The 144,179-nt window shown below is 42.8% G+C and overlaps 3 protein-coding genes across 5 annotated transcripts; all 3 read right to left on the bottom strand.

Annotated features, from left to right (window-relative positions):
• Positions 1-3,015: 3,015 nt before the first annotated feature.
• FAM171B (family with sequence similarity 171 member B) lies at positions 3,016-37,655 on the bottom strand. 2 transcript variants are annotated; one of them, XM_054070209.1, is made up of 8 exons: positions 37,425-37,655; positions 17,572-17,805; positions 16,766-16,858; positions 16,330-16,488; positions 14,463-14,630; positions 10,527-10,643; positions 9,611-9,734; positions 3,016-9,343 (listed from the first exon to the last, which is right to left on the bottom strand). In XM_054070209.1, exons 1-8 carry the CDS (start codon positions 37,582-37,584, stop codon positions 8,008-8,010), a joined length of 2,391 nt encoding a protein of 796 aa, XP_053926184.1. In that variant the 5' UTR covers positions 37,585-37,655; the 3' UTR covers positions 3,016-8,007. The 2 variants fall into 2 exon arrangements, with proteins under 2 accessions (XP_053926184.1, XP_053926182.1); XM_054070207.1 differs by having other exon boundaries at positions 17,572-17,808.
• Positions 37,656-39,425: 1,770 nt separating this feature from the next.
• ITGAV (integrin subunit alpha V) lies at positions 39,426-81,541 on the bottom strand. Its single transcript, XM_054070072.1, has 30 exons — positions 81,348-81,541; positions 77,404-77,531; positions 65,841-65,932; positions 65,229-65,343; positions 64,300-64,361; positions 63,044-63,089; positions 61,694-61,819; positions 60,949-60,993; positions 60,718-60,761; positions 60,574-60,630; positions 60,093-60,145; positions 59,484-59,686; positions 57,085-57,276; positions 56,928-56,973; positions 56,299-56,400; positions 55,634-55,692; positions 54,880-55,034; positions 53,221-53,358; positions 52,423-52,490; positions 51,830-51,977; positions 50,594-50,686; positions 49,496-49,575; positions 49,193-49,273; positions 48,062-48,167; positions 47,027-47,185; positions 46,474-46,587; positions 46,015-46,128; positions 45,816-45,923; positions 45,066-45,188; positions 39,426-44,691 (listed from the first exon to the last, which is right to left on the bottom strand). Exons 1-30 carry the CDS (start codon positions 81,494-81,496, stop codon positions 44,596-44,598), a joined length of 3,102 nt encoding a protein of 1,033 aa, XP_053926047.1. The 5' UTR covers positions 81,497-81,541; the 3' UTR covers positions 39,426-44,595.
• Positions 81,542-90,013: 8,472 nt separating this feature from the next.
• Positions 90,014-103,366, bottom strand: ZC3H15 (zinc finger CCCH-type containing 15). 2 transcript variants are annotated; one of them, XM_054070434.1, is made up of 11 exons: positions 103,211-103,366; positions 100,474-100,575; positions 98,288-98,399; positions 96,483-96,635; positions 95,326-95,417; positions 93,681-93,863; positions 93,144-93,290; positions 92,859-92,963; positions 92,502-92,628; positions 91,592-91,799; positions 90,014-90,256 (listed from the first exon to the last, which is right to left on the bottom strand). In XM_054070434.1, the coding sequence occupies exons 1-10, from the start codon at positions 103,286-103,288 to the stop codon at positions 91,606-91,608; spliced, it is 1,293 nt and encodes a 430-aa protein (XP_053926409.1). In that variant the 5' UTR covers positions 103,289-103,366; the 3' UTR covers positions 90,014-90,256; positions 91,592-91,605. The 2 variants fall into 2 exon arrangements, with proteins under 2 accessions (XP_053926409.1, XP_053926408.1); XM_054070433.1 differs by lacking the exon at positions 90,014-90,256 and having other exon boundaries at positions 90,265-91,799.
• Between the last annotated feature and the right edge of the window lie 40,813 nt (positions 103,367-144,179).

Genomic DNA, 144,179 nt, shown 5'->3' on the forward strand with positions numbered 1-144,179 from the left:
GCCACGTCAGCACTCTCATTGGAGAGTCATAAAGACTCTCATTGGAACGGTACCACCTGATGTAGGCACCGCATGCATGAGAGATCAGCATTTTAAAAGGTTCTGGAGAGGAGTTCAGGTTCAAGTTCCAGGGTCATCTCAGGAATGAACTGGCAGTGTCTGCAGCAAAGCCTGAAGGTATTTCTGTAACCATAGACTACAAACATCTCTTTATGATACAGATAATGATATGGTCATCATTCTTCTACATCACATAAAACCATCTCCATCATCGGCTCATCAGGCTTCATCCTTACCTTAGGCTTTTAATAAAAGAAAAAAAAGAAAAGAGAGAGAGAAAGACAAAGAAGAAAAAACTACTGAAAAGAACAACTGAGATATTTATTCAAACATTTATCGCTTCTAATTAAGAACTACAAGAACATCAGTTACTAGCCAGAACAGACTGCAGGATTAGATTCAGAACCTATAATCCAAGATAAAACCAAATGTGATTCCACGTAATTACCTAAAAACTAAGGAAGCTTTGCAAAAGATCGCAATATTGAAGTTACAGATTCTGTGCTTGGGTTTCAAAGGGTCATGAAACCCTTTTGAAAAAAAATGAAGCTTTTATTCAGAGAAATTGATGTAGAAATTATTGTGTGGAATCCAGTGGCTCTCAATACACAGGAGTTGAGGCTCAATGAACGCCCTATAACAGCTTTGTTATAGCTCTCTCTTGGAGGGGGGGTGTCTGTCACAGCACGATCAGATCACAGGGATGGATTCCACAGCAGCTCAGGTCACAGACTATTTGGCCCATTCCATAATTTAAGATACCACTATAGAGAAACTCCAGCCAATGGACAACTTACCATTCCAAAGAATTCAGCTTTAGCTGCCATTCCTCTGAAGTTGCTGGGTTTTGTTTGTTGCCGGGAATTAGAAATGAGTGGATCTGGGAAGGAATTATTTCTCAAGCAAATACCATGTAGACATGAAGCAGAAAGTTCTCGAACAGTTTCAAACACTTCCTAGCAAAGATGTGCCCGGTTCCCGAAAGGATTTGATTTTAAGATTTTTTTTTTTTTTTTTTTTTTTTTTTTTGGCAAACTCCTTTTTGGAGAATCTGCTCTGAACAGCAGAAGAAATCCAAGTGATTTTTCCAGGCACAGTACAGATTCCTCACCATACCCTTTGGAAACAGCACTTTCCAGGAAGCCCAGTACCCCTGGAAGGATGACATTCCCATTGCTTTGGAAAGCCAATATCAGTTCAATGGTGGCAATATAGACAAGCAGTTACTTTCACAAAAAGGTGGTGTAATAATTCCTCCACTCTAAGATATCCCAGAAAGCTGACTTTGCGCAGTAAGCCAGTCCTCAAAACCTGGCAATAGGGATGTGGGGCACCTCAGCCATCAGCAGAGGCTCCTAACAAGAACCAGCACCCGAACGCAATCATCTGAGCTTAAATTTATTATTGGAAGGAATCCCACTGCACAGCAGCTCATGATTGCCTCGTTTCAGATAACAGAGCTAAGTTCTCACTTCTCTCCTCCACGCGTGGCATTTCTTAGAGACCAAGAAGCCAATCAGTAAGTGAATGAGAGGTCGTGAACAATAAGTGCTACGAATATCAACCCAAAGCTGTGACAAATGTTTGTATTAAATCTTTTCAAATAAACAGAGGAACCGATTTGTCTGCTGTAGATATATTTCAGAAAATAGTCAAATACTTGTAAAACCATTGCCATTTCTTCTTTGCAAGTTTTTAACCTTCAATTAAGTAAATTATTCAAATCAATGTAAAATGCAGAAAGCTTTTAAATTCTTTAAAGGCCAGTTAGGTAATTGTTCTTATTGAGAGGTTTAATAAGTAAAGCCAGACTCATTTTTGTTATTCCTGAAAGAAATCATATTAAAGGTGCTATTTTTGAATGCACAATAGTAAAAGCGAGATGGAAAAGAATCTATTTGTAGCACTGGTTGCGTTCTGTGATATCTACTACGGCTTCCGGACAGCCAATGCTCAAAAGAGGATCTGAGCCTGCCGACAGCATACAGGAACCACCCACTGAGCCATTCGCAATCACGCACAGATGGCGAACAACTCCCAAGTCTAACAGTTATTTCCCAAATGGTAATATAATAAATACATCTAAATTTTACTTTAGTAAAACTTTAGTTTTCTTTAAGGTCTAGCTGCTCAGGAAGTGTAACAGCATTTAAATCTGCAATAAATGTAAATATAAAGCCCAACTGCACGAGACATACTCTTATTTCAATCAACAGCTGTTGAGGTGTGCAATAACTTGTCATTTTTGAAGTTCTGTTCTGAGAATCTAAGAAAAATGGGTACAATTTTTTACAGCTTAACTATATTTGCAACTTGTCTTCATCCAATTATTTTTCCTTATGTTTTAATAGAAATCAGAACGTGACAGCCTGTCTAACAACTTATTTAGAATAAATAAAACAATACAATCTACTCATGTATACTTTAACTCTTATTTAAATGAGTAACCTGTACAGTTCAGATTCTGTGTTTTCTATGATGACGCAGAACAAGCTGAACCTCAGTCAATTTTGATATAATTATTTGCATGTACAGATCAGCTGATAACCCAGATACCCGATTCTTACACTGAAGTGAAGTCTTAGGCACACAGAAACAATGTCACTGGATGTGTCTAAATGAAAGAATGGAGAGCAGGGGGGTTAGGCAGAAGAACAAAACCTGACACACTATTCTTCTCCTGGCACCCCTTTCAAATTGCAACAAAATCAACTTACACAAGGGGTAACCTCAACCACACAAACCACATCAGATGTCATGTGGATATAGAAGAGTTTCTTCAGTAGAAATGGGCTGAGGAATGGACTGAATTGGAACTGGTGAACTTAAGGACGATAACATCCCAGAAATACCCATTTTTAGTGACAGTTGGTGAAGAAGTCTAAAGTGGGAGAGGTATGTTCCTGAACAACACACGAGTCCAAAGGCGCTCAACTAATTGCTACAGCACTGATGACTTTTTAAACCTTTTATTATATTGCATAAGCTGTACCGTTTTACAAATCTCAGTTACATTTCCAGCAACAGATACACTGATACCGTAGTAAATGCAGAGGTGAAAAGACACCTCCTACAAAATATAAAAAGGTAGAAATACTTAAACCCAGGATGCCGAATATCAACAACGTTTTACACGAACAATATACACACTGGGGTGTTGTGGAAAACGATTGCCAAGGTAATGAAGCGTTTGTTGAACGCGAGGCTCCAGGGTGGTGGGCATAGGCAGTGCCCTCAGCTCACTGACATTTTAGCACCTCAGAGCCGGGCTTTCATCAACTCTGTGCTCTAATGAGCGCTCGAAGTGCCTTTCTATGCAGTAAGAAGGTGTAAGAACATCACCGTGCTAACAGAGCACAACAAGTGCTGCACAGGAACCCAACCGGTTACCTGGGATTACAGTACCAGAATGTTTGGGCAGCGGGACATAGGAATGTTCAGTAAGTCTTAAACTGATGGAAAAAATTTATTTGGGAAAATAATTTTCAAGCTGAGAGCACTAATACCAAAAATAATGACACAGTTTTCCCCCGCTAGTCTTAAAAAAAAAAAGAAGCCTTTTTTTTTAATTTTTGTAATCAGAACATATCAAATACTGCTTTTAAAAGAAAACAGAGCCCAGATTCAAGTAATTTAAACCGCCTTTCACAAATTCTTTAACACAAATGTGGCTGCCTACTGTTGGAAGTGTGGCACAAATTAGTGAAAACGACTATAAAAGAATGCTCGTTTTTTACTTTGTAGGCATCGCACTGTGTTTGCTTAATTCCACTAAATAAAAAAAAAAGCTGAAAAGCAGAAGCTTGGATCACATAAGGCAGGCTGGGATCCTGGTTGAGATAAAAATGGTTTTAGAAAATAAGAATTACGTACCTATCTCCATACCCTTTCTGCTTCCACTGGCAAGGAAGGTCAGCAGCTGAAAAAGGGATTCTTATCATTATAATTGTTTTCATCTATAAACATATATTAATTTCTTTATTGAAGTTAGAATATCAGTCAGTTTCAAACCTGTAAATCCAGTGACTTTGAGATGCTTACTCATGATTTATGAAATTAAATCAGATCTCACGTATGCATTTTTAAAAGATTCTACTGTTCAGATTGCTAAAGATATATTTTTTTCAAACTTCTTTTCGAACATAAAATACAAAAAGCCCAGCATTTACAACAATTATCTTCATCATTAACATGCAGGAGTCAGTATCCCAATGTAAAAGAACACTACATCTGCCTCTGAAAATACTATAAAAGCTACATAATTTTAAGTATGAATTGAGGGGTTTTTTGGCTAACAGAAAAAAACCAAAATGTGCTTTTCAGATAGTCAGGCAGCCCACTGATCAAATAAGTCTGATGAAAGGGAAAGGCACTTCGGCAGGCTAATTTATCTTCTTTATATGAAATTTTCTTAATATGCAGTACAAGACATGAGACATCGCGTACCGCCTTTCCATCTGCACAGTGTTAGATCAGCAATATCGTTAACCTGTTTCCCTTTTAGACCGGTGCCCTTTCGTTTCATCCTCTTTGGTACAAATTACTGCATCAAAACAAAGCAGACAACTAAACATTTCCAATCCTACACCCAGAATTACTTTTTGTTCATAATCTCTAGCTCTACCTTGGTAACTGATGTCCCTCGTCATTGCATCAGTTGTGCTTTCAGGTTTGTAAGATACCAGAGTTCTTCTATTTTCTGACAGTACTATAAAGATTGTTCCTATTAATCACAATGAATTTTAAAGTGTTTTTCCCCTCCCTTAAAGAAAAAAAAAATCTAGAATACGTGATGTTTGCTCACAGTCTGAAAATACCTACCTTTTCTACGTAACAGCCAGACTAATGTCCTTACACCTGCATGACAGAGCCTGATCACTTCTCTTCATTTACAGTACATCAAACTACTGACCTAAGCCAACTGGATTGATCTGCAGAAACAAGCCTTGCTAACTCCACCGAACCCCTTACCAAAACCCGGTAAGGCCTGGAGCTGGTGTGCCCTCTGCAAGAAGAATCCCAGCATCAGGTATCGCAGCCACAGGAGGTGGGAAGCTGTCCTGAAGCTTACTCACCGCCTTCCACCTTAGGTACATGACAAAATCTGGTCTCGAGTGTTCTGTATTCACCTAATGCCTTTCCCTTAAAACTGCCCATATGTGCAGGTGGGGTTTCTGCAGGAGCTGACAGCTCAGAAAGTGTCCTGTGAAGAACTGAGATATAATCGATGCAAACTTTTGTGTTCTGCAAAAAGAACCGATTAAACGAGCATCAGAAAGAATCCATGTCCTTTCCTATCTTCCCCCTCACTCCCCTCTCCTGGAGGGGGCTCACTTTAAAGGTGCTTTAGGCATGACCCACTTTTGGTTCTCAAGGTAATCACCCTCCAGACTCTGATAAGTCAAAACCTCTGGGTGCCCCCCTGGCCTTCCTAAGCAGAGTGTCCCACCAATCCCTGCTACTTCTTGTACAGACCGAGTCTGAGCGCTGGCATTTTAGCTCTCTGTGAGCACTGCAATAGTAAGCTCGCAGAAAAAAAACTTCAATAATTCAGTGATTCCTACAAATTCATGTATTGAACTCACACAGAAATAAAGAAAAGAATTATTTTGACCACAAAGATAAATTTAATGATAACAACATTTTCCACACTACACATCACGTACGGTTATCTCTGGAATTAAAATTTTTAGAACTCAGTGTAATAAATTCCTTCTTTTAATGGCCTAAACCCAAAAGGATTCCAGTTGCTAACAGGTAATACAGGCTTCCTGTGCGTAAACTCCAACACACAGCTGGAACATGAAGCCGATGCATCTCTAAGAGCAGGGCAAAATGAAACCTCAACAGTCAAAGCAGCTTTCAGAAGAAATGTCTATCTACACTCAAAATATATAAGTAATTTCCTACCGATGTAAATAACAAAGCACGGGATGTGAACATCAGTATGTGGGGCTGGGGAGTTAGCCAGACATAAAATCCAGCAGAACTGCAGACGGAAAAATGCAGGAAAATATTTACCTAAAAGAAGTACCCAAGATGTGTTAAGACAGCAAGCCACCTTCACCTCTGAAGCAGATGAATCTTGCAATCAAACCACATTCTTTTGGCCAATTCCAATTATAGACTTATTTGCACATCTCTCTTAAGCTCATTTTGCACTTCCGCATTTCTGAGCTTCACAGGAACATCGTACATTGTTCGCGAAGCCACCGCACACCAGAAGAAGCTCGACTGATGCGTTGCTAGTGCCACTCTGGTAACCTTACATGTTCTTCTAGAAGCAGGACCAGACAACTAACAATCCTAACATAACAGACATATTTCACAGTAACGTTTCCTGAGTAAATATTCCCAGAAGCCCAGCTGCACAAGGTATTTCCCAACTGTCGAGTGTACTACGGGACAGACAACCCACAACTCAGACACAGGCATTGTGTGTTTGGGTCTTGGTGCAGGACCAGAACTGAGCTCTAAGGGAAATATTTATAAAGCTTTTTTAGGACGATTTATAATCAAACTGCCAAAGCCAAATTGCTGCAACTTATTTAATCAGGGAAACAGCTTCAAAGCCACAGAAAGACATTCTATGAAGCACATTAAGGGATGCATCTACTTTTCTGTTAGCCAAAGTTGAAACGATCGCTTTGACAAGATGAACATTAAAAATAAAGAATATTCTGATGGCCTTTTCCTTCCTCTGTACATATCTTAGTTACATTTCATGCATTCATGACTTTTGGTAACTTTCACTCTAAGATGAGTCATAAGTAGTATTTATATTGCATTATAGACCAAATTTTGCGATCTGCTCTCATGCTCATGAATCCCCCTAACTTTTAAAGCCTGTTTAACCGCCCTGCAATGCACAACATAGACAAAAGAAGCTCAGACTGGCAAAATGTAGGCACGTAAACCTCCGACGATCTCTCTAAACATAAAATAAAAAGCAACAGTGCTGAACTTTCCTGCTAAAGGAACCTATTTCAAAGGTGTGATTTCTCTAAACCTGCATGCTATTTCACTCTGGGCCAAACGAACTTGTAGATCTGCAAGGACTCAAGACAACGTTGTAGAGCTCCACTGGTCCAACAGCATGCAGGAGAGAAGACATTAACCAACAGTGAAGCCAAAACAAGACGCTGGGATCAGCAGCAGCAGCTCTGAATGCTACCGGAACCAGTCCTTTCCTGCTGGATATGGACACTTCATAGCAGATGCCAGTCTTCAACATCCACAGTTCGTAACAAAGCAGACGAAAACAAAACAGATGGGCAACATCTTAGGACAGCAGGGACCACAAACTGCAGTGGCCACCAAGCTTGTACACATCCCCGTCTGCCACCACTATACGTAGTGGCAACTTTCTGCACACGGATGGGCACATGGGGAGGGCAGCAACGCCGTAGAGCTCCACGGACAAACCCAGGAGAGCTCATCTGCTGGTGTGGTTGGACAAACTGCTGAAACGTTTCACATTGTACAAAGGAATAGCAACAGGTCCCTAGAAAAGTTCACATATAAAATCCTGTACAGACAGTCACACTGATTAGGAACCGGGCTGAGGATGGGCTTCAGCTGGTCTAACAATGCATCAGCAACAGGTACAAAAAATTAACACACATGCCTACATTTCTCACCATGCATCCCCAGGGGTGTGTCCAAGAACAACAGGCTAATTAAAACGTGGGCCTTCCCTGTACTGTCAGCAAAATTAGGTACTGGAAAATTTTCATATTAGCATTTCCCCGTTTCACATTGAATATCGATTGCCCAGCTGAAGTATAGTTAACTCGATCTGTGTATCAAAAAAATGTAACTTGTCTGGATACGAGAAAACAGCATTTTCCATGTAATTCCCATGTAAACCCAACACTGCAGAATTACAGAAGCAGCCAAGAGGTGAATAACCAGCAGGGAGAGCAACAACACAGAGCACATTGTGTTTTAATTTATAGGAATAAGCGGCCTCTCCTCTCTTTTCTTCCAGATATTGGTTTTGCTATCTCTTTTCGTGATAGATGGTCTATCCCTTTTTTTAGCAGAAGGGATACCAGATTCATGACTTCCTGACACAGTTTTTCTTCTTAGGCTTTCTTCATCATGCTGTTCTGCGACTGGTCCGCTCCCTCCATCCAGAATGTGCCGCACAGCCTGGTCCTCTGGAGTGCAGACAGTGGTCCCACTTTCACTGCTGCTCAGATCCAGATCTTCCAAGTACAGGATCTTAGAATGCGGCATATTTTTTATGAAAGTTTTCTCTCTTTCCAGTTTCCTACTAGGATGATGCTCATTCATGTCCACACCAGAGTCCAGACTGGTATCATTACTCTCTGTTTTTCTGCCCTTTTTCAGATCTATGAAAGAATGCCTCACTTGGGCAATCGGCTTTCCATCCAGGGACACAAACCATGCTCGAGGGTGCGGAGATGGTTTTCCTTTCGAGAGTTCCAATAACGTTTGTTCTGAAATACCTTGAAGTTCAGATGAGAACGGAGTCATTACCACTGCTTCGTTCAGCGTCCCAGGAACAGAGATAGACTCCAGTAAGCTGTTAGTGTATCGGCTCCAGTTTGATGCTTGAGCCGGCAAGCCCTCTTCGCTGTCTAATGTACCGTTTTCATCCCTGCAGGCAGAAGGTTGTGGGTGAGAGTGCGCTGGCATTTTCGGTAGTGTCTGCATGTAGCTGTCACGATTCATGGGTTCCATCATGGGGCTGTATACTAACTGCCCTTTCCTTGGCAAAGTGGCCGATTTAGCAGGATGCAATTGTTCTGGGGAGTGGAAAAGGTCAGAGGTTTGAAGAATAGCAATAGGCTGATTATAAATATGCATTAGATGTTCAGGGATATGAGAAAGCCCATACATGTCCTCTTTCAGTGAAAGGTATCTGGTTTGGTCCGGAGTGTCCCTAGGAGCCTGGGAAATCGTACTGTTGCTGAGCTTCGGCTGTGGTAAATGCCTGACTGCAGCAGCTGGCTCCAACGTATGGGCTGAATTCCTGGACTGACTGGTCTGACAGGACGGCTGATAAGAAGCATCCTCGGTATAGATTTTAAAATTGTCTCGTGATTTTCCATCTTCCGTATCTACAGACACCCTTCTTTGAGGGCTATATGAAGCAATCTTCGGTGTGTACAGCTGTGACTTATCATCCAACTTTAAAGAACCTTTGACAGCATTCATGTGATTGATGTGAGTTGTTGATGTTGTCTGGTCTTTTTTTATCACCTCCAGCTTAGTGGTATTTTTTTCCTTCTTTTGCGTCCGGCCACATTTATCCCTACACAAAAGAGATGCAAGGTGACATGTAGAGCATGCTAGGAAATACCTGACTGTTGACTACAAGAGCCAAGTATTAAATTTTGGTTAAGAAGTGACAGCATAACACAACGTCACAAACTTACAGCGAAGTTCTGTAATATTTCTGAAGAACCATTAGGCTACACATTATAGTTCAGCTAAGGAAACAAGTCTCAACTTCAAAAGACTTTTATTAACCTTAAATTCCATTCACGCTGAGCTTACCAGAGCCTCTCTTTTTGCTTACCTGCAATAACAAAGAAGAACAGCAAAGAATCCAATGATAATGACAACTGTGCCTCCCAGTATGGCCGTAAGGAACACCGTGTGATAGGTTGTTATGTCCTTGGAAACTGCACTAATGATGGATTCTAGATTGTCAAACAAAACCAGACAAGAATTAGTTCTCAAAACTAAATAACTCTGCTTGATATGCAGAACTGTAGCTATTAAACTGTACTTTTCCAGTGATCCTGTGTTCCAACAGCACTACTTTAATCCCTCCCTTTCCACCTTTCTACTTCAGCAAACCACAAAATGTACAAACCATAGTTACAATACACTGAACCTTCAAAGGTTCATCTCAAGTACTAAAGCCTTACCGTGACATCTGCTCAATTCCAGTCAAACTACACTGGTATTAGTCGCCCAAACTACATTTTTTATTTACTGCTTTTGTTGGAAAGTGCTATTGTTTTTAAATTTTGACAGTGTATTTCTCTTGATAAGAAACCCTTCCTATTAATTTGCAAAACGCATAACAAGTCTCCATAAAACACAATCCCCTGGGACCATTTTACCCAAGACTAATTTTCTTGTTGCATTTCCTCCTGTCATACCTAATCCTCAGCCGTAAGCGATGCAGTTATGCTGGTTTAGAGAGCTCCATGGTCACAGTTCCCCTGCAGGCTCCTTCCAGAAGATGGCAATAGCACAAACACCCAAGCTCAAACACAGTCTGAGCTTTCCCCTTGCAGCACCTGAAGTTCTAGGGAACGGTTACATGGCCAAAGGCAAGCTATGAGGATTCAAATCAAAGTTACACAACTGTTGAAACTGCATGTTGCTTTCCTCGCTCTGTTGTTGAATAAAGCAAACTGACAGCCTTATGACACAGGGTTACTTTGGTTACTCGGTCATTTCTAAGCCAGCTGTCGCATTACCTCTCGTTCCTGGCAGTGGAGCCGCTATCCAGTAGCCCAAGTGTTGAGCGGTGTATGTCCATACAAACTGACCATCTGCTTCCTTCACCATCCCCAGCCCTCGGCTTACCCAAGCACCTGGAAAAAAAGGACAAAATATTTCACGTGCCATGCAGGATTCTTCTGTACCTCAAATCACCGCAAAAGTAGGGCCACAAGAGACACTGGAACTTCTGATCCATACGCTATTTATTACACAGCTTCACGTAAACCTTATCTCTTGACAGCTTCATTGCAAATATCCCTGTGTGGACACAGCATCAACGTTACTTTCTGGAATTAATGTAATATAATTAATATTCTACTAGCAAATAGAAAGTTATCCATCAATATGCACAGAAATCATTTGAAAAATCCTATTATGTAAACTTAAACACATATGAAGGCCAAGATTAAAAAAATAAGGAGCAGGTAATTTAGGCATATTAGTATACGTTTCACTTAGAAAGCCTTTTCATCTCAGAAGGTCCAACAGGATGAACACTTTTTGTCCAGGATGTTTCTCTCCCTATTCCTGCCTGGAGCCAGTAACAGTTCAGGCGGCCCAAGGACACTCTGTTAGGACACAGATTCCACACCATCTGTTTGGCAGTGTAAAAGACAGGTATTATGGCATGCCAGCTCCTACAATTAATAAAGCCTGCAGTAGAAGAGACAAATATACCTAATGCACTTGAACACAGTAATTATGGGCCATCTGTGACAGAAAAAAGCCCCTCATATAAGCCACCTCACACTTTCAAACAGCTAACACTGAGAAGGAGAGAGAACTGCCAGCTTTTCTGAAACAACCACCACTAAAGCACACAAAAAGCGTGATTCATATAAGTCCTACAATATCAATTTTCCTCCAAGACCCTTCTTTCAGCAAAGCGAAACTAACTATCTAGCAGAGAGGGAGTAAAGATGAGAGCTGACACCACCACATGCACAGACACGCAAACTATCATCCAGCAGCAAAATGTGCAGCCTTCTCCAGGCACGTGTGACAGCTGGCCGAGGGGAACAGGAGTCACCCAGAGCCCGGCAAGAGCTGGCTCCTCTGCTACCTGGGAAATCTCTCGTCCGGACTTGGGAGCAAGACCAATCGGAAGAGTCTTCCATCCCTAACTCATACGAAGACAACAACAACAGATGTCAAGTTCTCTGTCTTGTCAGTTCCACAGCAAGACATAACTATACCACAAAACAAGCAAAGACTGGGGGCTACCTACAGGTGAATAAAAAAAAACAACACAAACCACCATATAAGTAAAAAGTCTCCAGAAACTGTCCTCTGACTGAAAAAAAAACCAACTATAAAAAGCAGTATAATCTTTGCTGTCCTCTTCAGTAAAGTATATCTCCCCCAATATACTCCATAGAAAAGAGCACATATTAAGAAAAACATTAAATGTGATTTATGAGTAAGCACTTATCTCTCTGATTTACTACCACTCCAACAGCAAGACATTGTTCTCAATTTAATGTCAGAACGCAAGCTTTCTGATTTCTTCTTTGTAATTCCATTAAAATCCACATAAAGTACTTCTGGTACTAATGTGACAAAATATTTAGTAAGAAGGAAGCCACATTCAATATCCATCAACAAATCCTGCATTTACAGCAGCTGGAATATAATTACAAAAGCTCATCTTCCAGGAGCAGTATCAGGACTATCACACACTGCGAGTAACCCCAGGGAACAAGAAGACACGTGAAAAGCAGTTTCCATAATCTCTTTTTCCTAGTGCATACAGATCAGTCTACACAACATCAAACAGAGATCTGTCCCTTCACTGCTACCAATACTGACAGGGAAGTTCTGATCGCCACTAAACATCAAACCCCAGGATTCCAAATTTTAAAAGTGCGTGTCACCATCTGGCTGGGGACATTCCGCTCGCAACACTTTGGATGCCACAGCCCCATTATTATGGGGACAGCTGCTGCTTACAGACACTCAAATGCCTGCTGGAGAGCTGAGGTGTTCGGCTGTCCTCCGCAGCCGAAACCTGACTAAGGAATGCCTGCCTATTATTCAGCTACCTCACAAAAAAAGTCATTCTGCAATTCAGATTAAAGGTAAAAATAAACCAAACGTATTTAAAAGGAAACAGGCAGAACAGTCAACACAGTTGCAAATTTTCACTGTAGAAAAAAAGGTGAGGGAGTGGAAGAAAAAGTGAGGGAGTGGAAGAAAAAGTGGAATTTGGAGTTCTGCCCCAGAAGTCTCTCTCCCTGTTCACAGTGCTCCTTGTCCTTTTCTCAGCAAGCAGCAGAGAAGGCTCCACATGAACACTACACCTCAGTGAGCATCCATCACAAACAATTCACCTTTATGGAACCTCCATCAGAGTACACCCCATCTGAGGGGAAAAAAACACAGCTGTTTTAATTGTTTGTGTAGGGCCAGCACGCCTCGCTCCTGCCTGGATCTGCCCCCGTGGCCAATCTGCCCAAGCAGCCACGCTGAGCAGCGCCTTTCACCCCCACATAAACACCTCACGCTGGTTTGCACTGGAACCTGACCAGCTGCTCCAGCTCTCTCAGCTTTGTGTTTTAATAACACCGTTGACCTACTTTTCTTTTTACTGAGTTCAAACAGCATAGGTACAGATCGGCACTGGAGCTGGCAAAAGTGGCTGTGGGAGCAAGAAATTAAAACCTCTTACAGTATTTCTCTACTGAATGAGTGGTGAAGCATTGGCTCGAGCTGCCCAGGGCAGTGGTAGAGTCCTTCATCCCTGGAGGTGTTAAAAAAACATGTAGATGTGGCACTCAGGGACTTGGTTTAGCAGGCACGGTAGTGTTGGGCTGACAGTCAGAACGGATGAGCTTAGAGCTCTTTTCCACCCCTAATGATTCTACGATTCTACTTTACCATATCAGACTAACCCCTTTCTTTGATGAAGAAAGCTATCTCATATCACCAGTTATCCCTCTGAAGTCTTCTCGGCGTACAGACAGACTTAATCTTCTACGCCAGAACTTATTCTATTCACTCTCTTCCCAACAGTCAACCTAGCCAACATTTCATTAGCATATTCTTAATTAAAATTAATGTTCTTTTGTTGTTCTTCATTAAGATGATCAGTTTCTTTCTTGAACAGGTAAAACACACATTGTTAGAATTGGTGTCCTCTCCTGTACTTCCAACAGTTGAATAACAGCTTTTGCTACACTCACGTCTTTACTCACTGCATATTTCAAGCCCAAGTGTGATGGAAAGTGTAAGGTACACAGTAAGACGATCAGAACACTAATGCACACACACCTAATACAGGACATCTAAATGGGATAAGCATATGTAGCTCATTACTCACTCCTGACTAAAATTAGACACGAAGGGATGACAAAAGGTTTAGAACATCTAATCTCCAGCCTCCTCTTGCCATGCATACTGTAAGGACCATGTTGTTCCCCTTGACAACTCTTATTTCCCTTTCATTTCTCTTCCCAAATTGTTTTCAAATGAAGAAATATCTATTCCAGTTTCAGTATCAAAGGATCTTTACAGCAATACTCTAGGAAGCAAAGCATCTAACTCTTCAATTCTGTTTTTTTTTTTCTTTTTAGAAAGAATTCATTAAATTACCAGGCTTAAAAAACATTAGCTAAAACGTATGTTCCCTGAGTCCTTAGCCTGCCATGAAAATAAAAATCTACCACATTAAGGATTTGTTCAACACGGAAAGCTAATGCATTTTACCAAAGCTGTTTGTAGTAATGAAAGCAGGAAATTCCTTTAAACACCTCAACCAATCAAAACACAGCACAGAACCCCTCATGAAATGTGTGACTATGTACCACCACCTCGTACACTAGAGCCATCAGTGTTTCACACCACGGTGTCATGCGCCCAAAACCATACACGTGTGCTAAAAGGTACAACAATAAATAATCCATCCCACTTACCACTTTTCATGTCGAATGTCCACGCAGGTATAGCATCTCCTGACTTCACAGTACTTGTAACAAGAGGAAGTGTCATCTGAATCGGACCGTTTACTTTCAGCTCTTTCCCAGACAGAAAAACATTTACGCATACTGCAGCAAGAGGAGCTAAGTCCATGCTTTTGAAACCTGAGTGGGAGAAATATCTCATCTGTAATTCTCTGTTCATAGAGTACTTGTGAAAAAAAAAAAATATTTAGAATTCAGACTCTCTCTTCATTACAGTTAAAGGCCTCACTGACAGCTACACAGGCAGCTGTCACCAGCTTGGTCAAACAAAAGCAATCTCTTCCGGACTTTTAGATCTTGTGATTAAAATAAAAAACAGTCATTTCTATACCAAATCTGCAAGAGATACTTTTGACATCCAGGTTCAATGCTGACAGTAGAATGATGATCAGGAAAAACTTGGCTTGGGGGTGGGGAAGAAGGGTTTTTTCCCCTCAGATAATTTGATCACAAAATAGCTAACCCAGGTGAAATACAGATAAGAATCATTGTATAATCGCAACTGATACAAAATTGAATCACACTGAAGGCACATGCAAGTACAATTGCCGCATTTCTCCTTAGCTGAACAGTCCTCTCAAACTTTCCTATAAGCATTACCTTTCTAATTTGGCAGTTATAATTAATGGAATAGCTAATGCTGAGGCTTGTCAAAGCACTCAAAAGAAAACTTGCATAAACAAAGCTTTAAAACGCAGCCTCCAAGTTTGTTTGCTTTGTTTCCCTTACACCGCTTTGCAAATATTTCTGAATGCACAACATGACAGGATGCTGAAAGCAGCTGAAACAGAATTACTAAGTACCAGAACAAGGTTAAATCTATGCAAGCTGTTAAGAGCTGGCTGTGAGAAAACTCCTGGTGCATCAGATATCAATTAGCTTCCACCTGCCCTAAAAGGAAGCCTATTGCTTTAGGAGTATATGAATAATTTAAAACACATGCCAGACAGATTGAAAGGAAAACTTGAAGGGGAGAAACACTGCTTATTCTCTTATGCTTCACATTTAAAGAGGTGAAATATAGGTAAAAAAGGTAGTAAAATATGTAAGTCAAGATATTAATATCTGATAATTTTAATTCAATGAAAATTAAAGAGAAGAGCACGTTAAGTTCCAATAAGCCAGGTAGTGTCCTCCCCACATGCTACAATGATTTTAAGAGCCTTATGTCTTCAAGTCCACTGGAAAGAGAAAGAAAAGAACAAAAGAAAGATGGAACTGCCCACAGTACTGTCTACCAGAGATTCCTGGATTTATTAAAAAAAAAAAAATCTGACAGTGACAGACACCAAAACATCCAATTGCACACGAGGTTTCCAATGACTCACAAAACCCCATACTGCTTCTCCAGTGAAACAGATGCACAGAGAACAGTATTACAGTTGTGTTCTGTACTTACAGTAACTACATGGCTTGCATAGATTAAGTGTCTGTGAGCCAAGCCATTTCACTGATTTCTTTTGGTTCACTTAGTTTACACTCTGGCCATAACCACGTCTGAGGCTTTACCACACCCAGACACACCCAGATCACACCCTCCACACGCTGTGAAGGACTATGAAGGAGTATCTCAGTGCAGCAAGATGTGTTGTGTTCCCATATTACAAGGAACAAGATCAAGAGTGACATCAATTACTTACCTGATGTGTTTATAGCTCACTCCTATAGAACAAAGAGTTGTGATTTGATGCAATGGAAGCAGGTTCAGGTCCTTTTAATTTAAGCATATGTTTTTCTTAAACACTGTGCACTCAGATGCATTACAATTTGAAGATTTCTTCTCTTTAAAAAAATACTCTTGAACAATGTATTTACATACCTGATTTATTTAGAAGTATTCCTGTTGTATAGAAAAAGCTGTCGACTTTCAAAAACTGCTCTGGCACTGTCAGATAGGCTGTAACATTTGTAATATGTTGATTTGTTGGAAGCTTGATTAAAAATTTTGGAAACTGAACACTTGGTTGAGATTTGGCATCTGTAAAAGAGTAATATTTAGTCTTAGCAGTGGCGAAACACACAAACAATGCTTTTATTACCGCTCAGAAATCCATTAAGCATAACAACCTGTTTTCACCCATTTTGTGTATTTCTAGTCTAGCATTTGTTGCAGCCATACATCAGCCACACAATTAATTCAAAATCTGGCTTTGAGTAAATAGGAATTTTAGGGGAAAATGATATGCTTAGTTCTTTCTGTGTACAGGTGGTTATCACAAAGTGTTTAGATTACGGTCCGCATGCACTGAACTTACCAGACAGCTTTCCAGTTATTAAGACAGTATCTTCAAACAGCCATATATTAGCTTGACGTTGTGGGAATAGCGAAAGTGTCACAGAAGAGTATACTGTGGAAAGGGATAATATCTGTTAAACTGTGCAGCCAAAAAATCCTGCCAGGCTTTCAGTTCTGCAGGAACAGCGAATAGAGCACTTCAAAAAGAGAGCATATGAGGACTGGATAAATAAATCACTCCTGATGTCCAAAGCTGGAATATTACTGGCTAGGCAGGAAGACTTCTGCTGCAGGTGCGCTGTTTACACCTTCTATGAATAAACAAGTGGCAAGAATTCTTAAGAGTCCATCTCTTTTTAATAAAAAAATCATATAACTTTAAGAGTTAAAAAAAAAAAGAGTTAAAAAAAAAAAGAGTTAAAACAGAACACTTGTGAGGAAACACTGGTGTAAAGAAGCTGTGACAACAGGTCATACCTGTCAAACAGGACTCAAAGCTCAGGTACTTCAGGAATCACTGAAGACAACACCATTTTTGACAAAACACATTACCAGCCCATTGCTAAGCCCAGGCAAACACTTTTGCAGAATACACTCACCTACTTGAGAGTTAAAAAGGGCTATTTTCTGTTTTAAAATAATAAGAATTTTGACATGACCAAGACATCATTCACCCTTATATCTGCGTTGACAGGTACCACCTCCCTTGACTGACTTTGTTCAGACATTTTCAGCTGACAGTAACGACCCAGACTGCTGAGGAGGAGAGAAATTTAATTACCGACAGATACAGTTTAATAATAGGACCATAAGACGCTTACGCACTTGGCATTCTCCCAGTCTTCCAAGGCAAAGGTGTTAACATGTAGCCATCCTTGTACGATACGATAGTTAAGCTTAATCCTAATTTGTAGGGAACTTTTATTAATACTGCCCCATCGTTTCCAGTAAAAGTGGAATTTGTCTTTGTGTAGTTAACAAACACTTCTACAACCGCTTGTTGCAGGTACTGATGGCTGACGATGTCATTTACTTGAACTTTCAACGTAAAAACAGATCCTGCTAAGAGAAAGAAAAAACAGGAGGTCATAATACATCACAACTAAGGACCATAACTGCAGTTTGTAAGGAAGTCCTGGAGCGTATGGCTACCTGTTCACCCATGGGACGGTGGATCTCTGTCACAGAAGAACTCTGGTCAAAGGGAGGGGAAATAATACAGTGACAAACCATAGGGGAAGACAAAGAGGATAGACCACAGAGACAAACACCTTGAGATGGGGCACAAACACGCCAAAAAGTGTTCGTCAGATTTAGCAAACATAACACTTAACCAGTTAAAAACAAACCCAAATGAAACAAATAAAAAACAAACAATTTTTTTTCCTTTTTGTTTAAGCTTGAACAACACCTCTGTGACGAGACCGAGCATGTCTCGCAGGCACTCCGCAGTGTCACACTGGTAATACAGACAGCCCCATTATCCACGTATAACCCTCAGCCTGAGACACATATTTAAAGGTGCACCCTGATTTTCCAGACACACAGAACCTGATATCTCCAGACTGTGGGATAACAAGTTTATTTTTACATGTATAAATCATTATAAAGTAACCAAATGCACCCAGATACTGACTGTTTTAACCTATCCTCTCCCACCGGATTCACAGTTCTGGTCTGTTTTTCACCTTTCTGTATCACAACTTCCAACCAGTGTTTGTCTGCTGCTAACAACAGGACCAGATGCTCCTTTCCCACACCTAGTGTCCTGAAGAGATAATTGCAGTGACTGAGCATAAGCTAAAAACTAAGTCAGCCCCAAGAACAGTCTGAAGATGCTCTGAGTTATATTCAATTTCTCTCCCACCTTGACTGTAAATAAACTATTAGGGTCTTTTCATAGAGAGCAGGTACATGAAAACAGACAGAATTATGTGTTATAATCAAAATGTCCGTGAACTGCTGTTAAAAATACTTCAAATAACATCAATTTCCCAGTATTTTGGTTACAGGCCTACTACTATTCCACACCATTGCCCTACTTTATGCACAAATATTCTCAAATGTACTAATTACAAATAGGCATTTTGATTTAGGTCAAATGTCAGGCTAAGTTTGTTTAAAATCCACCTAGATAAAATCGCAGTTAAATTTCATGATGTTCTTTCCTCTATAACTGAGACTGACATTGCACCAAGAAATCACTAGCACCGACCTCAATTTGAATGAAAAGGCCTTGAGAAGCTGAGCACAGTCCATCAAAAACCCAGTATGCAGTGCAGACATCCACAGCACACCTCTTTGAAATCAGTATTTATGGAGATCTAACGTATGTACGGAGCACACCAAATATTCAAGCACAAAATGACCTGCACGTGCCAAAAGCTACGGTGGCCTCAATTTATTACTATTATCGCATACACAGCAAAAACCCACAGCCATGCCAGTCTGATTCTCTACAATGTCACCGAAAAACTTGCATCTCCTTGTGCAGATTAATATTTGCTTTCAAAAAGAGAGAATTGGTCCCAGCGGTACTCAAACATATTTGACGTAATTAAGCGGACCATGCACAATAATCAGAGAACAATGTAATCTGCCTTTTTTTCCTTATGCATGGTATTCCAAGAAACAAACTGCTTTTGAATTGCTGTTGCTACAGGATTTTTAATTCACATAATGATTAAAAACAATATTTATGTCATGTAAGCAAATTATGGCTACTAAACAGCCCTTTCCAGGCACGGATTCAGTTACTCATATACTAAGACGATTCCAGCAGTTTCCAAAGCTTGGAAGACAGGTCACCTGCCCTTGGCCAATGACTGTTGAGAGGGCTACTAAATAGGGAAGATGGGGAATAAAATGTTCTGATGCTGGCAGCCAGGAATGTGCTGAGAAATAATATTTGGAAAATAAGAAATTCAGTTGTACAAAATTCCAGCTCGTGCCAGTAGGAGCCAATCCCAGAAACGCCCACTATAAACTGGTAAAATTTTAACAGCAGGAATCAAGTCAGGAGAACAAGAGCCTAGTATTAATAGCTGAAATAAGTCGTAAGAAAAATGAAAACCTGGAATGTAGTCAGAAAGACACTTTCTTCCAATCATTTCAGCTTTTAATGTGCATTTTCCCATTTCCTGCCTAATGAAAACACGGGGCTGGGGGAATCGCTACCTTCCTCCTCCAGCCGTTTGTAAATTCAAAGAGTATTTTGTGCAAAAACGTTTCTCCTGCTCATCTCCTTCAGTTGCAGCCATATCAAACTCCACTTTTTCAGAAGCGTTTGGTTGAAAAAAAAAATAGAACAGACCGCAGAAGTGTTAAAATCTGCAGTGTTCTCTTTCCCCCAGCAAGCTGACACACCGCACGGGCCGCCTTCAGCCGGGCTCCGCTCCCAGTACTGCTCTCTCCCAGGGCTTCAGAAATGGTCACAGTGTTTTCCAGGACAGATGGTCTACCTGGAACAGTGTGGAGGAGATGCAAGCTGAACCCCTGGGGGTCACCGAGACACAGCTGTGCATGTGAGAATAGAGACAGCCCCACACAAGGGAGCTCTGAGCAGAGATCACCCGCAGCCACCCCAGGGGAGAATGCGCACCACATACCCAGAGACCAGGATGAGGAGACTCATGGCTCTCGCTGCCTTGCCTTCCTGCTAACCCAAGAGTCTCCCTGACAAGAGGAAAGATGCTGCTTGGCTGGGAGCTGCTCCTCCCTGCCAGTAACACACGCTTTCAGACCATGTGGATTTCCTGCTAGTGAAGGGAATGCGCTCTGCCGGCAGCTCGCTGGTTGTTGGTGTGCTATGGTTTTTCAAAAGACATTTTTTTATAAACCCTTTCCATTTCTGGACAGTAGTAGTGCAGCAGAGCCATCCCTACTACACCTCTGAATCAAAGCGTTTAGTGGAAGGAGAACGCAGGAGAAATCCCCGTTGAAGGAGTCAGCATCCACCAGCACCAGCTTGCACCCCAGACATGTTCCACTTTGTTGTGTACAACTGGAGCGTCCTGTGGCCGGACAGCTGTGCCAGCTCTGCTAAAGCGGAACAGCCACTACACCCTGACAGCTTGGATGCATAAGCAGTGGTGGGACAACACATGCAGATGATCTGCGCCTCTTCAAACCTGATATCCCACAACCAACTCCCTCCAAACCAGCTCCTTCACATGCCTCACACACATTTAATGTGCAAATTTACCAGACACATTTAATAGCACTGAGTTATTAACAATGCCATATGAATACTCATGACATCGAATATCCAACATCAATCCTGCTATTTTTTTTTCCTCTTTATAAAGACTTTAACACCCAAGGCCTCAGGGACATTTTTAAGTCTCAGATATGATGGTGACGGTGGTGGCAGTTTTTGATCACAATAAAATGCGTTGAAAAACATTTGGATGCAAAGTTGAACCGCTGGTTAACTGTTTAACAAAATCAAAGCCAATACATTCAACAACAGACAAAACTCATACTTTTCCCTGAACACTGACACTTGCCAAACACAAGTGGGTCAGCTGTATCTTGGTATTAAACAGATCTGACAGAACTCCTGCAATTAGAAGAGAGAACTCGGTCTTAGCTAATTTGATTTGTGCCGCCTCAGAAGAAGGGAGATCGGTCTGTTGGCGAGTCCACTGGGAACGCCAGCCTCTACGACATTTACACATTTGCTGATGAATGTCTGCAGAAATGCTGCAGTTAAGCAGACAAAGGGGAACAAGGGCTGCTATCGCATTCAGCTACTTCAGAAACCTCACAGCCAGGAAAATCACATCTCATTTCTTTGGGCAACATCATCCAATGCCTGGAATTTTGCTTCACATCCCTGTCCCAACCCAGAAATCAAATCACAGCATTAAGCCAAAGAACTGCTGGAACTGCAAGCGGAGTACAAAAAAAATATTCTTTATAACACCTCTATGTGACTTCTGGATTTGCGCCCGCAGATAAATGTGTTGTCTGGTTAGCGTATTTATCTGATTACTAATTAACACGGTCACGGCCAGAGACCTCACAGGCATCAATCTAACCACCCGTACCATTAACTGCGGGACACGGCAGCGAACACACACGCAGGGCATGGTCTGAGCAGCATTCCTATTCTGCAACCCCATCCTACGTCCCTTTTCCAATTTCTCGCCAAGAACCCACAGCAAGAGAGTTTCTACGCTTGAAGCAGGCAGTCACTCTTCTCAAACACACAATCACCCAATTAAGCAGTTCTCTGACAGAGCAGAGGGAACAGCGACCACAGTTAAATTATTCATTAGCTCCTTCCCTCAGAGCATACTTTTCTCATCCTTGCCTGGAGATGTGTAAACCTGTGCCAGAAAAGGCACACGCTCACATGGTTTGTGGAACTGCGTGCACTGCGTTGTCATGCTCCCAGCTAACCAGACAGCTGAAATGTGTGCTGTGCAATTTGCTGGGACTTAGCTGGGTGAACAATTGCTTTTCCATCTTCTGCATTCATAGAACACCATATTTTCTGGCTTAATATAATCAGCGATATGAAAGGTGCGCTGATCTGTAAAAAAGAAGTCACATGTTCTCACGCTATCAGGTTTTACTACACATGCAGTATTGCAATGGATATCACCATCGGGGGGATCAGTGAAACATTTAATCTACATAGCCAACACATAGCTGGCTTTAGTACAAAAAGGACATACAAACGCAATCCTCCTGCTCCCAAAAATCAATTATTACTTCTTAAATTTTCCTTAAAACTCCAGTAATGCCAGTGACAAATGGTCACGGAATGGTTGGACTTGATGGTCTAAGAGGTCTTTTCCAACCTAGTGATTCCATGATTCTATGAAACTACAGAAGCATATCTGGAATAGGTAAAACCTATCATACCTTTAAAGCTCATTAAAAATCCATGCACATGGAGGTGAATTTTGGCAGCAGCTGACAGAGGAATGGTTTACTGCTGAAGTAAGCCCTCCTCAGTGCAGTGCCCCACCACTCTGTCATTATCTTTTCTTCTGTATTAATGTACAACTCACTACCACAGTACAGATTTTTCCGCCCTGCACAGTACATTAAAATGACATAATAGGTGACCCCTAAGCTGCATTAATTGCTTTATAGCCATATTCTGACAGCTATTGTCAGATACCAGGGTAAGGTCTCTGACCAAGTTTCAATTACGCTTCTTGTAGCTATCAAATAACCCACAAATCTCATTAATAACCCCTTCATTTGCTAGCTGTCTCACTCCACACAGTCATTTATCTACCCGATACACAGACAGGCACATACACGTATAAAGACATTTCTAATGCCACACAAATAATGCTATATATTTCAAATTGGTAATAGAATATCTCATTTAAAAAGTAATTAAGTGATTCTTTATAAAGATGTTTATAACCTATTTATATGCTGTTCTTCTGATTTAAAATAATAGCATAAAATAACTGCAGAAAATTATTTTTCCTTCCTAAAATGGCACAGGAACACTACTAAAATATAAAACACACCGCAAACACTTCTCCCTGTGCAGCTTTAACTTTGTCTTTATTAATGAGTTACAAGTAGAATCTACACATTTTATTTTCACACATCATAGCTTAACTGAGAAGCAAAGAACCTCAGCCGTTTTGTGAACTGTGTCAGGCAATTCCACAAACACCTCACCAGCTGTAAAAATCCATTACTCTGGAAAAGAGAACATAAGATTTGGTTAAGAACGCCACACAGGTAGGACAACAAATATCACCGTTCTACCTGCAGAAAAGAGGAAACCCTTCAGAGCTGAGCTGGCTTTATTCTTTCACTTGGCACAAGGTTAAAAGCTGTACCACCACTTCCAGAACCACTGTGGGAGTCAAATTGTCCATCTAGTTAGCCAACAGCCACGTAACTAACCATAACCACCAACTGACTGGTGAAGAACATGGGTGATGAAGGGCCGACCTGAGTTACAGCCACAGCTAAAACTTGCCCCAGTTCTGGATGATTTTAAGCAGCAAGGCAGTGAGATTACTCTGATTTTAAAGCAAGTATGGGCTGCTCCTTGAAAAGTTCTTTGGCAAAAGAAGGTATTGACTTCTTCCTGTCCTGCACCAGGGCGCTGATCAATAGCGTTCACCTATACAGAATTACAGAGAACTACTTCGAGGCAATGCAAAGATACTGTAAAAAAATCAAATCTTAAATAGATGGGAGCCCAGAGCTCATCGCCATGTGCTCCGCTTGTGTATGAACAAGCCAGCCTGTGGAGTTAACAACCCACACAATCCATACAGCACAGTCCTGCCGTTTGGCACTCCCTTAAAACACCATGAAACTGAGCACTGAGATGTACCTTAAACAGAACAGCCTCGGCAAATGTTCCTGCAGTGGTGCAGAATACATTACCAGCTTCCAGGGACAAAGCAGCAAACAGGGTCTGGGAAAGTAGGACACCACAGTATTCCCACTGCCCTAGTTCTGGGCAACCCATTTCCACAGGGGCCATCGACAAAACCTCGATGAAAAAAATGAAGGAGCTGAGGCTTGATCCTGAGGGGACAAGCGGCGCCTTTGACACGGGGAAGGCTGTTACAAGACATCGCACAGGGACTGTTTAACCCAACCAAGTCACATCTCCATCTCTTCAGAATGCTTCATATACCAGAGAAACTGCAACAGACTAGAAATCAGAAGAAACAGAACACACTGTTACTTAAGCGGGGAATTTCTCACCCATCAGGCTACCCTAGGGACCTTCGCTGGAAAAAAAATTGTATTCTGACTCTACGAGCTTTTCAAACATTTTCTTCTATATTTGCTCCAAACACAGCATTATTTCAGACACAGAGCAGCACTTCATTTTACAGCGTATGTTGGGATAAGCGCATGCAGACCACAGCACCAGTGGCCTTAAGCGTCTTATGCGTTGGTGAGAAAAAAAATTGACATTATTTACTAGAAGCTCATACGTGTTGGTTAGATGTGTTATTCCAGCACAGACTACAGCCTGCAGGTGGCCCTTCTGCCCACCTTTCTGGGGAAAACAAGAACAGTACTGCAGAAAACATTTCCTCAGCCCCACATCAAGAGTGGGCTGCATCTCTCGACACCCCTGGACACGTTTAGTCTTAAGAGTCGAACAAACCAGCAACACGGGAAAGATGTAAACTTTACTGTAGGATGGTTGTAAACCCAACCATCTACTGTAATCTCAAAGGAAAACATCTCATGCTGCTCCCACTGCTTTCTGCTCATTCACTGCCTTCTTAAAACTCCTTCCCAGTTCCTATTTCTCTGTGCTTTTCATGTTATCCTCTTTGCTTGGTGCAGCTCTGCTTTGTCTCCTTCCTCCCAGCGTCCATCTCACCCTGGAATAATCTCTGTGATGACAACTCCCCGTAATACTTTAGCCCGTGACATCATTTATTAGAAAGAAAGATTAATACTTTTCTAAAGGTAAGGTTTTTGCAAGCTTCATAAACTAAAGTGGGAGTGATAAACGCATGACACAGAATAAAAGGCACTGAACCAAACCCATCGGGATGTGCGCTTCAAATGGAGACTCCAAATCCAGCAGAGTGAAGAACTACAGGGGACTGCTGTGGCAAATCAGGAGCCAGAGCAGACTTCAAGGGTCCAAGTACATCCGTAGGTCAAAGACTATTTATTCACTCAGTTCAAAACAGACTCCAAATCCAGCTCCATGCTATAATAAAACCATATCAGATGGTACAGACAAGGTGACCATGTACTGGAACACTGGGAAAACTGTTATCTGCTTTAGTGATAAGAACAAAGCCTCCGTCCCTTCTGAAAGGGATTCTGGTAGCAAAGATAAATTAAAAAATGACACCACATCAGAAACTGTTTTTCTCAGTCATATATTCTAGATTTTTTTTTCCCAGCAAAAATATTTATAGGCTTAGCACCGTTTCTTTACATAGAATTTACACTGAATTTTTACTGATGTTTCTACATAAAAAGTTGTTCATTGAATTTATTTACTTACAACAACTTCACTTCACTTAATTAGAATAAATATTCTCCTCTTATAGCAACATATTTCAGAGTTTTGTATTCTGTACATATGTGTGAGCATATACAAACACAAACCTGAAGCAAAAAAAAAACAAGAGAAAAGGCAGGTTGGTTTGAGGTTTTTTAAAGAGGAAGGTTAGAAAATTACAAAAGATTCTTAATAGAAATCTTGGCCTCAAATATCAGTTTAAACTTATGCCTCATTAGTACCTAAGCACTGAAGTACTTTCCAGAGTAGAGAACAGTCATTGGGTCAGTGTCAATCAATAAATTGATTTCCCCACAACTTTTGGAATTGGTTCCTCCAAATTCAGAAGCAACTTAAAAGAAAAAAATCAATTTAATAAGGACTAAACACAACCAACATCCAGCACTGGCAAACTTGAGCTATCGCATTTTGATAGAGGATGTACTCGCCTGGCATGAGCTAACTCTTTGAGAAGTGAGACAGCTTAGAAACTTCCAGTGCTTTTTAAGGAGCCATCTCCATCCATGACACACCTGTACGGACACAGGCGGCAGCACTGCCCTGAGTTTACGTTTGAAAACAAATTGCTGCATGTCAAACATGCAGACTTTTACTGCTTGTAAATATTTTATTGGATTTGGACTATTTTATGATCTGGGCAGTCTTAGGGTTCAAAATCTGTCCTATTGCAGAGTTAAATTAACATTACAGCCTTCTCAGTTTTAGAGCCCTTCTTCATTCCACTTACATATTAAAATCAGAACATTTCACTGTCCAAGACAGAACACAAGCACACGCAGGAGACAATAAACAGAATTTTCATTACAGGATTATATCTCACGTCGTGCTGTGCCACGATATTGGCATAAATATTAAGCATTTCAATAAAATTCCAAACTGACACCTGCTGGAGCAATGACAATTACAATTACCATAGCAACTTTGCATTTTTAGTTGCTGCTTTTCTGTTGCATCAGCCAGCCTGGGTCTCAGAACCCTGGTTACTATGGCAGATGGGAGCTGAGAAATTCACCTTCCCGAGGCAAGGAAGCTGTGCAGCAGATAAGATGAAATGCTGCTCTCTGCAGAGCATCATCTACTTGGGATTAATTTATTTGAAATATCATCTTCTGTAAACCTGGATAAATGAGGTAAATTATTAATGTTACAGCACCAAAAAAAAATTAAGTAAAACATATATCAAATAAAGATAAATCTGCAAGTGAAAGAGATGCAAATGAGCCAGTAAACACTGGTAACAGAGCTCCTGAGCCTACAAAACGGGACACCTTTGACCCTGCATTTCGGAGGCCATTATAAAATTGAAGGTTTTTTTAATCTCGGTTTACTCACTGGCCGAGGCTAAACGTACAATGCTGCTCCATTGTGTTTTTAAATGACTGCCTGTATCATTCTACCTTGCATCCGAGTTGAGAAAATGAAAGAACGAGTGTTAAAATTCACACTTTGTTATAAAATACCATGGAAAAAGTACAGACAGGGAACATCAAAGCCTGCATAATGCTTTATTTCAAATACGTTATGCTAAAAACCATCATTATACTATATACCCCAAGAAAGACTGGCAAGTGCCTATTAGGTGATAAGCAAATGTGCGTTTTCCCACTCGTGAACTTTACAAATAAACCTTTGCTATGTAAACAGGAAAAAGAAACCATTCAGTGTCATCTCCTCTATAAGAAAGGCCATTTCCTATAGAGAATCTCTAACAATTTGTCAAACCAACCCTCTAGCAGTAAATAGACTCAGACAGAGGAAGAATATTCCAGTAACTCTGTGCCATGAATCATCTTTTTTTAAATGAAGAGATTAGGTACAGGATCTGTCCCATGCAGTTCTTGGCGTTGGGCAGTGAGTGGAACGAGCTGACGCCAATCTGTGCGAGCTCAAACACGACTGTGATGTGGCAGAGTGACATGGGAATCCCAGGAAAACAAAGCAACGCCCTCTTCCAATACTACATGTAATACTCTGAAGGCTCCAACTTTAAGACAGAGATGCCTGTATAAAATCACGGTGGCACAGCGTAACCTCCAGACTGGTACGGGAAACGTCAGTGCGTGTTATCCGCTGACCACAAGGGAAAACCACCGATGCGTTCAGTGATGGCATTAACAACGTGCTGCTCACTGTTCTGTGCTGAAAACTCTTTTCTTCCCCCAAAGCTGCAAAATCTCACACCACTGCTTTAAGAAAGGTATTTGCAATCTTCCAGCAACGTTTGTGGGAATGGACCCTCTAACCCCTTGGGAGAAGCCAGCGTGTAAAGACATAGATGGAGGAAACACAACTGCAACTCTGCAGGCCAGCATTTCCTACCTGTATCCTCTGCGTGTGGGATGGGGAATTGTTTAATGCACTACTTAGGAAATCCACGCTGCAGCAAAAACACAAGAGCCTCCAACAAGCTACTGCCTCTTTCATATATAATTTGTTATTAAAATTGGGTTTCATAAAATGAAAGAAAAAAGCACAAAACCCCAAATATGACATTAGGTTTTAGGAAAATTGATTGCAATTAAACTGATTGCAAATTCCTACTAGTTTTAATTCAGTAAAATTCCACATTTGCCATAAAAAGAGTTTAAAAAAGAGAAGGATCTGTCAAATCAGATCACAGGATAAAGCAAAGCAACTAGGTCAAGACAACAATGTAACTCTTCTGCATCCCTGGGTGCATGTAGGTAAGTGGCAATGTTGAATATATTAATGAATTGTTATTGCCTCTCCACAGCTCGGCACAGGATGAAGCGCTCCAGGACCCAGGTAAAGGTCAGCTGCTAGAGAGGAGCACGCTGCACACCAACCGTGTCTCTGACACAAACACCACCGACACAGACACACAAGCTCTCCCTTCACAGGAAGCGGCCAAATTCCTGTAGGGAATAACTGGAAAACAACTTAGCACCATGGAAACCTGTCTGCGATGGTGGAAACATTTTTACTGACACCAAGAATAAAAATGGGACAGTAAACACTGTTTTTCCCCAAAAAAATACTCCAATTCATTCAGGATGCCTGAGATGGTGCCAGCTGGACTTGGGGTCCACTTCCATATTTCAGGGACAATCTGTTCCATGAAACACCAAAGAATCCAGGGGACAAATGTAGAGGGACAGGTTTTCTTAGGTTTGTGCTTAGAAAGCAAACAAAGGGGGGTAAAGGAAAAGGAACCTGACAACGAATTAGGAGGCAAAGAACCGTGACAGATTCTTCCGCTCAGCACTGTGCCAAAGCTACGCAGCACCTCACAAACGTTTTGCTGGGTCTTTATTCCCTGTCAGCTTCATTAGAGGATTTCTCAACATCAGTGGTCCATAATCCAAAGAAAATCCCTCCCTCAGCCCAGTGAGAGTAAGTTCTCTCCACTGCTCTCACACACAATGAATTAAGCTCTGGCAATATTGATCACAAGCCATAATTCATGTTATTAACAGCTTTCACTCTTCCAAACACAAGCCTGACTCACGTCCTGCATTCACCCAACATAAAACTATTCAGTTATTTAATGAAATGCTTCACAAAAGAGGAATAATACTTTCCACAATGACCCGAAAAGTCTTCTTATAATTCCATTAGTGTCTGTAATAGCTGGAGAGGGGAAGCACCTCCTTGTTCATTCCAGCCAAACATATATTTAAATATCTTGACATCGCTGACCTTTTTTCTCGCTCAACTCACATTAGCACGGACAAATTATCAACTAGATCTGCTACCTCATAGGGAATAACTTTTATGACAACATTCCAATCAGTCTCATTTGGCAGCCTTGTCCATATGAAGTCATTAACAATAATTATTAATAAATAAAATTGATGCCTTGCCGAATTCCATAACCAGATACCCACACTGCACACCCCTATTTATTTCAGACTCAGCCAGCTACATACATCGCAATTATAAACCAGCCCCAAATCAGCAGCAGAGGATACGATTCCACTTTCTCCTAATCTACACGCATTACAGGAAAATAAGTCTACTCAAAACAGAATGCAGGAGATTCAAGAGAAACAGTAGTAGCTGACACACCCTAGAGCCAGGTACAAGTCTGAGTTAGTGATTTGAGGAGGGGACAAAGTTTGTAGACGGCAAGGAGCTGAGGGGCCATGGAGTAGAATGGACCTAGACAGAGATCCAGGTCAACAAGAATGCCATGAAATCCAACTGGGACAAACACAAAATGATGCACCCGACCCCTTCCAGCAGTACCTGCGAGAGATGGACTGGTAGGTGGGTAGCTCTGCTGGGAACATGAGGGAGGCCTGGTGAGCAGCATGCTAACCAGGTGAGGAGCACACCCTGGAAGCCTGAAGGCTAAGAGCACACCGCACCACATTGACCAGGGCACGGAAAACAGAGCAAGACCATGCATCTTTCATGGCCTCACTCGATAACACCATCAAGGAAAACAGAAACATTGACTAGTCTGAAAGCAAAATCAGTTTGACTAACGAAAGGGTTGCTCAGACCTGCAACTAATCCTACAATACAAAACCAGAAAGCCACGCACGCTCTCCAGCAGGAAAGCTCAGTCATTGAATATGGGTAAAAGACAGATGAAAAATAAAGAAATAAAAGTATATTGACAAGAGAAAACATTTCAGAAGAGGCAGAATGACCATCTAATGACCATTTAGAAACTAAAAAAAAACCCCAAACGATCCTAAATTCAACTCTTTCCTCCAAAATAAACTGCATGATAATGGGTCAGTGCCCCAATTTATCTGGGTCTAACTATACCACATTTAGTAAAAGCACTCGAGCAAACACTCGTCTGTACAGGCTACAGCACTCATTAATCGAACGACACTCTACAGACCTTAGAGCGCTTTTGGGGTGTAGTGGCCATGTCAATAATGGATTTCAATGAGAGGATGCTGGGGACGTGTTGAAGCAGCCCAGAGATTCTCTGTGTTTTGCTGCTTCATGACCTCCTAATGCACATGGCTCAATACGTGCCTTGCACTCCCATCTGCAACCACTGCATCCCATTAAGCAAAATCCTGCTCCCCGTTTGCATGTTAGCCTGGTGTAGCTGCCAGTTCAGGTAGGATCCACACCAAAATCACTACGCTTGTCAAAATGGAACAAGGAACACCAAACAGTAGAGGGACAAGATTTCTTTTGATCTCTAATCTACCAAAGCCACCATTTATTTCCATGTAATCTCAATAAGAGGCCACCTCTTGCCTCGTCCACTGGTAGGACTGCACTGTCTAAGCACCTGGTGCTATCAACAGTCAAAGCTGAAGCAAGAAGGGTCACGAGGTTCAGCCAGCTGCACACAACTTCTTGTAGATGTGTGGAAGATGACAGTTCAGAAGCACACACGAGATGTGCACCCTGGGCAAGCTCGGATTAGGTAGGAGGAGCTTGATTGGGTAGTTCCATCTTACTGAACACAGAATCCTTATTCTAGAGCACACTAACCCCTGTAGCGCAAAGGAAGTGCTCAATCATGGGATCATGGGTGCTCCCACAACACAACAGATTGCGAGATCTATGAATGAGGAATTGAAGACAGCATCAGGAGTAACACAGCAGACTCTTCTGCTCTGTCACACTGTGCCTCAAATCCTTAATCAGTACAGAAGGACACAGTAAATATAAAAAAAAAAAAAAACCACGCAACCTTCAAGATGACAAAGTAACCTGCGCTATTCTTCTAGCTTTGACATGCCAAAAATTAAGTTAAGTTGATTTTGAATAAGCTTTCCTCTCAGATCTTTGCCTCTGTCTTCAAAGACTTCATCTACTAAACTAGTTCACAGAGAAAACAAGTTATAGATCCCCAGTGACCCAGATAGCAGCTGCATTCCAAAACCCGAAACTGTCTTTTTCTCAGTCTGACAGCAACTCCGAATGTTTTTACATACCAACTGGCCTTTGAAGATGTATGTCTGCCAACAGATTGACAAGAAGTAACGACACTTGAACAAAATAAATACGAACTGCAGACACTACCACCTTGCAATAAGCAGCTTCCCACCACCATCGATCGCTCTTGCTTGCTGCCACTTCTTCTTGCCCCACAACTGTGGGTCCCATTTCTGTCAATGCTAGAACACATTTCTGCCCCCAGCTCTCTCAGTTCTTTATAATGAAACCTACAGTGAACACAAGATCCTTGAAATCAAGTTTTCTGAAGTAGAGAGCATGGTGCTGTATAATACATTACAAGCTTCCATAAAAGCAAGCTTTCAGCCCAGGAGAGTGGCCCATCTCCTCAGAACTCCTCAGGAACTTCTTGTTTACTGCTATTCTCTTCCTGAAAAATTAAAAAGTACGTATTTTTTCACTAGTGCTCTACCATGCAAAACTCCTAAGTCCTCTTTTTCTTGTATTAGCAGCTGTGAGACCCAAATCATGGAACGCATGGGCACATAAATGAAATTATTTGTGAATAACTTTTTCATTGTTCATTTCTGCATCCAAATGGAGATGCTTTACCAGCTCTCAGTGTCCTAATGCCCTTCCTGATATTCTGTTGCATTGCTAAGCCTTAGATCAGCACAGAAAGCTAAGTCACTTAAGAACATCAGCTCCAATAAATCAGGACAAGTTTAAGTCTTACATTCTTTCTCTCTTTTCTCACCTACCTGAGAAACCATTACTACAAATCCCAGAGGCCAAGAATCCCAAGAAAACTGAGCAGCAACCCAAATGCCATTTTCTGAGCTTATTTCCACAGGTAGGGTTGCTTGCATTAAACCATTTTGCTGGGGTGTGCGTGTAATACTTCTGGAGTTCTATTTCATAATGAAAGAATTATTTTTCACAAGACTGGAATTCTGCTTTCCAAATTTTCATTAAGGTTTTCATACAAGAAAAACCTTAGATTCCCAAATGTTTACATCCAATCTATCTAAAGCAAATCAAAACTCTCAAAGACTGCAAACCATCTCCTCCATGTCCAACTAGAAAACAATCCCTACAATTTAACCCGTAAACTCTGACAACTTAAAAATAAACCTTTTCCCTGACACTGATTGTATTCCAAAACCTTGGGGATAAGACGGCTGTGTTGCTGGTCATATAAAACACTCAACTCCAGTGCTGACCAGCAGTCCCTAGTTAGAGAGCTGACTTCTTGAGTGGGAACTGTATCCTATTAAACCCTTCAGTCACGAGAATTACTGCATTGCCTTCTTTCCAGGAATGCTGCAGGATCTCCTGTGCAGCTTTTAACTCCCCACTCACTTTTTTGGGGTCTGTACCTGCCTGCAACAGAAGGTCCAGAGCAGAACTGGATGTACTGCTGCCATCCTAATCCCCCATTCAGTGACGGTGGAGACAATAAAGCATAAAGGTTGTTCCTCAAACAAGCCAGTCACACAGCACTATATATATTTTAAAAGTGCATCACTATGTATTATCACTGAAATTCAAACCCATATTAAGAGCTATCAAAACCAAATGCTCCTCTAAATAGCTGCGTACCACCTACACAACAATATACAAGTCTTTAGGAAAAATCTTTCCCTGCTAGAAATGCCGAAAACAGAGATTAGGAAAGCAGTAAGTCATATAAGGATGCATCAGAGAAATGTTTTTGTTCCAGCACCTCAAATAAAAAGGAAGCACGAGTAGGCTATCTCCTCCTTGAATGACCAGGAAGAATAAGACTGTGTACAAAAGAGTTCACAAAAACCTTAACCAGGCACCTCTTGTCTAGAACACGGCTCTGCATTAGACAGAAACTCATTATCACATGTGAGCAGACAGCGTTGAGAAATGGGGACCGAATCAAGTTCCACAGGCAGCGTGCAGACAGATTCTTTGCCTCCAACAGGTACAAAAGTAATCTCTTATTTTCTTCTGAGTTTGCCAACAACCACATATTTATCTTATCAGTCCCAACAAAACTGCATCACTATGCATAGTGGGGTTCCAGTTCTCTCCCTTCTTTGGTTCAGGACCACTACAAGCTGCTACCTCTTTGTAATTTCACCCTACAAAAATGAACCCAACCTTCCCATCGTGCAAAGCCACCCGCCTGAATGAAAAAAGGCAAAGTACATTTCTTTCTCCCTGAGTTCTGGAATGTGAGGCAGATTGGGAATGGTCTATAATAAACACGATGGCAAGTCTTTCCTTGTTTATGGTGAGATTACAAAAGGTATGGAGAGTACCCACAGCACAGAACATGCAATTATATGACAGAAACTTGAAGAAATAACACTTTTAAGTACATTAAGGTCTAATTAAGTCTTCAAGTCTAATTTAAGGTATCAGCATGGAAAAACAGTTTCAACACTATTATGGTGTATGTCATCCTATGTGCTGTCTATGCACAATGGGACAGCTTCTGTTTACACAACTGCTTTCCTTTCCATTCTGTTCACTTCCAATCCTGTTCATTCCGTGCAGGTCAGACCTGCCACAGCACTGGTGGAGCAGAGTATCACTTATGCAGTTAGTGGTATCTGCTCTGTTTATTGCCCAGTATCTGCTTTATAAAGAGATTAACAATGCACCACATTGACAACAGCCCGAGCATTGTGAACATTACACAACCGTACCTCCTGTAAAGAATGCATCTCAAGAAAGATAAACAACAGGGAACAAGGAAAACAAAGCCTGACTGGCCTGGATCAAAGCCAGGACTATAATTCACTGAATTCTGTGCTCAAGCCCACTGACCTTAATGCCGAGTTTGGAAGCCCCCAGCGACTTCTCTTCAACTGCTTCGAAGCACCAGATTTCTGAACTGCCACACAAAACATGGAAAAACTCACTATGAAAAACAAGACGGGCTTTCCACTTTAGCTATCACATCCCTGACCAGAGAGGCACATCTCTCTACCCCAGTGTTTTTGTCTAAAATTTGGGACAATGTCTACATCCATCGGGTAACACGAGTCAGAGTAACTCCATGAACAGAGTGCCTCCTGCGCATATCTCCTCTGCCTCGTCTTCAGAAGCTACTCATTGCTTTTGGCAGTGTTTTATTGTTGTTTTTATGGGAGAACAAAGCAGGGATGAACAGAAAACCCTATTCGGTCATGATGCACTACTGCCTCCTCACTCCTCGGTTCACACGTCAGCCCCAGCCTGCCCCCACACCTCCGTACAGCTGTGCTGACTGCAGCGTCTCCTCGCAGACAGCGCAATAATCACTCTGGCAGAGGTCGGTTAATCCAGCAGGGAATTGATCTGTAAAACTGTATAATTAGCTTCGACAGAACAGGGACATCGATACAGGGCCGGCGAATGAGAAAAGGCTGTGAACTCCAACCTTAGCGCTCTTGTAGGAGGATAAGGATCCACTGCTCTCGCAGCACTGGGGTCACACACACAGCGTAAACCCAAATTCAGCCAGATTCTTCCTCGCTGCTTCCAGAAGCCACAGCCTGCCTGGGTTCCCAGCCCAGGGCCCACAGCTGCTGCAGAGGGGCCTCTTCGGAGCATTCCCTTAGGGATGGCTCTGCTGCCAGGCTTCTGCTGGGATGGCTGCAGCCGCTTCTCCTGCCTCCCTCCTGGCTGCGAGCCAGCAGAACGCAATTCCATGGAAAAGAACAGCAGTATCTGGAGTCAGGCTCCTCCCTTTTCAAAACCTCAAAATGTTTATACAGCAAAAATTACTTACACATCTTACTGAAAAGAAATACTTTAGAAAAAACAAAGGTGCCCAGCAGCTTCTTCAGCACAGTGGAAGTTTTGCAGTAGCGAGCAGCTTGTCTTTCTATAAGATTAATCACCATCAGCTTTTTTCCATTTTTTATGCAAGAAAGAAATAAATCAAAATTATTCAGAAAGCCAGGCAGCAAGTGAAATAAAGCCTGAACTGTATTTAAACCGAACGTAAACAAGTGCTGAGGATCAACCCAAACGATAATTGTCAATGCTCTCAAACTGGATGGACCATGCCAGCTGCACACCGGAAAACGCTTTGAGAACTCTTATACCTCAAAAGCCATGAGCTGTAACAAGCAAATAAAAGAGAGCAACAGCAATCAGACACGTGGGGCTGCAACAACAGCAGCAAACTGGAAGCATGGGCATCAAAGTGTTTGGTACCAACAGAGATGCTGGCCGGGGCTGACAGAGAGCGGGGTAAGAGAGCTTCTGGAAAAGAAATCAATACCTGAAACCAAAGAGGATCATTGAATTACAAAAACAGGACCCTTTTTCTTTTTCTCTCACTCAATTTTTAATGAGCAAAATGTTCGCTGCACAAGCCAGAAATGCTGCCAATGTCTTTTAAGTGGGGTTTGCTAGTGACTAATGGTCTATTCCTCCAGAAGCATGATAAGAAACAAAATAATGAAAAATCAGCAGTTGAAAGGGAAAAGCAAAAGCCAAGCTGTTCAGTGCTGTTCTTTAACAATTTAAGCATTTAGAAAAGGGGCAAAAAACCCCACAAAACCAAACCCCCAACCCCATGAAAGGAAAAAATCAAAAAGCAAATCAAAGCATTTAAAGAGCATCAGAATTTGAGCATTTTTATACTCTCACAAATCCCATTTCTTGCTCTGCATCTTTCAGAAGTTACAAGTGAAGACCATAATTCGAGATATTTGCTTGTATTTCCTAATTAACACACGTTCTTTGGCGGCTTTGTAAACTGGCTTCAATTTGACAAAATATCAACCATATGCCTGAAATTAAGAACATTCCATACCACCCCGAAGCCAACTGGAAATAGAAACGCGTATGTATATTGAAAACGAAACATATGCTCTAGCAAAAGGCCTGAACGGAGCCTTGGTGAAGCGTCTTAAATAACTCATATTCAAAACCATTCTGAAAGGTGTCGTGTCAAGGTTTTATCCCAATTTAAGCCACTAAGACTCAGAATACACACGTATTTTTTAAGCCAAATAACAGAAAGAACGCGGTACCGCCTGGTAAGGGGTAACCTCACATGTGACCATAACACGAGGTCTGATAATGGAGCGAGCTGCCAGAGGAAGCGATGGATGCGCTCATCCTGCAGAGGAGATGTGAAAACCCATGAGATCACCCGCCTCATCGCCCCTCTGAGCGCCTCGGAACCCCGGGAACCTGCCGGCGGGGATTATTGATTGCTATATTGATACAAACGCACAGATAAATGAGAAATGAATGGTCAGACCCATAGATTTGTGGCCACGCGTGGACTGTGCTCTGCGCACACAGGGGCGCCCCGCTGCCCCCAGACTCCTGCCCCGGCGCTCCGGGAGCCGCTCCGGCTGCGACACGAGACACCTGGACGCCCCCGGGATGCATTCCCACCGCTCCTGGGATCCTTCCCCCCCTCTCGCCGAGCTCCCGGGATGCGAGTCGTGTCGTCCTTGCCCAAGATGCATTTCCATCTCCCGCTTCTGGGATGCTTTCCCACCTCCCGCTCCCGGGATGCGCATCCCTCCGGCTCCTGCGATGCGCATCTCCACCTCCGGTTCCCGGGATGCGCATTCCCACCGCTCCCAGGATTCGCATCCCTCCGGCTCCCGGGATGCGCGTCCCTATCCCTCCCAGGACGCACTCCCATGGCTCCATGGATGCACACCCCTACGGCACCCAGGATCCATCTCCCGCTCCCGGGATGCATTGCCATTGCTCCCTGAAGGCGCATTCCCACCTCCGGCTCCCAGGACGCGCATTCCCATCGCTCCCGGGTGGCGCATTCCCACCTCTCCCGGGACGCATTCCCCCCTCTCGCCCCCAGGATCCCCCCCGCCGGCGGTGGCGGTACCTGCGGGCGCGGCGGGGCCCCCCGGCAGCGCTGCCCGCTGCTGCTGGTGCTGGAGCGGCGGGCGGGCGGCGGCGGCGGCGGGCGGGGTGCCGGTCAGAGGCAGCAGCAGCGCCGCGGCCGCCAGGAGCAGCGGGCAGCGGCGAGCGCGGGGCCCCGGCATGGCGAGCGGCCCCCGGGCAGCGGCGGCATCGCGGGCGGACACGGCCGGGACCGCGGAGCGGCGGGGAGGGGCGGGGAGCGAGCGGGCTAAAGCGCAGGGGCGGGACCTTAGGGGGCGGGGCCTTAGGGGGCGGGGCCTTAAGGGGCGGGGCTGCGCGGGGGGTGCCAGAGAACGCGAGGGGTGGGGTGGCGCTGCGTCGTGTGGGGCGGGGCGCGAGGCGGCCGCGGGCGGCGGGGCGGGGCCGTAGGGGGCGGGGAAGGGGAATGGGTGGTGCCGGAAGGAGCGAGGGGCGGGGCTGCACGGGGAAGGGGAACAGGGGAGCGTCAAAGCCTGTGTACAGCGCCCGGTGGCGCAGGGATGAGGGGGCGGGTCTGCACACGGCGGGGGCAGAGGGAGGGGCGGGGCCGGCCCGTGGGGCGGGGCGCGAGGGGCGGGGCACGGCCTGAGACCTCGCCTACAGCTCTGGGCGAGACCAACGAGAGAGGCGGGGCCAAAGGGAACGGGCGGAATGGCCATGGGCGTGGTCAGCTATGGGGGCGGGACCGTGAGAGGCCGCTCACAGCGGGAGGAGGGGGAATGAGGCGACATGAGCGGCGTGGTCAGCGGGGGCGGGGCTTAGGCATGAGAGCCCGCCTACAGCGGGAGGCGGGGCCAGAAAGGGGCGGAGCACGCGGGGAGAGCGAGAGGCAGGGCGGGGCCAGTCAGAGGGGGCATTGGAGGGGGCGGGGCCATGAAAGCCCGCCGGGAGCACGGGGAGGGGTGCGATGGGCGGGGCCGGGCAGGACAGGGATGAAAGAGACACAGAATCCCCGTTAACCAAGAGGTGTTTTATTCCAAAATTCTATATATCAGAATCCAATACTCGACGGTTTTAATTTCTAACTATCGGAATCAACTCCACGTTACATTTTTAAGTTTGGAAATTGTAAACGTGAATAGAAAAATACACCTCCCAACCACATCCATCCGAGTGGAATCGGGATGAAAACGAGCCGAAGTGAAGGCCGCAGCCCCACAGCCGCGCGTGGGCCCTCGGCACAGCATCCTGTGCCACCACAGCCTCTTGGTTTTGCAAGATTCATCATTTAATAAAAATACGGTATCCTGAAACGTGTTCTCCTCACCTTAAACGTACCAAAGACCTTCGGAACAAGTCCATTCTACTGAAAATATTCCTGTTTGTAAGTATTTACTACAAAACTAAGAAACCCTAAACGCAGCACTGTCATTAGTATGTTAATTTTCTGCTTGTGTAAACGATGCTGTACTGATTTAATGCACGAGCCAAATCAAAAAGGCAAAAAAAAAAAATCTATCATGAAGAACTAAAACATCACATTCTCAAATACAGGTTTCCTTCATGGACTAGTAAGCGCCCCTGAAAACTGTAGAAATCCTTGGAAGATTCCGAAGCTGCATGACATCCCCATCAGGAATGAAGTTGTTTGGCTGCGACACGGCACGGCGGGAGGAGGGCACGCAGGGAAAGGTCCGATTCCCTGTGCTGTAGGACCGTTTGCACACCAGGCAAACCAGACCAAACCACTACAATCAGAATAGTTTCGGCTGGGAGAGACCTTAGAGCCCATCCAGTCACACCCCCTGCGATGGGCAGGGGCACCTCCCACGGGATCAGGCTGCTCAGCTTCCCCAGGCAACCTGTGCCAGGGCCTCCCCACTCTCAGCGTGAATAAATTCCTTCCTATATCCAGTCTGAATCTGCCCCTCTCCAGTTTATACCTATTGCCCCCAGTCCTGTCACTACAAGCCTTTAGTGAACAGCCCCTCCTCCCCAGCTTTCCTGTAGCCCCTTCAGGTACTGGAAGGTCACTATAAGGTCTCCTCAGATGCCATAATGCTATGAAACAGTAACAGCACCGACTAACCCCTTACTGTGTATCCCGGTCAGATTTCCCGCAACAGGATTACAGAACATTGTTCTCATTCCCAGTAACTCACAGACTCCAACATATACATTGTGTTTCACCCAATGTGGGTGATCACAAGCTTTCTGTACCACTCCTTTGTCATCTCAAATTAACGCAGTGGTTCTGTTCGTGTCCTTAAAGATACTGAGCACTGCAGGTCAGCAGCTGCTGCGCCCCTTTGCAGGGAAGGACCGTAGCCAGCCCGGCAGCGAGCTGCAGCCGGCCACGTCGTGTTGCACGTGGGCAGCAGGAGACAGAGATTCGGTACCAGCACATTCAGATCCCACACAAGTCAGTGGGCTCTTAGAGCTCAGTACGTAGTCATGATCTGAGCTGTGGCATCTGTTTGGGAGAGGACGCCTCTTCCAAGGACGAACTGAGGAGTCCTCCCTCCCAAAGAGACGAGCACACAAACAGAAACCACCTCTTTGCAGTAAGGCTCTACTCTGCCACCAGCTTTTTAGGTTTTTTTTCATTTTCTTTTAATAAAACCCGATTTATTTTGTTTCTCACTAACAACCAAAAGCACCAAACACAAAGGGTCGCGTCCAAAGCCAGCTGCAATGAATATCAGGTTTTCTGTGACTTCACTGGGCTGTGGAACGGGGCTTCAGAGCAGCAACAGTCTGGACAAAAGACAAAACCTGACTACATTTCACCAGGGTCACGCTGCTCTGTTACTGGTTGAGGGTGCAGGAAAAATCCTGCAGGGCCCTTGCCGGGGTAACCGGCAGCAAACCCGAACGCTGCAAAAATCCAAGTGCAACACAATTCCTTCAGATCACAAGGAACATGCTAATTATAGCGGAAATATATTCAAAATACCCGTGAGAGTTTACCTTAAAAGCAACGTAAGCACAGACACAAGCTGAGAAACAACTAAGTATTAAAAACCTTGGCTTGGAATAAATGTTTCGTAAAGACAGAGCATATAGAATAAAATTTCTTAAATGCTTCCACAAGCATTGCGTGAATCAAAGGTGAACTTGCAAATAAAAAATTAAAGCAGAAATACAGGACAAATAAAATTATAAACTTGACACCAATATCTTTCATCTTCTGTTGACAAACGTATCCCGTGTTGGACTATGCAGTCACGCTCAAACAAAAGCTGTCTCCACAATTTGCTAGTTTCTTGGAAGAGATGTAAACCTATTAATTAGTTTCCTTCTTTTATGTTTTCTAGATGTTGTCAAATATAGCGATAGATGATACGAGTTTTGTAATATAAATCAGTTTTAATATTGACCATGAGATGCTGCGATAACTGCAAACTGGAGTGCTTAAAGAATTTAATATTTCATTACAAAAAATAGAGCTATTGTTTCCATTGTCTAAATAATTACATAACTGTTAATTTCATAAAAAATATGCTTCTGAAACAGAACTCTCAGAAGAAAACGAATTCTCTGTTACTGTACTGCTATTTTTTTTAACGCTGGCAGCATGCATTTTATGCACATCAATTATGACTCAAAGGCACTTATTTCATTCCAAAATACATTGAAAAAGTATCTTTAAAAGCTTTAACATCATTCTACAATATCTGCTGTACAAACAGATCGATGCCTGTAAGTCCATATGAAATTCATACTGACACAAGTACAGATATAGTCTGTAGTCTTATTGCTGAACTTAGAAAGTGATACCCCGCGCCCCCCATCAGGAAAACGTCCTCTTTGTGAAACAGAAATGCTACTTGGAACCGAATTTGGGGTGTTCTAGCGAGGTTCACTAGGTAACCTGTACACTCCATTTACCTAATGCTACTGTTTTGGTTTTCTTAACCAGACTGGAACTTAGTGGACATGGGAGAAGCAACTGCTTGCTTTTATTCTCCAACAGAATGCAAGACAATAAAAATCACTTAAATAATCCTTACTTTATGTAACTTCAACAAACGGAAGAAACTTTCCACAGCTACAGTAGTTGTACCAATAAAAAGTACCTTTTTATGCTGAAAATCAGCAAAATGAGAGTTTCCAGTTGCCACAGTAAAGATGCAGTTCGCGCTGACACGAACAATGCTACGGTACCCCTTCCATGTGAGCTGAAGGGATCCTGATCATGGTTTATTTTCATTTCTATCTCTTTATAATACCTAGACATGCAAGTAGTCTAATAAATTTCAAGTCAACACCGTGTGTACATGTAATGAAAGCAGACATGTAAGAATTAGATCTATAATCTGTCTGACAGTCTCTTAAACCTCTTAACCCACTAAGATTAAGATTGAGTAAAAACAATCTCCTTGCATACAGATAATCAGCTGGCAAAGCGTGTGAACGAGAAGCCTGTGTAAGTCACTGAAACTGTGTTTCATAAAAGTCACATTTTGAGCCCAGGATCAAAGCCCAACTCCCCATCTTTACCATATTACTAGTAACAATACTAGAAGTACAGACGAAAAATCAAACATTGGCCACACTGAAGACCTTGAAAATTCAGTGAAAGCTGAACTATGTGCTGTAGCTTCTCATATAAACAAACTGTCTAAACCAAAAACCTGCAAACGGATAAGCACGCAAGCCTATCTCTGATGTACAAACTGGCCCCCCCCAGACCTCATGCTGCCTCTCTTCATGACTCAAATGCTGTGACGGCTCAGTGACTACAAATGGACTTCACCACCAAAGCCATTTGGGGATTTTAAATCTCAGAAAGGATGCAGAAATGACAGCTGAATCAAACTGTTTATTTCAGATATTTCTGGGATTACTAAGTGTCCTGGTTTCAGCTGGGATAGAGTTGATTTCCTTCCCAGTTGCTGGTGCAGTGCTGTGTTTTGGATTTAGGATGAGAATAACGCTGATAATGCACTGCTGGTTTAGTTGCTGAGCAGTGCTCACACTTAAAGCAATCTCATGCTGCCCTGCCAGTGAGGAGCTGGGGAGGACAACAACCAGGACAGCTGACCCAGCCAGACCAGCCAAAGGGATATTCCATACCATACAAGTGCTGAAATAAAACTGGGGGGTGGCCAGGGTGGTGGCCGCTACTTGGAAATGTACTGGGCATTCGTCAGCAGATGATGAGCAACTGCATTCTGCATCACTTGTTTTGGATACTGTTTTATCATTATTATTTTCCCTGCCTCCTCTGTACTATTAAACTGTCTTTATCTCAACCCACGAGTTGTACCTCATTTCCCCCCAATTCTCTCCCCCATCCTGCCAGTGGGGAGCGAGGAAGCAGCTGTGTAGTGCTTAGTTGCCAGTTGGCATTAAACCACAATGTTGGGGATTGCGGTATTTGTGGGGGAGGTGCGGCTTTGAACAAAAACCCCAAGACACAAAACCCTCAAGACAAAAAAACCCAACCAAACCAGGGGTTTTGTCCTTCTAAGAGCCTATCTATGTAGAGATATCAGTGGTGCAATTAAAGCAGAAGTCGTCTTTTCTGTATGGGGCTGCATCCAGGGAGTTTATAATGTAATTTATTCCATTTTTGGAATAGAGAATAAGCAAATCTCATATAAGGCACCTTTGTAACAGTTTATGTCCACTCTAAGATTTGTGCAACACAGCTACATGTGGCTGCAAGCCAAACAGCCTCCTAGTTTGCTGTTACATGTCTGCTGAAATGCATGCAGACAATGTTCTCGTGTTCTCTCGTACGTACAAGAAGCTTCACTTTACCACACCAATGCTGAGGGAAATAAGCTAAGAATGATGTAAGCTTGTGGCTCTAAACCACTGAACTTTTGGTATGTTTAAAACACAACAATGAAACAAAATATTTAGTGTTGTTTCTGGTCATGAAATGTACTGAACATAATGAAATGTCTCGTGCAGTGAAATGTCTTATGTTCAATGGGATGTACAATGAATGAAACAGTGAATGAATGAAATAAACCAAGGCAAATTAACCCTCTCTGTTCAAACTCTTTCGCACTGCCAGCTCTACTCTGCTTCACTGGACAAGCTCTCTGTCCTCTCAGGACAGGCAGCAAAGCAGGCAAGCCTGTGGCTAACAGATTGATGTAATCAAGATACGCTTGGCTGGCAAACCCTCTAGTTTAAACAGTCCCTGTACTGCTCCATTCTGCCCCTGGACACAGTCAGCACTGGAATGGGAGAATTAACAACAGCTTCCTTACAGCACATCAGGTAACCTATCCTTGATTGTTTCACCAGAAACTGAAACCCAACCTGTATAACACACAGACTTAACTTCAAACCCTGCAGAGGTTTCACGTAGCTACGGGTTTTCTCATCAGACATGTCTGTTGGCTGCCACAGTCCAGCATCTTGTCCCTGGCAGCACCTGAACAAATCCATGCTGCCAGGAACTCTGTGGAAAGACACAGGAGAGTCTCTGGATCCTGCCCTGAGTCTCTTCACTAGGTTGCATGAGAAGTACATCATCCCCCACTTTTTACCGCTCACTTCCATCTCTGTAGACTCATTCCCTACGGCAAGAGGCCCAGGACCCAGAGAACAGTATCTGTGAAGTCTAGAGGGAAACCACAGGACAGATGGCTGAGCAGGAAGGGCAAAAGGCAGGCAGAACAGGTATCGGGTATGAACGATTCCACTGAATAATCTCTCTCATTTTTTGAACAGGAGGAAAAACAGCAGCAGAGTTAATGGGTCAAAGAACATTCTTCAGTTTGATAAAACGAGACACGTTCGTTTTCTTGTGCAACTAGCATTCCAGAGCTAGGGAATGAAACGTAGTGTACTCCGACAAAAAACAATGGAAACTCAATGCACAATCCAGCAAGTATCTATGGAAGCTGTTGGCTTCAAAAGCAAACACAGGGTCTGTGTAGCAATTCATGTAAAACTGGTCCGTGAATCAAGCCAGGTGATGTCTCCTACATCCCGGTAAGAAAATCATAGCACTACATATTATTTAATATTTTCACACACAAATCAGTGCAGATGCGTTAGTCACATGTATGAACATAATTAATATAAAAAGGAGAATTTAAATATATTGATCTTTCTTTGTATGTGCTGATACCTTCTGAGACCAGAAGCAGCTCTGCAGTCATGTTTTTCCTTGAGGGGGAACCAATATTCGTAACCAAGATGCAGGCACTTTAAGACTTCAGAATGCCTTACAGATAAAACTCTGCTTAAGCTTCTGATGTTCCTTCCCCATTCTCATGCGGCTGCAGTTGTTCTCTCTCCTGTTCTTCCTGCGGTGGTCTCACACGTTTGAAAAAGCCCATCTGCGTTTGAGGGCACAAAAAAGAAATTGCATGGTGACTTCCAAAACGTACATACACCCTTCCCTCTTTCCTTCTTGATCAGATCTTAACTGGTTAGTTATTTGATTTTTCCCCCTCCTACTCTCTTTTTCCCTATTTTTGACCTTAAATGTCAATAAGTATCAGCTGAAACAATGAACTGCGGAATTCAGCACAATCAGACATCTCTTTCTACTCAGCTTCTTCCGGACAAAGCTGAGAAAATTTAGTTATCCAAAAGCTTAACTGATTCAGATGGGATGGGGACAAAGGTATTTATGCAAGGTGCTGGCGTTATTTGTGAAAATACAGCAAAAGCAAGGAAAACAACCCAAAACCTCAAACACAGAACTTACCCTGTACATAACAAACACCAGAACAGCCAGCAGCAGTAATCCTGCAAGGACGGCCAGAATTATCACCCACACTGGCACGGGCATAGGCTGAGGCTGAATGCCCCACGTAATATTTGTAGTGACCTAAGAGAACAAGACAACAAATCACACTTTGCACAGCAGTGACACGCCAAGTTCATTCATGCAGTTTAAGTCCTGTATACCTTTATTCTATAGTGTTCAAAATAATCTTAATCCATCATAAATACTTTTTCTATCCAATGTGACTAAACAGCTGTAGATTAATTGTGACATAAAGCCTTCACTGACCCAAATTCAATAGGGTTTTAAAATTAAATAAAAACAGGGGTTTGGCTTTTCTTGTTTGGTTTGGTTTTGCTGTTTTGCAGTCAGTGATACCATGGCAACATGTATTCTGTAACGCCTGATGATTTTCAGTAAAAACTGTTGGAGTTGGAGAAAAATAATTCAGGGCTTTTCCTTTTTTTAAAGAAAGCAAGCATTCCTTGAAACAAAAACCAACTTCACAAAGCTTTGGAGAGAAAAAACAGTTAAAAAGAGGCATTAGAAACCATACTCAAAAATAAATCCATCACAATCCATTTCAACCCCTTGTTTGGGATCTTTTATGCTATGGGGATACAATTACAGTTACACCAAGCCATGAAAAAGCTGCTCAGCAGTCACTGGTTTTGTATTAATCTCAAAGCAATTACACACAGCAACTCAAGCTGGACACAAATGACTTACTACTGTAGAGTTATGGATGTCTTCAAAGGAGAGGTTCTTATAAGGGAACTCTATGACATTGAAGGAAGCAGATGATTTGAGAGAATAGGAGTGATTCTGATTTTCTTTCTGTGTAAGAAAAAACAAGATCAGTATTGCATCTGGATACAAAAATCACTTAAGTTTCAGAAATCCGGATGGAATATTCACAGTCACTTACATTCATGAAGGTTTGGGTCCAAAGGCGTGATTTTAAATACAATATTGCACTCTTTCCCCTTTCCAGGTGACCAACTTGACAGACTATCTTTAAACAATCCGCAGTTCCGCAGCCCTGTGTTTGAACATAGGAAGGAAATATTTGAAAGTTTAATGGCGTTACTCCACTCAGATACACACTTCACTGAACCCTTTTCCTGGCAAAGCACCATGAACTATTCAAATATATTAAATAAACCCCAATAATGAATAATTACTTATAGAGTCCCGTGAGCCCACTGCCCTGCCATGAACTGATGCACATCAGAGGAAAAAAAAAAAATCAAACCAAAACAGTTCCAAAGCATAGAACTTTGTCTGTTAGCCATTTAAATACAGAACATGGATTTTCTGCAATAATTCTTCATCTTATGGAGCTCTCATCTCTGTCTTCATCACTACACGAGTGCTGAGAGCTCACCAAGGTATGCACATCTCCTTCGAGGGCAGTTACATCCCTTCGGCTGATGCGGTGATCGGGATTATCTTCCCTGCTGAGTGTTTCATTCTTATCATCATCGTTAGAAGCAGAAATCTAGGATACACCAAGGAAAACCAAGCAATAAGTGATTTCTACTTTTAGGTATTTGCAGACTTCAGAGCTAAGGTCAAGAAAACATGTAACTGATCAGGCTTTTCTCTTCCTTCTGGGATATTCTGCAGAACCTGGCTTTACCTCCAGCTGGAGTTAAAATGTTAGTCCTGACCTTCCTACATCACTGATGCGAATCCCTACTAAGAACTAACACAGAGGCTTGAGTATCTTAATTCTTCTTTGACTGAAAACTTTTTCATGTATAGAAAAAGAATCACTCTTAGACTGCAACAAATAATTCAATTTTGCAATCTTTAATAAAACATCTCTCCTCAACACTTCAGTGTTTAACTCTGAGCAAACAGGGATTTGGGTATTTTGAGTGTTTCCAAAACAAACATTCTTAATTTCTCTGAAAGAAAAGGGAAGTCCTGCCTACCTTGACTTTCAGTGGGTTGATTTCCATGTCAGAAGTGCAGTTCATGGGACCGTCAATGTCGTACTGAACAATATACAGCAGCGTGTCATTCTTGTATTTGTAAGGCCACTGCAGAGTCATCATCACCTTGCTGAATGCACTTGGACCGTTGTTTCTCAGCTGATTATGAAAATTAAATTAATGGAGATAAAAAAAAAATGCCATCTTCTTTGTTATTGTGCATAAGGTTGTTAATTTATATTTGAGCCATAAAGGATACTGCCGCTTCCCCTGCCCCCAGACACTTCCAGCAACAGCATCAGCAACCTTACCTAAAATAGGAAGCTAAACTTCAGTCTCCCAACAGGCAAAACTGAAAATTACTGCTGTAATTTGATAAAAATTACTTTGAAGAAAAGCTATATAGCATTAGGGTTTTTTTTGCCTTGAAGAAATGTAACTTTTTAGTAGCCTACAGCAGCCACTGTAGGTGCCTCAGCCAAGATACTCTGAGCACGGACACGACCATGAGTTTCCTTAGATAAATGGCCCCTTGCATTCTAGAACAACTCTCGACTACTCTTATTCGCACAGCGTGCTCAGTACCTTTTGTTTAATTAAACAATCGAGGCTAAAGCTGTGATCATTCTGTTAAGGAGATTTTAAATATTTAAAATCTTTCATCTTAACAGTAATGTTTCAGAACAGTTGGAATACAAATGAGGATACTCAATCATTTACAGCCAGGAGTCATTTTCCAAGTTCAATTTACTTCCAATGTTTTAGCTTGGTTTCAAAGGGCTAGAAAATGAAATATGTGTAATAATGTAAAACCCAGCCTCTTCTCTCTGTCCTGTCACACTAATTGCAGGCATCCCAGCCCTTCTGCAGATACCAATTACAGACCCAGCACTACAAAAATGAAATCATTGTTTCCATGCAAGAACAAAAGGAAGAAAAAGAAATCACAAATTTGCTCCAGAGAAAAGTGACACCAAAAGGCTTCTTTTCAATTATCACAGAACTGCGTAACTGAAATGAGAGGTAATTGTGTACCTCATAGATATGCTGAACTAGAGGCCCAATATCATCTTCTGTTTCTGGATTCTCCTTTGGCTGCCAGTTTGCAATGGGAAGGAATATGTGATCAGGAGACGACACACTAAACAGTGGAGCAGACAAGTCGTTGTTACCACGTATGAAACGATACATGCAGTATTCTAGAACATCTCAAAAAAAGCTACACGCTTAAAATACCATTCCTATTTTTTCATCCTCTGCACATAAACCCAAAAGAACAGAGGCTGAGCGGCTTGTGGTAAATGTTCGGTTTTCGTCAATATGTGAAAAGATGAGCTTTGTATTTAGAAACATTTTTTCCTGTCCTAAGCTTCGGATAGATCCACAACATCTAGTAAGCCATTCACAGAATTAATACATGCACATGTCACCCAGAACCGCAGAGTGTTAAATACTTTGAATATCGATGCTGTAGAGACTCACCAGTACAGATATACAAATAATTCAGCAGGCAATGACAACAGTGAAGCCAGCAGTAACGCTTTTCAGTTGTGCCATCCCCCCACTGCTCAGGTAATAACAAAAACAGATCACAACAGTGAATGTAGTGGAAATTTTAAAACCTCTGACTCAGAAATTGGAGTCACTGGCTGAGTGAGGGGCTGGAGAGCTGTTAGGTGAGAAGCGCAGACTTCGGGCCGGCAGCAGTAACAGAGATAACAGGGTCATTATGATACTAATACCATGCTTAAGACTGAAGAGGTTGAGGCCATTGCAAACTTATCTGGAATAGAATTTTCAGCTTTGGTTTTACAAAAGGTTTCAGGGGGTTTTGGATGAAAACCCAGTCAGTTTGCAGGGAAGGAAAGTAACCTGCAGAAACGTGTGCAACTGCACCATGAGGTGTGATTTTTTTCGTCTTCTAAAAGCTCTCTAGTAATACAGCACAATATTCCTTTCTGGAATTCATCTGTTAATTATTCAGAATAATTTAAGTTCTGAAAGTTCAAAGGGTGGCCGGAGAGAGACATATTTTCTTTACCATTAAAAACTCCCTAAAGGCTTCCTGCAAATTGCAGACCTGAAAAAAATTTCACTGATATAAAGAAACGAAAACATGGAAGGCTCATTTGAGAAAGACGTTTGTTAAACAGCATCAATGCTTACCCTCTGATTTCAACAGCTGCTAAAATAGCCAGGTCAGCCTGGTAGAATGCTACTGGACTTAGGTTGTCATACAGGTTGGAACTGCAGAGAAAAGAGAAGTTAATTTCTTAAATGAAATAAGCTAAGTGTTTTAAACAAAATAATTGTGTGTAGCATCATACCCCAACTCCTCAGTTATGGCAGGAAAGCACATTTACTAAACACTTAGGAGCGGATTCCAGCCAGTTCTCAACTAAATGCATGACAGTCCCACCCTTAACACGTTATCTGCCGCATAGGGTACATACTCATCAGGTTCCGTACCTTCGGATTTGCAAGTCGAACTTCACAGAAGTATCCATTTCAGACTGCTGGTGCACGCTGAAGCGCAGGCCAGCCAAGAGCTTTGGGAAAAAAATCCATGTTTCAGTGCGGAGCACAGCAAAACACACAGTGAAAGCTTCCTAACTCCATTATACTACAGTGAAATCGCTTGAGGGTTGTGGTTGTAAGAGAACACAGAGAACTGCCCATAAAACTTGTCCCATTGACAAGACCAGAGATGTGCCATGTTCTCTCTAGGTTTCAGCCCATGTGCCACTGCCACAAAACAGAAATGTCAGGTTTAAATCGCACTCCCCTCCTTGCTTCAGCAATTTTACACACCAGTGACCCTCCCTGTGTGTTGCAAAAAGTACTGTGGACTAAAGAGCATGTTCTGAATTCGGTTCCCAATGTTTGCTCTAAGTCAGCGCATGATAGTTCAATACTTGCTTCAGCATCTGTACAGCTCAGCTTGACAGACTCTGAAAGACTGGAATTTATTCATCTGTACAAAATGTCTCTTGGAAGAAAAGCGCCATCAAAGGGTTTGCAATTATGACTGATTTGTGCTTTATTTCCTCAGAAAATAAGACTTACTTTGTCATACTATCTTCATACCCACCACGTCTCACTAATGGGTCTTTAATTCTTCCCCTTTCAGCTACACTTGAAGTGCAGAGGTCTGAATTGGACAAACTCTCAGAATTCACAAAACCAGCCAGAAGGGAGAGGCACCATTAGGTTCCCATTAAGAGAAAGGTGTGTTATGAGACAGCTCTTAATTACATACTGAAACATATGTATCAGCTAAATCTAAACTCATGAGGGACCAGAATTCATTAATTCCACTGTTTAATGAACTACTCCCTTTTGAGTCGCACCATAAAACTCATGAATGCTCCTTTCACATTTTAATTTAGCTGAGGAGTTGAAATTATTTACCACTGAACTAACCAAACAGGTGAGCAGCGAAATGTCATCTATGCCTAATCCTGAATTCCTGTGAGCGAACATTCTGCCCAAGCACTACTGGGATTAAGGAAAAAGCCAGCTGCCCTCCTGTTTGAGCTACCAGAAACCTGTCGGACCAAACCTTACCTTAGTTCCTGCTTTCATAGGATTTCCCAGGTCACAAACTACCATGCGGGTTTGATTCTCAGTTTTAAATGCACACGACAGCCTGGCCAAAGCCTGCAATAAACCAGAAAGAAATATTAAGGAATGTCATTCTTTATACCTGTGCACCTGTATGAAAGTCTGGAGACAGACTCGAGATATGCTGCATTATTAACTTCCATGTAATTTCTCAATTTTAACACAATTGAGCACTTAAAATGAAATAAAATCCGTGTAGGAAAATCTCCATGGAGACAAATATTTTTTGATAACAAGACAGATGCACTTTCCAAGGTTATAAAGAGAGAAATTCAGTACTCTTATATTGGGTAGCATTGATGATTTTTGTGACTTAAAACATTTCTCCATGTGATTGTTTAAAACCTATGTGAAGAAACTTTGGCAACCAGGCAAGGGGAAGAGATTGGAGGGCAAAGTAGCACGAATACTCAGAGGAACTATGGGATTTTGGATTAAGCCACACCACAAAGCTCGAGGGTGGCAGAGGCAAGACTGGAGAGCCAAACCAAGGCACAGTCCAACATCTCGAGGGAAGCGGTATCAAAGCTGGAATCCTTTGATATGGGGGGGACAGAGTTTTCTCCCTAACATTCTGCAACTTTACAGATCTATCGAGTGATTGTAGATCACGGTGAATAAAACCAAGGAGAAAGAAAATCGGAAAGTGTATTACTTGGCTATAACGGCCAAAATAAAACTTGGACTATACCCATGTGTCTTCAAATAAATAAACATTACATGGACATTTTATAACAAAACAAGGGAAAGCCAGGGAATAAATGTTAACATCTTGCACCATCCAGATAACTGATAGCCAAGACTTTCTACACACTTAGTTGGAAGAGAACAGTAGTTCCCAACACCACTTCTTGCCTCACAAGCACCCAGCTCTGTATCTAGCACAAAACTTGCTAAGGCTAAATTTAATTAAACTGTTAGGGCACTGTTCAAATACAGACTTGGAGCAGATAAACTCTGTGTGTCAAGCTCCATCACACAGATGAATCTCCCTTGCTGCTCGCAGTAGACTATCAAGTCATAAGCATCCAGCCAGGTGTCCCAGAGCCCTGGGGCTTCGAAGGACCCTATCGTTTTTTGGTGTTTTAATACTGAAGCACAAATCCCACCCCTGACAGATGCTCTCCTGCAGCACCCAAAACACGACTACCCAAAGGAGAAACGTCGTTGGAATTTTACCTCGTTGTTACGAACAACACCAATGAAATCTGCTTGAGGAGGAACGATGACAAAGAGTTCTGCTTCATAGGCTCCTTCCCCTTGGTTCTGAGCACTGACAATTAGTGTCAAGGGGTTGTCATCACCGATGTAGATCTGCTTCTGATCACTACAAAAAGCAAGCGTAAAAATGAGCTCCGTATTCAGGTTTTAGAGTGTATTAAACTGGTTGAACTCGCGGAAACGAGGCTCTGAAATTGCAGAGAAATCTAGAGGCAGCACCTCTGCCTTCAGGGTATAAGGAGAACTCTACGTTTAAAACAAAACCACATCCACAAATCACAGAAGTGGAGCAAATATTACATGCTGTTTAGTAAGAATCTTTTTTATAACGTTTACAGTAAACCATGGAACCACTGTCATCTTATTTTAACAAAGAATGGTTACAAACTGCTGAACCACTGTACACTCTGAGTTATGCGCCTGCTTAGCAGAGGTACAAGCGTACATTTATAACAAATACATCCTTTTAAAAGAAGTATTACAAGCTCTTGCAGTTTAGAATTCAAGTAGGGAAGTTACTTTTCCCTGTAATATTTTTCTCATGTATTTACCTTTCCACAGAGACCTCCAGCTTTGGTTTGCAGATGTTATCTTCACCACAGTCCAGCAGAATATGTGCCTATGCAAAAATCAAATGCATGCTGTTTAAATAATTCCTGCATGTATTTTAACAAACGTTCCAATAATACTGTTTCACCATCAAATAAAAAGATGTCTTAATAGCTGGTTATGAGCTTTCTTCATCTCATTAGTCTGAGAAGAGAATAACTGAGTTTTTAGCTGGGGGTCAATGTGCCTAATCCTGCCACACTGCAGTTCTAGGCCTGGTATCTATAAATCTTTATCCTCTTTCCATACTTTGAATAATCTGTTCATCTCGAGTTGCATCTCCAACATTCTCTTCACAAACAAGTGTGGAAAAAAAAAAAAGGGGCAGAAACAGAAAACCAATGTTTATTACCTTAAGAAAACTACAAGGAGAAACAAAAAACATAAGGCAGCATAGCAGGAGCAATGCATGAAACGCTCCGGCCCTTCAGGATGAACACCTTCAATTCTTCTCTAATGGCTTTTCTCTAGAGAACTGTTAACTAGCGTGTGTGAAAAGGAAGTCCTGCACTAAGGAACAACATGTCAAAAGAAGAAGTCTGACAGAAAGAGAAAGAAAAAAGAGCAGACAGACATACAATAGCCATTAACATTTCCATAATTCAGAAACTAAAGCCTACATCTATATTTTGGTGTCTTAACTGTTCAGAAGTGCCAAGACAGACACAAGTATTGAGCAAGTACTGAAAGCCAACAGGATGTGCTGAGTTCTCTCACCGCAGACTGTGCCAGAAGCGTACCTGTCTGCTCATGTTAGCAGGAGTGAACTGGTTGAGGATGGGGTGCAATCCAGTTGCATCCACAGCTGTTTTGTAATCCAGACGGTATTCCATGAAAATAGTAATGGGAGTTAGCTTGTCTCTAAATTCGGACTCATCCTGTGGAAACCAAAGATTTGAACCTCAATTAAAACATGCAAGGAAAAAAATAGCAACAACAAAATCTCCTTCAAAAGTCTTGATAGGCAACAAGCCCTCACCCCCCCAGCAATACTGAGCAGGATTTTATTTGCTGTTCATGTTGTAGTACTCGTGAAGGAGTAAGCCAAAACAACAGTACAAATTCTGAGCTCTTTTCAAGGTAGAAAATCTCCTGTCAGAAAACCTGCACTGTAAATGGACAATTTGAGTAGTAACATCCCTGTTTTACAATGTAAAGTCATAGAACTGGAACGATGAGAAGCGTACAGCGCTAAACAATTCTACTCTTCCCGTCTAGACATAATTCTAAGATCCCCACCAATATTCATTTTGGGATTTGTGATTGTTTCCTTCCTAACATTACTACTTCGCCCATGCATTCGCTGACTTTCATACTGTTCGCTTCAAATCATCCTGGTTATCAAACGCTGGTTCTGCCTTTCAGGGCCCTTACAAACCATGTCTAAGCTTTATATTAGCCACAGATCTCATCAACGTAAACTCTGCTTCATTATTCTCATTTCTGGGACTAATGGGAACTACTGAACCTTGAACGGCAGGTCCCTACTGCAGAAGCAATCTTCCATGGGCAGAAACCTACTGAGACCTCCTTTCCTTAAGAGTTTTCCACTGGGTTTGCATCCAATTTAACATAATTTCATATAGGTCGTGTGTCATTACTTTGAGAACATCGAACATCAGAATGTTAGAGCGTTACTAGCCGTGAGATCTGGAATGCTTATTTCCATATATATCCCACTCAAAAGGCCAGTCCAAGAAAGGCAATGCCTGCCCTCTGTGTTTCTATGAGGGCGTTTCATAAAACTAGTTTTATGATTACTAGTGTTTCTATGAGGGCGTTTTGAAGAGGAGAGTGTTGTTCATGTTTGATTTATAAATACAGAGGACAAATTCAAGTTGCATCTAACTTACACAGCTACACTTTCATGCGTTTTCCCCTATTTCTGCATTTCTTCTGCTGTGCTACACTTATTGTTAGCATTTGTCCAAGTTTGTGAGGAACAAAAAGACAGAAGAAGTAAACTTAATATTTCAGCCTTCTGTCTTTTCTGCTCTTTGCCCATCTCTGCTTTTAGCTGCAGATCCATATTTTTCTTTATTCTTTTACCTCAAAAGCAGAAGCGCAACCTCTGCTTATGGACTTTCCTGCTTCTTGTGAATGATAACTGACTTTGTGCCTAGATGACTCATCCAAGAAGCCCGTTACAAAATTCAGGTTTGATTTCCAGCCCATTTAGTGACCAGGACCTTAGTCACAACTGTTCCTCCCCTGAGAGCGCGATAACCCCAGACAGACAGATGAGTTCAGTAGCTTTAGATCTCTCCATTGGCACAAAGTTTCTCTACAAGTTCTTTTTTCTTTTTTTTTTTTTTTTTTTATTTTAACACTTTACACAAGGAACTTGCAACAGATGATGCACCAAAAATGACTTGCCTAAACCGTAAATGGCTCCTTACCCTCAAAAAGGCATCAAGTTCTTCACAATTCATTTTGCCCCCCTTTGTAATAGTCATGTTCTTCGAGTGGCTCGGCTGTTTGCTGTGGAGAAAGAGAGCTCTCCTGATAGCTCCTTTCTGCTTCAGTTTATCCAGCAGCAGCTCCACTTGGAAATCTGACCAATCCAAAGCATGTAGGTTAGGGACATTTAGACACAGTGCAGATTCACATAAAAAAATGGATCTGAAAGCTGATTTCAGCTATAATGAAAATTCAGTGCTTGGAACTTTTAAAATTTTCAGCTCTTTCAATACAAAATCTGTTCCTCCAGTAGTTCTCAACACAGCAACTGACAAGCACTGTTCTTGTCCTAAATTAGACTTTGCTTTTGCTGAAAACAGGTAAAAGTACTGACACATAGAGCTGCAACAACAAAAGTTAATCCTCCCAAAAAATTTAAAGCAATACTGCACGTAATTATTTCACTGTACTGCTAATCCAATTACTTCACATATTAGATATATAATGAAATTTAAAATTCCACCAGGCGGTTAAACATATGCTTCCAGTCCCAAGTGCTGCTCAATCCCACTGGCTCAACACAATCTCAGCACAAACCCTGCTGAAGGCAGACGTGCACAGCTCCTGACCCGGCAGGATGTGCTGCACGGGGCGGCCAACCGAGGCTTCAGTGACAAGAGACAACAACAACCAGCGCTCACGTCTGCTAACAATGTGAAAAGACTTGTTCATTTTTAAACTAGCAGAACTTACTGAGTGAAGCAGGGAGTTTTCCTTTGCCATCCGCTTTTAAGCAGAACTTCACTTTGAAGCTGTTTTGAAGGAAAAGAGAAGGTTAATTTCACACAATTTTTCTCTCATTTTCATCTAACATTTGTTACTATTAGAAGCTGCTAGTTAAAAATGCAATCAAATGCACATTTTTATGAACAGGCAATATAAAATAAGAACTCTTTGATGGTAGCAGGAGGACCAATACCGTCTTTAACAGATGCTAGGCTGACTCCTGACCAGGTGGCTGTTGTGGTGTTTTCACCCACTAACTTACTTTTTAGGTGAAAAATAGAGCAGGCATATGAAAGCACTTGGGAAATGATCTGCTCTGCAAACTCGTTTTGGTTCTTGTTCTTGGACTACTATTATCCAAACACACTCTTCCCTTCTCGTGCTAACTTCCCTATCAAATCAGCGTGACAGTCCCTTCTAGCTTTAAAAATAAAATGAGCCACGTTTCATTTCAGGACTAAACACTGCCTCACTGGTGGCTGTTCCTACATGAATCGAGACTATAAAGCTTTGCATTGCTGTTTACTGACAGGTTATAGATTCCCCAATCCTTTCAAAACTAAACACTTATGAAAACAAAATCCAAGTGGTTCTCCTCCTCCCCAAAAGGAAACCAAAGATCCCCTGATTACCAAGAAACTTTTACATCTCCGAGTGAACAGGCTTTGTTTTCTGGGTTTAGAATGGTTGGATTCACTTCCAGGGCCGCATTTACTCTAATAACTGGTCTAGCCCTGTAAAGAAAACATCCTTTGAACAGCATTCTCCACCAAGTTAGACAATGCCCTCCCCATCAAACCGTGAAACATACCTATACACATAGACAACAGTTAGTGAAACTGCAAGGATAACAAATATTCATTTGGATTAGGGAAAAATAGAAAGCTTTTCTATGCCCTTTATTAATGTCAGAGTCAGAACATGGACAACTGCGTTGAGACCCTACCTATTTCAGCACAAACAAATTAGGTGCTTTCCCCAAATGAGCAAGTTTGGATGAGAATATTGGGGCTGCAGTGCACTAGCTAACAGCACCCTGTCTGTGTCAGAATTGAGAAAATCCGTCATGCAGAAAAGCCTTGAAGACAGTTTATTTCAATTTTCCCCTTAGCTATAGCCTATTGAGAAAGATAAATAACAGACAGTAGACTACAGATCACTCAGAGAAAACAGCAGTACAGCCTGTTCTAACCTCCAGCAGTTTGGAAGGGGGAACTGTAGAATTTCAGGCTTCCCTGGAGAAGCACTGAGGGACACCCACCTGTACAAAACAGCCGTGTCAACACCAAAGGCTCCCACTATCAAGTCTAGGAGGAAAGGAGAAGTATTACTCATTACTATTTAGCTTTTAAAACATGCTGTTAGTCACAGCAGGGCTACTATGAAGTTATTCCAAAGTGACGTTCAGAGCAGAGGACCTGGGTATCCATTTTTGTCCACATCCGTGGCTCCTTTCAGAGAGTACCCAAAGCTGGGAGGCATCGTACGAGCGGCCCACTGCCCTTCAAGAACTTGAGAGGGGACTGCGTTCAAACCATCTGCTCTTCCATTGTAGATGTAGACGACTCCTCTCTTGTCCTCTCCACCATACGGTGCAGCAACTGCAATGTCTGGAAACCAAACAAACAGCCGTCAGCACCTCCAGATGCAGACAGGAGAAAATATTTGTGCTTACACCCATCAATTTCTGATACTGCACTTCCAGTGTGTGTCAGCAGGAAGGAAATGCAGCTGCCCTTTACAACGCTCATAAACAGTCTTTTGTTTTTAATTGGATGCTCGCTGTTTTAGCAAGTATAAATGTCTAACAAGAACATCTCTCATGGACTTGGAGGGGGCAGGGAATGGAATTATTCTGCAAACACTTCTGCATTTCAGTAACTGACTTACGGCCAGATCATATGCATCTGAGATGCTTTTGAGAGTACTCGTCATCCAGAATTAGTCACTGTTGGCACCGAATTACCAAGCTAGGCGGGACTATCTGCCCGTTTCATTAATGCACTCCTGATCCTCTGAAGGGTGTGGCGTTTTAATAACTGTGGAAAATTTAAATCAGCCCAAAACAATGGTAAATATCAAATTCCGGTCTATCTTCATCATGGCTTGGCAGTGTGTTTTATGGAGAACTTTCAGTTACTGCAATTATGCTCTCTCTTACAGCTTAATAAATTTGAAAATGCTCATTATCAGTTACTAATAACAAGTAATACAGAGAATGCTAATTGCAGTATCTGCAGGGAAAGACTTAGAAGTGTACACGTAATCTAAATTCAACATTTTCAGTCGGCTCAAAGATCAAACGTGAAAATGTTTAAATACTAAACACTATGCAGAGTAATCACACTATTCCCTCCTCTTTCCTTAAATTTGAGGAAGTCTCATGAAAAGAACAAGAACTCAAAAGTTCACCATTTGGTTTTTCTGACTCATCTTTACAAGTTTTATGAGAACAGTAGAAATTCCAATCTTGGACCACACCGTGACGGAAAGCTTTTTAATTAACGCTTCCAAAATGAAACAGAGCAGGGAAGAAAAAAAACTAAAAAAACAGACCAAATAATGGCAAAATAATTAAAAGGAAGAAGCTTTTGCTGTGATTTTCTCACCTACAGCGTATGTCATAGAGATCAGATTTTGAGCTATCAGCTGTAACCTTCCCCAAGTCTTCTGTAAAGAGCTGCAGTACTATTGCACCTTCACACTAATTTTGCATACTTTTAGCAATTAAAACCTACACATTGAACCTCATCAAAAGCAATAGCAGAAAATATTTTGAGCTTTATCTTTTTCAGACTGGTACATTACAAAAAGAATAATTATGACTGGCCTAAAAATCAAGTTCTATCCATTGATGGATAAGTCATGTTTCCCCCCAATATCACTTAGTGGATAAGTTGCTGGAACAAATTATACTATGTTCTGCCTCTCCTGCATTTCTTAGAGGGTTTTCCAATATAAGGAAATTGGAGATAGCTGGAAGTTTGAAATATTAGCCTAGTGTTGTTTCTGATCTTTCAGAAAACACTTGGCTTGCAAGCAGAATAGAAAAAAAATGAAAACCAAGCTTTTTTCATGGAACTCAGATTCCTGCCACTCTTAAGGAAAACCTGGAGTCTGACTTGCAAAACAAAGTGTTGTCCCAGGGGCTCCTGGAAGTCTCCATCCCAAAACTACGCAATTCCTGTCTGTTTGATTGCACTCCACCGCTAAGCTAAAGTAACAAGAGGAACTGGCAAGGGGTTTAGGAGTCCACAGCTCTGGTTTTATTGGACTCGTTTCTCTTGCCCAGGACATCCAGCTCTTGGTGCAGCTGAGTTGCCATAGGGTGTTTTCACCAGACTTTTCCATTTTCAAATAAAAATAAATTAGACTTTCCTCAGGAAAATCTCTTCTATCGGAACATTTTTAACCAGCGCTCTGAAACAAAGTCGTCTTTTCAGTCATTATTGTCTTTCTGGAGAGGAACACTGGCTTTAAGCTATGGAAACAGGAAATTTATATTGACTATGTCCTAGCAAGCCACTCTGGAGAGTCAGATATTTCATCAAAGACTCCACCGTACTTATCTCTTAGAAAGTAATAAACTTATCAGCGCAACGGCTAAAAAAAATCCATGCTGTAGGTTAAATGGTATAGTCTCTGCTCGATGCATACATGTAACTCCTGTTAGCATTCCTGGGAGTAGCATACAAGCATCGAAAGGAGTCTAGACCTTGGTGTCCGACATTCAGCCATGGTTGGAATGCCTAATGCGTGTGTGCTCTCCAGATTTTATCTACGAACCGAAAACACCCACCAATAAGTCATTTCCTACCATTGAAGCCATCCTGATCCAGATCCCCCAGCGGTGCAATACAACTGCTGAATCGTGCAAATATCTCGAAGCCATTCAGCTTTGTGATCTGAAACCCTCCGGAGGCTCTCTGGAGGCAAATGGAAACTTGGCCGACCTCTTGAAGCTTCCCATCAGAACCTCGATCCATAAAAAGAGGGGCTCCAATAAACAAATCTGTATAACTGGACCAAAGAAGGACAAGGTTCTTCAGAAACAGCACAAAAATGTAGTTCCCTTCTCTTAAGCATCCATTAGCAGACTAACTCGCACTGAAGTCTAGACAAAGATGAAAGCTACCCATCTTCAAATTGCACCTGCAAATATTTACTGAAAAAGTAAACACAAATACACCAGAATTTAATGCATTCAAAGCATGTGAATATACACGTCTATTTATGTAAATAAACACAAACCCAAATCTATGCTTGTTAAAACAAATGTTGAGCACTAGTGAGAAAGTGTGTTGTGCAGACACACGTTAAACCAGAAATGAAGGCAGACATCTACACTGTAGGAAAGACACTTCCATAAAAGCTGCTTTTTTTTTTCTTTCCAGAAAGAAGCTGGATGCAAGAAGAGCACACTTACTTGTCCCCGTTGATGTCTGTGGCAGCCACCGAATACCCAAAATAGGCAGCCATCTGCAAAACAATTCAAACCAGACTCGTGGGTGTAGTGATCTAAACACACAACACATAAAAGATGGCAGAGGATGATGATACATACCACAAGACTTTTTGTCTCCTTTCTCCTTATATTTTCCTTTTTCTGCTACAAACTGATCAGTTACTTTCCCATTCCCCTTTTCATGACTCAGCCTTTGTTCCAAGTTCCCAAACTAGCAGCGTTTCCTTCATTTGAATAAGATTTCTAACTATTAATATCATATAGGAACTCACAGAATACATATTTTTAGGATTTCTAAAGACTAAATAAAACTTTTGTTCGACACATAAGCTAATGACACACAGAAAGTATATGTTCTAGTGCTGGGAATCCTGTCTGGAAATATCATCCTTCTATGGGAAGAGCCTCCTGGTCACCCACCATGCCGAATAAAGCTCCATACCTGTTCTCCGGTGAAGTTGTACATGGAAGACATGTTTTTCCCATTGTAAATAGACACCTGCACATGAAGAAATACACATTACAGCATACCCACAAAGCTCCTCTTATTTATTTATTGCAAAATTTAATATTTCAAGTTCCTTACCATGCCCAGCGTTCTCGCTGCTCTTGGGACTCCCGATACAAAGTCTGAAACACAAAGCAAGATACTCAGGTGATGTTCCAGTCCCAAAGTGAAATGGCCTTGACTGAACAAGGAACTCATTCCTAGTGCTTTACACATCTTCCTGTGTGCCGTATCATTTGTTCTATACCATTTATTTAAAGACTTGCCCAGCACATTAACACTACTTTTTTACTGAAGTGAGGGTCCTACCTTCTATGCCGTCCCCATTGAAGTCTCCCACAGCCACTGAATAACCTGATCAACAGACAAAATCAGTAAATCACTTTGAAAGCCTTATTAAACCTTTTATCTCTCTTTATGCCTTTTATAGATCTCTCTGCGCAGTCCTTACACTTTATCTTAAAATGCAATAGAATAAACATTGCCTCTAAGCAGCTTAGACTATGAAAGCTACACGAGTATACTGGAGTTCATCATTATCATGAATGTGAGATCAGAAGACAAAGATGTTAAAATTATCACCCTAGGAAATGTCCTGCTCTATCCTTGCTTTTTCCTGAATCCAGAGAGACATAGATGAAGCTAAATGCTAACTTCCAACTCCTCTAAGGGACTCTTCAATAGTTTTCCTCCCAAATACGATTCTTTCACATGTTTATTCTGTTTTGGTAAATTATTCAGAAATAGCAGCTTTTCTAAAAAAATAGGGACTTGACTAACTGGTCAGGTAAAAAATCACACCCTGGCCATTCCCATATTCAGCCTGAATCACAGAGCACAAATTCATGGAAATATGTCCATTTATTTTTGAATCAAGCCTACGGCAAGACAACTAAGCTTTTGCCACACATAACTTACTACATTTTTGGGTGTGCAGCTCTTTTGCTACCTGTCAAAGGCTAAACTACTAATAGTGCTATATAGACCTAAATATGACTAGCACAAGGGAGTGTTTCAAGTGCAGCAGGGTCTTCTTCCTTTTCAAACTACTCACCCAAGTAGCTGTCATCAAAAGCAGCACTGGCAGGCTTGGTTGCTAACTGGTCATCGTACTTGGTACTGTAGACCTTGGAGTCATATTTAGCCACAATCTCTGTCACTCGATCAGAAATAAGTTGTCCTAAAGAGAAAGAAAACAGCTCGAAACCACAGAAAAATGCGAGTGCAATCATTCAACAAGCAAGAGGGCTCATTTACAAGATGCGTGCTGTTCCACAAGGCTGACCAGGAAACAGCCAGCAGCAGCGCTACGCAGGATGTAAGAGAAAATTTGGATCCTACTTCAGTAAAGATGTATACATGTTTAATAAAAAGAAGACAAAGAGAGCTCTTGCTGGAAACAGAAGCTGCTCCTCCGTGTAGGGCAGGATGTAACCAGGACTGCTCAGTTAGGGAACAGTAAGCATGTGCTTATGGCATTGCAGAACCGAGTCGTTCCTGATCTGTGTGCCATCACGTGAGAGTGAACACGGCGGACAAGGAGCCACCAGGATGAGCAGACGGCTGCGCTGTTTCACTCCACCAGCCACAAGGTGGGGACTGCACTACATGCTTTCCTTGAGTTCAATAAACTGTCAATCACAAACCCATTTTTTTTCAGAAAAGCACTCACTTCCCATACATATCCATACACTTATGGAGTACAGGGAAAACCACTTCGCCAGCATCCCAGAACGTGGAATAAAAAATTGAGGGTTAAAACTCTACTTTTCACAAGTATACCATTGTCTTCTATTCAGAGCTGAGACTATTATTTAGTAGTAGTAGAAAAGAATAGGTTGTTTTGGCAGAAGAGCTGTCACTTTTGCCTAAAAGCAATCAAATGAATACACAAATATAATCTATATTATACTGCATCTGTGTCTTAGTTTCAATCAATCCACTGTGCTCAGTTACAAGCACAGGACTGGAAACAAGCTGCCAGTGCTGCTGCATCGATACGAAGGCTGGTGCGACACAGAAAACCTTCCATAAACATCGGTATTCACATGAAACATCAGGTAATGGAGTTTGCCAGCTGTGGCTTGATTCTAGCAGCACCATCAAGGAAACTTGTCCTGTTGGTAGAAACAAATTCCACATTCCTGGGAAAACGCCCTTAATAGGATCAGAGTTATTTAAAAGGCAAGAGACACATCTATGCCATTACTATTTCAGCTTTAAGCTGCGTTTGCCTTGATTATTCAGGAAATGCTTTGAAAGATGAAGAAAAATTTGTTCTGCTGGTTTTCTTACGGATGAAGACTTTGACAATGGCTGGAGGAGTATGGGTACAAATGACTAAGAGGATAAAGAGAAAAATCAAAGACATTGACTTCTCTGTGACTTAAATGATGTATCTCACCTTGCCAGTAAAAACTTCCAGGTCCTCCCAGTAGCACTCTGTCTCCCTTCGAGGGGAAAAAAAACAAAACAAAACAAAACAAATAAACAAAAACCACAGGGTGAGGGGAACAATAAAAAACCCAAAACCAACAAGAAAAAGAAATAGAAAAGAAAAAGCACATTAAGCACATGTACAGACTAAAGAACACATTCTGTGTTCATGGAAGCAAACCCATGCACGCATATCACTGCAGCTTGACTGACCCCAATACGTTTTATTTTTTAAATAAATGATTTATTAACAACGGCTCCTGTTGTTAACAGACACTACGCCTTCAGTGACCTGCTTCTCTGTTTCACCCACTTAAAACTCCTGCCAGAATTCTGCTTTTATGGTAACAGACCCCTCTATCCATGTAAAGCTAAGACAACAGAAATACAATTAGGAGAAACATTTAAGATCGCTACGAGGCAATCATAACCTGGTTTTAGTTCAGTACACACAACTAGTTTAATCTTCTGCCCCTGCCACTTTCTGCAACTTACCTGTAGAAGAGTTTAACACAGCAAGGCTGTGACTGAACTCCCCTCACTATTCTCTGGTATAACCACAATCCACAAACCATTTCATGAAGTTTTAACCACATGAGCTGCCCCAGTACTGGGAGTTTGCTCCCCAAGTGCTGCATTGGCCAACAGGCTTCGCTGCCTAATTAAGCCGCTTATTCTGGTTTTAATCTTAAAAACTTCCATATTCATCACTTGGAAAAATCCAGGTCAGAGATTTGGTGGTACCTTGTACCCAGGCCTGCCTGCTCTGCAAGGCTTGCGCATTAGAACCCAAGGCTGGTTTTAACGGGGTCTGCAGAGAAAGTTACTCTTCCTGAAGAAGTGACACAAGCTGCACACTGATCCCTTCAGAAAAAGGGGCTCAAACACCAACCACTACAGCTTCTCTCACTGCACTACTGGCTGCAGCAAGGGTTTATGGCAGGGGTCTGGACAAGCACATTATTTGTTTAGGACATGACTCCTACAGAAGGCGAGAGTGTGCTGCTTGTGAAGATGTAAGGAGAAACAGGCTTACAACACCAGAGCGGTTTGAAGGTTTTTTTGTTTCTTTACAAGGACATGTTTGGTTATGGTTCCCTCTGTCCCCAGGAAGGGTAACTGGCCTTTAGTCTGTAATAGCTGTGCCTGTATGCGTCTGTATCAGGGTTCTGGTCAGCTCATGGCTGTCTGCTGACTCATAGCAACTGAGAAAGAACCACATACCTTTGTAAAGTCGATACTAAATCCACCTTGACAAAACCCCTGTCCATCTGCATCGATAGTGGCTACAAAAAAGAATTAGTAGAAAAGAAAAAGAGAAAAACAAATAAAATAAATATTACCAGTGCTTGATCAGGTGATTCTGTGGATACTTTCCAATGCATCATCCTAAGTAACTGCACTCCTGAACTTGAACCCTGGCATTTTTCGCTCCTAGATCAGCATTTTCCCTTTAATCACACCCACAAACAAACACTGCATCAACTTTAAGGCTGGCCTAATGTATATATCACATTAACATATGTTGTAGCCCAACACAGTCAAAGTAAATAGCAACTCCATATTCCTTTGTATTTAATTATCTAAAATTTTTGAGGAAAATATTTGCAATCTTTATTCAGAAAAAGGTTATAAGCATCTGAATATCTACCAACTCAACTACAGGATACGGATGCAAAGGTCTTAGAAAACAAGACTCAAAACATTCAGCAATATATGTAATTGAAACAATGCATCACTACATACACGTGCATACATGGAAATCAGAACCTACTTGTGTAAAACCTTGTTATGTAAAATGAGCTTTCTCTATAAATTACTTGAATAATTAGGCTTCAGAAAATTCTAGAGTTGGTCTTTGAGAAAGCACTTACTACAGAATTTTGCTCAAGCAGTTACTGCAGAAGTGATCCGTTCAAAAATTGAAAACCTCAATTCCAACAATACTTGGACACAAAATTTTCCTCTGCCCTGCAGCTGAGAAAGTGAGGTCCGCACCCTGAGCGCCAGCTGGAGGAGTCTCAGGACCTCGCTTAGGTGTTTTTCTAAGGCTACGAGACCCTACCTGGAAGGGGAAAATACCTGCACAACACCTCACTGCAAATGCGTGCACAGAATAACGCACAAAAGCAACACAAAGGCTCTGCACTTACTCGACCTGCAGGGTGCATACTCCACAGATTTTGATCCGGCAAGCAGGTAACAGGTTCCTACTGGCTCTCGCTCTTGTTTCATTTCTGTTCTCCAGTGGTACAACGGGGCACAGGCCTACAGAGGAACACACAGCAGTGAGGAAACAAACTCCTCTTCAGCTGGGGGAACAGAATAACGCAGTGGAACGCCAATTTTCTACAGAACAGTAACTAGAAAAAACAGTGGCAGTTGTACCCTGTGTTAACAGTGGAGATTTACACCATCTGTGCTGGGGCAGGAGTAGCACCAGTCCAGATTTTTAGAAATAGATGATTTATTGCAAGAATCTTAGAAATAATATTTTCCAAAGCAACGGGTATAAGGAGTTCCTCAAGAATTTATAACACATTCTGACTTTGGCCAAGTCATTTTGCTGCTTTCCTCCAAAGCAGCCAACAAAGCTACAGCCTTTCCTGAAGAGTTAAGGGAAGGTGAGCTGATAAGTTCTGAAAAAGACAAGTCATGCTAATCAGTGCAGTTCTATTTACATTCCGAGTTATCCAGATCTCTCCACTTTTTTCCCCACTACAATATCACAGTTCTGAGGCATCTCAACGACATCAAAAACCTACCAGAATTTTATCATTTTTGGATCTCACAGAGGCTCCAAACCACTGATGAGACTTAAATTCCAACGGATCATCAGGAGCAAAATCTCTGTTCCCTGCAAAGAAAATGAAAAGGCAGTGTAATTCCACAGGGAACTGTACAGTGACAATAAGAAAAGCCAAAGTCGTTTATTCTGATGTGTACAGAAAGAAGCAGAGAACAGCAACGGTGGAGGATATCCTGCTCCCATGGAAATAAGTTTTTAAAAAGATTTATTGTTTATTTATTTTTACACCTAGGGCCAAACACAGCTATTTTTACCTATGAAGCATTTCTACAACCCCAATTTCCAGAAAGAGCACAATGCTTACAGAATCTACTACAGCAACACAGTAAATACCTCATACTCAAGATATTTGACTCTCAAGTTGGATGACGGCCCTGCTCAAGAATCACTGTCACAACCAAGCGAAGGACTAACGCTTTGAGAAGAAATGCTGCCCTGGTTAGACTACGCGACTTTTGCCCTTGGCTAGAATCGGGACAGAAATTCCTCTATTCCTCTGCCAAGTGCTGACACCTCTATTCTGAGCATCAGTGCAGCGTGCAGCGGCAGCGAGCTACCACTAACATGTTAGCCAATTCGTCTTCAGAACAGCAACTTAAGTAAGGGATAACTTGCCCTGGTGTGTGTGTGTGTGTGTGTGTGTGTGTGTTAACTGCTCCGTGATGAAGGCTGGCAAAAGCAACTCAACGAGTGCTAATTGTGCAAGTCTTAAAAGTCTTCAAATCGCTTACTGTTTCTTACGTACTGTCACTGGAACAGCAATGGGAACTACGCCACGAGAAGATGGATGCAATACTCTCTTTTTAAGCAGTCAGCTACCTCACCGGTTTACAGTGGCTAACGCTGGAGGAGTTAATGAAGTCACAGCCATGTGTCCTTTCCTGGAATGTGGGGAACCCCAGACCCAACCCGGCTGTGAGTCAGAGACCTGGCAGCACCTGAATCAAAAACTCCCTGCTTCTCTCACACCTTGAAAAGAATGCTTTGTCTCAAGAAACCATTAGAAAAATCCCATTAAATGGATAACAAAAATGATTCTCATCTGCAGAGTCAGCCAAAACAAGCAAGGATCTGCACTGCTTTTGCTCTTTGGATTAAAACTACATAAAAATCAACGCCCAGCACACAGCAGCAAAGGAAACTGTTTTTTCTAATTTCAAAGGTAATTAGAAGCCCGGTTCCTTCCAACACAGATGGCCAATGGTTCGCACATCTGCACTCATTTACAGACACCTGAACATCTGCACCATTAGCCTTGCAGAAACACAGCTGCGAGACCTGTGTGCCACCTTCTCCTGGTACAGAAAACCACAAACAGATCAGGCTGTTTTATCACCATCTTTTCCATTCCTTGACTTTAATTCACAAAAATGCACCCGAGGACAATTCTGCTCCAAGGAGGCAGTGGCATGGCTGGGTTCATTTCAGAGGCAGCTGCCACCAGAAGGAGCAGCAGCTCCCATGTGCTCCTGTCCATGTGTTCTTGCTGCTTGCCTCAGTGTTGGCACTACTGCCCTTTGCTCACATAGTCATAACATGAACCACCTCAGAACGAACCCCTACCAAAAAAAATCCTCCATTGGATCAGCGACCAGCCCAGCTGCGTACCTGGGGAGGGGAGTGGTGCTGACCTGCGGAGAAGACAGGCACATAGGGCTGGGAACTGTAGCCTTTTTGGCAGCATCAGCAACTCAAAATTGGTTTGTTCTGCTTGTAACCGCACCCAGGGTTATGCAGCCTAGAAAGACAGACCTGGCTTCTACCATCTGTCCAGCAGCTCTCGAGTACAAAGAAATCTCTCTGCTTTACTTGCCAAGCAAGGCTTTAAACAATACCAAACTGGGGAATAGTTAGAGCATGGCATTTTACACCTCTCTCCTGTTGTTTATACAGTGCTATGTCTCTACGACTAAAAAGAGAGGCAGTGTCACTGTTTTAGAGCATAAAGCAAAATCCTATTGTGCTAGAAGTGTCTAGGATATTAAGTTCCCATTGAAGTTTAAAACAAGGCAGCATGCAGAGGGAACGGTGGTGTCGCAACACTAGGAAAGGCCATTCGGCATAATCAGCAATCTGATTTTATCACAGATGTTAAGGAAATCAGTTCCTTCAAGGAGCAGCTGAATGCACCAGCTGAGACAGTATAAAGCAATCCAAATTTTAAGAAGGCATTTTACTTTCTGTTGGTTGAGCTGGAGAAGGGAACCAGTGGTTTAACCGGCACATGCTGCCCACACAGGCCTTCTCTGCCTTTTCCCTTGGCATTCCTAAGCTACCGGCGCTACCCCCATCCAAGGAACAATCCATGTCCAGTGGGGCAGCGACAAAAACTTCTCTCTCCTTCCGTCTTGAGGGGACAAAATTGTTTTTTCTGCAGTACTGGAAAAAGCCTTGACTCAGCTCTAAGTTGAGGATAATACTGGAAACCTCTCTTCCATTTTATTTTAATAGGCAAACATCTAGACTTGAAGAGATAGGAGCTTGCATATAAAAAACTAAACTCCTCAATTCAAAAAGCAAATGAACACGATTCGGAGTCTGTGTTCCATGTGTCATGACTTCAGAAGTCAGCATCCCTATTTCTGAAAGCCTAAATAACAAATTAGGAATCCTTATGCATTAAAAAGAAAGCACCACAGAGTAAAATGTGTTCCATTTGGCAACTTAGCTTAATAAATTTTCTTTATTTATAATACACTACTATTGCAAAGAAATTTTACAGCCTTGTTATCCAAACTGTGTAATGTCAGTGCAGATGCTCATAAACCAGCACCTGCTCCGAGGTGCCACACAGGGAGCTTTTCCTGCATTCAAAGCCTCGTTAGGTTCCCTAAAACTGAGGGGAGAGTGGCTGCTGTTCAGTGTGAGACTGGCTGTAACACAGGGAAGCGCACCAAGTCACAAAACTCTGGCCAAGTAGAAGGCATGTAGATTGGAAACACAGACTTTTCAAATTAAATGTTAACTCCCTATTAGACAAGAGAAGTAACCTTTATTTACCCACCCCTGTTCTGAACTGTCCCCAGGAGAGCCCTGTGTAAAGAGATCACAAGCCCTTCCCTCACGTCCAGAGCAGAAACTAATTTTAGGAGGAAATCAGGAAAACACCCTGTCATCAGAAATCTCCTTGCTTTCAGTGAAAAACCACTTGAGTTTCTGTTCCTGGCTGGGGAAAACAAGCACGAGGAACACTGAAACTGCCTTTTCACCAACGCAAAGCAGAACTAAATAAAGTGTTTTAGCTAAAAAGTAATTTTCTCATAGGGAGATGCTTCAGCATTTCTGAGTTTAACTATAAATAAAGACCCTTTATTATTTTATCATAACTTTTCAGTGGTGATTACAAAACCCCCCAAACCCTTTCCCATACCCTTTAGAACCGGTACTGACCTCAAATAAAGCAAGCTATAAAACAGGGAGGATTTAAACATGCACGGATCTATCAAGCCAGACCAACATTTTTATGTCCACCTTACTGCCATAGATGTACTTCTCAATTATTTTCAATTTTGAGTGTCTCAAGAATTACCTCAGAAACATCTTTACACCAGGGATGTACATTTTCAACAGGGATGCCAAACAATACCTCTAGGCAATACAAACTGTGTTCTGACCAGAAAAAACTCAGGGTTTCACACAATGCTCTACCAGACTGAAATACAGCTGCTGCAAAGACTCCTACGTGATGGGTCATGACCACGGGGTACCAGTGTGTATCCTCAAGGAAGCTCATGTTGTGGTTTTTCATTTGTTCCTTCTCATCATGGCAGACATCACATGATGATCTGACACCACTCTCGTCAGGGAGAAGGGGCTGACGTGCCACACCAACCACGCTGTCTCATTAAGTGCTTTACAGGTAGGGTGACAAAGTTGCTGGGGCAGGCACAAAGGTGCTTCAAAAGTCCGTTACCTAGGTGTGCTGCTGCCGGACTAATGGAACACTGTCACTTCTATATTACACTGTGTTACATAGAATTTATGATTCTACGAGTTTCATTTACCAATTATCAGGGGACATTTAGGTTGGATATTTGGAGGAATTTCTTTACTGAAAGGGTGGTCAAGCACTGTAATAGGCTGCTCAGGGAGGTGGTTAAAAGATGAGTAGATGTACTTGGGGACATGGTCTAGTGGTGGATTTAGCAGGGCTGGATAGATGTCTGGACTAGATGATCTTAAAGGTCTTTTCCAACCAAAAGCATTCTGAGATTCTGGAATGGAAACTTATGTGAAGGGATGCTAGCCAGAAATAGCAGAAAAGGGGGGAGGGGAAATGTCTAAGCCATTTTCCAAATGATAATAATTAGATATAGAGTTCTTTCAGTGTTGGAATTTTTTTGGCTGTCAGCTTTGGTTAGTTGGCGCCTTCTTTTTCCAGTGTAAACATTATCATTCACAGAAACAACGGTGTTCCTACAAAGCGATTTCAGCTCAGTAAGCAGATGGAGTTGTAACTCATGCCCACCCATTTGCGTATGGTGATGAGAAAGCTCAGCTGAACATCTGTCCCGATCCTGAGTGCTGGGCTTCACGGGGATAACCTCTGCCAAGAGGCAGCGAAATGCTGAGGTTTGGTGTCAACACATCAGAATACTTAATGAGTTGTGAATAGTCGCCTAACTCACAGATTTGCCATTAAAATAAACCTCTCTAACTGTGCCAATTCAAAGTGGATGATGTTGCCCCCTCAGGTAAAGGGAACATGAAGCTAATTAAGAGAAAGACAATTGTATAAGACACACAAGAGCACTGTTTTCATCACACGAGAACATTCAGTGGTACAGCACTAGTTACCATCCATTTCAACCTTAATGAGATGGGGGCAAGTGAGGATGGGCTTACCTGCACCGGGAACTCCCCACGCCGTGAGGCCGATGGTGGTGCAGCAGCCCTGTTTTGCATTAACAAAACAGTGTTTGTTAATGACTTGGGGAGACAGAGCTTCCCACTGCTTCCTTCCCCTCTTCGGAGGTACCAGTCCTGCTTCTTCCCCAGGGCAGCACTGGAACAGAAGCATCTGATCCTTTTGTCTACGTAAGACACTTTTTTTACCCGACTAGTCACACCATTGTGATTCAGCTGTCCAGACAGAGCCAACAGTACTCCTGCACGAGCCCACCTCATCACAAAAGCATGGCAGTTTCTCCGCTGTCAGCTATACCAATGTGTGGAGGAGGCTTTATGCATTCTGCCGGCCCCTCTGATGTTCAGAGCAGCACCCAGAGTCCAACTCAGACTGCAGTTGTACCAGCACACCCGATACAACAGCCAAACATGAGTGGGACTGATGGAGTGACAGACTGAGCGAGATGAAAATCAACCCCTGTTACTACAAATAAATGAACGGTCTTCACACAATCATTGCTTTGTTGTTGACTAAAACAACAGTCTTCAAGACTGAAATCTCTATGCAGATTGCATCCTAACACCAATAAAACAATCAGCTAAAAATGAAACAGTACTTGGTTAAAGCATGCCGTTTTCACAAAATACAGAGCTATCTCACACTTCCTTAACCATCTCCTTATTCCGTAAGTGGAACAGATCGAGTTATGAACAACTGACTGGCTCATTTGTACAAGTGACCAAAGTCTCCCAAAGGCAAGTATAAACTCCTGACACCCCTCTCCAGTCACAGCTTCCTAGCACCAGCAGATCCTACGCTGTGCAGTGCGACAGCACGGAGCTGCACAAGGCAGCTCAAATACCCACGTCAAACTAAATAGGTCACAGAGAGATACAGCCATGCCAAACTGGTGCTTTAGGCTTCCAAACAAAGACTTTTATTGTTTAGAATCACCCACTTGGGGATAGAGAAAAAAAAATGTCGAAAAGCAACAAGGAATTAGGACAGTTTTTATAAATATTTTCCTTCTCAAAAGCTTCTTTCCCCTCTTTTAGCACAGATCAAAATAACCAGTCTTAAAATAATTTCATCCACAAATATGTAAGAACAAGCCATTTCTCCAAAAATGCTGGTGCATCAAAACACATGGGAAGGGGGGAGAGGAGGGACAGTACAACTGTCAAAGTAATAAAGCTTGATACAGTTAGAGGCTATGCTGAATTATTTTTCCACAGCAGTGAGAACACACAACACAGAGCTGAGATGCTCTTAGTTTTTCAGCAGCTTTGGGAAGTTTGCCCAGTCTTGAATTTTGAGATCTGATACAGAGAATGCAAGCAGCAGGGAAGGCTTGGACCAAAATGAGGAACAACAGCTCAGCAGCGTGTCGATCTATTAGAGGATGCGTCTCAGCAGCGCAAAACAATGCACAGTCTGAGCAAGCAGACCCTTCTGTGCTGAAACCGAATTCTGCACAAGAAACCTGCAGTTCGTTAGCATACAAGTTCAAAGTTGTTGTGAGTGTATTTCCTTTTGTAACAGTTTGTAGAGCTGTTTGCATTTCATCAGATTATTCTAAAGGCAGCAGCTCTTGAAAGAGACTCAGTACTATACTGTGATGCTGACACGAAAGGCTGCGCTTTCAAGCACCCTGTACCAGAGAAGGTACCATTCTCAAACCTTTCATTAACAAACTGCAAGAGAAACTTGATCATCACAAACCCGTTCTGTTGCATTTCTAGAAATAGCCACGGAGGCATAATGAAAGGCTTCTTATTGTTCTTGTCTGATGAAGAGCTGGGACCCCAAAGACGAAAAAGTAAAATAATATGAATAATTACAAAGATTGTTTTCTTTTGGAAAAGCAGCGCATAGGAAACTCATTTGGTTTATGTTAATTTGTTCATATTGATGACATGTGTACAGCCTAATTAACTCCAACTGCTTACATGGGTCCCTGAAGAATTTGTTGTTTGTTTGCCAGAATGAAAATCCAGAGCCATCCTGCTCTCTACAATTCCATGGCCGAACAACGGAGGTATTTCTCTACGTGTCAGCCGATTAGCTAAGTGCACCTGCCCTGCTGTTCGTGTATGTCAAACTGTAAAATACAGTCACTGAATAAAAACATGATGATGAGTTGCCGATTTTCCTAAAAAGCATATATGACCACTCTCCTCCTCCTCACTGTTTCGTCTGGCTCAAGAAGCTTTTGATCCTCCTCTTGCACAGAAAACACGTCTAATTCTATGCACAAGAAATGGACAACTACACAAAATAAATACAACTCGCAGAAAGATCTTTAACTTTCCAAGAGTCTTTGCCCTGAGCAGGATTAAGGAAATGCTTTCAGTAATATTTGGTGTTATCTGTACAAGCTTAGACGCAAAGGCTGCAGAAGGAGAAAAAGGGAAGGAGATGTGTCTAAAATGAATGGGTTTGGATGTCAGTCTCCAAACTGATCAGAAACACAAAATGCCCTGCTATATTAAGTGCATTCCTTTCACAGCTTACCCACAAGAAATATGTTTTTCCTGGAACAAGCTGCCGTGCAGCTGGCGATGGAGCCAACTGCTCCCTAAACATTGTTATGCTTTCTAGGAGAGGAACCACCTCTCCAGTCAGACTTGCAGGAGCAGCAGTACTAGGGTTTGAGAAGCTGCAGGAGCGTTTTTACCATTGGCCTTCCCAGATTCTTCCTTCTGTATAAGGTTCAGACCACCCCCTGTTGCTACACATTAAACCAAAAAATAAATTGAATCGTCAGTCATAGAATTATCCAATGCAGAGAAGGGACAAGAAAGAAGATAAACACTGACCCACTTTGACCCGTAACTCGTAGGTTTTGGTGATTTCGATATGACTTGTAAAGCACCACACAAAAGAAAGGTCATTGTTCATGTTTACAACAATTCTGAAGAATTGAGAATGTAAATTCAGTCCCCCCTCAGCGCCTGTCCAGAAGAAATATAGCCTTCTACGCATTCTGAACCTCTGAAACTCAACTGTGACAGAGGAGAACAAATCCCAAGTACTTTACACTACAGTTCAACAGAAATTGTGGTAATGCTGGGGCAATCATAGCCAGAAGGCAAGATACACAAGAATGCAAATACCAGCAACCGCAGCTTTGTGGCACTGGCACACTGAGCTGCTGAATTAACGAAGTAAACAGGAATAAGGCAAAAACAAGCTCAGTGCTTACCTACACTTTTGAGTCAGACCTATTCCAATCTGCAGGATAACCCTTTAACAGCTCAGCTTCACTTTGCAACAGTTTTGGGGAAAGCCTGCACGTGAGGAAGCTTGCTCTAGGGGTTGGTTCCTTTAACTTTTATGTGCTCCCAAGAGCGAAAACCAGCCCAAAAATGCATGCCTGATGACACTTGCAAGCCTTTAAGAGATTCCCTCTGGCCTCCTGGCCATGTGCACACAAGCACATTCAGCACAGCTCTGCACACCACTGAATGCGAGGGTATTTTCCATCACACATGTTTGTTATGCAGTTTTCACATCATCACAACTATGTTAAATCAAAGCCAACTGATGTCAATGCTACAGCGCTCAGCAGCCCCGCGGCGAGGCATCTTTACATTTGGGAAGTGTTAATGTGTGATATAAACATTGTGCCTCCCAAAGCCACCATGTATACCAGAACGTCAAAAGCAATTAGCATAACATGCACAGAAACGCACACACGCACAGAGAATATTTGCCAGTGTGTTTCCACATGAGTGTAACCACTGTCCTGGGAGATGCAGGAGAAGGGAAGACCCCCTGCCTTCCTCATCACAGATATACAGCTGGTTTAAATGAGAAAATACACTGTGGAGCAAATGGTTAAAGCACATTTTCTTCTGGCTAGCAGTTTAAAAATTGTAACGTGCTTTACGAGGTTTTGATGTCGCAGGCCGGTGAGGAGGGCATGAGGAGGGAAATGTGTATACCTTTAGTCCAGGAGCTGTGTGTGCTCCATGATGGGACTCCTACTGCTAGATGCCCAGCTCCCCTCCTGAAGGAAGGCACAGAGAAATAAATCAGGTGCTGCCGGGAACTATGTGCTCAGTGAGTTCTCGCTTTCCTCTGTGACCTCCAGAGGTGAGGGCAAAAGCAAGGAACAAAGAAGTCAGGTGCAAGGCAAGGGCTTGTAGAAGTTCACCTCTGAAAGCTAACATACGGCAGCCAGAACCTCTCCTCCTGGACTACCCAAGAGCTGTTGTGGTTGTACCCGTGTACATGACCATTCTCCTGTGCCAACACGGTATTTGAGCCAAAAGCAGGTGTTAGAAAATAAACCCCAATTCTGCACAGTTACTGCCATGCAGCTGAGCCAAGGGTGGCCTTTGTACAGAGGGGGAAGAGAAAAGGATCCATAAAGCTGGAGGAAAACAACTAAAAACAAGGAATGTTAAGTAAGGAAAAGTAATAAACTGATAGAGAAAAAGACCTTTCCTGCTGTAAATCCCTGCTCTCCTATGGATTTGCGATGCAGCCATAAAACTGGCAGAGAAACACAACCTCACATAGTCAGAACAAACTTGCTCTTTCCTCCGTTCACTGCTTTTATTCATTGCAGAGAAAAATGGCCTCTTCCTCACACTCAGCACTACCTGCCAGACGTATGGCTTGGCCTGGCCCAAGATCTGCCCGCTGTGTGCTCTGGCACGGGGAAGCAGGAGGAGAAATGGGGACAAGCCTTCTATTAATGGTAACTTTGCAAATCCAGCGAGTTTGGTAAACAGAGACAAGCTGCAAGTAGGAACATTCTCCTTATTTTCACAGGTCAGATTTCTGACCAGCTGTAAAGAATTAGAAAAGAACTGCTAAAAAACCCATTCATTAATTATGCAGAATCTGTGCTGCTTTTTAATTAACAAAACAGCTAAATAATCTTGGGGGGAGGGGGACCACGATGAAACTCTGCCTTGTGTGCAGGGCTAAGCAACACCTCTGGAGTTACTTCAACAGTTGTTTAATAAGATTTGTAACTATGGATGCACCTGTGTTTTTGCAGAGGCTGCATTTAGTCATCTACAAAAAGCACCTCTGTGTTAGCACCACAAATCAGAGGTCAAAACTGCTTCCTATTTCCTGCCAAGGGAATCCCAGGCCTTCCCTAACCCGTCATTAATACCCAAAGAGGCAGGGGCAGGCAGGAGTGGGGTTTTACACTGGTTTGGATGTAACACATTGTCATAACAACATAGGGCACCAAGCATTGTATTACTCACAAAGAAAAAGACTTTTCATTTTGTCTCAGTGTATTTATTATTTTATTTCTCTGGCACACAATGACCCCTTTCACCCAGAGAATAATTGACAAATGCATTAATTCCCCTTCGTTGCCACAAAGCTGGAATGAGTTAAAATATGCCTGGAAAAAATCCTCTTAGACAATTATGATCCGCTATTTTCACTGTCAGATTTCAAGCAATTAATGTGCCCCTTAAAGACAAATTACAAGTAAAACCCTGCTTGTTTGCCCAGCAGCAAATATCTTATGCACAGACACATTGCAAAGCTGTGTGGCCTCTACATCCATTTACTCTATCTGACACATAGAAAAGCCTATTGTAACTGTTCGCAGTAGAAGCAGATAAGGGCACTGTAATTCCTGTTGGAAGACACATCTAGAACACATCCAGGTGGCTCATCTTACCCTACCAGAAGTTTTTTGGTTGTTATATTACAGATGATTATTAGGGACATCTGAATTCTCAAAACAAACAAAACCCATAGCTGTTTTCTCATTAACAATAAGCCTAAGTATATAAAATAACAAATTTAAATCCAGTTGTTGTTGTCTTACACAGATGCAGCCTCCCAAGTCAAAACACTAGCAGAGGCAAGAGTGAATAATAACCAACGACACCATAAAGTCAAAGGTGTTTCCTCTGTCCTACCGTGTGGATCTTGCTAATACACTCCCATGATATGGAAAGGTTTTTGCACTGGCCTGAAACATGCTGTGGAAAACAGGATTCAACACAGAATGGCTCAGGCAGAAAAGCACACACGGTGTGTTCTCATATGATCTGCCACAGCTTGTGGAAATCACTGTGTGTACCAGTGCATATGAAATCCTTCACGTCAGCATTGCTGCCGCTCAGCTTTGGAGCACTTCAGAATGGGTCGGAAATGCCTCTGTCCTGAGGCACCTTGAGTGCCACTGTCACAAATGGCCCAAATACGATGAAGCTACATTCAAGGGGAAAAATAACAAAAGGTATTTTTTCCACAGCTTGAAGTTTGTACTCCCAGTTCCAGATTAAACTTCTGGATATTTCTGCATACATCACCTTTGCCACTACTGAAAAAGTACCTTTCCTTCTCTGCCATGTTCTTAATAAGCAATAAAACCTGTGAGGTTTATTGGGAATTAGGCTGCTACACATTTTGGGATTGCTGAGAAATGCAGACAGGTTAAAACAACAGAAGACTAACGTATGCTTGCTCAAGCTTTCAGCACCCACCAAGGACAACAGAATTCTCCAAGAGAGGAAAGGAAAAAACAAACCACAACCAAGCCTTGACTGGCTGCCAGTCCCGAAACGGCAGCATTCACATCGACCATCAGAAAACCCCACATGGATCAGAATCCCTTTCGCACTCTCAGGCTGGGATTAGAGCAGAGACATCCCATCTGCCGCCTCAGTGAACCGCACATTACCTGTGGAGTCAAATATAATCGGCTGGCAATTTCTGTTGGAATTCCAGTTACATTTGAGCACCTGGCCTCCTTCCACAATGTTATGCTGGGTAGTGTTTGCTTTCGGAGCTCCCACCAGGAGAAACGTCCTGCAGGAAGAAAAAATAAAACAAAGGTTTCAAAAATGTAAGGCATGGACACCGATACTTTATGACAATGGAAGAGTTAATACCATAGAGACCTTGCCCATTCATATCTACATCTGACTAGAGCTACTTCGAGTTTCAGAGAAATTCATATTAGGTTTTAAGTCCTGGGTCCCTCTTCTCTGCAAGCAAAAGCAGGCAGAAAAACCCCAAAACTGCTTATCAAAAAGATGAGACAAAAGAAGGTATGAGAAAATTATTCTATCATACTTAAAATGACATTTTAAACGAGATAAACACCTTTACTATTCATTTTTTCCTCTCTAAAATAAGTACACATGCAGTGGAACGGGAAGTCAAGTACTTCTGTAAATTAAGAAAGTCATCAGCTGGCATGAGTTCTCTTTAATTATGTATGTAAGAGTAATTCAAGGAAGTCAGACAAAAATGGAAACAATACATAAACAAAGCAGTGGTGCTTCTGTGCTCAGACAGTACCAAGTCATGAGTCAGTCCAGCACTAGCAAACGCTCTTTTACAAAGAACCTTCCAGCACCCAAACCCACGAGTCTGTACACTAGTGTCATTATAGAGTTATCATTTTCATATTAGGATCAGCTGTCCTTTTCCACATCTCTGCTTGTGTGAACATGTCAAGTGCACTCAGAGCAGGAGCTTCTACAAGATTGCACCTCTGCAAGTGGTAAAGTTCAGAAGTTGCAAAGTAAGAAATATCTTTAACAAAAAGCCAGACCAAACAAGGCTCTTGGCATCTTCCATAGGGTTATTAAGATCTTCCAGCAACTCTGACACCTCTGAGACACACTGACTCATCAGCACTCTCCTGGGGAAGTCGATTTGAAGCACAAAGACACAAAACTAAATGCTTCTTTCTAGACGCTAGAAAACTAGATGCTTCTTTCATCAGCATCTTCTCCGCTGTGTCCACTTACACTGTTTAAGAGAGAATATAGCTTGCAAGAGCAAGTCTTATCACCCCACATCAGGCACCATGGTTATTTGGTTTTGAAACTGCGTTAGCTGAACAAGCTGCAAAACTGGTTGGAGAGGACGTCTACAGGCAGGCAGATCAAGACTTATCAAACTTGTCCTGCTCTTCACAGTCAGCTTCCAGACCTTGCTTCAGCACAGAGCTAGGTTTGTATTTCTTAATATATAAATACCAGGTAGACACACGTAGCACCTCCTCAAAGCTCGGTTCTTAAAGACCCACATAAGCTACTTGTTTTCAACTAGTACAGCCTTAAAAAAAAATCTCCTGTTGTGGACCCTTACAGAATACCTAGGCTGGCTGGCAATGCATTTGTTAGCTGCCATTCAGACTCTCTAGATTCCAAAACCAAGAATTTGAAAGGCTTTAATCAACTTAAAATATTCTCCCTAGGCATAACAGAAGTGCTTAAAAATAAACATCATAATGCCAAGTAAAAAAACATGTTAATTATTGTAATTACAATCTATTAAACAGGTGGTAGCTTGCCTCCCACTTTTCTCCTGTATCACTTGGCATTTGAGAAGCACCCCAAATCAAATACTCGTTTAAAAAAAATATATGATTAGAAGGAAATGGTGATTTTAAGTCTTTCTTAAGATAATCTTTGTGATGAAGTTTACTAACAATATTACCAATAACAGAGTCATTATAGGAATCCATAAAGGTTTAGTTGCCTCTTTTTGCAGAAAAAAAAAAAAAAAAAAAACAAAAAACCCACATGCATTTTTATTATCGTGGACCAAATGAGCAGCTTCTACCATAGGTCTCTCTAATATATCAATGACCAAAATACCAAGAAACCTCTGTCTACGCCCTTTGGGGAAGGGGGCACAGAGGGTGCATGGGAATACTCCAGTCTAGCTTTGATACTCTGCGTCTCCTACTCAATGCCCCAGCACAGCACTGAGGACCAGGCTGGGAGCATGCTGGCATCCTGAGTAGTTCAGCCTACATCACAGGGTACTAGCGGGAATACGTGCTCCCCAGTGCCAGTAAAGAGACACTGGTGTTTCCATGGTGTACACTGGACAGACAGACAAGCAATGCAATTCATTTAAAACACAGTGTGCACGAGAAGCTTCTTCTGAAGTGATGGTCAGTCACAGTTACAGCTCACCCTCCCGTCAGGCACCACACAGCCACCAACATCAGACTACCACGGACTCCAGGAATAGGTCTTTCACACAGGACTCCCAAAAACGCTTTATTTTGGTACTCATCAGGTTAAAATAGTGATTAAACAGCAGCCTGTGCATTCAAGAACTAGTAACACTCCTTTGTTGTAAGGCCAGTCAATTCAAACAGCTTTAGCTTGGCTACATTTACTTATGCCTCTAGTACTGATGTAAAGAGCTGGCAATAAACGAAAATGCACCAAAGCAACAGCAAAGGCAAAGGAGCCAAGTCACCCACACGGCACTCAATGGAAACCACACAGCAAGGCTGATGCTATTGAACACCTTCGCTAACATCAGTGCAAAGCAATTCACTGGGTGAACTACCCAACACGTAAGGGCAGACATCAGTGAGCTCACCGCTCATCACTGCTCTTCCTTCCCCTCCAACAGCCTGAGCAAATCTGTGAGCCTTCCAGTCCACCCTGTGTGTGTGCTGGTCCTTCTGGAATGATGGGTGAAGACACGAGATGATGTCTGGAGGACACAGCATACCAGTAGTCCTGGCTGCTTCAGGAGGCAAAGGATCAGTCTCCCCAGGCATGAACTGAACCCTTAACGCCCACTCCCCTAAGAGCCACACAGCTTGTTTCAATTGTGAGCTTAAATCTAAGACAAAGCAGCACTAGGGCGTAGCTCAGCAGATACAGATTACAAGTTCTAGTCACACCCAAAAATGGATAAAATTCCCTTAAAAACATGAAGAAGACTCCCATGCTGTCAGAAAACCACAATCTAAGTTTAAAAAAATAAAACCCAAGACTTCTCTTTTACAGCCCTTCACTCTGAGGTCAATAGTTTTTATAAAAACAATGGAAGAGCTCCAAGCAGTGATTTCAGCGAGAGCTCAGACCCACAATTCCTTATCAGGAAGGAAGTTTACTACATGCATTTACCGGTCTGATGGTAACTCTGCAGCCACACACGATGGCTTAAAAATAAAAGGAGGGACACAAATAGAACCGTTTTTCTTCAAGCACCGAGATTTACAGGATTAAGATAGCCCAGAAAGATGGAGCAAGACACGCAAGTTAAGACAGGACAGCTGTTAATATTTGTGGGCAATAAAGACACGCAAACCAGGCCAGCTGATTTACTGCAGAAAGATTTGCTCAATAGCTATAGAATTTGTTTATAAAGTTTTATGAGCTAAGAATTGAGACACAGAGAAAGAGAGAGAAAGAGAGAGAGAGAGAATGCCCTCGGCATGATGGAAGCCAGCAGCTTTTCCAGCTCTGTAGCCCCTTAAGATGGGAAAGTAGGGGATAAAGTGGCAAAACCTGGATTGTCACGTAGCCTGCAGCTGAGGAACAGCCGGATTCGGAACGCGCAGCCAGCGGGACGGCTCTTGGGAAGCCCAAAGCGCACGTTGCCCAACCGAACTTTAGCAGGAAAGGAGAACTCGCCCGGGAAGCAGGCGCGGAGCGTGTCTGTACAGAACCTTCCCCGGGCTGCCCAGCACGCGCGCAGCTCCGCGCCCTGGACGGGACCCCCGCGCCGGGGAGGTGGAAAAGGGATGCTGGATGGGGACACGGGCAGCGATGCGGGATGGGGGGACAGGGACGCGGGAAGAGAAGACCGGCAGGGATGTGGGATGGGACACGGGAGAGGACGCGGCCGGGCACTTACGAGGAGGGGTCGGGAGCGAAGAAGTCCACGGCGAACCCGAAGTAGCTGCCGTGCGGCCCCGAGAAGACGGCGGGGCGCTGCACGTCCAGGTTGAAGGCGCTGCCCGCGGCCACCAGCGCCAGCAGAGCCCAGCACAGACCCCGCGCCATCGCCCAGCACTTCCTCCGCCGGGGCGGGGCGGCACCGCCTACACACGGCAGAGACTGCCCCTCACTGCCGGCGCTGCCTCCGGCCCGAGAGAGCCAGCCTGCCTGCCTGCCCGCTCGCCTGCCCTGCCTCTGTCTACAGCCTGCCTGCTTCCCTCCCTACCCTGCAGCCTCCCTGCCTGAGCCTGCCCCGCCTCCCTGCAGCTTCCCTGCTTCCCTGTTTCCCCCCACCTGCAGCCTATCCCGCAGCCCTGCCTGCAGCCTCCTTGCTTCCCTGCCTGACCTACCTCCCGGCCTGCCAGCCGAGGGGTGACATGGCAGAGGGGAAGCTGAGGGGTGACATGGCAGGGGGGAAGCTGAGGGGTGACATGGCAGGGGGGAAGCTGAAGGGTGACATGGCAGGGGGGAAGCTGAGGGGTGACATGGCAGGGGGGAAGCTGAGGGGTGACATGGCAGGGGGGAAGCTGAGGGGTGACATGGCAGGGGGGAAGCTGAGGAGTGACATGGCAGGGGGGAAGCTGAGGGGTGACATGGCAGGGGGGAAGCTGAAGGGTGACATGGCAGAGGGGAAGCTGAGGGGTGACATGGCAGGGGGGAAGCTGAGGGGTGACATGGCAGGGCGGAAGCTGAGGGGATGACATGGCAGGGGGGAAGCTGAGGAGTGACATGGCAGGGGGGAAGCTGAGGGGTGACATGGCAGGGGGGAAGCTGAGGGGATGACATGGCAGGGGGAAGTTGAGGGCTGACAGGGCAGGGGAAAAGCTGAGGGGTAACATGATGGGGGAAGCTGAAGGTGACATGGCAGAGGGGCAGCTGAGGGGCTGGTATGGCAGGAGGGTTAATGCATGGGTGAGAGACTGTGGATCTGCCCCTGCCTGAGGCACCCCAGGCTTGACACAGCTCCTGCTGCAGCCCAGGGCTGGGGGAGGTCAAGGGCTATGGAGAAGCTCAAAAAATGAGGGAAAGAGGGTGTACCACCATCTGACAGAGCTGTTTTGGTGGGACTGCCTCAGTAATGCCCTGCTGACCAAGCCTGGGGACAGTCCGCTTCAGGGGAGCCTTTAACAGAGGCAAAGGGCCTGTGTGGACCTGTCCATGAAGGAAAAATGACTATTTCCAGCCTAAATGGCTAAGACATGAATTGGTTTGAAGGCACAGAGTGAGGCAGAGCAGCGGTTGTGGGCAGCAGGCTTGGGGCTAGCAGAGCCCAGCCTGTGAAATCCCCTGATAGAGGTCCCAGCACCTCTTTTACGACTGCTTTGCCCATCCCGGGAAGCTATATCCGGCCCTTGTGTCATGGAATCATGGAGTGGTTTGGGTGGGAGGGGACCTCAAAGCCCATCTAGTTCCACACCCTTCCATGGGACACCTCTGACTGGATCAGGGCCTCAAAGCCGGTACAGCAGTGTTTCAGGAAAAAGAAAGCACGCTGGAAGACCTATGAAGTGGAATTAATTAATACTAATTCAGACTACTAATTCACCAAACAACGCAGTTGCCGTGTAATCAGTTTCACACCATTTCCACTAGAACTCTAAACTTTTACCTTTGCTTTTCTCATGTGAGCACAATAAAAACTAAAGGAACAAATAATGATGTTTCAAGCCCTAAATACAAGTTAAAAATACCCTATACGTATTTACCAAAGGAAAGACTCGGAATTAAGGGAATTCTGAAAGAAAATTATTTACAAAATAAGCACATGAAATACCACAAAGCTGTACAAGAAAAAGCCTCCAAACCCACATTGTGTTGTAGAGAGGTTATGCTGAGGCTGCTTTAACAGTGGTGATGGATTCTAGCACAAGATCTGCAACAAGAACTCAAAAATGCTATCCTAAAGGGGTTGTTTAATTTAAAGAGTGGTAATTGCACCAGTTAGTGCGTCTTGCTAAAATACTAGTGTAACTCCCAGCCCCAAACATTTGAACTGGATGTTGGACCCACTGGTGACATTCTGGACTTAGATTCTACAGATGATTTTCCTTCGAAATCTGTTACATGGAGTCAGCGGACTTTTGCAGGCTCGGTTCTAAAATGAGGTGCATGAGGTAGCTAACAAGAGTTGGAATAAGAAAAATTAGAAGCCACGTACTGAGAATGTTTTCAATGGAGAACAATCATTGTGGCAGAAAACAATTAAAATAACCAGGAATAATGGTAGAGGATTTATTCAGCACAGAATAATATTTGTAAAAGACCTGTTAGCTGGCCTGCTGAAGAGAGATGGGATTCAGTAATCATTAAGCATTCCTGAAGCTGGCTTAATTCAAAGGAGAGAAAGTATCATACAACAACATTGACCCAGGTCCACTGAACATTGAACTCTTTTCTTTTTAATGAATTTTTCCTTCTAAGAAACCAAAGACCTTTCACAAGAAAAAAGCACTTTCTTCATCACCAACCGATGAATCACATCTCCAAGTTAGTATCAGTTTCCTGTTTGCCCTTGCACAAGTTTATGGTCCCTTTTTTTCTTGAAGTGATGTCCCACCCGCCTACACTCACCGATACCATGAATGTTGAGGCTTCTGAGAAAAACGGGTAGTGTATAAAGGATTCCAAGGGGAAGAAGTGAGCACTGGTATTGGGTGATCATTTCAGTTTCCCACTGAGCACAGAAACTTGCTTTACATTGAAAACATCCATATTCTTAAACCTCAATTCTTAAACCTCAGGTTTGATGTTAATGTGCAAGCTGAATTAAGCAGTCTGGAAGCCAACAGACGACTCAACAAACTAAGAGAATGAGGCTGAGTGGTGGAAACCTTTGAAGAGCTGGATGTAACACACGTAAGCTGCATCACACACCATGGATTCTTGACAGGCCTACTGCTACATCCCTACCGTTAAACACTTTTTACAAGTTCATTTGGAAAACTCACCAATACAAAGTCAGAAAGAAAACAAAGACAGAAAGTGAGAGGGGATTTCACAATCATTTTCATTGAAAAGGGGTTGCACATTAAGACTTTTCCATTTTAAATATGCTTTATGTCTGAACTGTTCCTTCCTGTCTAGAAACACAGGCGTCGCCTTGATACTTGCGCAATGCTGTGGCACTGTTGCTCCACTGTGAGCAGTAAGTGCACTTTTTATATTTATTCATAATTGTACTACAAAAAATCATATTTTAAATGTAAGTTTTTCAGCAACCTCCTGGTCTGCAGAGGAAGAACCATCCAAACATTTTCAGTAGTCATTCCCACAGCTTCCCTGTCTGCAGTAGAATGTATCACAGCTCGACAAACAGCAGCACACAGAACTGAGTGGTTTGTGCAAATAAATCCCTGATAGAGCCAGAAGCAAGAGCTAGATAATCCTCTGTTCCAGTTACTTGTTTATGCAACCAAGTGATAATAACAATTCCTTAAGGAAGTCAACTCAAAAATTCTTACTGTATCAAGAACAAGAGGAGAGTTCCTACCCCCGGACTTAATACTTGCTACTCATTTTCCTACCTTGGCTGCCTCTTCACAGGTTAAACCGCCACATTAGGAAGACAAACTCTTGTTGCTATTTACTGACTGCTCTCACAGCTGTTACACTAAAGACCTGATCAAAGCAAAACTGCGGATGGGTTAATAACTTCCCAAGTTCTAGCAAATACAGCAATAAACCAAAGAAAGAAAGAAGTGGTTTATGGGTCCTTTGATCAGAAAGTCAGCACCCGAGGGAAAAGGAGGATTTATTTTCTCTACTTGATTGCATCACTTGACAATATTACACAAGCAATAGAGGACAGATCAGTTTTAAGATCTTAGATTTGTTTTACTCCATGACAAATTTAGGTTCCTATGGACTGGCTGCTGCTTGTTGTCAGCAGCTGTTTGCAGGCAAGCCAGTGGAGTAACCTGAACTTCACAAAGAGTCAGGGGTTACTCATCCCTAGGGAAATCTCTTTTCAAGCCATTTCCTCCCTCCAGGAGCATAATTGCTTTTTCAACAGCTGTGCTGCACTTATCTGCTTTCTCCCCTCATTGGGGCTGAGCAAGGTACAGCAGCTGTTTCTTCCCTGACTCAGCACCGAGCACCAGCTCCTCTCCCATGAAGTTTCGTCACCAGTGGCAAGCGGAAGCAGTGGCGTCGCCACTGTCTGGCCCTAATTCAGCGCACAGTCAGAGTCCGTCTGTCCAGACAGTCTGAGAGCACAGCCACATCTCCCTACATGGCATTGTACCCCCAGCCTCAGCATAGGAAAAAACAGCACCCACAGGCTCAGGATTGTACTTCCAGTCGAAGCCCAGCCTACTGTGAATAAAGGAAAGTATTTTCTGTGGCGGAAGAGACAGAGTGATGGATTCCATTGCTTGCACTGAGCTACTACGCCTGCCAGAGTCACGGGCAGAAGAATGAAAGCCTAAAGCAGAGTTTGTGGGACTTTAAAGCAGGAAACAAACACTCTTTCAGGGAAGATGCAATTTTTCTTTACTAGCTTGCTTAGTTCTCCACATGAGTAAGATAACTGTGACTGAGCTCACATTGCAGACTGTAAACAAACAAATTGTATGTTTCTGAGTTTGTTCTCCTGTTATCTTGATTTACAGTACCTTGACTAAGGTACTCAGTGGTGAAAATGAACCACTAGGAAGCAGCAGAACAACCGGGATTCCATTAACAAGATATTGAAATTTTAACTGTATTTATTAGAGAAAAAGTTACTTTGTAATTCTTTGAAGTCTAAAGAACTGCTTTCCATTATTCAGTAGATTAAATTACAAGTAACACTGACAGAATATTTTGGAATAGTTTTCCTTTGCAGTTACATCTCCTTATGACATGACACTCAATAGAAAGACATGGACAGAGCCCCGCAAGCTGATAGTGACTGTGAATGCGCAGGTCACCCTGTTGCTGCTGAAAAGGCTCAGCAAGACATCCTATATGGAAGCAAGTAGCTTCAGCCTCCCAGCAGAGTCAGTGCTTTACAGTAGCAGTAGTGTTAATATCTGGAGCAAAGAAAGGATTACACTGATTTATTCATCGATGCTACTATTGGTGCCCCAGAAAAGCCGTTATTAACATGAGATTTTTACTACACATTTTGCTCTTGTACCATCCAGACTCTTGTGCCCGTAAAGCTGCTTAGTAGCCGGGGCAGATGTGTTAAGAAATGACGCAGTTTCTAAAAAGTAGACAGCAAGCCTAACTTAACTAAAAAGATGGACTTGATCTATTATTTTGTTTTGGTCAGTTGATGTCTTTTCTTTCTATTCTGTTTAAAGTTCTTTTTTTTTCTTGTAAAAAACATTACATCTGAAGACTACGGGAGCGCTGCTGGGTGTGAAACCAGAGGAAACTACATTAGCAACACTGTAAGTTTGATTTGCCCTGTTGCTCCTCCCAGCAATTGATCCTATCAGCCAAACCCCTTTCAGCTGTGAGGCAAAAGCTGTCCTTAGCCACAGGCTGTGGGGTTTGTGGGACAATGAGGGCATGACTGTGCTCTCAAAATCAGCTCTTAGCTGCTGAACAACACTCAGCATAGAGTTTGGAATCTTCCAGTCCAAAAGGAAGTGAGTTGCGCCAGGTTTTTTTGTGGTTCATGCAGCACCGATAGCTCTGTCACCTCAGTGTTAGTCAGCGTCTTTCCATCATCCCCTTTATGTTGCATGGAATGCTCATTACTCACTGGGCCTTTTTTTTACATTAGTATTTCATAGCATGAAATTCAGGGACTGCTCTGCTGGAGTTAGAAAGGGATTCATAATTCTCCAGTCTAACAAAATTAGTCACTATAAAATCATGTGTCTCAATTTTTGCTTCACAGAGCGCTCCTGCAGATGTAACAGACAAACACATCCTGATGTCACTCAGTAACACCTCAAAGACTTACATGTCTTTAAAAGATGTTTTCAAACAGCATTTTTACTCTAGAGAAAATGATCAACAGGAAGTAATGTAATAGAGAAGAAAGAGATGAGGAAAAAACAAACATCTGATATTTTCTGCACGACCTCAAACATGTTTTCATAACATCCATGCCTATAGGCTCGTAATAGAGAGACAAAAAGTTAAATACCACGCTGTACTGTTAAGGCATGGGGTGTGGGTACACAGCAGCCCAAGCTGCCACACCTACCTCCAGACCCAGCCTGGTGCCCTGAGCTGAAGGGAGACACAGGGGCTTGTTTCTGCTGGAGGGAAGGGTCCCCATGGGGCTCTCTAGAAGAGCACATGCAGGATTTGCTAATCTAGAGTGTAAGGGAGCTGCCGTTCTGCTTCTGGAGTAGGGAGAGAAAACAGAGGAGAGGGAACATTGACATCACAGGCTGGCTTTGCTCTTTCCTCTCACACAGAATATGTGTATTGTGTACGGCAGGTGTCTCTGTGTTTCTGCTTCTCCCTCCCTACCGATTTTCTACAAGAGATGCACTACACCTACACTGCGTGTTTCAAGGCAGTTCAACTCCAACACAGCTCCGAGGCTGCGGCATCCATAGGATGCATTTCCCTAACGGTTGACTGCACAAAGAGAATCATTCTGCCTGGAGAACCTTCTCTAGCTCACTGCTCCTCTCTGCCCTCCAGGAAAGCTTCTACTTCTTCACATGCATTTCATAAAGCAAGTCAGGTTTTAGTTGTTTTTTTCTTTTTTTTTTAAAAAGGTGTGATGCTCTCATTATATCTTGCTTTAATTTCAGTCCATCACATTTTTCAGCTCTGATTGGGCGTATTTGGGGAACATCTCTGCTTGTATGCCAGCCTTGAACAAATTTTGTCTAAATGCATTACACACTAACAATTTTCTGTCACGACTGTAAAATAAAGACAGTACCTGAGGTCTCTTTCACTAAACACAAATGAAATGCTGCTATTTTATGATCAAAAGAACTGAGTGTTTTTGCCATTCCTTTCTGTGCTGTGAAGGAGCCTACCGTGGTCACATTTTGGGGCTATAACATCACAGATGAATAAAACATCTTGGCCAGCAGCAGCTGCTCTCTGTTAAAGGATAGAGCATCTATCAAAACAGAGACTAAAAAAGCAGACTACGCCAAGGTCACATCTAAGCCTCTAACACCAGCGTTGAGGGACAGAGAGAAGAGCAACTTGCAAATCTCACTGTAAAAGCACTGAACATGACCTCGCTGCATAAAACACATCCGGCACCTAACTGGGAACAGAGACTAATTGCTTCACTACAGCTTTTGCTGATTAAGATCCACTCCTTGTGAGCAACTAAGCGCCTCCAGAGAGAAAGTTTCTACTTCTGTAAAAAAAAAAAAAAAAAAGTGTTTCTAGCACTGAAATACAGGAAGAGATTTTGTCCTTCACAGCTGGGAGACATCAACTCCATTTTGATATCCACTTTCCCCACTTGGCACTAAGACAAAGCAGAGGAAGGCACAAGATACCATTTCTTCCAAGTGCTTTTCCCTGGAGATCTCATAACACAAGCTGCCAGGAGTCGTACTCAAACAAGAGGCAGTAGAGCTGTGGGACTGGGGGATTCCCAAAAGATGCTAAAACTACACTGGGGTTCAAGGGAGAGAGAGGGAATATACTTGGAAGAGGAAGCTATCATAGGCTACTTCTAGTACAAGAAATCTTCTGGATTAGACATAGCTGGAAGCTACACTCGACAAGGGCTCCCGAGAAGCACAGGGGCTTGTCTTGTCCTCTCCTTGCCTCTTGCTTCCCTGTGTGCTGGAAAGTGGAGTCAGACTATACGCAACTCATTCACTTCACATGGGATTTGTGTCAGGAAACTTGCATCAACAGAACAGCTTAGTGCTAAGTCACGTTCAGGTGGGCTCCACTTCATCACAGTGCTCATTTCCGAAGTATTAATTATTAATCTACCCCCAGGAAAGCCTTGGTGTTCATTTTTAATGGAGCACTTACTGAATGAAACTCCGTCAGCTGCAGAGTTTGGCTCCCAACTCACAGGACAGAGCGTTAATCAGTAGGTTCAAGTCCAGCCAGTCTCCAAGCAGGAGGAACAGAAGTAGCACTGCTGCCAAACCTTACAGAGATCACCCGACTGCTACGCCAACAACTGCTTTGAAAGAGATCCAAACAGACCCACCAAGCCAAGAGGCTGGAACATCCCAGTCAGAAGTCCCAGAGTAAGTGGAAACAGTGAAAAGCAAAGAGGGACAGTGAGCTTTCTCTCCCATCACATCAAGCCATCTGCCAGTAGCCACTACCTAGGAACATCCCCTTTTCTTCAACTAACTTAAACATTCAGTAGCTTTGCAAGGCAACTGTCCTGATGTTTCAATGATGCACGAGAGTTCTGCACCACACAGACCAAAAAGAGCGCACACGCCCTCTCTCTGTTTTACTAGCTGGAGTGTGAGTTACCCCGGTCACCACTCCACTACACAATGCACATCAACAACATCGACACAACCATGGCTGAGTTAACCTGTCTAGATTAGTGAAACAGAGCAGCATGACAAAAATCGGTGTTACATGCCACACAGCAGCATCTAAGACAAATATAGAAAGCCATTTTCATCCTTGATAATGGTTAAATTACTTTTATTCCCATTTAAAATATACAACTTTGAAAAATTATGCATCATACATTCAAATATGAATTTTGTTAAAGTGTCCTGATATCCAGGTATCCTATTGCTGGGCAGGGGAACACAATGATCCAACAATGTTGTTTGTTTATGGCCAAAAGGAGAAAAACCTCCATCAATAAATATTTTATTTCCTTAAATGCTTACACTCAGCAGTCCGTTTCAGCAGGGCCCTCCCCCAAACGCTGCTGGTTGTTCCCAAAGGAGGAAACCAATTCCAAAGATCCTGAAAAGGGCAAAAAATGTCAAAGTTGGCTATTTTAGAAACAGCATTCAAGATAAGAGTCAATTGAGCAGTACCAGAAATAACCATTAAAGCCAATATCACCACCCAAAAGCAGTTCGAGAAGCTCACTAGCAATGCCACCAGTCTCAGTGCTCTCCAAATAGCAAGATAAAAGCTTTAGAACAATCAATACAGATGGTATTGTCAGCACAGCAATCCTGCTGCAGATGCTGCCAGGAGCATGGTAAGGAGGCGCAGCCCCAGCGCCCTGGGAAAGCGCCACTGCTGAGAAATCGTCCTGGCAAGGGTGGCTTAATTTAAACCTGGCAGCAAGCACCACCAGCAGGGAACGACACGCTCTGTTCTGAAGCCACCGACCACTGCATGGTATTTATGTGCCAGAGTCAGGACCAGTAGCTTTCAGTGTGTAACATCCTTGCTCTGCAGAGCTCGAGTGCTTTGCTATCACACAAAAATGCAGTGGGTAGAGAATGCAACTCAAATAACAATGAGCGATGTGGAGCACGTAGTAAACCAGCGAATGGGTGGGCAAGGGATAAAAACAGCAGAGGGTGAAGTCAGCTGCTGAATCTTACACTGCGCGAGGCGTAGAAAAACAGATGCAATAGCAGTTATCTTTAATTTAACTGAAGCCAACATCATCCCTTCTGTACCAGGACAGGAGAGAAAAACACTTATCGCTGTGTTAGAAAAGGAAGCTATTTACAGCTCAGTAACAGAGGAAAAACACGGGTCTTTCAAAGGTGATAGTTTTTATTTACAGTTTTATTGGCAAAAGGCAGTGGGAAAGTTTAAAACATTTTAGACAGAGGGCACCACGTTGTGTTGTATCAGTTTACAATCTGCACCTGCAGTATCCAGCTGATCAAATAAAGCTAATCACCACCTAAAGCAGCAAGATCGGCAGCAGCCCCATTGGAGCACATAGCCTAGGAACATGCCCGGCAGCTTCTAAATCAACACAATCACTGATAAAAATGCTTTTCTGGTGAAGGATGTATATTTTGATTGCTGAACCTGGTGTTAAACTGCTCACCTCCACACTGGCAAAGCTGTCAGACTTCCTACTTTCAGTTGAAAGTTATAACCTCATTTTCTGCCAATTCACCTGTTGGGTAATTCTGAACTACTCTGTATACTTTACTGTAAGCAGAGTCAAGACTGAGTAGATGAGATTGAAAGGAAATACTCCTGCCATGTGAGGTGCCCATCGAAATCACCTGGGTACCCATCAACACCCCGCTTAAGAATTCTATTCAAAAAGGAGAAAAAGCACAGTCAGTTTTCACTTTGCCACATAGATTTAATCCTCACTTGAGCTTTTCGGTTCATTCTTCTAAATCGAGAGTGTTTAGTTCTTCTTCTAGTTCGTCCAAGTCCTCTCCAGTAAAAAGATTTTCGTCGACTGGAACTGCATCGATTACTCCATTTTCCAGCTCCCCATCTCCATCATTATCCTCCTCCAAGTCGTTTTGCTCACTGCTGTTCACGTCACCACCAGAAGCTTCACTTAACTTGTTATCTGCCAACAAAAATAATTCTTACACATTTCCACATCACAAGCTCCTCCATCACAAGTTCTCAATCCTAAGCAGGCTCTAAACTTTTGACACTATGAACAAGTTACATGATTTGAAACTGATGTAGACTTCAGTGGGTTAAATTGCATGAGCCCGGTTGGTGGGAGGGCCAGCATCATCAATTATCAAAACAGGTTGGAATACTCCAACTCCTCAAACTCCTGTTTTCATAACCAGGTCAGACTTAACGAGCTGCCCCTACTCCGTGTCTGCACTCTGGCTCAGGGTCTAAAATACCAGGGGATGCCTCGTCCATGCACACCTAGATCAAGGCTCCACTGTGAGAGATGATAAGCTGACTTAGGTTGGAGATAGGAAGCAGGAAGAAAAGCTTGGATTTTTGTTGATATTATTCATTTAGACATTTACTAAATCAGAAAAAAAGGGAACTGCCAACTTGAGGATTCACCTGAACGGGCCATAAACATCACCTTTTATTTAAACTGCGACTTAGGAAAGAAGTGCAGAGCATTGACTAGAAGCTTTTCTTCGGTAACTACACTTGTCACTGACAGTCATTTCACTTCCTGACCCTTTTAAACAAACACTTATTTTCAGCAGATCAATAATTCATTGCTATCTGCCTTTCAGGAAGCTCTTAATGACTCAGTGCGGCGTCAGTGGTGTCTCCATAACAAACTCACCATCTTTTTCTGTTGAACTGTAAGTGCTGAATCGCTCGGGGCTCGCCACAGTGATGCCAGTCTCATCCACTGCCTTTGGGACATACTGGCTCAAATCGACATCGTTGATGCACACAGGGTCTTCAGTCTGAAAAACAAACCAAGGGGAATTACTTGTGCAGGAAAGAGAATTTTTGTTACGAGTCTACAGAGTTTCTTCCATCACTGTTTTGACACCCACACTGTGACAAGCTGCGCTCTGCAGTGGGGGCAAATCGAGAACTGAGCATATTAACTGCACTGTAAGAGCTCTCAAATCGAAAGATTTTGAACCGGAGTGTAATTTGCAGCATTATTTGAGTCAATACTGTTCTTTACCTCATCATCTTCTCCCGTTCCTTGAACATAACGAGTGTCATCTGCTTCCTCATCATCCGCATCAACCAGCTCTGGTCGGAACTCAAACACTTCACGCCCACTGATCTAGTCACAGAAAAAGAAATCCTAATTTTGCACTTGGTAGAACTTACACAGCTGTAAAACAAAAGCCAAAAGAAAAAGAAAAAAAAAAGAGCAAAGCCAAGCAGTTCTAGGCCAGCCACCTTATTACAACAACTTGTTCACTCTTTCTTCCCACATAAAGAACCGGAGTGCAGAACGTACCACCAATGCTTTGCCGGCTTTGAAATCTGCTTTCCTCCTCTCCATATCTTGCTCAGCCTTATCAATTTTCTCTTGTCTTTTTCTTCTCTTCCATGCAATAAAGCACTCTAGAGTAATTTTGGTGACATTTGGTCCTAAGGCAGCACGCTGTCAAGCAAAGAGACCGATCAATGCTAGAAATGGCTTCCAAGGGCCGTAGCAAGCTAGAGATGTAATTACTCTCCCCAAAACTACTTGAAAGCATTGCTTTCCAATTACTTCTTCACTCTCACCACCATTGAACATGCAAAATCAAGGAAGAAAAGCCTCCTGGAAAGGACTAACATTAAACGCCTGCGCTAAGCATGCAGCTGTAGTCTAATTTATGCACCAGGCCATAGTTTTTAAACAAAAGCATGAGTCAATACCACACACCCTTCACCTTAGCTCATACAGCTACAAAAGCACACTACTTTATTAATTATTAAGTTATTTACAACTGTCTCTTCAGAGTAAAAAGCCTAAATACCACCAAAAGGTTCCTGTCTGCAACCTTACCTCTTTTTCTATTAGGTCTTCTAAAGAAATTTCATCCTGCTTCTCCTCCTTCTTTTTGTCTTTTTTCAATACAAACCCTGGAGGGAGAGCGTGGCGGTACATGCAGTTGTCTCCTCCACCTGGACAGACCCAGAACCATCCGTACTTGTTGTTTTCAATAGCGTCAAGGAAGTATTTGCAGACCTGTGTAAGACACTGGGCATTAGCACCACTTTCTCTTTCCACCCCAGCAATTTACATTCCCTGCGCAGCTGCTACACATCACTGACAGTGACACAAAGCCAGCTGGGCTCAAACCTGAAGAAACACGTGAAGTGTATCTCTACTAAGCAAGCAGACAAAAGAAGTGTAACTAATTATCTGAAACCTGTGCAGTCAACAGCTTTTGCCTCTGGACACAACCCCCATATTTAAGGAAAGGGGATGGCTCGGAGGTGGATCAGCTCTGTGCTCCTGTAAACCCACATGTGAAAGTGCACTAATGGCGAGCAGCAAGAGAAAGACTAACACCTATGTAATTTTAGTCAAAATAAAGAGGATCTGCCTCAATGTTAAACCTTGCAGCTTGTAATCCTGAAAGATGCCATTCTGGAACTTGTAACAAGCAATTCCCAGTTCACACTTCGCCAGATCAAAGTCTAACTTCTGCAAATTTAGGCAGTGCCTGCAGAATATTTGATTATTTGGTATTGAAAGCAAGGTACAACAGCTCTAAGGAATGAAAAAGGGATTAAGATAGTGTACTATTTAGTGCACAAACTAGAAGTATTCCTAAAGTTAGAGGTCAGAAACTACCAACGACTCGATCAGTACGTTTTGGCTTAGAGGAGACAATGTAAATTTACATGCTTATCATAGAATCATAGAATCACCAGGTTGGAAGAGACCCACTGGGTCATCGAGTCCAACCATTCCTAACACTCCCTAAACCATGCCTCTCAGCACCTCATCCACCTATCCCTTAAACACCTCCAGGGAAGGTGACTCAACCACCTCCCTGGGCAGCCTCTGCCAGTGCCCAATGACCCTTTCCATGAAAATTTTTTTCCTGATGTCCAGCTTGAACCTCCCCTGGTGGAGCCTGAGGCCATTCTCCCTTGTCCTGTCCTCTGTCACTTGGGAGCAGAGGCCAGCTCCCTCCTCTCTGCAACCTCCTTTCAGGTAGTTGTAGAGGGCAATAAGGTCTCCCCTCTGCTTTCTCCAGGCTAAACAACCCCAGCTCTCTCAGCCGCTCCTCATAAGACTTGTTCTCCAGCCCCCTCACCAGCTTCGTTGCTCTTCTCTGGACACGCTCCAGAGCCTCAACACAGATGGCAGTCACTGGATTGAGATGACAGGCCTTGCTGATCACAACACTTCAACCTAAGCAAGGAGGATGCATTACAAAGCACTTCATCTCCTTAATTTGTATTTTACATGAGAAAATACCTTGTGATGACTTAGAGCACTTTGGGGTGGGTTTTTTGTTTTTTTGGGATTTTTTTAAATACATCATTAGAAATACCATTAGCCCAACCACACTCCAAGATTATTGTTACAATACTCCATTCCACTCCTCCATATAACAATGCACACACTTAACACCAGTCTGCAGGCAATTCTTTCTACTACAGCTCAATTAAAAAAAAACAAAAAAAAGACATACTATTTGAGTTTTGGGCTTTTTCTTTTCCGCCTCACCATGCTTCTTGTTCACCACTTCTTCCAGCTTCTTCTCATCCCAGTTATCCATCGTATCTAGAAAAAGACAACAGATGGTTCCACAAACACTAAACAATGCTGTTAGGTTGCTCTTCTCCTTAATAAAAGTTTTAATATTCAGTTCTTGCATTTTAGTTCACAGAATGAAAAATGAATTCAGGCTTTTATAAAAAGTTTTCAAGCTCCTCTACCCTCTCAATGGAATTTCCTCAAAAGCCTCAGAAATGGAATTTCTGATGTGCACGAAGCATGTTTCAGTTAAAGACTAAAAAGGTGTCACACCACCTGTATGCTACTGAGCACAGAGAAGGGAAGAAAAGGAAGATGACTGAACAGAAGAGAAGGCTGGAGGCTGACATCCAGGAATACAGATAATGGAGCTGGAGGATTGAAAAGGATAACCCCAGATTTCCTGTGTTAAATTTAAAAGAAGCTGCCACCCAAAGAAGCAAGACCCCCATGCTAATAGAAACAGTGAATCCATGGGATCCAGTCATACACAGTTAGGGCAACACAAGCTAAAATCTCAGACTCTGAGACACAGCGAGTTGTAGAAAAACAAAAGAAATTAGTTTGACTATAAAATCTCTAATCCCTGCTAAATAAGAGTAAAATCCAGAGTCCTTTGCCAACAAATGATCAGGGGAGAGGAGATAAAAGTGACAAATTCCAAATATCCTGAGCTCTTGAACTGCGCCGGTTTGGGCCAACGCTACTGATGGTTCTGGAAGGCAACCACAGATGCTCAGGGCACCTCCTTTTACACGGCCATGTGATAGAGTTCTGGAGAAACTTGCAGCCATAAGGGAGACCAAATACTGAATAACTTGGTACTCGTATGGCATAGTACATTACTCTGTCCAATTTAAAAAACGCTATCCAGTATGACTAAGAAATGCTTCTTTTTCTACAAAAGGTCCGAAGAACACTCGTGAACACAAGTTTTAAAGCAAGTTTCATAACCTGAACATTATGGTATGGGTTGTCTTGGTCACTGACCAGGATATTGAGGATCATAACCACAACACAGGAGAACTCAACCATAAAAATCCCGTTTCAGAATCAGAATAGTTTAGTAGTAATTTTCTAGAAGTACCACACCTTTTTCCAGGTCTTCATCTCGTGCATCAATGTAGACGCTTCGTTTTTCACCCTTTCTTTCCAAAGACAAATCATGAGAAAACTTGCACTTGTCTCCTTTAGTGCACTGGCCTTGCTTGAAGAAAGCACACACTACAGATTTGGGGTCAGCACCTGAGTGAAGAGTTTCCAAATTTAATGCTACTTTTAAGTAAAAGCTGCATATTCAAAGCTCTGAGAACAATTTCTTGGACTATACCATCCTCAGGATCTGTAGTGAATGAAAGCATGTTTTTAAAAACAGAAGTTATTTAATGTGAAGTTCATCACAAGTAATTGCTCCATGTCCTGAGCGTGTCATATTTACTCTGTACAGCATGATACTTGCATTAAGTGTCAATTAACTCCATAAACATGGACAGTAGTGCGCCTGAGCAAGTTATTCATCCAAATAATACATACAAGACATCTCTCGGTGCAACTTCTGCCCTAGACGATAAGCTATTTTCCTCTAATGCACAGTAAAGCTTCTTCTCCATGTCAGCTTTTCTTTAGTAGATCGACAGCATGCTGGAATAAATTATAATAATCAAACCTGCACTCAATGAGACCATTTTTTTCCTTAATAACAGAAAACAGATGGCCGCTCACAGCCCCTGCTCACAGCCTGTTGTTTTAATATGAACTACTCAAATCAACCTAATTACAGTTACTTTAACTATCACCCCACTAAAGGAATGATTAGAGCACTAGGAGGTAAGAAAAGAAATCAAAGCAGTTAGAAATGTATTTCTAAGACACAACTAAGCCAGAAATGCTGGTGTTAAGCCTGGTGCGAGTCACCAGTGACTGGAGTACGCACAGAAACGCCCATTTAAAATCATCACTACAAATCTAGTTTTTAAACACTGAGGGGATCCCTAATAAATCCGGGTAAGAGAGCTTTCCCTGTTGGCAGTCTCAGTAGAAAGCCAGAGCTTTAATCAGGACAATATCAGTCTTCTGAAGTAACTTTAAAGTCAAGAGCTACTGAACCTGGAGAGCACTGCAGACTGCAAACAAGAACTGGCCTTTGTCACACTGCCACAGCAGGAACAAGGATCAGGTTTGCTTTCTAGACATACCTGGAAATCACACTTGTTTAGTCAAAAATGACTTGACTAAATAATTTTAAATGCTTAATTTCTTTAGTTCCAAAGGATTCATAAAGCAAAGCGTTTATAATATTCAGTTCCTTCCTATGTGATCTCCCCACTCACACGGCATCCCACTGCAGCTTCCTCGCAGCACCACTCACACACTTAGGTCTCATCACAAACCCAGTTTGTTTGATAAATGAGTTCAAGTAAAACCAAACTTCTGAAACCAAATTGTGCTGGGAGCTGTGGGAGAGAAGCAACCGGACAATTGTTAATGTCCTGATTTGAATACAAGTTTTCTGTCAAGACAACAGCTACGATACAACATTCCCTGTAATATCTGGATGTTCACGTTCCCCTAGGGAGAGAGGCTGTTTTAAACAAATATCATCACACACAGAATCATGCCAGTCGCCCAGAACCTGCCAATTAATGAACCCAAATAGAGCAACATATCTATAGCTGCTCCGCCCATGCTAATGCTGATACCCGAATGATCCAGTAACCCTGGATGACTTCCTAAAACATCTCAAATCATTACTGACAAACACTTGGGACGCTCGACAGAGAAGGAACCGACGCATCTACTGAACTAAAAAATGAACAAGCATTTTGAAAGGGTTATTTCTATCTGAAGTAGATCTATGAATATGAGAACATAAATGAAGAGAATGCAGTTACTCGTACCTTTGCTGATTTTCTGTGCAGCAACAACAGGCTTGAAGAGTTCATTTAATTCTTGCAGTTCTTTTTTCTTATCTTCTTTTTTTAATTTCTTCTCACTTTCCGTTTGGGCAGCCTATAATGACCCCAAATTTGAAGTTACTCATACATAATTCAAATGACATTACTCACCTCATGTGAACCGTACATTCAAACAGCAAATCATTTAAAATTAGTCTGTAAAGGGAGGAGGGAAAGAACCTGTGATTTGGGAATGTCTCTGAATTCCTGCCCTTGCACAAGCAGCCAGAGCCATCTAGTGGTACTGGCCTTTCCAACGGAAGAGATTCCAAATGCAGTCCCTCAGCGATACGAGATGCTGGTAGATGCCCTTAGAAAACAGTTATCTCTATTCACCTTTAAGCTGTAAAATCAAATAAAAGCCATTGAGACCCAGAAGTCAGCTGCTCTTTTGTGATACATCAGCAGCACAGTTACTTCAAGATTTGCGCAAAAAGCTTCTCTATCTTTAGAACAAAATGGCACATGGGGACTTTCTCCTCAGGCATACCAGCAGCATTGCCAGGAAGTCTGCCTGTAGGCGCTAGGAACTACATTTAGAACACGTTTGTCTCTCTTTGTATCATTCCATCGATGAGCAGCGGTTCATAAGACAAAGACAATCATATTATTCGTACTAGGGACAAAAGACTGACAAACAAGCTCACCTATGAAAAGCAAAGCTTGTGTATAAACCTCCCCTGTGACTCTACCTTGGCCTTTTTGGACAAGCCCAGAAGGGCCTCTGTCTCTACCAGAGTAGCAGAGACAGAAGAAGAGAGCTGGAAGAGGACAAAAGAAACGTCATTAGCTGATTGGATTCTGACCCTAAGGGAAGCCGGTAAGCCTACTGCCAACACACAAATGTGTGGGTACTTCGCTGATAACATGCAGTGAAACACTGAAAAGGGAGCTTTGTTCTTACCCTGAACTGGGCAGGAAAATTACAAATTCTTTTAAAAGGGAACTGATTTATTTGGTCCACATACATTTTTTTATAAAACACCCAACCCCGACAGCATTTCCACTTGTATCTCAGGACACAACAATAATAGCTCTAAGTGCTCTTCTTTCTCAGGGACAGCCCCAAGTGGAATTCATTTTACAAGCTAAGAAAGGTAGAATCACATCTAAAAATTGGCTCCTGACATCCTTCAGTCAGAGCACTGAGAAACAAATTATTTTAGGCTGCCTAACTGACATCCTGGTAATCCAGTAAACACTACAGATTCAGGGATTCTATACAGACATTTCAGAACCTCTAATAAGCAACACCCTTTACTACTAACAAGAAACTGTTAGGTTGGATGACCCAGACATAAGCTTCACCTTTGAAGCTGTACTTCACATTTGTTAAGCTTATCCTTATGTTAGGTAAGAAACTGAACATAAGTAATGACATCACGAGTTTAGCTGATGCAAACAAAATAATAAGAGCAGGGAGCTGCACAAACACTTTGCAACTACCTCCCCCAGCACACCGCAGGAACAGAAGACCTGGCTCATTTCCACTGTAGGGAGCTTCATGAAACACGTGCTTTCTGGCCAAGCGTAACCTGAACATCGTATCTCAGCCACAGATTTTACTTCACTGTACGAAAGAGCAGAGTAGTAGACAGTGGCTCAAAATTCCAGTTTGGTCACTTCCCCAAACAGATGTGGGCTTCCATACGTTCAACATGTAAGTACTGCAATAACTACTCCCAGAAACAGGACAAGCAGCACAGACAGGCATCTACATTTTATAATCTTCCCCCAATTTCCCCCAACAACAACTCTTATTTTTTCCTTCGATTAGGTGGGAATGTAAGAGAAGAAAACAAAGAACATACAACCAGACTTTGCTGACAGCCACTTTCTATAATTTACTGTCAGGTACGCCTTAAACTCAATGACATTACTATGCGAACACTGTGTAAAGAAACACACACCTCTAATAGCTGAGTTTGGGTTTTTGGCGGCTTTGGTATGTAATTCTCAGCTAGAGAATCTCTGCAAGAAGACTATCGGTTTAAATCTGCACTAGTCAGAGCACAGGAGAAATATAACACCTAAACTTTGTTCTACTTCAGCATTACATGACAATCTGCGTGTACGGTGAGAGGAAATTTCACTATGCAGAGGGAAAACAGAACAGAGTTAATGCTTACCTGGCGTGGATTCTGCTGACCAAATTTAACCTGGTGAGTCACTGCCTTGATAAATTTCTGTTGTTTTGCACCTTTTTTATTCTTTAAGCCAAATGTCTTGTCCTAAATCAAGAGATAAACACAGCTAAATTAACCAAACTGTCCAAGTTGCAACCAAGTTTACGTTCTTGGAAAAAAAACCAAATCCAGACTTGTGCTCCCCTCTGGTTTCCCGTTAAACACAGAGCACTCTGTTTAGCAGCACCAGCCCTCCTAGGAACGTGGATGGTATCTGGAGCCCTCACATTGCCTTTGCTAAAAACACAGCTTTTGTGAGAGCTATTATTCTTATCACCAGACCCCCTGAATACTGATGTCAAGGTATACACACAGCGTTTTTGGGCCCCTCACAATAAAAGGACATGATGTTTTTGGTGACCACCCAAGTAACACAAGGAAAATACGAAAACTGAATAGCCATAAATACTGCTTTTTTTCATAGAATGAGTAGGTTAGAAGGGACCCACTGGGTCATCGAGTCCAACCATTCCTAACCGACGTTCCCTAAACTATACCCGTCAGCACCTCGTCCACCCGTCCCTTAAGCACCTCCAGGGAAGGTGACTCAACCACCTCCCTGGGCAGACTTTTTCTTCCTATCTACAAGAAATCGCTTATTACTTTTATTTCCAAATACAAATAAATGTTATATATGTATGTTATACAGATGAATATTACCACATGGAAAATTACTTCTTATTTTCAAGTATTGTAGGCTTTTTATTTCTTAACTACACTCGGAGAGAAATCTGTTCCCTATGTCAAGTCCAGGTAGGTGTTTGCACTTCCTAAACTCCACGGCAAGAAGTTTCTGTTTACTGCTCAAAACAACTTTTCCTCTACATCTCCAGTTTCACTGTAAGAGACAGGCTTCTATACCAAACCTGTTAAAAATTTCATGAAAAAACCAAAAAGACAGCTCACTTTCATGCTTGTACCTCAAGCAGAGCTTGTTTCCTACCTGACATGCCTACATTAAAACCCATCCACGGCTTTGATTTGGTACCAATGTTTTTTAACTCTCAGGAAGGAGTTACAGATGTTCATCCAGTGATATTATCTCAGTTCAAACACACTTTTTTGGAAACTCTAGCAATCCAGAATACACATCCAAATTTCCAGAGTCACCCTGTTTTCATTAACAACCTACTCCCTATCACTAGCAGCTCATCCTCTGTTCCTTTAAGCTAATTTGAGAAGTCTATAAGTTGCCAAAATAAAGAGTTGGGAAAATAAATAGATCATATACACTTTTTATTTCTCTGGCAAATGCCCCATGGAATAACTCACCTTTGTGTATTTGTATTATGTAACAAATAATTGTTAATAACTGACAGAAGTTCTGCCCTTTCAGCTGCATTTTTCTGTAACAAAAAGCAGACTTTTTCTTGTGTCGCTGGATTCAACAAGAACATCAGCAACACTAAAGCCAACAGAAGGAACCCCTCTCACCTTGCACTTCCAAAGAACACAGTGGCAATGCTCTGCAGGGCTGGATTTAAAAGAACACTCGTGTTACACAGCTATTCTGCCTAAGCAGCTGAGCAGCCATTCACCTCCTTGCCAACACATGTAGGCAAACATTTAACTTGCTTTATCTGCTCTCTCCTTGTTCTCTCAATTCAGCTTTTTTTGTCTACTGGAAGATGTGCGGGGCTACCCTAACAACTAACACACATCTCCCTCTGATGCAGGTTTTTATTTAACACCTGATTTTGCCATGGAATTGAGCATAAGTTTAAATAGAACACAAAATATTACCAATTCCTCCTCAAATTATTCAACTCCTATGACAGATTTACTAAACTGTTATTCCAGGGAATCCTGTATTGCCAAACTGTATGAAAAACACCATGAAAATGAACCACAGCTGTGTTTTAAATTGAGAAACCAACTCCTACACCTCAGAGAGCCAGAAAATATAGGAATGCACAGAGATGGAGAAGGGGACGGGTGAGAAGGGAAAGAGGAGCGCATTTGCCAGACTGCCTTTGATGCAAGGGCAGCTCTTGAGCCGGAAAGTCGCTGGGCGCGGTGACAGCCCGGGGCTGCCACGGGAACCGGTATCCCGGGAGAGACACCCACGGGGGCTCAGTGCAGCCCCCGTGTGCGCCGGCAGGAGTGGGGCAGGGGCGAGACGCCCGCGGAGGGAAAAGGGAGGAGCGGGGGCAACGAGGGTCAAAGCGACCCGCCTGTCCCGGAGCGAACTAGGGCCGGGGGAAGCGGGGCAGGAGCGGCGAGAAGGGGAGAGTGGGTCAGGAGAGGGGAGAGCTGCCCAGGGGAAGGGAAGAGCGGGACAGGAACTGTGAGAGTGGCTCGGTGGGAGAAGGGAAGAGCGAGGCAGGAGCGAGGTTCCTGTCCCAGGAGGACATGCGGAGAGAAAGGGGGGAGCCGTCCGCCCCAGGGGAACTGAGTGCAGAGGGAAGCGGGGAAAACGGCCCCGGCGGAGGAGAAAGGAGCGGGGCAGGAGCGAGCGGCCGCCCCGAGGATGCGGCAGGCAGGGCAGGGGCGCGGTTGCCGGCCCGGGAGCGCGGCAGGAGGGAGGCCGCTGTCCCAGAGGGGGGCGGGGGGAGCCGCCCGGCCCGGGGGGAGAAGGAGAGGGCGGCGGGGCAGGAGCGAGGCTCCCTTGGCAGAAGGGGCGGGGGGAGCCGGTCCGGGCGGGGATGACCGCCTGTGCCGCGGGCCCGTTGCTCCTCACCTCTATGATCTTCTCCTTCTTCTTCTGGTCCGCCTTCTTGCTGCCCGCCGCCGGCTGCTGCTGCTTCTTGGGCGGCATCGCAGGGCCGCTCGGGGCGCGGGGCCGAGACACGGGCGCCGCGGCCGAAGATGACGTCACTGGGCTGGCACCGCCCCAGTCGCGCCCATGACGTCACCCTTCGAAAGGGTCAGCGCCGGCAGCCCCGCCCCTGGTCGCGCGGAGTGATGTCACCTGGGGACGGGGTCAGCCCCGGGAAAAGTCGCGCGGAGTGACGTCACGGGGAGCGACGACAGCGCGCAACGCCGGAGGAGCCATGATGGGGGTTGGATGGGACAGAGCGTGGAGATCAGCGGGTCCCGCCGCCCCCGAGCACCTCGTCTGCCCGGCTGTGGAGCCGCTCCTCCCAGGAAGACATTTCCCCTAATATCACAGAATCGTAGAATAGTTTGGGTTCGAGGAATCTCAAAGCCCATTCAGTCCCACGCCCTGCCATGGGCAGGGACACCTCCCACTGGATCAGGCTGCCCAAGGCCCATCCAGCCTGGCCTTGAACCCCTCCAGGGATGGGGCAGCCACCATTGCTCTGGGCAACCTGTGCCAGGGCCTCCTCACCCATCATGAAGAAATTCCTCCTTCTCTCCAGTCTAACTGCCCCTCATCCTGTCACCAGAAGCCTTTGTGAACAGTCCCTCCCCAGCTTTCCTGTAGCCCCTTCAGATACTGGAGTATCGCTATAAGGCTTCCTCAGTGCCTTCTCTCCTCCAGGCAGAACAAACCCAACCCTCTCAGCTTGTCCTCGGATGGGAGGTGCTCCAGCCCTGGGATCATTTTGGTAGCCTCCTCTGAACCCATTCCAATAGCTCCATATAATTCTTACGTTGAGGATTCCGGAACTGGACACTGTACTCCAGATGAGGTCTCACAAGAGAGGAACAGAGCTCCCCTGACACTACTCAAGGTCATTTCCTCTCATCCCAACGTTTGTTAAATGGGCGAAGAGACCAGCACCCACCTCTCTACAACCTCCTTTCAGGCAGCTGCAGACAGTGATGAGGGCTCCCCTTAGCCTCCTCCAGCCCCAGCTCCCTCAAAACTGAAGAAAAACCCTTCCAAACCTGGCACTCAAAGCCAAATTCTGTACTGACGCACACAGAACTGCCACAAGCGTGAGTTGGTTTTTAGCAGGGACTGCAGATCCCTGTGTGCTTGACTGGTTATTCAGGTAAAGTTGAAGAACTTCTTGGAAATGAGATTGAGACTTGAATGTCTGAAAAATCATAGAATCAACAGGTTGGAAAAGACCGTAGATATCATTGACTCCAACCATACCTGTTTACTACTAAATGCCAGGTCCTGCAGTTGGGGCATAACAACCCTATGCAGTGCTACAGACAAGGAGAAGTCTGGCTAGAAAGCTGCCTGGAGGAGAAGGACCTGGGGGTGTTGATGGACAGCCGACTGGACATGAGCCAGCAATGTGCCCAGTTGGCCAAGAAGGCCAATGGCATCTTGGCTTGGATCAGAAACAGTGCGACCAGCAGGGCCAGGGAGGTGATTCTGCCTCTGTACTCGGCACTGGTGAGACCGCACCTTGAGTACTGTGTTCAGTTCTGGCCCCTCACCACAAGAAGGATGTTGAGGCTCTGGAGCGTGTCCAGAGAAGAGCAACGAAGCTGGTGAGGGGGCTGGAGAACAAGTCTTACAAGGAGCGGCTGAGAGAGCTGGGGTTGTTTAGCCTTGAGAAGAGGAAGCTGAGGGGTTGACCTTATTACTCTCTACAGCTGCCTGAAAGGAGGTTGTGGACAGGAGGGAGCTGGCCTCTTCTCCCAAGTGACAGGAGACAGGACAAGGGGGAATGGCCTCAAGCTCCACCAGGGGAGGTTCAGGCTGGACATCAGGAAAAAATTTTGCAAAGAAACGGTCATTGGGCACTGGAACAGACTGCCCAGGGAGGTGGTCGAGTCACCTTCCCTGGAGGTGTTTAAGGGATGGGTGGACAAGGTGCTGAAGGACATGGTTTAGGGACTGTTAGGAATGGTTGGACTCAATGACCCAGTGGGTCCCTTCCAACCTAGTCATTCTATGATTCTAAATTGTGTCCCCAAACATCTCATCTACCGCTTTTTAAACCTCCACAGATGCAGACTCGGCCACCTCCCTGGGCAGCCTCTGCCAGCGCTTGAGAACCCTTTCTATGAAGAAATTTTTCCTTATGTCCAATCTGACCCTACCCTGGTGCAGCCTGAGGCCATTCCCCCTTGTCCTGTCCTCTGTCACTTGGGAGAAGAGGCCAGCTCCCTCCTCTCCACAACCTCCTTTCAGGTAGTTGTAGAGAGTAACAAAGTCTCCCCTCAGCCTCCTCTTCTCCAGGCTAAACAACCCCAGTTCCCTCAGCTGCTCCTCATAAATGCTATTAAACAGTTACTATCTACTAAACATTGAGAGTAAAACTAAAAAAAAAAAAAAAAGTATAAATAGATCTAAAATGTGTTGTAGGAGCCAATCATATCCAGAACATGCAGTGAGGAGCAAGCTTCTCACTCTTTGCCAAGATTGTACTTCTCCACAAAACACAGAACAGTTATCAATCTAAACCTGAAGAACAGCATCTTGTTTCTAGGAATTTATGCACCTTGGTTCCAATTTACATCCAACATTAGAGCCAGAACTAGCCAAGGCTTGAACAATGAATAAATGTAAGTCAGTACTACCTACAGTATTCAATTAGGAAAATCCTAAGTAGCAGCAGAAATATCAGCTTAAATGTAATTCAAACTTCTTTATTTTTTCCACTTTCTTCGCTGTACCTTAAAAAATAAGATCTTCACACTATTTTGTGTTGACTTGAATCACTTTATCAATAATTGAGTGAATGACAAGTGAATAATTGACTTTAAAGTGTTTAGGGATAGTCCAGGAGCCCATTATACTTCACTAACTACTCTATTCTGCTGTGTGCTGACTGCATCTTCCACAGGTAAAAAAAAAGCCATCAAATTTAATACATTGCATTGTTCTTCCCACAGAAAGAAGAACCTAGCCATGCATTTCTGTCAAATGAGGAAGTTAAGTGAGTAAAAGCTTACAAAAGCACAAAAACCTACAATTTGCTTCCCAATTGGAACAGGGAGGAGTTTCCATATGTTTCTTTCTCTGGGAGAAGCCAGGCAGAGAGCTGTAACACACACTCACCCAAGTGTTTCTTTTGTACTTGAATTATTCAGCCACCCCTGCAAGGACACTCACTTAGTCCTCTGAATCTCCTCAGCTACCACTTTTCACAACATTTGTGCCAAAACAAATTTTTAAGCCTCTATCTCTCTAACAGACTGTCTTGAAACTAAGCAAAACCGGTCAGAAAGAAACCTCAAAGACAACCCAGCTACTGTTTCTCCTCCTTTCAAGAGGCCTCCACTAACACAAACTAAACAAGAACCATAATATGTCTCAAGCTACACCAGCCTCCAGTGGATGGTTTTATAAGATACAACCTAATTGGTTAATTGGCTAAGTTAGCTAATGGTGAGAACCACCTGGATGACATTATCTAGCAGGAGATTCAGAGGGAAAGGCATGCCATATATTGTGTTCCTGGGGGGCTAGCAAGAACTTTGTAATTCTTGGTAGGATTTTAGTGACAACTGAGTGTTCTATAATTAATTTACATATAATTGCTTTTTGTTAATGGGGAAGCGTGAGGAGAGATTGGAGTAAACTAAGTAAGCCTGGGGGTGGGGGGGGTGCTCTTGAGGTTGCTGGGTAGGTAAAAATGCTGATTCACTTTGCTGTGGTAATTGTGGGTTGACCCTGGCACCATCTTGTGACCTCACAGAGCAGGGGCCAGCTCTGCTGGCTCTGTGCGTGGTGACAGCCAGTGTGTTCTGGGGCTTCGCCAGAGCAGCAGCGTGGCTGCGGTGGGGCAGAGGGAGGATGGAGACAGCTCCCCAGGCGTGGGAGCATCTGCCCCAGAGGAACCCCTTCTGCAACCAGAACCTTGTCTTGGGTGAGTTATGTGTGCTGTAACCAAAGAAGAATTTAAAGCTCCCAACTCTTTCCACTTTTCTATCCTTAAAGCGTTCATTGCTACTCCCAGCAAGGTCAGAGTTTTTCTTTTTGGGTTCTTAAGACATAGGTGCTATCTCTCTGGAAAACCGGGAGTATTTTCTCATTCCTTTCAGGAAAAAAGAGGGAGAGGGAATAAAGTAAGCAGTTTCTAATAGTTTCTTAATGTCTCAACCTGAGCTGGTGGTGTGACCAATTGGGGAAGCCACACACTGGCAGGGGTAGCAGAACAGAGGAGGCAGAACCCCTCCTGCTGCACCTCTGGGTGTTGGACGTGGTTGCATTTAACGCAATGTGCTGTGTAGGGAAAGCTCTGTGCTGAGTGAGAGCTGCCACCAGCTCTCTGGGTGAGGCCGCCTGGCTGCGAGGCTCTCGGGGCCACCTCCTCGCTGTACTTGTTCCATTCTGCTGCACCGTGGTCCTTGTTTAGAGCCGCCCTCTAACATAGACTAAACAAGGACCACAGTCTGTCCAAGCCCCCCATGCTCCAGTGCAGGGCTTCATAAGGTAAAACTTGACTTAATTGGTTAAGTTGGCTGGAGATGTTGTAGTAGATGGTGAGAACCACCTGGATGACGTTGTCTATCAGCTGCTCTGCTGAGGGGAAGGCATGCCATATATTGTGTTCCTGGGGGGCTGGCGAAGGTTCTCTTAATTCCTAGTAGAAACATAGTGACGTGTGAGTGTTTTGTGATTAATTGATGTATAATCTGTTTTTGCTAATGAGGAAGTGTGAGGAGAGGCTGGGATAGGTCGAATGGGGTGCTGGGCAGACAGAGCTGCTGACCCATGTTGCTGTGGTAATTGTGGATTGACCCCGGCACCATCTTGTGACCTCACAGAGCAGGGGCCAGCTCTGCTGGCTCTGTGCGTGGTGACAGCCAGTGTGTTCTGGGGCTTCGCCAGAGCAGCAGCGTGGCTGCGGTGGGGCAGAGGGAGGATGGAGACAGCTCCCCAGGCATGGGAGTACCTGCCCCAGAGGAACCTATTCTGCAACCAGAGCCTTGCCTTGGGTGAGTTATGTGTGCTGTAACCAAAGAAGAATTTAAAGCTCCCAACTCTTTGCTTTCCACTTTTCTATCCTTAAAGCGTTCATTGCTACTCCCAGCAAGGTCAGAGGTATTTTCTTCTTGGGTTCTTAAGACATAGGTGCTATCTCTCTGGAAAACCGGGAGTATTTTCTCATTCCTTTCAGGAAAAAAGAGGAAGAGGGAATAAAGTAAGCAGTTTCTAATAGTTTCTTAATGTCTCAACCTGAGCTGGTGGTGTGACCAATTGGTGAAACCGCACGCTGGCAGGGGTAGCGGAACAGAGGAGGCAGAACCCCTCCTGCTGCACCTCTGGGTGTTGGACGTGGTTGCATTTAACGCAATGTGCTGTGTAGGGAAAGCTCTGTGCTGAGTGAGAGCTGCCACCAGTCCTCTGGGTGAGGCCGCCTGGCTGCGAGGCTCTCGGGGCCACCTCCTCGCTGTACTTGTTCCATTCTGCTGCACCGTGGTCCTTGTTTAGAGCCGCCCTCTAACATAGACTAAACAAGGACCACAGTCTGTCCAAGCCCCCCATGCTCCAGTGCAGGGCTTCATAAGGTAAAACTTGACTTAATTGGTTAAGTTGGCTGGAGATGTTGTAGTAGATGGTGAGAACCACCTGGATGACGTTGTCTATCAGCTGCTCTGCTGAGGGGAAGGCATGCCATATATTGTGTTCCTGGGGGGCTGGCGAAGGTTCTCTTAATTCCTAGTAGAAACATAGTGACGTGTGAGTGTTTTGTGATTAATTGATGTATAATCTGTTTTTGCTAATGAGGAAGTGTGAGGAGAGGCTGGGATAGGTCGAATGGGGTGCTGGGCAGACAGAGCTGCTGACCCATGTTGCTGTGGTAATTGTGGATTGACCCCGGCACCGTCTTGTGACCTCACAGAGCAGGGGCCAGGTCTGCTGGCTCTGTGCGTGGTGACAGCCAGTGTGTTCTGGGGCTTCGCCAGAGCAGCAGCGTGGCTGCGGTGGGGCAGAGGGAGGATGGAGACAGCTCCCCAGGCATGGGAGTACCTGCCCCAGAGGAACCCCTTCTGCAACCAGAGCCTTGCCTTGGGTGAGTTATGTGTGCTGTAACCAAAGAAGAATTTAAAGCTCCCAACTCTTTGCTTTCCACTTTTCTATCCTTAAAGCGTTCATTGCTACTCCCAGCAAGGTCAGAGGTATTTTCTTCTTGGGTTCTTAAGACATAGGTGCTATCTCTCTGGAAAACCGGGAGTATTTTCTCATTCCTTTCAGGAAAAAAGAGGAAGAGGGAATAAAGTAAGCAGTTTCTAATAGTTTCTTAATGTCTCAACCTGAGCTGGTGGTGTGACCAATTGGTGAAACCGCACGCTGGCAGGGGTAGCGGAACAGAGGAGGCAGAACCCCTCCTGCTGCACCTCTGGGTGTTGGACGTGGTTGCATTTAACGCAATGTGCTGTGTAGGGAAAGCTCTGTGCTGAGTGAGAGCTGCCACCAGCTCTCTGGGTGAGGCCGCCTGGCTGCGAGGCTCTCGGGGCCACCTCCTCGCTGTACTTGTTCCATTCTGCTGCACCGTGGTCCTTGTTTAGAGCCGCCCTCTAACATAGACTAAACAAGGACCACAGTCTGTCCAAGCCCCCCATGCTCCAGTGCAGGGCTTCATAAGGTAAAACTTGACTTAATTGGTTAAGTTGGCTGGAGATGTTGAGTAGATGGTGAGAACCACCTGGATGACGTTGTCTATCAGCTGCTCTGCTGAGGGGAAGGCATGCCATATATTGTGTTCCTGGGGGGCTGGCGAAGGTTCTCTTAATTCCTAGTAGAAACATAGTGACGTGTGAGTGTTTTGTGATTAATTGATGTATAATCTGTTTTTGCTAATGAGGAAGTGTGAGGAGAGGCTGGGATGGGTCCATTGGGGTGCTGGGCAGACAGAGCTGCTGACCCATGTTGCTGTGGTAATTGTGGATTGACCCCGGCACCATCTTGTGACCTCACAGAGCAGGGGCCAGCTCTGCTGGCTCTGTGCGTGGTGACAGCCAGTGTGTTCTGGGGCTTCGCCAGAGCAGCAGCGTGGCTGCAGTGGGGCAGAGGGAGGATGGAGACAGCTCCCCAGGCATGGGAGTACCTGCCCCAGAGGAACCTATTCTGCAACCAGAGCCTTGCCTTGGGTGAGTTGTTTGTGTGTTGTAACCAAAGAAGAATTTAAAGCTCCCAACTCTTTCCACTTTTCTATCCTTAAAGCGTTCATTGCTACTCCCAGCAAGGTCAGAGGTATTTTCTTCTTGGGTTACCAAGCCTTGGGTGCCGTCTCTCCCCTTTCAGGAAAGTCTTGGGTACTGTCTCATTCCTATAGCAAAAAAGAGAGAAAGGGAATAAAGCAAGCAGCTCCCAAGGGTTTCTTAATGTCTCATTCTGAGCTGGTGGTGTGACCAATGGGTGAAGCCATACGCTGGCAGGGATAGTGGAACAGAGGAGGTAGAGGCCTCTCCTCCCCCCCAGCTGCACTTCTGAAAAGGGTTCTCAGGCCCTGGCAGGGGCTGCCCAGGGAGACAGTGGGTCCCCATCCCCGGAGGGGTTTAAAAGGCTGGTAGATGAGGTGCTTGGGGGTGTGATTTAGTAGTAGACACGTAGTAGAGTTGATGATCTCAAAGGTCTTTTCCAGCCTAATAATTCTGTGATTCTCTGGGTGTTGGACTTGACTGGGTTTAAAGCAGTGAGTTGTGTAGGGAAAGCTCTGTGCTGAGCGAGAGGTGGCCAGGCCCTAGCTATACTTGCGCAGTTTTGCTGCACTGTGGTCCTTGTTAATTTGCATTTGATTTCCTGTACAGCCTGGCAGAGGGAAATGTTTTCTGTGGGGCCAGGGCAGTGCCACGGAGTGACTGGATATAGCGAGATTGATATCCTGGTGTGTGGGACGTGGTGCAGCCTGTTGGGAAGGGTTGTGGAAGCGATGTGTGGGCACTTCCCCTCAAGGGAGTCCCCTCTGGCTGCTCTGAGGGAACCACCTTGCAGCTCCTGTAGCACCCAGGGAGGTGTTGGACAGCAAACGCCCCAGTCAGACACATCGGCCATCCGGTTCCTCAAAAACACTTTAATCTGTGCTTAGAGCACTTGTTTCTTGTGTTAGAATAACGCCTTCTGTACAGAGTTACGCAGCAAGTTAGGAACATTTGTTCACAGACACACAGAATCAGCGTCCAGAGAGGCAGTTGAGGTCAGTGGGCGTCTCGCTGCAAGCCTGTTCTGAAACCCTGTTACTGGCTGAGAACGTGGCCTTTCTCATTCTCCCGACAACAAAACTCTTAGAAATTGGAGTCAGAACTTAAAATAACACCTTGTTTCTTTCTACATTATTCCAAAGTGCGCAGCTCTTGCAATGAGCTGTACACTTTAGAATGCCCTTTGTTCTCATTGTTAGACCAATATTCCTTCTGCTGCAATAGCAGATAACCAAAGAGTGTATCAAAAAATAGTGTTATAGAACTAAATTGCTTTCATGGTGTATTGCACTTCATAAATGACATTTCAAGTACTATAATATCTTTTTCTGTCAAATGATTTTTTTAGCTTTCTTGTAGGTGGAAATAATGTAGAAGTATTCTTGCAGTGGGAATGAGATCCTCTGGGAAGAAACAAACTTGACTTTAGTCAAGAGTGTGTTCCAGGCTAGGATGCACTGTGATAATAGCTTTGGTTCTTTTTGCTTTGTTTCTGAAACATTCAGTAGGCTCACTTCAAGAGCCACAAGTAGCAAATAGTTAAGACATAGCATTTATTTAAATGTAGATATTTAGTACTAAGTCCGTCACTGTTTGAAAACATTGTCACTGTTTGAAATCATCACACTAGAAATGAGAAGTCCATAGATGCACTGGATTTAAGTATGCTTAAATAATAGTTTTGAGGTAAAAAATACCTATGTTTGATTTTGCTTTTCGACATCAAATGAGCTCTGAAATTCTTCACTGAATTTCCCACTTGGACAGTGTTTTATGATGACTTCTCAGCAAAACTGAGTGCGTTCCAGCTTCCCTGGGAGAAACTGCACAGCTACATGACTCTGTTCTGGCAATGAAGTATGTGTCGCACTAACCCTTTGCTCATTTCTTTCCCTTTCCTCAGGTAATTGTGCTAATTGAGGAGGAAAGGTAGTCTCGAAAGTCTTTGGAGGAGTTTTGCTTTGCTCAAAGGCAGAGTCCTGCAGGATCAGCACTGTGAGATTGGGCAGAAGTTGATTTGGTGAAGGGCACTGCAACCGTGAGTATAGGCTGACACACTCTTCTACTCTGTGGAGAAAAGCTGGTAAGTCTTTGCTGTCCTACATCCATTAGTCACGTGCTGGCAACTGACTTCAGAATGAGCGAAGTGTGCTTAATAATTATTTGAAGTACCAGAGGGAGATGGCCATGTGCAGAGATGTGGTTGGTTCTCATGTGCTGTAGGTGCACTTACTATACCTGCTGACTTTATTTGGAATATTTGAGCCGAGAGGGATGCCAATTAACCCAAGGTACTGTTTGTCAGTGAATCCAGTGTGTTAGAAGTGGTGAACGAAGATGGCTAAAGGTAAATCAAGAAGGGATACAGAAAAGATCATGCAACTTAAATCTTCAGCTGAAGGACACTGATTATTTCAGTCTGTACAAAGTGTGCAAGAGTGCAAGTTAACTTACAGGAATCCAGATGGCATTTAAGTGGGTCATATTGCTTATGCTAGCGCTGGAGCTGTGCTTATTCAGCGCTTAAGGTAGGTTATATACAGGAGCCACCATAAGGTGTCAGAATTCCTCCATTCTAAAAGTAAATGGCTCAGAAAACTGTTCAGCCTTTACAGTCAAATTGTGCTTTCATTTACAGAGTCCCCACAAGGGTTCACAGGTAGGAAGGCAAGTTCCTGAACAGTCATATGGTTGCTCTGCATGTGTATGTGCACACACTAACCCTGTAAGTAAATTTTAGCTTGAAAAAAGATCTTTTCACATGAGGAATAAGGCACAGAAAGAACAGCAATAGATAGCTTCTTGTTATATAAGAAACAAAGTGAGACCCTAACAATGTGGGTTCAAAGACTGCAAGATTCAGAGACAGGTCTAGTGGAGAAGATCCAAAGGAATGTAAACCTGCACTTTATTCCCTTTTTTGTGTCATAGTCTTGGAACCACATATCTCGTGTGTGGAACATGACCAGTAGCCATACGGGGCTGTGAAGGAGAGGTGTCTCGAGAGGCAGCAGCCTTGGATTTGCACTAGGGTACTACCAACTCTCTCTGGAGTAACCATGTCGTTGCCTGGATCATATCACGGAGATGGTGTACTGGATGGCATTGCTGTTCTGAGGAGGTTTGTGCTCTGGGAAACGTGCTGTAACCTTTACGCATCTTTTCTTTTTACATCTTGCTAATCAAGGCTGTGATATTCTGAGTGTTTTGTGTATATTATTTTGGGTTAGGATTTTCCAAGTTTACTCTGTCCCTGCAGAAGAATCTTAGAAAATTATAATCTCTATGGGATTTTATATGATAAATTCAGAATTCTATTAGAGAATAACATTTCCTAGAAGGTGAAAGAATAAATATTTAAGGAGATATTCTTAATAGGAGTTTAAAACATGGATCAATTTCAGGAATTAAATGGATGCTTTTGTTGAAGGTTCACACATTACAGACTGTTTGCCAGCTCCTGATGTCATAGCTGATTTGAGACATCTGGTTTGAGTGTCGTTTGAGACTGCAAAATGAAATGCTTTCAGAATTGTGGTGATCCAGCGTCCAGTGGTATTGGGTTTATAAACTCTTTGTAGGCTACCTTTTATAAGCTAATGAATATTAGAGAGTACAAGCATTTGATGTTGCAAAGAAGGCATTTTAATGAATGCCATGGACTTGGGGAAAGCAATTTTAGTATCATTTAAAGGTTAAATGGTTTCATAAATTCTCATACAGTCTAAATACCACACGGTTTCCTAATTTACAGAGCTGAAACTGCTCTGGTGCTTTATCCCACATGAAATGTGCTGGGGACTGACTGAGAAGAAATCACAGGAGTAGGTGTCTGTGGGGAAACATTGTCTGCCAAGACCAGCAGACGAACATTTTCTTTGTTGAACTGGAAATAATCATGGTAAATATTGTGGATGACAAAAATTAATGGTTTTGTAAATGAGAATGATGAAGCAGGTAACGTAGAATAATCGGCCTGTTTAGTGAGCTGTGCTAATACAAAATGTTTTCTTCCTACCCAGTGTAATTTTTTCTTCTGGAAATAAGTCCCCTAATGAAAAGGGGCTTTCTTTGGTTACAGGCTGCCTTCTGAACAATACCGGAATTCAATGGGAATATTTGGTGTAACACTTGGGCAAAGAAGTCTCAAATGATAATAAGTGTATAGGCAGAGAGAAAGTGGTTGTAGCAGGGAGGATGCTTGATATCAGTGATGTGACATCGCTATTATGCTGTCAAATTGCTGACGGGAAGAGTACCAAGGGGACAGAGCCAACAGTCAGTTATTGAAGAAATGGAGGACATGTGCCCCTCCAGAGAGCACGTTTCTAGCAGTGACAAAGTTGGAGTCTGTTCTTTTAATTTATATTAATGCATAAAATCAAGGGAACAGGGTGCATTATATACTTATTTTCACATCCTATGCATAAACAGAAAATGGAAAGCTTGAGTACTGAAGCCTACTTTGGAAAAAGTCTGGAAATTTGAGAATTTCCAGAATTCTCTGGGAAATTAATGTTTATAGTAGAGATGCATTTCCATTTAAATCTGGGCATCATTTGGGAAATTAGAAGTTGGTTATATTCAGGTTATTTTGATTCAAGATAGGTATAAACTATAATAGTCTGTAATGTAAAGGAGGTCATGCTAATTGATTTGTTTTTCCTGGACAAAAGGTCAGAGAATCTCTTTTGAGATCAGACGTTGTCCTATGGATTGCACCTGAAATCTGCTTCTGCATGAGGAGCACAGCCAGTAACTCTGGTCCATAATCAATAGAGTTACTCAACGTCTTGGTTACAAGAATCTGTGTTCCTGTCCTCTCTTGCAGTAGTTCTTGCCATAGCAAGAAATTAATCAAGGCCTTTTCTGGCGCTGTGTGTGAGCTGTCACATATCTGGAATATATCAGTATACTGAGTGTACTTAAGTTTCTCGATGCGGAGTTAACCTGCTCTTGGTGCCTCTGTTGGCGACATATATGTTGGACACTAAACTTCTAAAAGCACTTGGAAAAAGTAGTAAGAAAACATAAAAAAGTTTTAGAATTCTGGAGACTAATTTTGTTAATTGGAATGCATAAAATGTAATGTGTAATTATAATTAGTGTATACGCACTTGGCTGCCAGTAGAAATTAATAATTGCCCATAGCAATTAGAATTCTGCTGCTCTCACACTGAGATGAGGGAGCGCCTATGTTTGAGCTTGTTAGCAGTTATTGAAATATAATAAGACATCCTTCCACTACTTTGATTTATTTTCTTAGTCACTTGCAGCTCTTTTTTTTGTTTCTTTTAAAACGATATGACAAAACCAATACTGAAACATTCTGTTGATCCTTCTTGCAAGATGCACTGCTGGCAAATGAGTAGGGATTCTTCATTCTTCTCTGCACCTTCTGCACTCCGTAACCCCATTATGGCAGAAATGCTAACTGGGAAAAACATAGTGTAATCTTGTACAGTATTTTACTCTCACCTTGTATGGCGTAAGTTGCTTTTTTTCTTTTTTTGGTGTAGCAGAAATATTTGACCCAGCACATGTAAAATGGAAGCACACAATTTTTTTATCTGCAAGTTTGTGGACTAATTTCTTGTCCAAAAAAAATCTGCGGGGGAGGATGCTATGGTGTGTGTAAGTTCAAGGTTTTATTGACTTAAATGTGAGTCTCTGCTGTGTTGGAGTTCAGGCTGGCTTAAGGAAGAAGCATTGTGCTAGAGTCCCTGCTCTTGCTTATGAGGTTTGACGTCCCTATATTGTGACTGTATTAGAAGTAACAGTGTCTGTATAATGACTTGCAAGCAGTGGGTTTCATATTTTGTGTTAGTTCTTCAAATCTTTGTTGTAATTCCATGAAGTCCTAGCTTGGTTTTATATTAGAAATGCCTCACCTAGTTACCACAGGGGGAAAACGTGTACTTAGCTTAATTTTTATTGTACCTGTGGTACAGGACATGGTTTCCTCCATCCTCAGTAATGACTGTCCATGCTGCAAAGAGCAGTGTTGCAGGTTAGGACAAACGTGTGCTCCTGAAGATGGCAGCAGGCACCTTTTCTGTGAGTGGAGAAGTCTGGAGCCAGTGCAAGGTGATGCTGCAGTTATCGTCTGCTTTTTTTCTGTCCCTCTGAGGGCTCCACTAAAATGAGAATGAAAAGTGAATTTGCAGATGCACACATGGGCACACTGTAAATACGTACCATTCCCTGTGGAATCTTGCCCTGTCACTGCATGTGCAGTGACATACATGACCCTGACAATATGTATTGTCCTCTGCGTTCCACATTTCTCTGTCAAGTTCCCATTAAGAAGCTACAGATGCAGGAAAGCTAAGGAGTTGTAATAATAAGCCCATGTTTGGGCAAGTCTTGTAATGGAAACACACTGTTTCACAGGTGAGATCCATTTTTGAGGTGGCATCAATCATCTGCCAGAAGACAGTACACTTCTGTACAACAGAAGACAGCGCACTTACCCCCGTCCTGTAGAGGTGCCTAAGGGTATGGGAAGGTGAGCTACCTTGTGCCTTGTCACCCAGCAGGCTGAGGGAGGAGCAGGCAATCAAAAAAACCCCCAAACACCGCAACAAACACCCACAAAAGAGGTTTTGTCTCATCTGATGTAGTATTGACTATGCCATCCTGCTCTGCCTTTAAAATAAACTGGTTTGTGTACTTTGTGCTAAATCACAGCTTTATCAGGTCCTCTTGAGTCCCTTTTCTTAAAGGGAAGAGCTCCACAGTTGCTGAAGAAACACTGCTGTAACTTGGAGTGACACGGGCATGAGAATGTCAGTGTCGTAACGGCATCTGGAATAGGTCTGGTCTTCATAGAAATGAAGATGAGCGGAGCATGAGATTAGGCTGCATTCTGATACAGAGAAAAATGAGAGATTGTTTGCTTGACCCTAGAAATACTCCAGTAATGCCGAAGTCTCATTTAAGACTGTGAGCAATGTTTCCAGTAGCACAATAGAGGTGTACCTTCTCTCTGGGTACTGCGTAGTCTCTTCAGCATTGCCTCTAATTGGAATGAACCTAATGTTTGTAGCCGATTTAAAAGAGAATAAACCAGTTTATTTTACTTGTATATACTTCTGAACCATGGTATGAAATGCTACTGCTGAGTGGGTGTTTTAAGAGTAAGAGCTGAGGGATCCAAGGTGAAAGCATTGGTCATTCTGCTTTTTGTACTCTTTCTACAGGTTCATCCAGTCCACAGTGTTTTGCGAGTTATAGATTTGTCTGTGTGTGCTGTGTATTAGCATGGTACATATGTGGGTTCTGAACTATAGGGGAACACAGCCTGAAAACCAAGAGAAACATGCATGCTTTCTCTTAATGCATTTACACTTTTTTTTCATAAAGCAGAAGCTTTTCACATGCAGGTGTGCATTTAAACACTGGGATAAGTCACCAGGCTTTCCTTTAAGGTGTGTTTTATTTTGAAGCATTTGTGAGGACCACCTTATTTGAGGGAATATGTTAGAGTAACTGCTGACACTGTGATCGCCTTGTGAAGCGATCTGCGTTCAGTCCCTTATTGCCCTAGCATCCTAAGAACGGTGAATTTCAAGCAGTAAGCTTTTTAACTGACACTTCTTTCATCTCCATATTAGAACAATAAAATAAATAGATCCAAAATTGATCCTATTCAAAAAGCTGTAAAGTGCACTGGGCAGATCAGTGGCTGACAGTGAATTTATTCAATAGAGAAGCCATTTTACATTGTGTTATATAAAATGAGGTCGAGGGTCGAGCAATATTAATGTTAATTTAGGCACTTTATTTTGATTTTTTGAGTTGCATTTAATGACTGATGTCAGTGATGATAATAAGAATTAAATGGACTTTAAAAGAAAATTCTGTAGTGGGTATTACACTGCCAAGCTGAGCTATGAGACTTTGCTGTTACAAAGTGGTTTATTTTTTGCCCTATGGAGCCAGACTGACTGATACTGCTCTATTATAAAAATATTTGTAAATATTATATGTAGGATAAACACCTTTTCATTTGCTTGGTACTGTCAAATGTCCAATTTTCTACTCTAATTGTGGTATATTCAAATTCTTCATGTATTCATGAAATTTTACATATGAAGTGCTTTTGTGACAAGGATCTCCTAAATGCCTGGGTCTGTGACGTCTCTTAATACAAAGTAAGTGGTGCAGAGCTGGAGGTAGCTTCTCTGTGAGGCTCTGCTTTGGGTTTTGTTTTACTCCTGGTTGCGCTGCTGCTGCTGCTGCCTGCTTGTACAGACAGCAATGCTGTGCTGGTCGTTATGTTCACGGAAGCATGTGGTGTTCCTAAGCTGGAAAGAAGAAAGGTATCTTCTGTGGGCTCTTTGACGTATGCAAACATCAGCTGCTCTCATGTTCTACGTGGTCCTGCTGTGGTGAGGTCCTTGTTGCAGACAGGACCTGTAGCAGTTCGTGCGGCAGGACTGCGGTTTGCCTTTGGGATGGGAAACTCCTCAAATAGTCTTACCTCAATAACCTAGAAAACTTCTCTTTGAGTTAGAGGAGTGAACATCATAGACTTCATGGATCTGAAATCTTGGATCCTCCTTTGCTTACTACAGATTTAATTTTGAGTATGGAATTGCCTGCTTTCTCTCCTTCCATGATACCGGTCCTCCACTGTTAGGAGTTCCAAAGGCTGATGGCAAAGAGCTCATAGTTTATGTGAGCGTCGCTTTCTACATGTTTTTTTTCTTTTCCCTATGAAAGAATGCCTCACCTCATGCTGCGTTTCTCAGTTGGGTCAGGTAAAAGTCATGTTAGATATCCCTAGCAAAGAGGAAAAAATATGTTCTCCATCGGTTCTCTCAAGTGTGTCATTCTGTACCATCAGTGAAAGGAAAATGCACCGCAGTTCACTAGCCTGTTTAGATGCTGATATAGTAAATTTATTCATGTTGTACATGAGTAAGCACTCTGAAATTGCCCGATTCTGGCTTTTCTTTCGGCTGTTACAAACTGCATGGCATGATATCATATGTAGAAACATGTTGAAAACATGAATAGTGTATGTGGTATTGTAGTGGCTGTGTATTTGCCTTCAAAAATCTACACTTTGAGTACATTCTATGCGCCAGTTAACAGATGCTGCAGACACTTCCCATGCTTGTTTAGCCCTGTCCCCCGTGTCATGTCAAAGCAGATCACGAGCCCGCTGTAAGAATCCAAGTTGTGAATCGCACTGCATCCTGCACAGGACAGTGGAACCTGTGGAGGGCATGCCGGTTTCTTAGGGGGGTTGTAATCAGCTTTTGTTGAAAAGAACAAATAATGCCTATTTGTAGTTACTGCTTTTAGTTTTGTTGACTTTATCTTGCATCCTATAAATTGTCCTTCAGAGTCAGTTTTTCATTTATAGTTGCTGTCTCTGATCTATGTAAATGCAAGTTTGTGATGGATAGTTATTAGAATGTATATTTGAAAAGTGAAAAATACCGAGGAAGCTGCTGAAAGATTTGTATTAATGTCTTTTGACGTGCGAGGGAAAAGGCTGCATTTCTCCAATATAAATAGTTTGTGCTTTGGTGTGAACGCTTCGTACCTGCTTTGCAAGGTGTGGATGTGAGGCCATTTGGAATGGGTTCATACGTTTCATTTGCCTGTAGCTCTTTGGAAAAATCTATGCTCTCCTTTTCCGTAACGGCTTATGCTATGAAGCTTAGTTTGCTCTTTGTAAGGATAGGTGAAGAATTAGCAAGGACCCGTCACCTTTGAAAACAGATTTGACTGTTCTTCTTGTGAGCCATAGGCATAGGCTGAAGCTTCATGTAAGCAATTCTCTTTGGAGGGTTGTTGAGGTCAGAGTGACACAGAATGCTGCTGTATTTAAATTCAGCCACGTGAGCAAGGGGGTTTTCTTGTGCTGTTTGGGACTGCACCATCTGGTACTGGAGACAAGCTGGAGCAACACAGTACATGGAGAGGTGACTGAGGCTTTTCCGAATAACTCTGGACTCCCCGGTCCTGCCGGCTCCGTCAGCAAGGTGTACGTTGTCTACGTGTGCCTGTGAATTCCACAGCTACACGCATCAATAAGCACCTTCAGATACTACGTGTCTCGATCACTAGGACTGAAGTATTTCTTAGCTTGAGGAACATCAGCTGAGACAAAACACTGCTATAATTTTCTAATGGCCGGGGGGAAGCTGCACGCATTTCTTAATCCATTCCATAATCCAATGCACACTGCAAAATAAAGCAACAGTCGTATTATGCTTACACATCTATAGTTTATAATTTAAAATTCATAAGGAAGTAATTTAGTTTCTAAATTAACTAGCAGGCTTACCGAGTAATGTAATGTAGAATTGATTTCATTCATCAGTCTAACCAGGAAGCATTAAGGCTGTCAGGCTGATGCGTAGCATCTAATCAAAGGAAGAAGACCCAATTTCAGATTAATATCATTAACACTTCAGTCTTTTGTGTGACAATAAATCCTCAACGCATCCTAAATTCTTTGGTATTCCAGTGCAACAATAATCCTTCGGTGGATTTATTAAGATAACTTTAATATGCTTTTCTTCTCACAGATTGTTTGAAAAGCAAATTATAATTATTATGAATGCTGACATTACAATTAAAAAAAAAATTCTGAAGTAGAACACCGTTTTGATGTTATAAATTGTTTTACATTAAGATCAAAAGGGGTGGAAGCCAAAGCAGTATCAAGGGCTCACGACTTCTTATTTTAATGAATAATTTCCAACCCCTGGGTAGTAGATATACTTAATTTTTTTTACTTTAGCATAGATGAACTGTTCTGTTGTCAGATCTTTGTACTTGAAACCTTTAATCTGGTGCAAAGTATGCTACCTTTTGATGTTTTGCTCTGCTCTTAAGGACACCCAGTGTCCCTGGTTTGCAGGATTTTGAAGATCTAATTTCAGCCCCAAAGTCAGACAGTTTGTGCAGTGTACGATAACTGTCCCAGAAAAGACAGGACTGCTGTGTCCACCTAAAAGGGTGCTGTTCACCTAAAAGGGGTGTTTTTTTCCTCTTGAAAATCAGGTGAATATTAAGACTCTTCTCTGCTTGGCTCTAGTCCTGTGTTCTGAGTGAGTCTGAAATTCTTGGAGGGCTGTCTGGGGAGAAATGCTGAGGTTAGAGATGCTCCTGGTACCCTGTGGTTTACTGGTGCACATAGTGCAGCTCAGGTCTAATGTTCACCTTCAGTAACTCTCTCTCTCTGCCTGCACTGGTGAATGCCACAGGTTGAGTCTGTATAGAAGCTGTTTTCCTGGTAAAAATATTTTGCTGCTTATGTGGAACAAAATGAATTATTGTAGTTTCTGGTTTAGATCAACTTAAAATAGTCTTCTCAGAACCCAGAAAACTAAGTTTTAAATTTTAGGTACAAATCATGTTTTCTAACAGCAGTAAGCCTCAAATTCTTTTCTTAAGAGTGCATATACTTCATTCTCTGGAAGAAACGGAGAGGTGAAAGCAAAATGCTTACTAAGTGTGTGTGTATTTGAAGCTGGGTGGATGTGCAGTAGCATCTCTGCTAAGGGAAGATCATTCCAAATTCTCTTGCCTAAACTATCCTGACTTCTTCTCACGTTTTGTTTTAGGTCAAACCAATGTTTTATGAAGATATACTTGTTTGGTTGCCTATGAGTGACTCAAACAGTTACAGGGAGTGTTAACTTTGCAGTCAGCTCCTGCAAAGCTGTGTCCCCTTGGGAACACATGTTTGTGTGTTCTTGCTTCTGTATCAATGTACAGGTGGTCAAGACACAAGGAGGTGTCACAGAGGGAATAAAGGAAGGCTTTTATTTCCCCAAATTAACTTATTTCCCGTTAAAGATATTAGCATGCTGTATCATGCTGCCACTCAAACTGTTATGGACTGCTTCTTCTATGGTCTTCTTTTTTCCCTAACCTCTTAATGGATTTGTAGATAGTGGAGTAAACTGTAGTAGTCGATGCGTCCTTCATAGTGCCTTAAACTCCTGTGTTTGCAGGTGTTACCGAAGCAGCTGGTGAAACGGTGTGATTGACAAAGGTCACATTTACTTTTGGAAGTTTGAGGTTGATATTTTTGTTCTTGTTTTTTAAAAACAAACTGAAATGTGAAATATTTAAAGGGGAAGCTGGATGAGAATGTGCCTTTAAAATGAGTTAATGGTAAAATAACACTTTTTTTTTTAAAAAAAAAAACAACCCAAACCATCAGTTCACTGTGTTTGAGATCTACTACTAAAACGCCTACACTTCTTAAGGAAGGATTCCATAAAAACACATAATCAGAGAATGAGAATGACTTAGATGGGAAATAGGAACTTTCTCCTCTTACTGTTCCCCATAGCACTCTTTCTTACTTCCTATTTTGCATTTGTTTTCTGGAAGAGTAGTTCTTGATGTTAGATTGTTTTAACAAATAGGCAGAGAGCAAAATACCAGGGAGAGATTCCCTGAGATGGGACTTGGCTGCACAGCACTGGATGCTGATGCCCTCACACCTGGATCTTCTTCTCAGACCCAATCATAATGTGTAAAAACATTGGCAGTTTGGGGTTTTTTACATCATGTTACTGCCTGATAAAAGGATGGAGAGCAAGGTGCTGCAAAGGTGCTCCTTTGCCAATGGTGATGTGTTAGCAGGGTCCGTAGTTTTCCTGTGTGCCTACTTCGTTTTGTCTTGCTTGAACAGTCTTTGCAACTACTTCTTATGCAAAATATGATTTAAAAGTTAATCACTATTTCAGTTCATACAAATAATCTAAAGACCAGGCAACAAGAGTACTTTTAAGAAGTGTGAGAAGTACTAAATTACATTTGAAAAAATAATATATTTAGATTCTGTTGATCACTCACAATTGTCAGTCAAGAAGATACTCCATATTTTATGCTGCTCCTCTCTCTGTGATTAAGAGAGACTTGGAATAATTATGTTGCAAATTGATTTCTTCATTTTTATCCACTTAATTGAAATTCTAACATGGTCAGAAACAGGTAAGAAGGTCTAATGCTTCTGTATCAAACTAAATATGAAAAGAGAGAAATTTCACCAGTAGAATGTAATAGATTGAAAATAGATACAGGAAAAAATGCCACTGTCTCCCAAATTATTTAATAGCTTAACCTGTGTCTTTTGAATATGCAGAAATTGAAATGTCTCTTCAGATGAATCTGTGACTAGAAGTGCACGTAACCTCTTAAGAAATGAAAATCAAAATGACGTTTTCATAACAAGAAGTGCTTCTCATGCAATTCTCCGAATGTACCCGTTGAAGGTCTGTGGATGTTATGCTTTGTCTGGGGCTCATCGGTAAGCCCAAAGATGAGTTTCTTCAACCCTTGCCAGCGTTCCTCTCTCTCCAGGGGAGAATTCCTTGTGGCTTTCACTAGGTAAGAACAGTTGGCTAAAAGAAAGATGCTGTACCGCAATGTGAAATTATGGATTTGAAAGGGAAATAGCGATGGAAAATTAGTTTGTCGTGTGGATTGTCATAACATCACAAACATCATGATCAGAGTATGATCATAAGAAATGAATGGTCAGTAATTCTATTAATCTGCATTTTCACATGGATTGCCTTTAAGCTGCAGTGGGTTCTTGTTTCAAAGCTGCTCAGCTTTCTAAACCAATTACTATTTAAAGCATTAAGTTGTTTTGCTTATTACAGGGACAGATGACATAGGGTATTAAAATTTACATTTTTAAGGGGCAAATATTTTTATTATTTTTGAGAAATTACTATTTATTGTACATAAACAATTTTGAGACTTGAATATTCTGCTGAGGGAAAACCCCTGTTCATCAAACCGACTACACAAAGGGTGTGGAGTGGTATATTCCAGGTGCACGTGCCTGCCAAGAGCAGGCTGGATAGTTCTCTTTCCTTTAGGAGATGTGAGGGTACATATGTGTAAATAAGCGTAAGATTATAAAAACTGAGGTCGTGTTTCTTCTTTAATTATTGAGTTTTCTCCAAATTGGTTAGGAATAGTTTCTGACAGTAGCAGGCAGCATATAATATACTTCAGATATGTGTTTTTTTCTGTCGAGTTATATTAAGTTTTGTAGTGTGTGTCTAGATTACTTATGTGCAAAGGCCACCCATGAAGGTGTTCTCAACACAGCTATGATATGTAGACCTGTGTCTTTGAGTATAAAATTCCAGATAGATTAAAAATAGTCAGAATAATCTTATGAAGTTGATGTGTTGGACATTATCCGTATTTGCTGCTTAAAATAATGAACCCTGCCCTATAATATACAAAGGCCAGATGTAAACTGTGCTTGCTGAATAACAATTCTATGTAATGGACCTTTCCTAAGGTTCTCCTAGGATTTTTATAGTACCCAAGTGTCACAAATGCTTCTCTTTCATTTTGGAAGTTGTGATGCAGCACTGGCTTATAATCAAAGCTTGAGAGTATCTTAATGATTTTGTCATTGACTTTGAATGTTGAATCTGGCCTGTACACTTAAATGTATAAGCCTGTGTAGATAATGATTGTGGGCTAATTCTTAAATGCTACATAGTAACTTAAATTATAGTAGTAATAATGCTGAAGATAACTTTTTACTTGCCTATGCCAGGAATAGACCAATTATGTATTATGATTTCTGTTTAAGAATTGGTTTTGGTGGAATGTTATTGTTTTGGTGGAACACAACTGTCCTTTTAAAGCAGCAGGGAGAAAACGTTTAACAAGAGCAGTTTACTAAGTTGATGGTATCTTCTGCCAGCGTTTGCTACTTTGCTGTTTCATGTCTTGTGATAAGATGCTGAAGCACTCGGGCAGATCAGGTGTTTTTCTCCACTTGTGTCCAAGGTACGGCAGGTAAATTTGGAAGTTACCACTTCTGAATATGTAACCTTTCACTTGCAAAAAACTTGGGGCTGAAAATAATATTGTGCTTCTTCCTACTTAAATGAGGATTAAGAAGTGCTTCTGACTTTCCTGGAGGCTCAACAATGTGCGGGAGATGTTTACACTGATAAATTATAGAAGTAATTGAGGCATCTGAAATGTAGTTGTATTGGCGGTGTCATAGAACAGGGCTGTTGCAGGAGAGCAGGCTTCTTTCTTGGGCTACAGATCAGAATCTTGGAGGGAAGGTCACACAGAAAGGCAAGTTAATTAACTGACAAGAAGCTAACTAACCATCAAAGAAAAGAAAGGCAGTTACAACAAACCGGTCAGTTGGTACGTCACATGAGTAGTTGCTCTGAAACTGGTGGTGGAACATGTGAGTGATGGTAGCTGTGAGGAATAGATTTGCACGTAGGTCATGTATTTCTTTCACATTTGAACTAATAAGAAATGTGTTCGATGTTCTTAGGGTGTTTTGGGAGCTTTTCCAGACACGCAATCCAGAAATGTGATGTGTGAAGTGAGATTGTTGATTACTTGCTTTGGGTGCCCAATTAAAAGCACTCTCTGTGCTTAGGAAGGTGTCTTGAAAGCTTCCTGGATGAGTGTAATAAAATTCTGTAATAGTTGTTTCACATAAGGTTTAATCAGCCGTGTCAGGTAGCGTGTATTGCTGTAAGTAGTCATTAAGGGCTGCATTTCTGAACGCAAAGCAGAGTAAAGCCCATTCAAAATTTAGGTGGACAATATTGCTATAATCTCTAGAATTCAGAGCAAAGTTGGCAGTTTACCTTTGGTGGTTACCCAGAATAACCACCACTTCAGGCTGAAATAACAAAAGGAAATCTGCAAGTGAGTTTTGTGTGGGCACTGATCAGCATTCATTGAATTAATAAATGGGTTAAGGTTAAACACAATGACAGCTTATAGGTGTATATATATTTATCTATGTGCAAGTATAAAATAACTTTGGCTTTTCGGTAATTTTCTGTCTCATTTTCTTATTTGATGACATACAGTACAAAGTGTTATTCCAGCAAATTGACGTTGTGAAGAGATAAGAGCCTTGCAGAACTGCACTTTTATTTGCTTTTTAAAGATCAATAATCCTGCATAATAGTATGTGTGTAGATAAAAAGTTGTTTGCTGGTTTATGTAGAAGCTGCAGTGACTAATTTCTAGCGTCTCTCAAAGTTCAGGGAGAAACGGTCTGCAAAATTTGTGACTAATTCCAAGTGTGCTGCTGCTGAGGTTAAAGGAAAGAAAAATATGATTTGCTTTGACACCTTGCTCATTGACAGATACTGTTTGGCCCTGCAGCCTTCTGCTAGCTGGTAAATGAAGAGAGACCCAGCTTGTACCAAATTTCTGTAAGGGACATTGCAGAGGTGTCTGTGACTCAGCTGGTGTCTCTTGTCCTTGTGAGCCAGCACTGAGCCGGTGCCTCCGCAGGGAGCTGGAAGCCAGAGCGCTGCTGGTTGTGCTGTGTTGTAGGAGGGGAGGTAAAGCTTTGGTGTTGTCCTTTTGCAGCCATAAAGGCTCTGGCATGATTTAGACCAGGAGGAGTGTTTGCCCAGAGGTTGTGGTGAAATTGCAGAATCAGGTACCAGTAATTACAACTTCTTTACGCTAAATGTCCCTGGAAGCTTGGAATATCAGAACTCCTCAGTCACTGCCGGTTTTATGTTCTTGGCTAGGACAGAGAACCTGCTGGTGAAAGAGCATGCCCAGTGTTCTCTTCTTCACCTCCTACCTTGTACTTTTTCTTATGAAATGGAGATTAGGAAGATCGCGTAGTTGTATAAGGGGCAATTGCTGCAGGCACTGACTGAATAAATTGGGTTACAACAGAGGTGACACCCATCTGGACCTCTTTGATCCCTTAACAGTTCTGTACGCGCGTGGAGGGATTAGAGCAGGCCAAGTGCTCAATAACACTGAGACTCAGCTTGGAGTCTTGCTGGGTGACTTGTTCAAGTCCCTGCCCAAAACAGGGAGCAGGGTAGGGCTCACTGGATGCCCACTGCACAGAATTCCTTCCTTCTGTCAGGGGTTTCTAATTCCCCACAAGAAGACACGTCCTCTCCAGGCTCAAGTATGCTGGAAATGAGAAAACAACACCCCATACAAAAAATGTTGTTCTGATATTTGTGTACGTGTGGCATTTGGTTTGCAAATACTGATTTTATAAATTATATGCAAAGCAAAAGGATGTGACTATCCTTTTAATTAGGTGGGGTAAAGTGTTTCAGGTGATGTAGACAATATTAGGTGTGTGGACTGAAATGTGTTGTGGAAACACTCTGCTACTTGTCTGTTAGCCACAGTAGCTGCCAAAGTCAATGAATAAGGATGCAGTGTAACTGGCCCAAAGCCTCAGGTCTGTTCCTAGGTAGATCTTGTTGAACCCCACCCTGTTTTCTCCATCTCCAGAAGACAGCCAGGCTGCCATATATTAAAGAACTGGTTTTGCTTTTTGAATTGTCCACAAAAAATGGTGTAGCAGTGTGTGAAGTTGAATTTTAACTGAATCCACTAATTCTCTCAACCCTTCCCACTGCCCGTTTGAGTCTGGTCTTCAAACCTTCCTCTGCTGGCCTTGTGCAGGCAGTGGCCAGTAGTGACATCCACTGCGATCATGCCCACAGCGATCATTCTGGGATGCCAAGGTCTGTTGCCCCAGCAAGGAGGTGGAATCTGTGTGCCAGTGCAAGGCTATACACAATTTAAACAGTCACTAGTGTTTCTATTCACTCTAAACTACTGGGACTGAAAACTACAGTGAGTTTGTTCTTAGCAGAAAGAATGCACAGGACTTTCTCATACCTGTCATTTGTTTAATGAAAAAATAGCATGAGGATTTTTCAATGAAGGGGAAAAAAGACAGCTTTCAATCACCAATCTAATTCACATTTCTTTTTTGCATGAATGCATGAAAGGTTTGAAGTTTGCTATCCATTGGAAATGATTGCTAGGTCTGACCAGTATTTCACTCTCCCCGTCCTCTCCTACCCGCTGAAGTGCATTTTCTGTAACTCAGTGCAGTAAGATACAGATGTTGGCATAGTTTGAGGAGCCACTTATTCTCTTTGTTGCCAGGTGGTGTTGTGCTGGGTTTCTGTACTTGAGTGTATTAATAGGGTTTATTACATTTTCACTTCCTTATTCTAAGGTCAGAGTCGCTGGTTGTATTGAAAACATGATATTTTGAAGTCAAATGTGTGAAAAAAATGCAATGTACACATACTTTAATGATGGACTTCTTGTACTGTTGTACCACTTTTTTTTCTCTAAGCTTTTTTACTGAGTTTTAGTATTAAAAAAAAGCTTTTAATCTTTTAGAATATTTGCTATAAATTCTGCTATTAATTAATTGACTGCCAGTTTAATTACATTCAGCACAGCTATGGGCTTGTATTCAGTTTTGTTCTGTTTTAAAAGTGAATAAATTAAGTTTATTAGTACTTTATTAGTAAGCAGAGAAAAACTAATGAGGAAACATTCAGAGAATGCAGAAATTTTACCTAATATGAAGTAAACAAGTATAGGCCCTGTTCTTTATCCACTTTATACTTTTAAATAACCCAAAAGGTTAAGTTCAAAAAGCCAAGCCTACTAATATGGCATTAAGTTTATGTAATAAAATAACTTTTAAGATGGGTTCAGCAACATTCAAGCTGATGCTGTTTGACCTAATATGGAAGCCAGAAGCTCTGGAGAGAGCGGTTCAAGTGCCAAGGCTCACCTCAAGCAAGGAACATGCTAAGTGGTTAGTAAGAAGCATTGGTGAAACTCAAACCATTGTCATTTCCTGAGCAGCGCCACCGTGGTGAGTTCTTTGTCAAATACTTGAGTTGCAGCTCCAAGTTTGCGCTGTGCAGTAGCTCATTGCTCTAATAATGTGAGAGCTCTTCAGGAAACAATCCGCATCTGGAGACATGGCTTGGTGGTGACAAAGATGTTTGTGCAGTTCAGATAAAGAGAAAGGAAAGCAAGAGATGCTGTGAAATGCAGTGATGTTGTGTCAACACACACCTGAAAAAAGGGTTTTGTGTGATCATAAGATACGCAGGCAAATAATATCTGCTTTAGATGATTTTTAGTCAATTAATATCAGCGCTAACGTACTGGTCTTTATCTCTGAAGCTGGATTCAGCCTTTGTTTATATCCCCTTCATGTCCCTTTGCTTCAGTTCAGCAGAATGAGACAGAAGCCTGGGGTGCTGCGGTCCAGGTTTGAATCTGCTGGCATAAGGCAATCCCGAGCGTTCCAGGGTAGGCACTCCTGGTGCCCGTGTTGGTACATCTTTATGTGCCATGGAGATGCTCAGCTGACTTGACTTGACAGCTGGTTTCGTAGAATCTCATTTTTCTAAGAAAATGTTTTTGTCTCTGTATATGTTGCTCTGTGGTTATAGCTGCAAATGTTGTTCAGGCTGAGTAGTATTTGTATGATTTATTGTGTACTGCTCCCTCTGACTTTGTGGAGCAAAAGTAGACCTACCTGCTTTAATAATGAATTATTGCTAAGTAATTAATCAGCATCCCCTGGTTCAGACAGCTGCCTCCTAGAGCCTCCCATATATCACTTCCATCAGCCGGTGCACACAGACTTTAATTGCCTCGTAATATTGTCAAGAATGCATCGGCTGATGTTACAAGGGTCTGATTGCATCTCTTTGAGCAAAGCAACACATATTAGTGTTCTGCCCGCATTTCTCGTTCTGCACGTTTATCTTAGCAATGTCATGAGTTGGATTGAGGACACATCATCGGGGTGCAATCAGGAGCAGGTTTGTCAAAGGGAACAGTTATTTCAGACTTGCGGGGTGGAAAGAATAACTCCGCACAAGGCAAGTCACGTAAACTACTCTGCACTGACAGCTGGGACAGTAGGAATTTTCCTTTCAGTGGAGTTAATTTTAGAGATGCAAATGTAACTGTAATGTTTTGCATTCTTAGAAGGTGCAAATAAATAAGTCTCTGCTCTTATTTCACTCAGTGAAATTCACTCAGCTTCATTTTGGAGCACTGGAACCATTTTGAATTTCAAATTATGTCTGACTAACCAGTATTTGGGAAAAATACTCAGATCTGTTTAATCCAAGGCACTTACATGTTAGTTGTTTGATTATTATATTGAAGTGCACTGACACGAAAAAATGCAATCCTGTTCCATCAATTAATAGCATAGAAATTGTGTTTTCATTAGCATTTATTTGGATTCATCCCTGTCCCTGTGGGAAAATGTTTTTTTGAAGATACAGTGAGGTGGAATGCTTGCTTGAAATAAAAGGCCAGGCTAAATCTTTGTTGAAATGAATAGGACTTTCCCTTGACTGCAAAGTAAAATAGCATAATAATTAAAGCCAGTCGAGAGAAAGGAAAAAACAAGAAGCCTTGATTTGAACACGCTTTGGAGCAGAGCATCGAGATAAGAATGAGCTCTGTGAGGTACGAATAGGGAAGAGGGAATAGCAATATTGTTCAGGCCAGACAGCGAGTACTGCAGTATAAGCAGATCTCAGAAGAGTGTAGGATTATAAAAAATACACTAGAAGCAACACTAAGTGAAGATTTGTGTTGTTTGATTGCCTGGTGGTTCAAGCAAACTCTGTCAAGGTCTCGTGGGAGCTGTTTCGAGTGAGGGGAGTGCGTGAAGCATTAGCACAGTGAAGTTCCCTGATTTATTCTAAATACAGTAGAGAATTAGCCCCTTCATCACAACATCTGGATTTGTACCTAAGGAGAGTCTTGATGGAAAGAGATTGTGGAGAGGCTGTATGGAATGAATCATGTCAACAGCACCCGAACGCTGTGGTAGCTGGTGTCTGCCTGGCCCCCCTCCTCCTCCTGGCATTTTGAGTTGGTGTTTCAGAAGCCTTTACTGATGGGCGAGACATCCTCTGAAGTGTCTAACTGGTTCATTTGGACTCCCTGCTTCTTGGCAAAAAAAAGTGGAAGCTGTTGTAAATTGCCATGATACACAAATCCACAATATTTGCCAGGTCATCACCATCCATCCTCTGAGGAGGAAGGGCAAATCACACTTCCATCCCTCTCAAGGTCTGTAACGTACTGTATATTGCCTTTAGATATTTATTACCTCTACTGAGACAGAGCTGACTTGTAGAGAAAATAGCTGTAAGGATTTGCTGAATACTGATCCACAAAATATGGTTTGTGTACACATAAAATAGTTTCACATGAGTTGCATAGATTTAGCATCTTAGCGTTCTATAGCGTTTGTCCCTGTGGTAGGTATTGTCATGCTACCAGACTGTCACAAATCGCATAATGATTCCTTGTTCATAAAAAATAAGCCCACCACAAGCAATGTTTTCATCTCTATATTCTTTTATTTTCACAGTAAGATTTCCTGCACATGTCCTTGGTCTTTAGCTCAAGCGGGATGTTGTAAGAATGGAGTGAGTGTGTCATTGGGAGAACCTCTTTGCTTCCAAAGCAGTGTTAGCTAATCATGAGAACACCATATTAATCATGGAAACCAGCTTGAGCATGTGAAGATAGGACAGGTTAAACTAGCTCTAAGGTGATAAAACAGCTGGAGACTGTTGTTGGTATTTGAAGAGCCTGCTTTTCCCAAAATAACAGGGAATGCTTTACTTCTGGAAGAAAACTAGCTTTTTAAATAAGTTCTTACCTGCATCAGCTATTATTGAAGCGAGTATTAAATCCAAAATACATAAATAAATGTGCATTTACTCTTAGCAATCCATTAAAAGCTAGGGACTAAGCTTTATGCAGTACCGATGTCTTTGTGGGACTGTCATCTTCAAATGTCCCCCTAAAGGAGCCGCAGCTCTCCCAGTGCTGCAGGGAGGGACTCTGGCTCCCATGAGTGACCCTGTGATGGCTTTGCCTGGTGTCCTTGGTGTTACTTGTCAGTAATGGTGTTTCTGCCTTTGGGATCCCCAGAAGGTCTGTCTGCCCCACGCCTGGATGCTGTAAGATTAGTTTTATTTTCTGTTGCAATTTACGCTTGTCTTTTTCATCCATGATTACTCTTTGTAAAGCCTAAAAATTTATTAAATGCCTGCTTTTTCCTTAATATGGTGGGCACAGATGGATGTAATGAGACACCTGGTTTCTGCCAGGTAATGACTATCTGGGGAATGCACACAGAGTTTTCTAGAAGCTTGTTTCACCTGTGAGCTTAGCTGAAACTTCTTCAGGCTTCTGGTGAGCCATTCATGTCTGAGAATCCTGGTCTGGACCATGTTTCCCCCTTGATGCTCCATGTCATGTTGGCCCTGCAGGTGAGCACTGAGGATGTGCTGAGTCATGGCCCCAGAGTCCCTGGCACTAATGAGGCAGTGCCTAACGAGGGACTGGTATCACTCTTGGGCTTGCAGCAGCAGCAGCAAGGCTCCTGTGGAGCTCGGCACATGACCTCTGTGCTTGGTGAGGAGAGGGCTCTGCTGCCGAGCCTGCCGTGTGGTGCTGTGGGAGCTCTTGGACTGTGGCAGGTTAAAGCTATATCAATTTTGTATATTTTTAATGTGTTTAGGTCTGGTTTACCATACAGGTGTGGTGTTTGCCTCACTGCATCCTGGGTGGGTTTACAGTGTCCTGTGCTGCTTGGTTAGTGTTCAGGGTTCATATTGCGCTTATAGCGCCGGGTTTCGTTGTGGTTTATTTTCCCCTGCTTGGGGTCTAAGCTATTAGCAAATAATCACATGCAAGGCTTTATCCAGAGGTGGAGAACGCCTGTGGCGTTGCTTGTACCAAACTAGATATCACTGGTGTAGTTGTTTGCCTCTTGAATGGCTCTGCGTCGCTGGGGAGGAAGTACAACAACTGACTGTGGAGAACAAAAGCTCAGGGGCTTCTCTTTCATTGGTAATAAGAATTTTTTTGTTTTCTTGACTTGAAAATACCTCATGTTTATGAATTGAGTGTGTTCTTTTTATGGTTGAGAGGGTTTTTTCCTTGCATGAAGGCATTTTCTTACCTTAAAACCATAAAAAGGAATCCTTGTTGAAACTGGATTTAATCTATGTAGAACTAAAACCTATCTATTATTGAAAAACTCCTGAAAGTGTAGAAGGAATTTAAACAAATATCATGAGTGCTCTAAACTGCACATTTGCCCCCTAGTAAAAGATTACAGGGAGTCACTTGGTATGTTCCCGTAAGTATGTATTTTTGCTTAAAATCCTCTTCAGGTATTTCCCCATGTAGAAAATAACAGTAATAGCTACAACTGATTGTTTATAAATAATAGGCACATTAATTAACTATCCTGCAGAAGGTAGTTTACTGTGTTTTAGACTAAACCAAACAAAGGTTTACAGGAGTGTGGGTGGCAGATCCTGGGCTGGGAGGAGTCCAGGTGTGCTCCTGCTGCCGTGCAGGTGGGCGAGGTGGGGAGATGCCCCTTCCTCGGCTGTCTCTTGTTTCTTTCTGCCCTTTCTGAGCTTCTTAGAAACACTGTGTGTGTTGGAGGGGTAAAATGTCACATCCTGCAAATGCTTGGAAAGTGGTGTTTGTCCGCTCACCTTCAGTTTTGTATGATATCTCTTGGATAAGAGATGGGAGTAGCTTGGCTTTTCCCTGATGGCGAGTGGCAGGTGTGTTGCACTGTATTGAGGCTGTTACTTCTGGTGCCTCTGGAGAGCGCGTTGGCTTCTAGCTGAATGAAAAATACTGCAAACCCATAGGCAGGTAATTATAGAAACAAACTGATTAGTACTTGTCAATATGACACTAATAACTGTGTCCTACTGGGGCAGATCCAGACCCCACCTGTCTCGGTATTCTGCCTCTGATGGTGGCCATGCACTTGAAGAAAAGCATAAACCCCAGAAAGCATGGTAATTCCCAAGTACTCTAACAGTGTCCTGCATCAGAAGCTCAGGGACCTCCAGAGACAGTTTGTAGAGATGCAGGAGATACCAATGGATTTTTCTTCTGTGGAACAGTCAGCTTCTCCTTGAACTTAGGCTTTTCGCATTTGTGTAGTGTGTTCGGACAGCAGAAACACGAGGGGAATGTGTATCTTTCAGAGATGGACTATCAATTAGAAATGACACGCTAAACTGAAATTTACTGCAGGACACAAACTTGATTATGGTAACCTTGATCCTCTACACGGATCAATAGCTGCTCCTTGAACATCAGTTCAAGCATCAGGCACTTTGGCTGTCTAGAACAGAAGATAAGCATAGATTTGATGAGGAACAGCAAATAACAACAAAGGTAGCTGAAAGTTTGTGTCTTTTAAAGGTGCTTTAGTCATCTAGATATTTTCTAATTAAAACATTGGTCTTCAACTAATAATGGGTTTTAAACAGTAGATTTCCTTTATGCTGTCTTTTGGGAAAAGTGCCAACCACTCTGTTAAGGATAAAAACAAGATGCGATAACTATTTATAGACAGAGCATATTGCTGTTCTAATATTCTCCCCTGTAAAGAATTGATCAAAAGTGGGCTGCCTTAGCTTTCAACCTTCTTGAAAGTTGCTTTTTTTCTTATTTTTTTTTAATTAAGCCTGCAATAAGAAGGATTTATATATAAAGCTTAAAAATACGGTTATATAGAAATATGCAAACTAAAAATATGACTCTAAGGGGACATTTTCAAGATATCATTCCCACACTAGGGTGGAGGGTGGCAGCAATTAAAGCAGTTCGAACTCTAACAAAGTCCTCCAAAATGCAAGAGGATTTTCAATCCTCTTCATGTTGTTTTTTTTCTGACCTTTCTTTTCCTTAGCAGTACAATACACCTTGACTTTTTCAGGTCCTAGGCCAAAGCGTCATCATCTGTCACTTGTCAGTTAGGTACCTTCACACTGCAGAAGCAAAAGATGTGGCTTTCAATGTCATCTGTTTTATTTTGTGTTTTGTCTCTTGTCTCTGCTTTTGATTTTGATTTCAACGTGGAAAATGGTGCAGTAATTGGAAGATAGGGAGAGTCCTAATTTGAGAAACTCCTGCCTGCTTAGAGAAAGAAATGGTTGAGTTTTGATTCCCCCTTCCCCTCCTGCTCCCATCTGGAGTATTTATATGTTGCATCAAGTATATATTTTTAATCATTTAACAGAAGATTAAAAAAGTTGAGGAAAGAGCATAGTTTACATCTAAGTATCAGCCTGTGTGGCTGGTATCACTTACTCCATCTGTTATTGCTGTCTCCCACGTACAGTGCTTACCAGGTGTGATATGTTTACTTTCTTGACTGAGAGGCAACAGTTTCATAGGATGATCTTTGACATGAAACAATTTAAAAATGGTTTGAACTGCCAATTATTTTCTTCATTGCATGGCAAGTGATTAGTTTTGAGCATGTGTCCCTTTTTAGTACGTTTATTGCTTGGAACTACCTTCTCCTTCAGTCACCAGTTGTCTTTTCCAATAGGAGTGTTAGAAACTATAATGTAGACTCTTCCCTGTTGTAAATACCATCAGGGATGTGAGAATACGTTATTTATTCTCGGTGCCTAATCTCTGTTAGAGTGCTTTCCAGTAGGCTCTGGGTTTCCGTACAAAGCTGACCGTCGTTTGGAGTAGCTGCCAAAACTTATCTCTTCATAATTTCTGCTGGAAATGTTTACTTAGCTGTGCAACTTGCACCTGGGGAAATAAAACTAGCTTCATGACTTGGAAAGTGTCTTCGCTTTCAGGGCTGGCTTTGTTTTATATCAAGCTGCCAATGAAAGATCGTTCCAGAAATAGCTCCTCTTTTTGGCACAGATGCTTGCATAGGAGCTCTGATTAAGTAGTGAGTAGCTCTAGCATGGGAAAATCAAAGCTAACTGCTGCAGACTTTTCATGGGAGGGCAGGGTCCTGAATCAGCGAGGCATGCAGGATTGTGTTTCTCAGGTGTTGGAATAGCTCTTGTAACTTCCAGTCTCTGCCATGTGAACATTAACTTGCATCTTATGAACGTTTTGGACCCATCTCAATAGGCAATCTTCTGTGCACATCATGTCTTTGAAAGGATGGGAGCAAGTTAGAGCTCCTTGAGTGCCAATTTGTTTTTCTTGTGTATGTGCATTTATGATGCATTTTTCATTGGCGTACCAAGTGTCTGGAGGTTTGTGTGGCTCAGCAGCTCTGCCCCTTCCTTTGTTTCATGTTAAAGTAGATTTAGCGTCTACTAAAGTAGATGCTGTCCTCCGAAAGCGTCATGTAAACTCTTTGGTGTAAGTTGTTAGGAACATATGAAGTAATTGTTGCAGAATAATATAATGATTTAATTCTAGGATTAATTAGTGCTCTGTAAGTTTTATGTCTTGCAGTGACTTAAATTTTATATTGGAGGGCTGGTATTTGGCACTGATGCAGATTGCTTCCCCTGTAAAGATGTCAAAGATGAGTCAGTCATCTTATGCCTTTTCCTACTTCTCCCAGTGAGTAGAAATGCACCTGTTACTACAAGTGGGGAAGTTTCTCCACCAGCACCAAAGAACCAAAAAGATCCCTCTCTTGGAATGTGGCTTTGATCTGTGTCCAGCTTTGTGGCTGTGAGCACTGGGTCCCCTCAGGTGTGTGGTGGATAGGAAAGACAATCTACCTTGCTGCTGAAATGCCTGTAAAGTGGAGTTATTTGTTCATCTGGCCACATGGAAAATGCTTGTGTCTTAGCAGCAAATAAGGAAGCAGGGCTTGCATTTGAAATACATGAGGAATGAAGAGAGAAATGCAAACAGAATACAGAACTAGGAACAGCTCTATCACCCCTCCCATTGCAGTTGTTTTGGGGGTGGGTGACTCATTTCTTAAGCATTTTATTTTTAAGAGCTTGGTTTGACTTGGTTAACATCTCTTTCCATAACCCAGATTTCCTATTTTGCCTTGCATTTTCCCCTGTTGATTTTAATTATCATGGTGTTGACAAGTCAATGTACTTTTGTGGAACTAAGCAGAAGCTTCCTAAGGTATTGTTTTAATGAATGCCTGACTGTCTAGTTTAAAAGGCCTTCTAGTATCCTCTCTCACTGCATTGATTCCTGTTTTTAATGACAATCTGAACACATTTCAAGCCTTCATTCTGTTCTCGGGAAACTTGGAGATAGTCAGTTCTGAATTATGTAGTGCAGTTGACACAGCCTCTTTCCAGGAAGCCCTAATGTTGCATCAGAATCCACTTTCTTTTTCCAAGAGAATTGGTACTTTATGGTATTGTGGAGAACTTGAGGTCATTACTGTGCCAGCCTATTACAGTTAATATTTTGGCGAAATGAATCCATTACACTAAACAAATGCTGTGAGTTTCTTATGCAAATCCTGCAGCAGATGGTCGGAGGCACTGATTAGCTTGGCCTGTTGGAAGAGTGGAGACTGTTTCATACAGCCATCCTCTGGGACAGCCGTGTCCAGGTGAGATTTTTGTGGCTATTGGCTCATGGCAGAACCTCTTTAAGCACTTACCATGACTTGCCTCAGCCTGAGCTCGGGTATGTTGTAATATTTCTGATTTTCTATCCTTAGATATATTTGCCTACCGATCTTGCTGCTACGCAAATTCACAAGGTGCCTTTATTAAATGCCAGGCACGGTTGTGGAAAAAGATTACAGGCATTGCGTTTACATTGCAATATATTTTACAGTCTTGTTTGTGAGTACCTTTCCCCAGTGCTCACCTGGCTGTAATACATATGAGCACCTACCTGAGCAGTTATTTACCGCTGGTAAGGCTGTTGTACATTAACTCAGGAGAAGGTAAATCTCCTGGCTCTGTTTACCTTTATCTTTTCTTTCATAAAATATTCCTGCTCATAATCTTAGCAGCTCACAGACTGAAAGATGAGCCAAAAAAAGAGGGAACAGTTCCTCTGAACTCTGCTGAGGCACTCGGGAGCTGATCTGATTCGTGTCTAGAGATTTCACAAGGATTTGACACGCTTGATCTTTAGCTTGTAATTAATTGTCAGAGCTGCTATCAGCTTTAGAAATCGGCTCCCACTAACTGGCCCAAAATAGCGGTGTTGGTCTTTCAAACCATTGCCTTTTATGTGTGAAATCAATTGCACCAGGAGCATGTTCTTTCCACAAGTAACAAAGAGATTCATGTTCTATAATGTCATCTGATTTGTTTGAAAATGTTAACACTTCGCGATGCTTTCTGTGCGTGGTAAGAGAGTGTTAAATTTAGTCTTATAAAATGCTTCGTTTGAGGAAAGAAATCTTCATCTGGGTACTGCTTGTCAAAATCACTAGGTGTATGTGATTTCTCCGTATTTTAGACTTCGGTTTAGTGCAGTATGTTCTATTAAGGCAGTCGGATGACAAGAGCACTGATTTGCCACTGAAAGTGCCATTTTTAAAGATTGCCATCTCCTCTCTTGCTGTCACTGGGTGCTTGATGGCTAATAAAAACTTGGAACTGGTAGTTTCAAGCTTTTTTTTTTTTCCTCCTGTTCCCTTCTCTGCTGCAGTAAAAATAATAGGCTCAGTTGGGTGAGTCTTTGTCCCTGTAAATAATACTTTAATAAAGAATAAATGCAGAAGAATGTTGGGAACATACAGTTGCAGTTCTCTGCAACTGCTGCTGACTGCAGTGTGTCTTTGGAGCACTGCCTGCTGGTGATGCTTTTTGCACTGAAAAAGGGGGTGTACTGTGGTAGGAAGGTGCACCTTTTTCCATATGGGAAGGGCACTGACAGAGGTGTCTCGTCAGGCTGTACCCGTGTTCCTCTATGTGTACTGTTGTGTTTTTGCTTGGAGCCTGACTTGGTGCTTGTTCTCTGTTGGTCCCACCTGGACCACTGGGAATGGCCCTTAGGAAGTCTGTGAGGTTGCCTGAAGCTTGCTCAGCCCTGGGAAATTACAAACAAGACAGAAAAATACCAATATGTGTATTGGAAAGACATGCTGTACAGCTTGTTAGAGCCAACAGCTGTTTTCCAGTCCCATCTCTTCCACTTTGAGCATGAGGACAAGTAAGATCCTGGTGTTGTAGTGCATATTCTCAGAGAAGGAAAAGGTCATTTGACCGTTTACTTTAACTGTTTCCAGTAATGTGATGTTTTCATAATCTGTTTGTTGAGGATGTGGCTCCTCACACTGAAAACTGAGACGTTTTGCGGTAAATGCAAATATTTTTTTGTCTCGGCTTAGAGGAGAAATATATTTGAATGTATTGAGCCGTAACATTAATTTGTAAGCTTTATTCCTAAGTTCTGAAAAGCTGAAGCATTGTTAAGCATTTTTATAGGTGGAAAAAAAGTATCATTCTTTGAAGCAGTGCTTTTCCCACTTAGCAGTATTTATTTGCAGGGCAGTGTGTGCTTTTCTTCAGGCGCAGGGATCTGGGGAGCAGCCAAGAGCGAAGAGGGGGGTCCGCTGAGACGTTCCCACTGGTGTCGGTCCTGAATGCCTGGTAAGCCAGATGAGCTCCATGATGCTTAACGAGCCACCTCCTGGCCCTGTCCCCAGCCAAGGAAGCCTCTAAATGCCCTGAACCTGAATTGAGGGGGAGCAGCTGCCTCAGTGTCTTGAAGCGCTCGTGGTGCCCAATGGGTGAGCGGAGCGTGTGCTGTGTGGGGCCGTGCTGACACTGCCGGGTGCTCGGACACGGAGCCCGGACTGGGTGTTCCTCGCTGCTTTTCTGGCTTGGGGCAGCTGCTATTTAACTGCCCTGTAACCTTCCCAGTGTGGGCAGGAGCTGGTTAGAGCGGGGATGGAACCCCTGCCAAAAGGGCAAAGGGTGGACAAGGGGGAGATGCAGGTCTGGGCTGTTGCTCAGAAAATGATGTAAATCTCGTGCCTTAAGAGTGGCGTAGTGCTATGAATTTCATTTTACTTAGGGGAAAGGCAGGATAAATGAAGATGAGCAATAATAAGAAAGTTGCTGGCTAGCAGTGTTGCTTTAAACATGTTCAGGTGGGGCAGGAATAATGTTCAGGTGATGTTTTGCAAGAAGGGCAAAGATGATGCTGAACAGGACAAACTGTCTGTGTTGTGTTTGGTAGCACATCGGGAAGGTAAAACTGAGCTGCAACAAACACTTTACAGTTTCCAGCTCCACGAAAGGACATGGGCTGGCTGTGGGTCCCTCAGTCTTGCATTTGTTATTGCTATATTGGTTTTCAGTTGTATTGCTCTGCAAGTTAAGGCAATGAGACAATCTATGCTGAGGCCGGTGGTGCATGTGCCATAGATGTGCTTCTGTGCTTTACGAACATACGCTTTGGAGAGCAACTACAGGAAGCTTTGAAGCCGTTTTTGGCAAGGAGCTGTGTGGCCTAAGTATCTCCTGTCACCGTCTCAAAAGTGCTAGGTAGATTATATGCCTTTCTTTCCTCTTTGCTTTTGTTCAGGCTGCTTGTGCACATATTGATTGCATAATGTGTATAGATGGCATGCAAGTGATATAAATGCCTTAGGTTCCTGCCAGTGAAAGGTATTATTTGGCGTCTGGTTGGAAAATGTGTAGACATGTATGGAACCCAACAGCTTCCAGAGCAACTTTGTTATAGTGCATTCACTGCTCTACGCTTACAAGAGAGGTTGATGTGGATATAAATTATGCATGGGTATAGAAATGGACTCTTAAAAGGACATTTACAAGGAGGCTGTAGAAGATAACATGATATGCCTGATAAGTCCCTTGGGCTGAGTGCTGCTTTTTCATTTGCCTCTTAGCAAAGCATTTTAACTCTTTTTAACTGAGAATTTAATCTGGGTGTCTGAAGAGTTTATTTTGGCCTCTTGCCTCCTTCAGGACAGCCTTAGTGATAAAGCAGGCCGTGGCACGTGCTCTCTCTGAAAGTTCAGCCCTGGTACATTAGACCTGTTTACTGCTCCACAAATTCACTCTCACTGTGTCTGGCTGATTTCAGTGGGAGTCTGCACTGGGCTGATCAAAAGCAATCAATTTGCTGGAGTCTTTTTTTCTTTTCTGTTTTTTCTTTTTGTGTGTGCATGGTGTTCTGTGGTTTCTGTTCACCAACCTTTGGGAAAATGAGCAATCCATGTTAAATTACACATATGTGATACTAAATCCCAGTAACTGATCAATGGAAGGCTGTTGAAAAGTCCCTATTGTAACTTTTCCTGTGTTTTACATTGACTGTTAAGGTTTTTAAGGCATAGTCCTATAGGAGGAGCGCACAAGTTCTGACTCCCCCTTGCATGTACGTACGAACTTGCATAACAAGCAAATACTCGTTAAAAGAGTTTGAGTTCTTACTTAAACGAGTGAGGATCTGTACTGTGAGTTGTGCTGGTGAGAATTGGAGATTTGTTTGCGCTTTTGCAGTTGAAACAGTCCCAACCCTCCCTTCTGCCACATGAAATACAGCTACTGACTGAAAGATGTGTGGCACAAAATGCTTTGCAGTTTGGTTTCTTTTTTTTTTTAGACTTACTGAATTCCACTGCTTTTAACAGAGGTTGCAAATGTGGGTGCAGGGATGTGTCACCACTGGGAAAACTCCATGCTAAAGTTACTGAAATTAACTTTAAATACAAACATCAAACCAGGAACTCGAAAGCAAAGAGCAGAAGTGCTGCAAAAAGCGCTAGATGTTGGGAGTATTTGGAACACACGAGGGCATCCTGGAGTTAGGAGCAGTGGAAGATGTCCCCATGCAAAATGTAGGGAATTAAAATCTTCTGAATGGACAGAGGAAAGCTGCTCATGGGACAACTGGATACTGTGAGTGATGGGAGAGGGAAAATATACAGTCTTCTGTGCTTTGTTTGAATGGCAATGAGAATGCTGTCAGTACTTTGAAGTGGGAACAGCTATTCCCCCTCCCCCTAATGGAATTAAGCCTAATTTCAAAGGAAGTTACAGCTGTAAGTAAAGACGAAACTCAAAAAATTGTGTAGCTTCAGAAATAAGTAGTTGGAACATCTGCTGTTTAACCTTTCAAATCAGATACCATTGTTTTATTCCTCTTTAGATGGAGATGTTTCAAAACAGCTGTGAAGTACATGGGAGTAACAAACCTTCCCCCGACTAGCCTCCTCCGTGTATTCTTATTGAAAACAACATAAAAAGCACCCATCAAAGAGATGGAAAAAAGTTAGTACAAAGAAACTAATTCTACCCATGTTGAATAGCATCTCTAGTAACAAAAATTAATTGCTTAGAGCATCAAATAATGAGTTTATAGATAGCATCCAGAAATGCGGATAACTCTGATGTAGCTTTGAAGTAGAGGGATATTTGCTTCTGGTCATTAAAAGCAGACATGCAAGCTGTTTATCCAGGTGATATTAATGAGTTAACTTGTGATCTGTCAGATTCCTTTGGTGGTGAATCCAGTTTAAGGGTAAATGAGCACAGGCAGTTGTTGTCACTGAGAAGTTAGAACTGAAATGGCAAAGCAGTAGAAAGTGGCCAGCAGTTTTTGGCTGAGACATAAAGGCCAGGAACGAAAGACACCTGTGACCAGTTGCACCAGTATTTTTCTTGGTTTTGTTTACATGCATAGAATAAATTCTGATTCTAAATGAAGGATAGGCAATGCTTAATTGTTTACACTAACTTAGAGTTGGCTTTGTAGTCAAATAAAACATAACCAAGAATCTATAGGAAGTGTAACTTGTTGTAGCTTGAGCTCTGTAAGCCTTGCATTTGCATGGGCAGTGTCTGTGACATGCTTCCTTTACTTGGAGGTGAGTTGGTCCTGATTATACAAAGGATAATTTTACACTTAAATATTTCCATAAGTGATATTTGCAGTCAATCTTTAATATTTCAGTAGGTGAAAGCTGTGTGGGATTTCTGTTTAGGAACAGTAATTATTGAGGGCTCATTGCATGATGCATCTCATGTGGGGAATGAGGTCTCCGTTTATGGATTGAGCCAGTGCTTGATAAGCAGTTTTAGAAGTTTTCTTGCAGTATCTGTTTTGAAATGACAGTGTTTATTCCTAGATGGCAGGGGAGAGAAGGCTGTTTTACTCCATCATAAGCCCTGCTCATCATCAGTCTGGTAACCTGAAGAGAGAACAGTGTCTGAGTTGAAAGCTAACAAATATTTAGGAAGAAAGGTGTTTGGTCTCTGAAGTAATGTGTAAACAGTCACGCACCTTATGAGCCGCTGGGCTTCCGTCAGAGCTATATGGAGCCTTTTGGCACCTTCCCTGCCTTCCTGGGCTCTCTTTATCCATTCCAACCACAGCCTGACTTCCTAGCAGCTAAGTTAAGTGCCTTCCATGATGCGTCTTCTCCATGCTGTTCCTCTGTCTCAGTGTGCTCTGGATCAAGCCCTGCATATATTTCCATTGCAGTGGTTCAGAATGTAAGAAGGTGTTTTAAGGTAGGACAACTTACTTTCTTCAAGAGTCTAGAGAGTGCCTTTGAGTAGACTGAAGCATCGCGTAGTCCATTATCTCCTTCTGGTGATTGACAGCTGTAGTGCCAATTAATTCTGGATGTTTCTGTGGTTTTGTGAAACTGATACCTTGTGCTAAAGCTGAGAATAGGTTGGTTTTCTTAGGCTTTCTAACAGTGACAACCAAAGGTCAGTTCTGACCTGGGTTATGTTTGAACTATTTGTGATCTATTGCTCTGCATCCACTTACCAGTCTCCTAAAATAATCTTTTCCATGCAGTTCTGAATTTCTCTGGTTTTGGAAATGCTGTTATCAAATGCCTGTGCTGCTTGGAGAAATGCCCTTGTGACATGATTAATTTTTATTCTGTGTAGCCTCACTCTTGTATTCCCAGTTACAATCCTGGAAGACTTAGCTTTTGCTTAAGTAATAATCGCTTCCAGTTCTCCAAGGGTCTAAAAACCTGGCTGCGCCGCTCCTGTAGGAGTTGGACAGGGAAGTTACAAAGCTGTTTATGCAGTAATAAATGCATTCAAGGTCTTGCGGTAACTGAGGTGGGGGAGAAAACCCCCATCTCT

Source organism: Cuculus canorus, chromosome 6 (genome assembly GCF_017976375.1).
Source record: "Cuculus canorus isolate bCucCan1 chromosome 6, bCucCan1.pri, whole genome shotgun sequence".
Taxonomy (NCBI): Eukaryota; Metazoa; Chordata; class Aves; order Cuculiformes; family Cuculidae; genus Cuculus; species Cuculus canorus.

Bases quoted from the DNA above. Each gene is read 5' to 3' on its own strand.
- ZC3H15 (XM_054070434.1), bottom strand. From the start codon at position 103,288: ATGCCGCCCAAGAAGCAGCAGCAGCCGGCGGCGGGCAGCAAGAAGGCG. The intron at 93,291-93,680 runs GTAAGGTTGCAG...TTTGCTTGACAG, and splicing joins AAGACCTAATAGAAAAAGAG to CGTGCTGCCTTAGGACCAAA. The intron at 92,629-92,858 runs GTAAAGAACAGT...TTTGTTTTTCAG, and splicing joins GAACGGGAGAAGATGATGAG to ACTGAAGACCCTGTGTGCAT.
- FAM171B (XM_054070207.1), bottom strand. From the start codon at position 37,584: ATGCCGGGGCCCCGCGCTCGCCGCTGCCCGCTGCTCCTGGCGGCCGCG. The intron at 16,489-16,765 runs GTAAGTTCAGTG...ACTCTTTTACAG, and splicing joins AATAACTGGAAAGCTGTCTG to ATGCCAAATCTCAACCAAGT. The intron at 9,344-9,610 runs GTAAGCAAAAAG...TCTTTTGTGTAG, and splicing joins GTTCTTCTTTGTTATTGCAG to GGATAAATGTGGCCGGACGC.
- ITGAV (XM_054070072.1), bottom strand. From the start codon at position 81,496: ATGGCGCGGGGTCTGTGCTGGGCTCTGCTGGCGCTGGTGGCCGCGGGC. The intron at 56,401-56,927 runs GTGGGTGTCCCT...TTTTCTTTACAG, and splicing joins GACACGGCTGTTTTGTACAG to GGCTAGACCAGTTATTAGAG. The intron at 49,576-50,593 runs GTAAGGTTTGGT...TTTTTCCCAAAG, and splicing joins CTATGAAAGCAGGAACTAAG to CTCTTGGCTGGCCTGCGCTT.